This window comes from Hydra vulgaris, chromosome 08 (genome assembly GCF_038396675.1).
Source record: "Hydra vulgaris chromosome 08, alternate assembly HydraT2T_AEP".
Classification (NCBI taxonomy): Eukaryota; Metazoa; Cnidaria; class Hydrozoa; order Anthoathecata; family Hydridae; genus Hydra; species Hydra vulgaris.
In genome coordinates, this window is record NC_088927.1 from 54,768,450 (window position 1) to 54,912,628 (window position 144,179).

At 29.9% G+C, this 144,179-nt stretch overlaps 2 protein-coding genes and 1 long non-coding RNA gene across 3 annotated transcripts; 2 read left to right on the top strand and 1 right to left on the bottom strand.

Moving 5' to 3' along the window:
• The first annotated feature begins 14,596 nt into the window (after window positions 1–14,596).
• Window positions 14,597–44,819, top strand: LOC136083992 (uncharacterized). Its single transcript, XR_010640270.1, has 3 exons — window positions 14,597–14,751; window positions 37,361–38,448; window positions 44,555–44,819. It is a non-coding gene; the product is annotated as an uncharacterized LOC136083992 (long non-coding RNA).
• A 25,199-nt stretch (window positions 44,820–70,018) lies between these two features.
• LOC136083452 (histone-lysine N-methyltransferase SETMAR-like) lies at window positions 70,019–70,486 on the top strand. Its single transcript, XM_065802852.1, has one exon. It carries the CDS (start codon window positions 70,019–70,021, stop codon window positions 70,484–70,486), a length of 468 nt encoding a protein of 155 aa, XP_065658924.1.
• A 1,731-nt stretch (window positions 70,487–72,217) lies between these two features.
• On the bottom strand, window positions 72,218–87,415 carry LOC136083453 (ATP-dependent DNA helicase pif1-like). Its single transcript, XM_065802853.1, has 4 exons — window positions 86,406–87,415; window positions 85,149–85,299; window positions 72,709–72,730; window positions 72,218–72,654 (listed from the first exon to the last, which is right to left on the bottom strand). Exons 1-4 carry the CDS (start codon window positions 87,413–87,415, stop codon window positions 72,218–72,220), a joined length of 1,620 nt encoding a protein of 539 aa, XP_065658925.1.
• Between the last annotated feature and the right edge of the window lie 56,764 nt (window positions 87,416–144,179).

Sequence of the window (144,179 nt, forward strand, 5' to 3'; positions counted from 1 at the left end):
ATCCGCCCCGCTGATCCGCTCCGCCCCGCCGTTTGTACCTACTCTTACTTTATTTACCTCGTGTTTTTTTTTATTATGGGAAAAAAATAAATATGATTTAAGTTTAAGAAGTAAAGCAGGTGGTTATTTATTAAAATAATTTTGAGGAAATCAATTTTCCGTAGCATCAACAGTCTGCAATACAAAGGGTTTGGCTTCTTAATCAAAAATCACTAGCTTAACTCAATCAAAAAAGTTGACATCAACTTCTTCAAAAAAGTTATTACATAGCAGTAATAATAGTAATAGTATAAGTTAATAATTCAAAGGAATTGCCTTCATGCTTTATTTTTTTATTGTCACAGACATTTTTAAATCAGTTGTTACTTTGATTAAACATTGTCGACAATGTCATGATAATTCAATTAAAATCTTAACTGATTTATCGAAAAAAAAAGAATTGGCTGTATTTTTAAACGTTTCTTTTAAAAAAATCTTTGTGTAGTTGAAAGTAGTCTTTTTATTCTAGCAAAGAGATCGAAAAGCAAGGTCCTGGAATGTCACTATTTGAAGTTAATTATAAATCTGTCATTGCCATAAGTCATTTTGGTTTAGAAAAGTTTTGTGGTCTTATGAACTCAACTCCTACAATGAACATAAAAACATTTAATGGTATTCAAGATAAAATTTATATCAAAGAATAGCAGATGTAAAAATAAAAAAATGCAGAAAATGAATTTCGATAGAATACAAGAACTAATTGAAAGTACAGAATGCAATAATAAACTGAAAGTACAGAATGCAATAATAAACTGAAAGTACAGAATACAAGAATAAAATGAAAGTATAAGTTACAAAATCAAACTGAAAGTATAAAATACAATTACAAATTGAAAGTACAAGTTAAAGGAACTACTTAAAAGTATAGAATACAAAAACAAATTGAAATTACAGAATACAAGAACAAACTGAAAGTACAGAATACAAGAACTAATTGAAAGTAAAAGTTTCAAGAACTAATTAATAAAAAGATAACAAGAATAAATTGAAATTACAGAATACAAGAATAAATTAAAATAAAATGTTACAACAACAAACTAAAAACTTTTATATTATAAATTGACTTTAATAATTATAAAAACAACCTGAGTCCAATTGTTTGAAGTTGATAAAAGATATTAAGAAGATCATATTGATGACAATTCTTGTACAATTGCTCTGCTTCTTCCTAATTTAACACACATAATATAACTGTAATTTATTTTAGTAATTACTAATATAACATTTATAATTATGTTATCCTCACCAATAAGAGAAACAGAGAATAAACCCATCAAATCCATGGAAGTGTTTTAAACTTGTTTCTCTTTGTAGCCACCTTGCTCAGTAAAGTTTCAGGGTTTTGGAGTTAAGAAAGAGGTATATAACAACAAGTATAATTAAAAATTAAAACACCCTGGGTCATAAGGAGGTAAATATATTTTTAAAATATTAATTATGCAATAACATAAAATCAACTAAGTTCATTCACCATATATGGTGATAGTTACTACTGTTGCCATTAAAAAATTAATTGTAAAAAAGCATAAATCTTTTTTGCAATAATAATAATTTTGCAACTTCATGTATATGAAACTTTATAAAAAGACCTTTATTTGTTATCTGCTTGATTAACTGATTAAAAAAATAACAGTTTTGAAACCATGGATTATATTGAAATCTAAAACAAGTAAAGTATTAAGCAAAATAATCAAATTTAGTATTGTTAAGGTTAATGAAAATAATTATATTTTCAAGAAAAATATATTTTGATTTTCAATTGTTAACTATATTTCATTTAAAAATTAGTGAAATTCAATCATTTATGTATTATGTGCCTATAGCTGTTGTAACCAAACAAAGAAATCGACAGTTTGCAAAAAAAAAAGAAAAAAAAAGATTAATAACAATATAAGTTTTGGTGTCATTAATATATCAATTGAAAAAATGTCTGGAGGATGTGTTGAGCTATCCCTTGTGTACTTTTTGGTGTAATAAAACCTGTCGTCTTTTACAATTACTTTTGGTATGCATGTTTGACAAAGCCAAACAATGCATTTTTTGCATTTTTACCATTCCCTATTTTGGCTTGTTGCAGCTTTGCCTAAAACTCATTTTAAACTAGGCTTGTTTTGTTGCTGTTGGAGTCACTGTTGTTCTTGATTTATGTGCTGCTCTTTATCAAAGTTAAGCTTACGCTGTTTTCAAGCATTCTTTGGCGCTTTTTTTCTATCAGCATCATTCAATCTCTTGAGCATTTTAAGTTTGTTAAGACACCTCCTTTTAAGTCTTTGTACCCCTACATTTTTTCATTTTTTTGTGTGGACATGTTGGATGCATAACATTTGTTGCATAAGCTGTGGCAAACAATTAGGCCAGTTGCAATCACCTATTAACTTCTTTGTAAACAGCTTAAAATGCAATACTTAAGATTAGTTGCAGACGAGTTGACTTTAGGCTGATGCTATACAACTTTATGCTGATGTTGGATGTTTTTGATTTTGACGGTTGAGATGATGGTGTTTCAAATAAATTAGCAATTTGTAATTTAGATTTAATGGATTTTATAGATGTTGAGTGAAAATAAATATTATTTTAAAATCTAATGACTACTTGCATGCATGTAAAAACTTCTTAAGAGCTGAAAATTATGTTTGAAGCTGACTAATGCATTCTTTTGATAAATTGCTAAACTTTGTCTCTGCAATTTACACTTTGCAGACTAAACTGCAATTTGCACTTAACTCTAATGATATGGCAACATCTAGTGGCTGTAGAATGTGTAACAACTAGTAAGCAAATTAACAAGATATTATTTTTAATGCTAATAAGTATGACATGATAGGTAACATGTGTCAAGCATCCATCTAAGACTAAATTAATAAAACATGGATGTATATCTAGACGTTCTCAATATGGCTAGAGTTACCCCAATCTTTAAAAGAGGGGAATTAACAAAACTCAATAATTGTCATTTAATTTCAGTTCAGTTTTTTCAAAAATTTTAGAAAGATTTTTGTATAATAGAACGTATAACCATCTAACTATAAATAAAATATATAATAATAAATGTAGATTTAAAAAAAATAATTTGGCTGAACATGCAATACTTCAACTAACTAGAAGTATTTCAAATTTGCCTAAAAAACCACAATATACTGGAGAATAACAATATGCTGGAGAATAACAATATGCTGGAGAATTCCAGAAAGATTAAATCCTTTAGATTTTACTAGATCCTTTGCTTTTATTTACATTAACGTTCTTTATGAAGCATCAAATTTAACAAAAATGTTTACTCATTACATAAATCTTTTTTTAACTGACAATAATTTATCAATATTATTTGAAAAAAATGAATAACGAACTCCATGAAATAGAGTTCCTCTTTTACCAGTTTTTGAAAAAAAAATCTACTTCAGAATATTCCTTTTCTGTTTATTGATAATACTGAAATTCAGTGAGTCAAAGTTAGAAATGATTTAGATGTTTATTTTGATGAAATTTTCATGTGGAAAAATCGAATTAACAATTTAAACAATAAAATAGCTAAAGGTATAAGAATAATTTACAAGTCAAGAAATCTCTTAAGTAAAAATAATTTAATAGAATTTTACTACTCATTTGTTCATCGCCATGCTAATATGCTTATACTGCATGGGGTGGTGTAAACAAAAGTATACTAGAACCTTTTTATTATTAAAAGAAGCTGTATGCCTTATAAACTTTAAAGACCATTTTAATCATACCAATCCTCTCTTACTTAAAATGAATATTCGTAATGTAAGCAAGCCTAAGTTTTTTAATGTTTTTTGCTTTAAATATAAATGTAAAACCAACAGCTCTCAGAAAAAAAACAAATACTACCTTTGAAATAAAAAGTTTCTTCAACAACCTTTTTTGCATAAAAAATATTTGTAGATCATTGTATTTCTTATCAAGGAACTTTTTTATGGAACAAAGAAGTTTTGAAACATTTTAATTTTTCTCAATAATGGAATTACAACACATTTAAAACTTAAACAAATGTTTTTATCAACTAATAAAATACTTTTATATTTTTAATTTTCATTAAGTAAAATCTTTCTAAATCTTTCTGTAAATCACTTCTAAATATTTATATATATGAATTTTTACTTTAAATAAATATAGATTCAACACTATAAACGTGACAAATGTAATTGAAAAACAAAGCTAAGGGTCTTGTTGTCAATACCCTTAAGGTCTTGACAACAAGACCCTAAAGTTCTATGATTTTTCTTCTTTTTATAAACCTATACTATACTTTTATAAACCTATATAATAAATTATTGAATTGATTATAATTTTAAAACGAATAATATTTACAACATTTCATTCAAAGTTTCTTTAATGGCTACTTTTATGCAGTTAAAAATTTAACAATTTATCAAAAAAAATATTTATTTTGAAAATAATTATCCTAACTATGGAAAATAATTAGGGCATAAAAATGATTAACCTAACAATGGAAGAGATTAAAAAAGAAGAAAATAAAAAAATAGAATAAATTGTTTTTTAAAAAGCTACATTTAAGCATGAATTGAAAAGTAAAAATTATCTTATAATTAAAAAAAAACATTTAAAAATGTATAAACTATACATAAAAAAATCTAGCCATAATTCTAAAACAAATGTCATCAACAAAGAATTAGCAGTCAGCACGTAAACTTTATTTTTATCTTCTTGTAAAATGTTATAGTTAAAAAGCTTCAAAATTAAAAAAGTATAGAACAACTATTTTCTACTTTTCTGTTTTAAAAAGTTTCTAATAACATTTGTTTATAGCATATAATACTAACTATTATAAATAAAATGACAGTTAACCGACAGCATTCGAAACTGCTTCAATGAGGTAAATATTATACTTTATAATTAAAAAAAATGCATAAACGGCCCGTTAGATGGTGAGTATTATTTTTTGAATAGGGATTAATATTTTAATAAAAAAAAACAAATAGTTTAACAAAACAAAGTATTTAAATATGTTAAAAAGATAATAAAAATCATGGTGTTGTAAGATCCAATTAAAATTAAGTAGTGGACTAATGTAGGTGAAACTCCAGCCTCAGGGCAACAACTTTGTATAATATACTTTATAGCTACTTTAACAAAACAGTTAGTCTGTGTAACTAGATTTCCTGCCCTTTTAGCATTTTTTCGTATATCAAGAAGTTTTTCTACCTCTTTTCCCAAAACAATATTGGTAACTTTTTTTTCTGATTCACCAGGTATGGCTGGAAAATGTTTTCCGTCAACATAAATAATCAATGACCTATCCACAAAAAAATTAGCTTTTGAACTTGTGAAAAACTAAAAACAGTTGTAGATCCTGCTCCGAAAAAAATTACATACGGATAGTGAAGGCTTAGATTGAAACTTTTAAAAACATTTTCAACATCATACGCCAGTGGATCTGAAGTTCAAATAACTGCAGATCTTGCAGGCTTATAAATTTGACTTAAAAATTATTTTTTTATTGCAATAAAAAATACAAGTTTATAAACTTGTAGTTATTATTTCTTATTTTTGAATAATATGGCTGATGATTGCTAAAAGGCATGAAACTTTAAGTTCTATATAAAGTTATAAAATTCAAAAAAAATTTAATTAAAAGCAACCAGTATAACTAGGATCTATTTTAAAATGATCTTGGACAACGAAGCCATAATCAGGACAGCTAAACATTGTAACAATTAATGAATTCTAAAGTCAAAAAGTTATTAAAAATTATTTTCATAAAAGTATAACAATTTATTTATCTATAATAGTTTCATTAGTAAATTTAATAAACATTTTAATATTTTTGAAAAACATCAAAAGAATTAGAAAATAAAAATAAAATAGATAAAAAGGAGAAAATATAATAAAAACAAATCCTAAAGATTAAAACAATATCTTAAGGAGGCGAATAACAAATTCTAAAAAATACATTATCATAAAGATCTTTTTCAATACTTGTTTTTTCTTGGTTAATAGAACTCATTCGAACTGTCTCATATACTAAAAGTTTTGGCTCAATAGAATCCCAAAACACTGATTTAGGCACATAACCTAAAACATAATGACGGATTAAAAATATATATGATGTATGTTTGGAAACACAGTGCAAAATAAGGTATGCCCATTAAAACATAGATCAGCTACTGAAAAAAATACGTTTACTGATTTTGTCAAACATTCAACAACTTTGTTAAAAGAAAACTTTATTCAGAAGGTTTAAGTGAAATTGCCATTTAAGATAAGTAATATAATTTTGACATAAAAAATTTATTTTATACATAGATATTAATGGTCAACACTCTAAACCCATTAGTAGATATGTATATTTGCCTAATACTACTTTCTACTTAATATACAAAATCCTGCTGCCCCCCAACCCCAACTTTAATCTAAGTACTTAATAAAACATATAAAAGTAGTAAAAACCTTTGATAGCATCTGTTAGCTGTTGTTGTGTAGTAAATAAATAACTATGAGTGAGACTAGGATTTTTCAAACCGAGACGAGACCGAGACGAGAAGTTCTTCTCGTGAGACCGAAAACGAGACGAGACGAGACGAGAAATTAAAAAACTTTTGAAAACAAATTTATTAAAATCCAAGCAAAAAAAAAAATGTAAACATGGTTTTGACAAATAGACACAAATGACATTTGTCAAATGTAAACAACTTTTCCAAATATTAATTCAGAATTTTTTTGCCAAACTTTTCCAACAAAACAATGTTTTCTCTGATTAAGATGATTTGTTCTACTTTTTCTGGGTAAAAGTTGTGTCTGGATGATAGGACGACATTTCCACCTGAGATAAAAACTCTCTCTAATTTAGTTCAACTTGCTGGAATAGCTAAAATTTATCGAGCTAATAAAGAGAGATCTGGCAATGTATTTGAATGCAACTTCCACCAATCAAGAATCGGAAAGTCTTTTTTGGCATCAGGGAGATATTTATAAATTGCACATTTCGCTCAAAATAGGATTCAGTTCAGATGTTGGCTTTTGCGTTTCAAGTCTGACGTTTAACTTGCGCTTCAGTTTTGAATTAGGGGACAAATCTGCTGAATGGACTCTGGCAACAGGTTGGCACTCAACATTATCCTTAACCTGTGAGGCTAACCATTCTTTTGTTGTTTGCAAGTTTTAGAAGAACTTCAAGTGAAGTCCCTTTAAAGCAGGATTTAAGTAGTTTACTGCAGTACTCAATAAGTTTCCAGTGTAACAAAGAGGAAATCTTTTCTCAATGCAGCTTTTCAAGTTTTTTGCATACAAGACACCATAGCCATTTTTTCCATCCGTCTCAATTAATTGATCAATTTTGTCATGGATTAAATAAATAGAATCGGCGACAGTGTTAATTGTTGGAATAGACTCAGCCAACCACGTTTCTGTAGCTTCTTAAAGTGGTGCCAAAATTTCTACTGCTCCCTCGATTGATTTCTACTGTGATGCACTGATGGTCTTTGAAGAAAAAATATCTTCATTTGCACATAAGCTGATAATTGCTATCTTTAGATGTAGGACAGAAGCCATGCAATCCAGTTCACTATTCCATCTTGTGTCAACAGATTGGCGTAACTGTCTAAAATTGATTCCTTGAGCGTCTGATTCTGATTCAAGCAACTCAGCTGCAACTGTTGATGAGTTAAAGAAGCCAAATCATTGCATGTTTGCAACGCATCATCCATTCCAGCAGTCATTCCAAATGAATCTCGAACTGCACATTGCAAAATATGATTGTTGCACAAGTATTGGTTAAGGCGCTTTAACAACTTGACTGCAAGTTTCATGTTTCTTGCCTGGTTGTTCACGCAGTACATTGGCAAATCAACAGGCAAATTTAGTTCTTCTAAGAAAGATCCCAACTTTCCTTCAATTAAGATACCTGTGTGTCTGCCTGGGAACTGTTGGACATAGGGTGTCCAGTGATGTAGTCTCCAATTTTTGTCAATAGCATGAAAAGTCCAAGAGATGTAGCTGTCCTGAGCTCTAGAAGTCTAAAAGTCAGATATAAATGCAGCATTTTTTAGATTCGGGGTAATCTCCGTTATTATGCTCTTCATTCCAGCTTGAACTTCTCTTGACTGAATTGAAAGCTTTCTTAAATATGTTATTCTGTGATGAAGGCTCAGTTTAGGGTGTGCAATGTCAAACAATTTCTTGAAACCTCTTTCTTCGACTGCTGAAAAGGATGCCAGATCAGTGCAAAAGTATTCCAGCATTGCAGAGTCAAACTGTTTTTGAATGGAATTGTCTTAGTCATATTTGGACTTTGTTTCAAGCATTTCGACGATGGTTCGTTGTTTCTTCTTAGGAGGAGGAAGAAGTGAGTCGTCAATTTTTTCAGAATACTCAACGTAATCTTGGCTGTGTTTTTTTTCGAGGTGACGATGATGTCCGCTTGTGTTTCCATCTTTTGTTTTCAAAGACTTTTTGCACGCCTTGCATTCAGCACCGTCACTTGTTTTTTGAAAATATCTCCAGATTTTGTCTTTTCTTGGTGACATTTTTGATCGTTGAAAAGAGGCAAGAATATTTCATTTCAATATGAACAATATTTGTCAAGTTGAATTCCACTGGTAAACTAATGAAATTAAGTCGAAAGTGCACCATTTTGTACAAAAAGTTTTTGTATTTAAAATCTAATTAAAAATATAAAATCTAATTAAAATTTTTTAATTAGATTTTTTTTTAAATCTTATTAAAAAATCTAATTAAAAATTTTATTTGTTTTTGGCAAAAAAAAATTAAATTTTTAATTAGATTTATTAAAATCACGGATTCAAAATATTAACTAAAAAAACAAATTATTAAGCATTTTGTAAATTATGATAATTTTTAATTTGGAAAATAATATAATATTTAAGTCTCGTTCTACTTCTCGCGAGAATTTTCTATTTCTCGTTTCTCACGAGAAGTCCCATTTCTCACGAGAAACGAGAACGAGACGAGATCTCGCTCATGGTAACTTTTTAAAAAAAAAAAATTTAAAAGGGGGGATTTAATGTAACTATTTTTTGAGGTGACTTATTTTTATAGTTTTTTAGGAGAAAGTTATTTTTGTGCTTTCATTTAGAAATCAATTCCCAGGTGTTGTTAGATAAAAATTCTTAGTTTGCATGGGCAATTATTTTAAATTTTTGATTTAGACATAGTATGCATTGATTTAGACATAGTATTGCAGTTTTTTCATTTAGGATTTTTTTTTTCTTAACAAAGCATTAGTGTAACCTTTTATATTTTATTTCATATTTTTTGTGCAAGTGTAGTTAAATTTAGTTAGTGAACTAATTGTATATTGATAAAAAAATTTTTATGTAATTTATTACAGGGCGGGAAATGCTTATCAGCGATTTTTTAAAACACTTTTCCTATGTTAGTGAAAACATTTTTGCTATATAGGGGGTTGGGGGGGGGTGGGGTGGTAGGTTGAACCAAATTACATTTCTAGTTCTGTTTCGCTTTTTTATATTCTTTTTTCAGGGTCAAATTTTAGTTCAAAATTTTCAAAATTTTTAAAATTTTATTTATTATTTTCTTATTAATTTTGTCCAAACTAAATTTTTCTTACACGTCCAGTCTCACTTTTTGAGGTAAACAATAACCTAGAAAGAAGTTTGTTTTGAAAATTTGGTTTATGGTCTTTTAGTTTAAGGAAGGCTTGGCCAGGGGTACTTGATTCGATTCTGTCATCAAGGTTTATTTTTGTAGCAATACTTTGCGCTTCTAAATTAATTGTATTTTCCATATTTTAATGGGCTTTCTTGTAAGAACTAGTAACATTGTCGCGTAACGTTTTTTCATAGTTTTCTGTTGTAAGTTGATAAATGTTATTTGTTTTATCAGCAAAAACCAAAATATTAGAGTTCGATTTAATTTTTTTAACATCTTTAATTCTATTTGTAATTCGTTTTTTATAGGGCGAATCTTTTTTTTTTTAGTTAAATGCAATAGGTCATTTTCAGAAATTTCCAAATCAAGTATAAAAGGTAGAGTATTTTTTGTTTCCATAATTATCATTATCTTGGTTCTTATCAAATACATCATCTATATATTTTTAGGTTTTAAGAAAAACTGGGCTTTCCAACGAATTCTTTTATAAAATGCTCAACTTTTTCAATTAAAGAAATAGTATAACTTTTTCAAAGGTATAATTTTCAACGAGAAAGTAAAATTATAAGTTTCCATATTTACACAGAACTTTAAAATACAAATAAAACTGCTCAACAAGTGTTAATAAGAAGCCTAATGTATATTTAAACACTTTTTAAATGTATTCTACAAAATAGAGTGCTCAATAATCTTAAAAGAGCGGAGCAGTTATAAATTTGTAGAAAATCATTTAATAAATTTTTTTTTCCTTTAACACTGTGTTTCATTATTAAAGTCTCATCAGAAATGAACGATTAAATTACTAAAACTTCAATTTATACCAAAGATTAAATTACAGGGAGTCGCAAATGTCTTAACTACTGTAAATTTTCACACATTTGTGGAATATGTTGACACTATTACAAAAAGATTTCTTTTGAATTGATTATTTCTGCTTTTTTAAATAGCAGAAGTATCAACTTTTTGGACATATAAGTAATCAATTTTTTAAACATGTAAGCAAAATTAAATTAGATAAAATTAATAATATTCTTAGAAATAAATTAAATTTGCTACAAATTGGTTCTCCATAATTGAAAATAAAAATGACTGTACATTTACTTAACTTGACTTTTATGATTTTTACCCCACAATAACTGCAGAAAAGCCTTACTTTATTTTAATAAGGAAACTTAAAAGAAAAACAAAAATGACTGCTTTGATGTAACAAAAAAGAAAAACATACATGGCTGCTTTGATGTAACAATGGGCAATTATGACGGAGCAGAAATTTGTGAATTTGTTGGACTACATATATTAAATTTGTTAAGTAAAATAATCAATATAAATGATTTAGGCCATTATTGCGACGATGGTAATGCGTAAAAAACCTGATCCATAGCTCGATAAAGTTAGGAAAGTTGTTGTAAAAATTTTTTAAAATATTGGTTTTCAAATCGAAATAAACATGAACTTAAAAATTGTTAATTTTCTTGATGTCACATTTAATCAATCTGAAAGTTCATATAAGCCTTTCAAAAAACCAAAGGATAAATTATTGTATATTAATATTAACTCATCCAAACATAACAATTTTCAAACATATCCTGATTTCAATTAATAACAGGCTAAACCAAAACTCCTCTATTGAAAATGTATTCAGTTCCTCCAAACGATGTATGAAGATGCCATTAAAAAAAGTGGTTTTGAAAACTTTGAACCAAAATTTGACCCTGAAAAAAAGAATACAAAAAAGCAAAATAGAACTTGAAATGTAATTTGCTTCAACCCCCATATAGAAAAATTGTTTTCACAAACAAAGGAAAAGCGTTTTTGAAGTTGATCGATTTTTACCAAAATGAGCCGCTTGCCGTTTATTTTGATAGAAACACCTAGCGTTTTAAGCCCAGTCAACTTGGATTATCGCAATTTCAAAATTAATACTCATCAATACTTCCTTCAGTTTCTTAAAAATTTGTAATTGGTTTTCCTTTACAAATGTGTGTTTAACGAACTTATCACGCATCGCTTATATGTGTTGGATGAGTTCTGTTACAGTAGACTTTATTGAAATTTTTTCCATGTTTGCATATGTTTTAGTATCAGGATTTCTCCATTTGGTCCAGGATACATCAAAACCAAATGTGTTAACAGTTTGCAAGAGTTTATCGAACTGTTTCATTCTTTTGCATGCAACGCATTTGTCATAAGGGCAATCGTATGTGTACGGTTCACAAACACAGTTAATTATCATTTCAGATTTAATTTTGATTGAAGACGCTTGAATTGATTTTCTTAATGCATCTAAGGCAAATCGTATATTTTTATGCAAATTACAAACACATGCATTATGCGGAAATTTTGTAACAAATTTCACATTGCGTGGACAAAGGTCGTAAAATTTGTTGAGTCCAATTTTTATGTGCTGATGCTTTTCCTTAAATAACTCGAAAGCTTCTTTTAGTACATAATATAAATGACGTATCGGAATATTGTTTGTATTTCCGTCAGGTAATTGAATTATAGTGACATCTTTTTTATTTGGTGATATTTGGAAATTTCATCTTCATTATAAAAGTTTACGCCTGCTAAAACATCACTTTCAGAAAGACCATGCACCTTTGAACATGCTGAAGTTAAACCCGAATTTTCTTTACAAGCGGAACTATTTGAAAGAATAGAAAGAATTTCAGCTTGTTTTTTCTTTGAATTTGGAAGTACTTGTTTAAATGTTTTAATGTTTAAAATACGTTTTTAAAAGATGAGCTAAGTCTTTAAGATTGATTTAAAAGTATTTTTTTTAGAGCGCAACTTTTTACTTCTAATTTTGCTTTAGCAGTGTAAGCTGCTTTATTATTAGGATTGGGTTTCAATTTTCTCAATATCTCTAAGATCTAACTCTGAACATTTCTTTTTTTTTATCAGCATTCCGAGAAACATAATTAGCTTGGTATTCTGCATAAGCTAGTTTTCTTACTTCTAATTTTGATTCCATTATTTAAAAATTTACAACTTTATAAGAAAATGTCGACATAAATCCAATAATTTACAAATAATAACTAATAGCCCTTAATAGCGACCAAAACCCAGAACGAAATCTGAACACTTGAATGATATTTTGACTTCATTACCAAGCTATTTTATAAAACGCTAATTATCCCGTTGATGGGTTCAGTGACTCAACAGTGACTATAACTATAAGTTAATATATTTCTTATAATTTTTAACCAACTTTTTTTGAATAGTGATAGAAAAATTACATTAAAAAATAGAATTTCCAAAAAAAACCTTGCCTTAAAGTCTAATTTCATTGTGAAAATTAAACATTTTTAGCTTTTAGTTTAGTGACGCAACCTAATTTTTGTAAATATGTTTGTGACAAAAAAAACTTGAATTATTTTTAAAGAGTAAAAGCTTTTTTACTCAAGAGATATATATAATCTCAAAGACTCTTTCTGAACAAAAAATGGATATGTTTTGCTTAAATTGTTGCAATAGCTTGTCCTAAAGTTTTACTCACTTCTTCGAATAATAAAAAAAAACAGCTGCTAACATTTATCAAATTTATCTACTCGGTTTAAATATTTTCTACTCAAAGATTATTTTAATAATAATTTTAAGGTATTTCAACTAAAATTAAAAAAAAACGTTTTTTGAAAAAAGGAAGTTTTTGAACACAAAAACTCTTCCATCGTGGAGCTAGCCATATATCTATATATATATATATATATATATATATATATATATATATATATATATATATATATATATATATATATATATATATATATATATATATATATATATATATATATATATATATATATATATATATATATATACATATATATATATATATATATACATATATATATATATATATATATATATATATATATATATATATATATATATATATATATATATATATATATATATATATATATATATATATATATATATAAATTTTGGATCAATATGCAGGCTAAAACTTAATTATTGTCCCTAAATTTGTTGAATTTACTTTTAAGACTTAACCTTAATATTTATTTTAAAAAAAAAAAAAAAAAATATATTATATATATATATATATATTTATATATATATATTTATATATATATATATATATTTATATATATATATATTTATATATATATATATATATATATATATATATATTTATATGCTCAATTCTTATTGTATTAGAAGATATATAAAAGGTGGTAGGACGGTTTATAATTTATAAATAGGTGACAGGATGTCAACCTGCCTCACTTGTACGTAGTTATATATAAAACACGCAATTATTTGAAAGTTAATAATATCTTTTTCATTCAACATATAACTTGCAACATATTTATATAAAAATAATTAAATTGTTTTAGCCATAATACTTTTATTAAATTTGTGGCTATAAAAATATTAATTTGTATTTTTCCGAGCAGAAACTCTAAAGACCAGAGTTAAGGAGCAATAACGTTGCTGCACATTGCTTTTAAGATCTCTGTTCTTATAGAAGATTTGCGTGTTTGTCGCTTGTTGATCTGATGTTTTTCACGAATAAATCTAGCATAGAAAAAGCTTCTTACCTTTGTAAACAAAAAAAGTATACTTTCAAGAAAAGAGAAAGATATTTCTTTATCAATCTGCATTTCAGTACTGTAGCATATTTTTTAAGTTACTTATAATAACTTAAAAAATTTAAAGATTATTTAAAAGTCTTGTTTTTTAGATTTTTTTTCTGCCATAATAGGTTTATAATAGAACTTTTTACATTATTTGATAGTTTAAATTATAAATAAAACGTCAAGTATTTATGTGTGCAATAAGTAAAAATTACCCGAGCACAAAATATTAAAGTGTTTTATCATTCTTTGTACATCAAAGTAAATCAACATTATAACAAACAACATTATAAAACTACAACAGCTAAGATAAATATTTAATGGTTGAATGCGTTTGAAAGCTCTTATTTCAATTTAAGAGAGTATTTTTATATTGAGGCTAAAGGATTGACGTTTAAAACATTAAAGAAATAAAACACAGTTTAATATTATTTCATTATTACAACATTGCAGAGAATATTCTATTGATTCATTAACTCGATTTCAGTTAAGAAAAAAAAAGGTAACAGTTTTTCTTTAATACATTTTTTATTTGAAAGTTTTTCATAACAAATGAAAGAATACCAAAACTGGCATTAATATTGACACACCATTGAATCTAAAAAGTGGTGTTTGTGGCATAATACTGTAATTTAAAATTTCTCATTAAAATACTTTTCAAGATAAGTCTTAGTTAAACAAGCTATAGACAGAATGCCAAAAATTTTCTTTTTTAACCAAAATTTATTCAATAAACAATATCTTCTGAAATAAAAGATTTTTTTTTCTACCAGATTTTTTATACATAAATATAATAAGTAGCTATCTGGTACATAATATTTTAATTTGGCGATACCTTTTCTCTTCAATATATATCGTCTAGACTTGTAAACTACAAAAACATGAGCAAGCTGTATCTGATTTTAGTTATTTCACTAAAACTTCATTATTTTTTTTTGTAATTAATTTTGTCACTATTAATTTTACATATAATTTACTTAAATACATTTATAAATACAAGTATAATTATATGTATACACTTATAAATAAGATTTAAAAAAATTAAATTAATGACAGAAGCAAGTAGAAGACTGCAGTCTTATCTATTAGGCCTCATTCATTTGTAACTTTGCAATAAGTTTCACGTGAGATTAACGTGATATTAAAAATTCATAAGTAGAACTAAACCAAAAACAAAGCCTTGTACGTAACGATCTGATAGATGAGTATAAAAAAGAATTAAAAAACTATTTGTATTATTATATAATAATCGTTTGTGGTCATTTAAAAGAGATAAATTTGTTTTAGTTAGTTATGATTAATTTGATTTTTAAAAATAAGAGAGTATGTTGACGTCATTTGAGTTAAATAGGTGCTGTTTGGCTGCTGCTTTAAAGAGATTTGATGACATCATATTTTTTATTTTTTATTTAAGGATCAAATTCCATAACCGCGGTCCTCGAGATAAGATAGAAAAGTCAGTTATTTTAAGTAAAGTCATCAGTTATTTTAAGTAAATTTTATTAAAGTATCTCAACAATTTATCAAAAATTACATTGGTAGAGGCATGATAATTGTTAATTTGCAAGAGGGGTCAAAAAAACTAAAATATTGGATATCTCTAACTTAAATAAAAATTGTAAGGGGTATACGTGTTGAAGAAAAGATAAAGACATTTATATGTTTGTTAATTGTGATATAATTTTGCAGTATCTATGAAACTTAAAAAATAAAAACCTTTTTACACAAATGTGTTAAATTACTGGTGAAGCAATTTAATCTAAGTGCAATTTTAAAAGAAGTGCAATAGGCTGTTTTAAGTTGCATGTTTTTCCGCATACCACCTGATTGAATATAGAGTTAGACAATAAAATGGTTCCGCAAACTAAAAATTTTATTTACGGTTTACAATTATGGAAAATTCTCGTCAATTAATTTAAACCTATTTAACGCAAGTTTAAACCTATTGGCTTTCAAACTAAAAAATCTATACGACTACTGCTCTTAATTCCATGAAACGTTTCAAATGGTGTTGCAAGAGTTGCAACTGTTATCTACTGTTTTTCTGCCGTTGTATTAATAATTCAACGTCAAATAATATTTAAAAATTCATTTAGTTGGATACACGATGTTGCTTATTCTTGTAGTGCAATTGTTGCCAATTTTATTTTAACTCAAACTCTAAACGGATGGAAAAAAGAGAGTCTTTCCATAATTACTTTATAGAAAAGAAATAATTGAGTTAAAAACAAGTTGGTGACTTTTTATGATAACCACAGCAGTCTTAAAAACTAAAATTTATTTCAATGGTGCAAAAAAAAAGCAAGTTTATTTAATAAGTTTGTCATCGAATGATATGCACGTTTAACGATTGGCAGAAGTTCCTATGTTTGGAGCAACGAAACATGGTTGGGAAAAAGAAGCATGCGATTGGAAACAAAGAAATCAAAAAAAAAGGAAATTAAAGAGATGTTGTTGGGAAATTTTTTAAATTAATGAATATCTATATCATAAAGCTAAAAAAAAACTTTTAACACACGGGCATTTATACATTTAATGATCAAAGTGTAAATCGTTGTCTTAGAAGAAATATTTCCACCCAAGCCGTTAAATATATATCGGTTATAAGTAACAAAGTCATAATTTCTGACATAACTCCTGACACCTGAGCTCATTTGTTGCACAACGTAGTATTGGTAAACTCATAATACTCGTGGTTGGGTGAAAACCATGATGTATAAGTGAGTGTTGAAAAAATACATGAAGTAAAAAATACTTAATCAAAACTATATATCAATTGAATACGTTTTTCTGAATAAAACATTTTTGAATAAAACAATTTAGTTTCTACATTTTAAAACATTTAAACATGTTAATTTCTACATTTTAAAACATTCTACTAATTAAAACATTTAAATTCTGAATTAAACATTCTGAATAAAACATTTTAATTGACGTTTATTGTTATCCCAACATTAAAATCAATGCATGAGGGTGTATCAACTTAAATATCTTAATCTCAACATTATAGAATTACCAGAAACTAAAAAAATTCAATTGTTTGTACAGAACAACGAATACAAATTGAAACAATAGATTTGAATGTAAAGTTACGTTTAGATAATTCGGCATTACATTCTATTGGGTACCGTTTAGCATTCATCCCACAAATATTGAATGAGAATTCTGGGATTAAAATGCGGACAAACAACTCGAAAATCTATAACAACAGCCATTTAAGTTTCTCAGTTTTCAATACAAACTCACTTAAGAGCTGAATACAATTAAAGTTTTTTTTTGATCGCTTAGTTTAAATTTGACATTTCAAAACCTGATTACTCCATGTTTATATTTTTATTAGTCGATAGCTTTCTTTGACAATAAGTGAAATTAAATAAACGAAAGAATTTAAAGATTCTTAATACGCTCAGGGTTGATAAACTTCCTTCGTATGAAGCACATGATAGTAAATGCTTAAACAAAATAATTTTGACAAGGTCAGAGAATATAGCGAGCTCTCTAAATATTGAATGTTAAAATGATTTTTTTTATATAAAAATATTTTTAAAAGTTGCGACCAAACAAAATTAATACATATTTACAAAATTGTTGATGAATAAATTTTAATCCATAATTTTTATGAAAGCCTAAATTTCAACTCTAAAAAATTTGTTTAAAATGGTTTTTAATCTTTTTAAATTTACTTGTTTTTATATTTTTACTTGTATAAGGGTTACACCAAGGAATCTTTATATACTCATAGAAAAAAAATGAAAAAATTGCAACCTGCAAAAAAGATAATAAAATAAATAAAGAGGTAAGCTTGTAAAAACAAAACTTTAATTTATAAATATATTAAAACACACAAGCATAATTTCATAATTGGTAAAAATTTACCAATCATAAAGTAACATAAACTAGCCAAAAAATAAAGCATTACTCCATCAAATAATCCAAACTATTAATTCAATTGTTTATTTTTAATGCGTTAATTGAATCGTTCAAAACAAACTAGTGGAAAAAAGCAACTTTTGAATTTTAAATTCTTTTATAATCAAGAAAAAAAAACTTAAAAATTAATATACTCCAAAATTCCACACTTTTGAAAAATAACCACATCGCTAATGCATACTGATATAAAATTTGATTCATGATTGTACTTTTTTACAGATAACTTAAAAAACTTTGTTTCAAACCTCGCACTCCTTGACCTGAAGTATGAAATTTGAAAGTTTGCAGGTCCAAGAAAGTCAAAAAACTAAATAATTGAGATTCATTAAGGCAAAGAAATTATATACAATAAATGACTAAATGAAACAGAAAACAACATTAAAATCATGGCTTTTTCCAGTATTAAAATGAACAATGCTGCATTCTATATTTAAATCAGAACTAATGGAAAATTTACAAATTTCTTTGTTATAATGATTATAGATATTATTTGCATCTATGTTAATTTTATTTTCATTTTTTCAACAAGAAAAATTATCGAGATGTAAACTTTTTGAATATTTTGTTCTTTCTATAACTTGTTTTTAATTGCACCAGCTGGCAAACGTTTAAGGTAGCAAAAATCTAATGAGAATAGATCCTTATAATATTTTCTGAACTTGTATTAAGTTTCTTTGCATTTTGAAATGTTTGTTTGCGTTTCGATCCTAGTACGCTTTGCGAAAAGTTTAATAAATCTAATTTTTAGAACCACAAGGGTTATTGGAATTATATTTGGAATTATATTTGAGTTATATTTGGAATTATATTTGGAATTATATTTGGAATTATATTTGAATTATATTATACTTTTATAGAATATATTTGAATATAGAATATATTTATACTTATATAGAATATATTTAATTATATTATACTTATATAGAATATATTTTATAGAATTATATTTGGAATTATATTTGAATTATATTATACTTATTGGAATAATATTTGAGTTTTAATTTTTAAAAAAAGTCAAAATCCATTGACATAAAAAATGTGTGTTTTGCAAGATTTTTTAGTTATTAATTCTAAAAGTACTTTGCATATAAATTCAGACACTTGTGGTTTTTATTGTTTCTAGTAATTTACATTTAACTATCAAAATATGGTGGTATGTTAAGAGTTTTTCTTTCTGAAAACTTAGTTTATGTGTCAAAATACGATTTACCATCAGTTATTCTAGCCTGCAGATATTAGAAATTTTGGTTATTCAAAACAATTTTTTTACTCTCCTTGATAATAAACAAAGCACATTTAAAATAATAAACAAAGCACATTTAATTATCTCCTTGATAATAAATAAAGCACATTTAACACAAAAAAAAAGGAAAAAAAAAGACAATTTTTCAATAAATTGTAAAATATTTATTGTTATACAAGGAAAAAACTTAAGAAGCATCTCATTCCAAGTGTCTTTTTCCTTTTTTCTTTCTACTTTTATTAAAATTTGAAAGTAACTTGAAGTAGGTCACTTAATGATCATTTTCAGATATTCAAACTTTCGTTAATTAAAAGTAAACTTTTATTCCCCTTCGAGGTTCGAATATTTGGGTGTTAACTGTTTATATATATATATATATATATATATATATATATATATATATATATATATATATATATATATATATATATATATATATATATATATATATATATATATATATATATATATATATATATATATATATATATATATATTTACCATATATATATTTACCAATATAATACATATATATTTACCAATATAAGTATATATATATATATATATATATATATATATATATATATATATATATATATATATATATATATATATATATATATATATATATATATACTTATATTATAATTTACTGACATCATTTCATTTTTTTATGGTTAGACCTTTGTATTAAATTTTTTCTGCCGAGCTGATGCCGACCTCAATTTTCCTAATTCCGAGGGTTGTATATATTTATATATATATATATATATATATATATATATATATATATATATATATATATATATATATATATATATATATATATATATATATATATATATATTTATATATATACATGCATTAGAACATTACTAAAAAAACTTGCACTGAGAATTAAACCAACAAATTTGATTTTTAGTCCTAACTACAAGTCAAAAAAATGTAGACATTATAACTAAAATCAGCTAGGGCCAGTAGGTTAAATTAAGTTTTTTTTATTCCTTACCATATAAAAATAAAATCCAAAAAAAAACAATTATTCACAAGCATAATTACTCAAATTCTTCTTCGTAGTTCTCTATAGTCGTGAAATTAAATCCTTTGCATACTTCTTTATTTATTAGTGATTATTTAGGAAAATAAAATTAAACAAAAATGAAAACACTAAAATGTAAAATAAGTGTAAACGGAAAACGATATATATCTAAGCTATAATAATGCAATAAAAAGACTCAAAATATTACTTATTCCAAAGTAAAAGTAAAATAGTTTAATTGATATAGTACTTCACCATTAATACAAAACTATAACAGTTTTTTTATTCATATAAAACAATTACAATAGCAATGAGTAATGGAAAATGACCTCCAGTTACTTTAATTCTTTTAACTCCAAGCTTTTTCCAGAAATCATCAATTGGAAAATTATTATAAGCAGCTTTTATAGCGTAAACACCAGGTGGCCAAAATAACCAACCATCTTTTACTCATCAAGATAACACAACTGCCTCTGCTTCAATCCCTTTTTTTAAAATAAACAACTAAAGCTCAAGATTGTAAAGCCATTATAATATATTATCTGAATATGCATTTTTTGTTTTATTTTTAATATGTAAATAATATATATATATATATATATATATATATATATATATATATATATATATATATATATATATATATATATATACATATATATATATATACATATATATATATATATACATATATATATACATATATATATATATATATATATATATATATATATATATATATATATATATATATATATATATATATATATATGTATATATATATATATATATATATATATATATATATATATATATATGTATATATTTAAACAACTTTAAAATGTATTCTACGCAATAGAGTGCTCAATGTTCTTAAGGGGGAACACTCCTCAAAAAAAACGTTTTTTATTATGTTTTAGCTATTCTAAAAGTAAATTTATTATAAAATTAAGTGGTGAAAAAATTATTCAAAATTAACTTTTATTTGTAAAATAAATGACATTTTTGTATGACTACCTGTTTGCAATTCTCACCTAGCAACGCCCCTAGTTACAAGAAAATTATCAATAAAATGCATATAGTCCCCTCTTTATGCCGTTTTTTTTTTGCAGTTTCATCATAAATACTTTCTACTATCTCTAAAGCCATGATTCAAAACCACATATTTAGAAAAGTGTTTTATGTGTTGTTCATTGTAAGTCGTCTTTTAAGCTGCTAATTTACACACGAATGAAGAAAAATGGACAGCTTTAAGTCGAAATATAGTTGTGGTAGAGTTAAATTTTCAACGAAACGTCTTAACCCTTTAACAGTCCGCGCGTTTTCTTAAAAACGGTCGCTATAAGTTTTGCGTTTTTTCTTGAAGTGGTCTCTAAATGTCCCGGCTTTTTTAAAACTTCGTTTTTTTACTTTTAAATTAAATGAAAAGTTTTTACTATTTTAACACTATTAAACACTAAAAAACACTATTATTCATGTATAAGAATTTATAACCATACTATAATAATAGAAAATTTTTATAAAAAATAAGTTCTAATATTCAGTCTTTGTGTGAAAAGTCATAAAACATGGAGCTGCACAAAGTCCTACATCACATTCTACACATTCATATCTAGAATCTTTTCTTATTTTTTGTTTGTGACATACCACACACCTTCTCTAAGCATTAATTTTTTTTTCAGATGCTGGCACATATGATGGAAAATGTCGGTCAATCAAGCGTAAGGGGTTGTTTGCTACCAATCTAGAGTGGGATTTTTTTGGCTGTTGGCCATATCGTTGAATCATCGATGTGAATAACATTGTTCTAAAGTTTAAAGGTGTCATATTACGACCCATTTTTTTACAAATTATTTGTGCATTAAATGCTGCTAGATTAATTAAATGAGTAAACACTTTCTTGTACCACTTTTTTACCCTTTTTCTTTCAACTTCGTATGATGTCATCATTTGGTCACTTCTATCTACGCCTCCCATATTTTGATTATAATCATCAATAACTAAAGTAACTAACTTATCTTACCCAGCTCTTAAAACACTTTCAGCCCCATCAATAGTGCAAGTTGAAAAGGTATAAACATCCTTTTTATCTTTCCAATGTGTTATCATGATATTTGTTTTTTCTTCGTAAAGAACTTTGCGTTCATTTTTTTTAACTTTTCATGGATAGAAATAGGTAAACCTTTTCTGTTTTTTCGAAGTGTTCCTATGGTATCTGTAGATCTTAGCAATAATACTGATGAAAGCTCGTAGGAAGAATACCAGCTGTCAATGTAAAGTTTGTAACCCTGATCAAGTAAGCCATCCATAAGAAACATAACGATTTTTGTTGCAACGTAGCGATAATCTGAACTTAGAGTATTAGTCAGCTCAGATACTGTATATAAAATGGATTTCCATACATATCCTGAATCTGACTCGCATAATGAAAAAGTTTTTATACCAAATCTGGCACTTATGCTGCGAATACACTGTTTCCAAGAAAGTCTACCTTTCCACAACAAAAGTGACTCATCAATTGATATATTTTGTGTAGGTGTATACACCTCTCGGAATTTTTTTGTCAAATAATCCCATACTGTGCTTATTTTGGATAAAACAGGATATTTCTTTGGTAATGTGCTAGAATCAACAAAATGAATAAACTTATCCATTAACTTGAACTTGTTATAGGATAACAACCACTTAATACCAGCACTTGCAAACAATGGATTTGTGGTGTAATACATTTCATACGTTGGCTTCCAAAGTACTCCTTGATATAAAAAAATTGCAATATATTGTCTGTCCTCTGAAACTGTCACAGGCAACCAACACCTCATTCTGGATTTAACTGATATTCTTTTTTATCTATAGTTTGGGAAGCATATCGATTAGTTTCATTAACAATAAACTCACAAATTTCATCTGTAAAGTAAAGCTCAAACAAATAAAGAGGATCATTTTTGACTATATCTTGATTGCACCCAGAAATACCGGTAAATTCAATGGGGTGAACTCTATTATTTGAAGGGTCAGATTTCCATATCGGTGTGTATGAGCCAGGAAATACATTTTCTAAAGAATTGTCACTAGAACTAAGAGCATCGACAAATGCAGGCATTTCTTCTTCTAAACTTAACTCTAATATCTCTGGTTCGGAGTTTTCTTCATCAGAAACATCAGATAAACTATACTCTTCTTCTGAAACCTCACTCAACTCCTCGTTTTTATCGAATATATAGTTTTCTATGTCCTCGTGAGTAAATATTCGCTTTTTCGTTAATGATTTTTGCACTGAAAAAAATTGCTTGTCTGCCATATTTAAAATAAAAGTAAACACGTGCTAAAGTAAAAAATTGAATAAAAAGCTTATTAATTATGCAGTAATAAATTTTGTGACGATTAGAAGTATAATTACTCATAAAAAGAAAGAAATTATGAGGAGATACACCAAAACGTAATATTACGGCATGGACATTCAGGAACCACTTTTAGTTTGCGTAATATTACGGCATGGACATTTAGAAACCACTTTGGATTTGCGTATTATTACGGCATGGACTGTTAAAGGGTTAAGAAACGTAAATTTACATTTTATGGTTTAAGAAAACAAGAAAAATGTGTAAATATTGATGTAAATAGTGTTAATAGTAATGGTGTAAATATGACAGACTCTGTTGATAATGTTGATAGTGAAAGTGTATTTGCAAGTGTATCAAAAAGAAAAGTAAAACCAATAATAGTACCGAGTAAACACTCAAAATATGTCAGTGGCTACAGATTTGTTGGTATGTAAATTCTTGCCTCCGTATTTGATAAACTTGGATGTCCAGAATGTTTGCAACCTCTGTTGTCTTTAAACGAGAATAAAAAGTCTTGCAAAGGATTTGCATCAAAATTATCTATAGGTTGTATTTGTGGATTTAAATAAGACTTTTACACATCAAGAAATGTAGAAGGATATGATGTTAATAAAAGAGTGGTATATGCTATGAGAACACTCTTATGAATATGCAAAGAGGAATATGTAATAAAAGCTACAATGTTATTGTACATAAATTAGTAACCGCAGCGCAAACAGTATCTAATGAAACTATGCATGAAGGTGTACAAGAACTCAGGGAAGGCAAATCTCCTGATGAGGTAGTTGATATTGGAGTTTCTGTCAATGGAACATGGCAAAAAAGGGGATATTATTCCCACAATGGGGTTACGGCAGCATTGTCCATAAAAAATGGGAAGGTTTTAGATGTCGAAGTCTTATCTAGGAAATGTAAAATATGCGATGAAAATCGAAATATCCTCAATTTAAAGCAGCAAAACCAAGCAGAATTAAAAACACATGTTTGTAACAAAAACTATGATGGATCTGCTAGTGGAATGGAAACTGTTGGTGCTGTAAATATATTTAATCGCTCTCTTGAGAAATTTAAATTACGGTACACAGAATATTTGGGTGATGGGGATAGCAAGAGCTACACTACTGTTAAAAGTACATACAAGGATGTTGAAGTAATTAAATTAGATTGCGTTGGACATTTTCAAAAGCGTATTGGATCTCGCTGTCGGCAATTAAAAAAACAAGTCAAGGGCTTAAATGGTAAAGGCCGTTTAACAAATGCTACAATTGATAGATTACAAAATTATTTTGGTATTTCTATTAGACAAAATTGTGGCAACCTTGAAGGTATGAGATCCTCAGCCTTAGCAAGCTTATTTCATGTTGCATCTTCATCGAAAAAAAATTATCATTATCCGCATTGTCCGGTCGGTAAAGATAGTTGGTGTAAATACAATCGAGATAAAGCTAATGGTACAAATGAGTATAAACCAGGAATAGGTCTTCCTATTGATACTATTCTTAAATTGAAGCCCATTTATGTTGAATTACCATCAGATTCTTATTTAAACCGTTTACTTTATAAGAAAACGCAGAATCAGAACGAAAGCTTTAATGCAATGATATGGTCCAGAATACCTAAGTCAAAGTATGTTTCGCTTACACAGCTAAAGTTTGGACTCTATGATGCTATTGGAGCCTTTAATATAGGATTAAAGTCTAGTATTTTAATATTTGAAAAACTACTTATGATACCAGGACAGCATACCATTTCTAGTTGCAATTACTTGAACCGGAGAAGAATCAGGATGTCGGAGTATAAAAACAAAGGTACCATCAAGAAGCGTAGGAAAATTTTGAGAGGACGCAAACATAAAAAATCTGATAAATTTAATCAGAAAGAAGGAAATATGTATGAGGCTGGTTTTCATGATTAAAAACTATAATTAACATACTTTTATATATGGTATTTTTTGAGTTACTATTGTTTTCATAACATTTTTTTTTCCAATTTTATCTTTATTTGCATTTTTCTCAGAACGCTGGTTTTTAATCTCCCGGCAAAGATATCTTGAAAACCGCTTGACCGATTTGTATGAAATTTTTAGGAAGGCTTCCTTTAATAAAGATGTATACAATGAACAGACAACTTTTTCAAAACAATTTTTAAACAGAAGAAATATTGAAAAACGTATGTGATTTTTGTGCTAAAAAGTATTTCTACAATCAAACATGGATAACAGCTGGTAGAAAGGTTGTTAGAAAAAACTGTCTGCTTATTGCATAGATCTGTCAATATTCTATAAGTTTTGAAAAAATCAGCTAAAAATATTATTCTAATCAACTCCAATCTTTGCCAGGGCGAGGGAACTAATTTCACTTTTTTCCCTAGTTACCAGGTTGCCATGGCAACGGGGTGCCATTATTTGTGATAAATCTTCCTAACATTTTATGTCCTCCTATTTGAAACATATAACAACTTTTGTAATGCTATATTTTAGAAAATAAATTTTTGAGGAGTGTTCCCCCTTAAAAAAACAGAGCAATTATATATTAGAGGAAAATCACTTAACAAAAATTTTATTTCATTTTACACTGTGTTTCATCAACAAAGATTCATCAGAAATGGATGATCAAATTAATAAAACTTTAATTTATACAAAAATTAAATTACAGGAAGTCGCAAATTTTTTAAATACTGTAAATTTTCACACATTTGTGAAATTTGCTGACACTATTATAAAAAGAATTCTTTAGAAATGATTACTTATGCTTTTTTTATTTGTTTTTTTTAATTTTTTAATTTTTATAAATGGTATTTAATGTAAATATTATTTGAACTCATTTATTTTAATAGTTTTTAGGAGAAACTTATTTTCGTGCCTACATTTAGAAATTAATTTCGATTTTTTGTTCAATAAGCATTCTTGATTTGCATGTGTAATTATTTCAAATTTTTCTTGTAGGCGTAGTATGCATTTTTTTGAAATATTGTTTATACAGGCGCTGTTTTAAGGACGCACCAATTCAGTATAAAATCATCAATATTTTTTTTCTTTTAATTCCCATAAATATTTTGACAGCATGGTATTTTTGAATACTTTTTTTTTTTGAAAGATTGCTTATGATTAGCAAAACGTTTTTTCCATTCACCCTCTGGTATGCCAATATATTGTTTATCAGGTACATTCCACTCTTTGGACAATCGGTGTGTTTTTGTTTACAATTAAAATTTTCTGTAGTTTTTTCATTTAGGATTTCTCTTTTGTTTAACAAAGCATTATTATGAACTTTTATAATTCTTTCCATACTTTTTGTGCAACTGTAGCTAACTTTAATTGTATTTTGATTAAAAATTTTATGTAATTTATTAGAGGGCGGGAAATGCTTATCGACCAGTTTTAAAAACACTTTTTCTATGTTAGTGGAAACTTTTTTTAAGGGTCAAATTTTAGTTCAAAATATTCAAAATCACATTTTTTTAGGGCATCTTCAAATATTCGTTTGGAGGAATTGAATACATTTTCATTAGAGGAGTTTTGGTTTAATCTGTTATTAATTGAAATCGGGATTTGTTTTAGAATTTGGGGTGGATAATTTGAATTAATATTAATATACAATAACTCATCGTTTGGTTTTTGAAAGGCTTAGATGAATAAGAAGCATAACCTTGAAAAATAAGTTTTTATAACAAATTATAGGTATAACTAGTTATACATATAGTTAACTATCAGGAGTTATATGTATAACTATATGCATTTTAAAGCATATTATTTTATTTAAACATTACTTTAGATCATATTACTTTGAAAACTGGACCCAGAGGCTTTATTCCCAATAACACTGTAGTACTCCAGATTAAAAATTGAAAAGTTTCGGTAAATATCCTGGTTTTGTTCCTCAATGTAGTTCGTAATTCCCTTAAGTCTTAAGGACCTTATTATATCTAAAGTTAAAAGTTTTGGAGCATGAAAAAAGTTACAGAAACCCATCTCCATCATATTTTTTTCTTTTTTTAATAAAGAAAATTGGGAATTCTTTGACTTTCAAACCTGCATTTCTTTGTGGGACACTGCAGTGTCCCATGCATTCAAGATTGGTTTTTGACAACATTTCAACTTGCATCAGTTAATTGTTAGCAAATAATTTACTCAAGATCTATATTCAAATAACTATTATATTATCCTAATAATACGTCTACTTGCACAAATCTTAATCTTATTTCTATAAAGAAAGATAAACATTATTCGTGGTAATTACATACTTGCTTGCCATTCTCTATATTAATATAAAATATTTTCACACAATATAAACGTAACGCAATGCAATGTCGATTCAAAAAATTTTTGTTTAGTTTTTTAAACAGTTTTTTTTTTAGTTTCCAGCTTTCAAATTAATTCCCATGCAAATCCCACAGGAAACCCACGTGGGATTTCCCATGTGTGTAAATAACATATGGTTCCCACATGTAACCCATGTGGGATTGCCCATATGGGTTTAAGGTGACAAATTTCCATACGGATACCACATGGGAAAATCCATCCCACGTAAATCCCATCAATCCCAAACGGAACCCACGCGGAACTCAAGAGGGACGCAGTTTTATTTTTCACTGGGTAGCATTTCTGTGTTCAACGGTTGTTTCTTAGCGTAAGGCATAGTTACACCTTTAATTTTCTGATATAAAGTTGTAGATAGGTTAAATATCCGGAAATTTTTGATGTAGTTTTTGGTTGGTTACAGCTAGTTTATTCTATCTTTTTTTCAAAAGGGGCCTGTTTTAGGTCACTCCCTTATTATTATTAAAATACTACTAAAATTATATATGCGCAATAAATACATCAGTTTATCACTCATTTATATTTTTTTTACCTCAATGTAGAGAAACTAAAATATTTAGCCTTGATTGCTTTTTCTCATAAAGAATGAAAACAATCTTCCAAAAATACAGAGGATGCAGGTGGTGCTAGTAAATTAAGTGCTAACTCTTTTAGCAGTGGAAACTTCTCTTCATGTTTCCAATAATTTAAAACTTTAGTCATTATTTCTTTCAATAATCGAGTGATTAAAGTAAATATCATCTTTATGTGCAGTTTTTTAAAAGGAGACTTGATCAGATTTTAATACGTTTTGAACTTCTATGTGCCACTGAAGGAGATTCAGTATTAATTTTTTTTCCTCTTCATACAAATTACAAGGAAATTTTTTTGCAAGATTATGCGGCGGTGTTGTGCAAAATGACTTCTGACCAGATTTATTACACCCCTGCTTATCTGATTTCCACATGCAATCCATATTGCTCTTAAATCACAGTTATCATTAATTTAGAAAGGTTTTGAAACAAAGTTCGCCATTTTAAAGCTTTATCAAAATAATATTTTGTCATTATAAAATATATTATTTAGGATTTGAATTAGGTTATCCGGATATCCGGTCAGATAATTTTAAATATCCGGGTATTCCATATCCGGTCGGATAATGAAACGTGTTATCCGGAACACCCTTAATAACATTTATACGAAAAGTGTTTTAAATTTGAAATTTGAGTTTTTAAATATTGCCGTTTAACGGCATTCTTTTGTTAACGGTATTGTTGTGAACGGTACGCTATTTTATTCTTTAAATACTTGTGTATTTTCACAAAACATTTTTAAGTGTAAGTTTAGCGCAAGTTTGGCGTAAGTTCAAAATTTACTAATTTTTGTATTCACAAAACTGCTTGGCAGCCTAATACAAAATTTAGGATTTATTTTTTGTTAGTTCAATTCTCAAATTATTTTATTTACAAAACATCTTTAGAAAATACTCAGCCTGATTTAAGCAAGAAAAGTTATGTTTAATTGAAGCTACCTTAACCTTGGCGTAACATTAAAATATTTGCGCTGCTCAAGCATACTGACGTTTTTTGTTTAGATTTGTGATAAGATTTTTTATAACTTGTGATAAACATAGTGTATATGTTTCCATAAGTTATTGTTTAGTTATTAGACTATAGGGGAGATGGGGGCACCTTTAACCTTTTTATGCTTGATTACTTGGAAGCCCTTGCAGACAACAATACTATTTTCAACATTTTTAAAAGAATATTTATTTCTTTATTCAAACCATCAAGCTAATTTTAGTCCAAGTGATTTTTAGTAAGCTAGAACTCAACTTTATAACATCACCTACAATGGATCGCGGTACCCCTTGTATGGGGCACTTTGATCTTATATACTGTTTTATACAAAATCAATAAAAAGTTGGCATTTAAGCATAATTAAAAACACAGTTTTTTAAATTTCTGCTATGAGATTCACATTTAAAGTTTAGTGAACAAGTTTTTTCACCAGAAATTTTAAGAAATGTTTGGAAAAACAAAAAAATCAAATCCGAAAATCAAATTTCGACCGACACGAGTTGTGCCACCATGCTGTATTGGATTTCGAAGCTTGCAGACGATATCATCTCTGATAAACTTTTTTTTTTTTCTGTTTGTTTTGTTTTGTTTTTTCTTTTGCCAAGCAAACCTCTTTTCGAACAGGATTGTCTGTCTTAAACTCTTTTTTTTGTTGCCAACTTTTAAATTGTTTTTTTCTATCTGGAGCCTTTGGAAAGGGTCGGCAACAGATGGTCCTGCTACAGCAACAGAGGGTCCTGCTAATTCAGAAGTCTCTACTATCTAATTCAGTTAGCCATTTCCTGCAGATTTTCATCGGGTGTAGATATAATAGTTTCTGCAATATCTGCAATGATTTCTGGATGTTCAATAGTAGGAGTGAGTGCTGGACAATCGGTCACTGATGCTGGCAGATATTCGTCATCTGTAAAAATGTCCGCATATAATGGTTCGATCCCAGCAACTTTAGATCCAGATTCAATGTTTGATTTTGTAAAGGCTTTACCGTATACTTTACACACAATCGGAACAATGTTATATATATTCATCGGTCTGGTTGCCGCAAGCCGCATTGTAATACCTCTTCAGGCCCATACACAGATCTATCCAACGGTTGCAGCTTGTGACTGCAGTGTGGTGGAAAACTAAGCATAGTTATTCCGTTTTCTTTTGCCAAATCGAGGGCTGTCACATATATATGACTCTCGTGGTTGTCTAGCACGAGAAGAACTTGAGAACCTTTAAAACAGTGCTAATGTTTGATAAAATGTTTCAACAACTCAACAAAGATATCTGATGTCATCCAACCAGATAAATTAGCAAATTTTACGCATACGGGTGGACCATCTTTATTCATAAAATCTTGAAACTTCACCCTCGAAAAAACGAACAGTGGTGGTATCGAATTGCCGATTTACAGCACAGCAAGCTGTGACGAGAGTTCCTCTATCTGCAGATGTTATGCTACCTACTTGTTTGACACTTTTACTAGCAATAACCTTAACAGATTTTTGTACGGTTGTTATTCCTGTTTCGTCCACATTGTAAATGCTTTCTGGACCAAACTGATCACGTTCTCGCACTCCCGGAATCTCCCGGAGATTCCAAAAAAATTCACTAACGGTGAATCTGTTGAAAGCTTTTGCTCTTGCAAAGCTGGTGGCTTCTGAAGCTCGTAAAGATAATTCTGATTTTCTCTTCATAAAGCTCTGTAACCAATCGATGCCTGCCACTTTGTTCTTAATCAATGAATCCGGATAAACTTTATTATTAGCAACAGCCATTTTATATGCTAATTGGCGAATTGTTTTCGTTGAAAGGTCATAGTTCATCTTGGAAGCTTGAAGCAAATAATTTGATAAGTAGTCTTCTTCTTCTGTGAAGACCTGTCGTGTATTACATCTCGGTTTAAATGTAACACCCGGATTAAGTCTTTGCTTTTTAACATATCTTTTCAATGTCATACGATCGATTAGGCCTGTTTTTCAATAAAACTTCATCCACAGCTGCTTTCATTGTTTCGGGAAATACCATTCCTCTATCTGTATTCAAAATTCTATTTCTAACCATTTTCAGTAAACACCAAATCTGAAATTTTGAAAAAAAATCATAAACGTTTTTAGAATATGATACAATAATTATATATACTAGCAGTAAGCAACCCGTAAAACGGGTTATTAGTAATAAAATCATTGCTTATAGTTAACGACAAAAAAAGACTACATTAACATCATTAAGTTCTTTTTAAAATCTGTTACTCACAGCAGTTACCATAAAAAGAAAGTCAAGTAAAGCCTACCAACACCTAAAAAAAGAAATGAAAAATAATTACAATTTTAATTACAAAAGTATCATTTGCATTTTATCGTTTGTAGAATATAACCGATAATAATATAACAGAAAATACAGAGAATTAAAAATATATAACAGCTATAACAGCCCAGCTCTATCAATACAAAACACAGAAACAATAGCGCATAGCATAAGATATTTGTAAGCACACATTACAGACATTACTATGTCTATAATGTGTGCTTACTATGAGGGATAGAAAGAAAGTGTTTCCATAGCAGCATATTAAAAAAAGTAAAAGACACGCAATTAATAATATTAACTGGTTTTATTGAGTTACCATTAAACGAAACTATTTTTACTTTTGTTATTTGAAGTTCCAGCTTCTCTCTAACTGTTGACTAATGACTAATAGAGTAAATTTTATATCATTAAATTTACAAAATTAAAACCATGTTTCAACAGTCAGCAAACTAATCAAGTGATGACAAAGATAACTAAAAAAAAAGAACATAATTATGTTTGAATTTATAAAAAAACTTAAAATCATTTTAATTTAAAACTGTTATCATTTGTTACTATAAATAGTAAAATTCATTTTTTGTATTGTTCTAAAGTGTTTAAAATCAAATAAACAAATATTAACACTGCTTGACACTGAATTCTAGCAAGTAAGTTTTCTGCTTGCTAAGCAGCATATTTTACGTTTCAACAATGACCAACTTCACCTTACCTAGCTCTATCTCTTTCATTTGGACAACAACTATTTTTGCCTATTAAAATTTACACAAATAAATTCTTCGCCTATTAATAGCCATTTCAATTTCACTCTATTCCTTAAACATATTACCAGTATTACTATTGTTACAATTGGATAATAAATAAATGTAAAAGAATCTTACAAATTGTGATCTTTTCTAACTAAAGACTATATTTTAACTTAAGATTAATTGAAATCCATGTCTTTTTTTAAGTATATAAACAGAAAAGCAATATATAAACAGAAAAGCAAAAAACTTGGAACAAACATATCTTTCACTAAAACTACTATGTTTAAACAAATTAAATTAAATAAATCTCTAGAACTTCCTACATTGTTGATGGCAAAACTACAGCACGTCCTGGTCTAATATTATGATCATTTCCAAGGTTGTTTACATGTTTGTGTAAGGCATCATACTGCTCGCTTCTTCTGCTCTGTTTAGGTTAATTGTATAACTGAAAGTCTATAATTGTAATACTGAGATAATGTAACAAACTTTCTAACCAATGTAGCACATTCAGGGTTGTGAACCATTTGATTATGCCAACCAGCACCACCCCTTCGAAAAAGAAGAGAATAAAGCATAAGATCAAAGTTGGCAGACATACTTGATATAGTTTTAAGAGGATAACCTCTTGGGTAAATAACAACTTCCCTGGAAGCAGGTGGAGCACCATCTTTGCCAACAAATACAACTGCAACATCATGTGAAAGGAGATTATAGCAACGTCTATCTTCCCCTTCAAGTAAAGTCATTTTTATAACTGAGACTGAGCAACCTTCTATAGCTGTTCGGCGAATTTCTTCCTCTTACACTTCAGCTATGGTTTTAAATGCAGGAGAAATCCTCTTACATTTCAGCTATGGTTTTAAATGCAGGAGGTTTTCTTCACTAATAAAATTTTGCAATCGAAACATTAAACCATTTATTCAAAGATCATTACCACATTGTTGCATTCTAAAATTTACTGTCGAAAGTGGTTCATAGATGTATAGTTGACAATATGTCAGCGGAACATCTTGATTTGGCCTAAGATTACATATACAATAAAATACTCTTATGACTTTAAAAAAATATATATATCAGCTAGGAGATGTATGAAAAAAAATTAATTTAGCTTTAGATTTATCAGATGATGTATTATGTACAACATAAATACATCATCTGATAAATCTAAAATAAAAAATGTAATGAATAAGTAAATAAATTAGAAAAACATTACATACAGAAAATGAAAGTCAATATACCTTATAGAGAAAAACTGTTGTGATTTACCAGAGTAGTAGTTGTTAAATAGAATTAAATCATGTCAGCTTTTAGAAAATAAATTATGCTGGTACATCATGATTTCAAAATATTTATAGCAAAATCATATAATAAACAGTGCTAAAGACAAAAAATTAAATTGAGATAAAATAAATTGCATATATGGCAAAATAATTTGTTTTGGCTTTTAGTAAATGATTTTAAGGCAGTGATTTAAGGCAGTGATTTTTAATAATAAAATTACCTATTTATCATTTTTATCAATAGACACCAAATGAAGGTAAGCCAAATGTCTATCAACTCAAAAGATAACAAGAAAACAACTCCACAGCAACAACACACAACAATAGCACGCACCATAAGTTATTATAATATGCATATAACATAACTTCAGAAACATAACATTCATATATAACAGAACATAATTAACAACATTAGACAAAATGTTATTAAAATACATTATTATGTATTTTTAGAATAGTTAATAATAAATGCTTGAGAGCACCTAGACCTAAAGCAGTAACAGTTTGACACTAAACACTGTCGTGTAACCCTATGTTATAAGTACATCACTTGGCTGGCAAGGTTGACACATTTTGCTCTACACGTTTACGAAGTCACAGCACTTTGAAAACATGGAAACAATATAAAATAAAATTATGTACCAACTATAAACACAAAAATGTGTTTAAATATGTTTATAGTTAAATATAAACCTTATATACATATTTGAACACATTTATAAAACAGTTATATAACACATATTAACATACACAAACAATAAAAAAACACTTTACATTATTATAAAAAAACATTGATGAAACAACTATAAAGCACTTATTACCACATACACATACTTATCAAAAAAGCAAACAATAAACATGTGCAAACAAAAATTTTAAAAATGACGCGAGAAAATTTTAAAAGAATCAAAGTAAACAAAATAAACATATACAAACAATACTTTTTACCTTCATTTTTTTAGTTGTAAAAACCAATTTTATGGAAATACCATTAGTATAACTTTTTTGTTGCATAAAAAATATTAAGGCCTCATCCATGCCCCTTTTTTCCTTCTAAAAAATAAAATATAAGCTCAATAACAACAATACTGTTTAAAAAAAAAAAACAAAGCTAAAAGAAAAACTAAATCAAACAAAATGTAAATGATTTTAAAAATTAAAAGGAGTGACCCTTTCTTACTTTATTTATGATATGATCTTAATGATAATTATTTATCTTAATATGATTCTTTATGTAATATTTCTAAACTAATAAATAATAATTAAATTCTAAACGGTAAAAAGTTTTAACTCGCTTAAGAGATCTTTCTCCAATGACCGTGTGCATTTGAAGAACGCGCTCTTTCAAAGCCTAGTAACTAATGAAACGACGTTAAACATTAAATGTTTCTGTAGCAATTATATTATATATATATATATATATATATATATATATATATATATATATATATATATATATATATATATATATATATATATATAGATATATATATATATATATATATATATATATACATTTATATCCTTGGAGTCGCAGACAGTGTCAAAGTTCATGTGTTGGGAGAAAACATTGAACAAAACACATAAGAAAAATTATAAATGCGTTATGTACAATATAAAATAGGTTATTAACGCGGGTTTGTAAATTCCCACCCCCCTCCCATTTAACACCTAAACTATGAAGCTGCCTCGACTCCAAGGATATATATAAATATATATATATATTTGTATATAATATAATTGCTACAGAAACATTTAATGTTTAACGTCGTTTCATTAGTTACTAGGCTTTGAAAGAGCGCGTTCTCCAAATGCTCACGGTCATTGGAGAAAGATCTCTTAAGCGATATATATATATATATATATATATATATATATATATATATATATATATATATATATATATATATATATATATATGTATATATATATATATGTATATATATATATATGTATATATATGTATATATATATATATATATGTATATATATATGTGTGCGTGTGTGTGTGTGTGGTAAATATATATATATATATATATATATATATATATATATATATATATATATATATATGTTTATATATATATATATATATATTTATATATATATATATATATATTTATACATATATATATATACACACACATATATATAAATATATGGGTGTGTGTATATATACATATATATATATATATATATATATATATATATAATGTATATATATATATATATTTATATATAAATATAAATATATATATATATATATATATATATATATATATATATATATATATATATATATATATATATATATATATATATATATATATATATATATATATATATATATATATATATATATATATATATATATATATATATATATATACACACACATTTTTTATAAATGTGTTCAAATATGTATATATATAAGGTACATATTTAACTATAAACATATTTAAACACATTTTTGTGTTTATAGTTGGTACATAATTTTATATTATGTTGTTTCCATGTTTTCAAAGTACTGTGACTTCGTAAACGTGTAGAGCAAAATGTGTCAACCTTGCCAGCCAAGTGATGTACTTGTAGCATAGGGCTACACGACAGTGTTTAGTGTCAAACTGTTACTGCTTTAGGTCTAGGTGTTTTCAGACCTTTATTATCAACTTTTCTAAAAATACATAATAATGTATTTTAATAAAATCATTTTTTAATACAATTTTCTACCTTAAAAGGGTGAAAACTATACCTTTCAGATACATCTCTCTGGAATTTAACAAAACCTTTCTTTTCAGATAAATCAGGTCACTCTAACAAACATATCACTTTAGTAAAAAACATCACCTCTTACAACTCTTTATTGATTAATATTTTTAATAACTATTTATTTAAATCAACACATTTAACTATAGTTAAATGTGTTGATTTAAATTAGTTTTAGTGTTAACTAAAACTAATTTCCTTCATGTTAATATCTACTTGAAATAAAATTATAAATTAAAAAAAAAACAACCTTACTAAGCATAAATTAAATATTCTACCCTGAGTCAGAAACTTTTAATTCTTTTTTTAGTGTGTAAATTTGTGATTATTTGCTTCATTATAGTAAGGACTTTTTATTTTCTGGCTCATGATTGTTAATTAGCTACTTTCAATGGCAAGAAAGGGTGGTAGAAAACAACAGTAAATCACGGATGCCGCGTTATTATTTATTTTTCCTCCCCTTTTTTTCTCTACAACTTTTGAATCAGTTAATGAACTGTTGATTTTGTTTTTTGATATGTGTAATATAGATAATTTCTTATCTTAATTTGTATTAAAATAATTAGGATATTTGCTATTATTAAAAAGGGAATGAGAAAAGAACATAAAACGCACGCCAATTCTTCAATGCAAAACCATCTTTCAATGGCAATATCAAAATTGGACGCACTTGAAAACAAAATTTCATTAACAGTGGATAAACTTGAAAATAAAATTGCGTCAAAAGTGAATGCACTTGAAAATAAAATTACGTTAAGAGTGGATGCACTTAAAAATAAAATTATGTCAAAATTAGAATCACTTGAAACCAAAATTGTGTCGAAAGCAGTTGCACTTGAAAATAAAATTACCTCGAAAGTGGAATTATTTGAAAACAATAATGCGTCTGAAATGATTGCACTTGAAAATAAAATTACATCAACAGTGGATGGACTTAAAAATGAACTTATTTCAAAAGTGAATGGACAAAAAGATAAAATTATGTCACATGAGAAAAATTTGGAAATAACAAAGGCCTTTCTTGCAATTAAAATGGTAAGATTTAAATAAAAACATATTTTAAAGTAGATAAAATATAAAAACCAAAAATTGACAATAAATATATGTAATAATCAATTACTTACTTATTGCTTCCAGCCGTGAATGTGTTTTGCTCAAAGTTGAAAAGTAAAACTTATAATATTTGATATATAAAAAAATTTAAAAAAAAGATTGAACATGCATTAAAATAAAATAATTAGAAAAGATTGAAAAAACAATTTTTCTTCATATGAAAAAGATATATAGTTATAATTTTTGAAGTTATTTAAAAAAAAGTATTCTTGGGAAATCAAATTAATTGTGTAAAGTTCCAATTTCAAAAAACGTTTTAGGCAGGGTAGAGGGGGGCTGGTTGAGCAAGTTTTACTAAATCTTGCAGATCTCATGAACATTGTATTGGACTTACATAGTTTTTCCAATATTTGAAAGATAATTTAACCTGTTAAAAATTTGTTAAGAATACAGTATTGTTTTTAATTTCTTTTTAAACATATTGCCTAAATTTTGCAGAGCTGTTCAACCTGCACCAGCGGGGTAAGTTATGCAACAGTGTGTAGCAAGTTGAAAAATAATCAAACAAATGAATATGTGTGGTACGAAACTTGGGTGAACCATCAATAAAACTTTCACTAACAGTAAGCGTGTGTATAGATTATTAACTTTTTATTTTATACACTTTAATGACGTAAGAAAAAAAGTGAAAAACTTTAATATTAGGAAAGTCTTATAAACTATAATTTTATACAACTATCATCAACTTTGAAGCCCAATCTAAACATGACTAATTTTAAAAATATATGCATAAAATGTACTACTATTTCTAATCAAAGTTGTGATTTGCAAATTTCTGTTCGATAGTTCAGTTTAATTTATTTTTCTCAAAGCTGCTCAACTTACCCCTCTAGACAAGGTGACGCATTAATTTTAATTAAAGTAATTATAAATAAAGTCTGATGAATTGGTAAATTATCAACAATTAAGTGATAGCAGATACAAAAGTTTATAAGCATGCAAGAGAAATATGGCATAAATTTTTTTTTACTTTTTTGGTCCAAAACAGAAAAAGTGCCCATATATCTTACTCAATAGCTTTTCAGCAATCTTTTGTTGCGCACTGTGTTAACATTTTAATTCCCCAATTTTCATCTATTAGATGTTTTGTCATGTGATGCATAGTTTTTGAGATATTTTAACTTCCCAACTTGCTTAACTAGCCCCGCTCTACCCTACTCAATATTGGTTTTATAAGAGTAAAAAAAAAAATCAAAAAACAAGGCTGTAAATTTGAGTGAAGAACTTAATCATATTTAAATCTGCATAAAGAAAATTTTTTACTGATATTTGAGTGGTGCACGTTGTTTTGGGAACAAGGAAAACGACTAAAATATGCATAGTTATAAATGAAAAAATAATTTAATGTAAACTTTTATATACTCCGTAAATAACATGTTTAGTGATAAGGAAACTTCATATTTGGTTGAAAAAGTTGAAAATGACCACATAAAGTTTTTGTGAAGTTTGTTTTTTTTTACTATATTTTTTAATTTATTAATGAGGTAACTTTATTTTTGTAAAGAACTTTATTAAGATTTCGAATTTGCAACAGCAAAAAAAAAAAGATCCAATAATATCTTGCTTACGATTTGGTTGTTTAAATAAAAAAAATACCAAAAAGTATAACTATTTGGGAGAAAGCATTTTCATTAAAAAAAACACACACGACTTATATGATTGATTTCGCTGTCATGACAGTCCATTACCATAACCATGGGTCGTGGTAAGTCTGTTCCACACCCGACTATTTCTAAACTTGTTCTTAATTTGGTCTCTATACTTTAAATTATTTTAGTAAACGGCAAAAAAGTTCAGTTTAACAATTTTATTGCTTTAAAGTTCAGTTTAACAATTTTATTTTTTTATCATGTTTTATTATTTGGTAAACAATTAATTTACGTAAGAGTTGTACTTATTTACTTCAGTATTGTGTAAAAACTATTAAACTTCGTTTTAGCTTTTTAAATACAATCAACATTCAGTACATTTCTTAAATTCTGCTATGTAGGAACTTTGTTATGTACTCTATGTATTTATATGAAAACTCAAAAATGTGACTAAACAGATAACAAATAAGAAACTTACTTTGCAAGGTGGTTTTTCTTCTGTGAAAGTTTCAAGATTTATATTTGTATTAATGCCAGTTTGTATTAACAACTCTTTTTAAAAAGCAAAGCTAAAAATGAATGATCAAAATATAAAGGTTTGTTTTTATTTGAAAACTGAACTCTAAGCTTTTAATGATTGATTTTATATAGCCAGTTTCGGTAATAAAACTACCCAATAATCATTTTAAACTAAAGACAACAACGTAAAAGTAAACCAAGACATCTATTAACACAAAGCACAAAATTAACAAATAAGAAATAATTTGTCTCAGTATTTAGGAATCCCTATAATAATAAATATACGCATACAAGTAAGAAAAAAATATTTGTACAAATAATGATTCACCCTAAGTAAAGCAGAGCGTAGAGCAATTGATGAATGATAACTTTAATGTTTTAATTATTTAATGAGAAAAAAATAATAAAATAATAACAACTTACCTAGGATTTCGGAAATATCCCGTAAAAGATTATCCCTGAAATTAAGAACAATTACAAATGTTTATCAAACTTAAAAAACAAATTATCCAAAGATTTGGAACATGCAACATAGAATGGGTTCTATGAAAACTAAGACATTTCAAGATTAATGGTAACTTTGTTAAAAGTTTGACCCTGACTTTTTTTTATTGCCATTGCTTATTGTTAATAAGTGTTTTATTTGAATAATTTATATAAACAAATATTATTTTCATATTTTCATATTATTTTCTTATTTAAATACATACATACATACATACTATTTTCTTATTTAAATAATATATATATACATATATATATATATATATATATATATATATATATATATATATATATATATATATATATATATATATATATATATATATATATATATAGCATATATATATATATATATAGCATATATATATATAGCATATATAGAATATATAGCATATATAGCATATATAGAATATATAGCATATATAGTTATATACTTGGGAAGAATATTTGTTTTGCTTCTAAACCTTTGCAGCACTGTTAAAATAATTTTATCATTACATACAATCTCCTTTATGAAAAGATGAGAATATTTTTACATTGCTGATTTAATGTTATAGATAAATCTTCTTGTGGATTTTCAAAGAAGTTAAAAATTCCATTTAGAGAAACTGTTATCTCTGCAGATCTACCTCAGTCGTCTGATGTCAGGGATCTATCGTGTAAATCTGATGAAGACTTTATTAGATCCGAGTCAGAATCAGAATATGCTAATTCAGAATCGGATAGTGATGTTTCTGATTATAATAAACAACAATAAGCACCACAGTTCCCATTAGATAAAACTCATCCGGTACTGCAACCACCACCACCAGTACGCAGAAAAAAAACGAAATCTTATTAGGAAGATAAAAAAAGCTGATGATGCTGAGCAAATAAATCTTCCATTTCAAAACAGTAACAATTAAGAAGGTCACGGTAATATAATCTCAGATGAGCCGATATCATATATTCCAAGATTTCTAACTGATTTCTTCAAAATATTGTTGATGAGCCTAATAAATATGCCTTACAAAAAAATATAGAGAAGAATTTACATTTGGACAAAAATGAACTAAAGTAATTTATTGGCATTTTGTATTTAATGAGTATTGCAAAGCTCCCTTCCACATGTATGGACTCGAGCAATGAGTTGTATTTTAAAAAAGTTGACTCAGTGATGATATTAAACCGATTTGAAAAAATAAAGTTGTTTCTTCGATGCAATGACGATATTCAGTGTCCAGACAACTGTACTGATAAGTTTTACAAAGTTCGTCCGATCGTCAGCATGCTGAAGGAATCTTTTATTAGCCTGAAACATGAAGAAATTATGTGTATTGATGAACAAGTTGTTCCTTTCAAAAGAAGATCCTCTTTGAAACAATAAAATCCTCAAAAACATAAAAAGTGGAGTTATAAGTTTTATATCTTGGGTAGTGTTGATGGACTTGTTCATAATTTTAAGATACATTCAGTTTCCATTGATATTTGTAAAAGACAGTCTGATTTGGAAGCATCTTGATATATTGTGATGCACTTGTTAGTACCAAGGCAAGTACCAAATGTACCAAAGCATAAATGGCACGAGCTATTCTTTGACAATTGGTGCACTGGATGGGAACTGGTGAAAATGCTTTACGATCAAGGCATAGCATGCACAATGTGTATAAACAGATTCCTAAATGTCCACATGCCCACTTATGGTGAATTAAAAAAAGAAGGCAGAGGTTCAGCTGCCATCAGGGTTACTACAGTTTATTATGTTGAACTTCGTGTTGCCAAATGGTTCAATAACAGGGGTGTTGCATTGCTAACAATGAGAGAGTGAATCCAATAACCATTGCCAACATAATTGCTGGGATAGAAAATCCCAGAGATTTGTTCCAGTCAAACAACCCTCTGTTGTTACTATGCACAAGAAATATATGGGTGGAGTAGATCTCTTTGATGGCATGCGGAGTCTGTACAAGATCCATATTCGATCCAAAAAGTGGTACCGCAGTATCACAAACTCATTCGGTATTTTCTTTACTTGCTTGTAGTGCAAGAATGGATACTCTATTGTTGAAAATGGCACCAGCTTCTAAGAAAGATATTCTTCCACTACGCATATTTAACCGGTGATGCGGAAGTTATCGGACAAAATAAAAACGTCAATAACTTATTTATAAATAAAAAAACAAACTACTATTATATTTTTTTATATAAAGCATTTATCTTTTAATAAAATAAATATATATTATTTTTTATATGAAAAAACACCACCTTCTGCATTTGATCTCAATTTTGCTCTGACGCCTTTCATATGCGACTGTAAAAAGTTTAAATCAATTTCTTGCAGTTTTAGTTTAATGCGATCAATCAAAACTTGCTCTGTTGAAGCTTGCCAATCTCCTTCGTAAACCTTCTGTGCCAAATGTCCCCGAAAATTTTCAATTGGTCGTGCTTGAGGCACATTTAGGGGATTGGATTCTTTATCAACGTAATAGACATATTGGTCCATTCAATTTAGAGAATCTTTAGAATAATGAGAACTTGCTAAATCTGGCCAAAATAAATAGTTAAAGTCTCCATGATACTTGTGAATAAATGGAAGAAGTCGTTTTTCTAAACATTCATTAATATAGATTGATGAATTGATCGCTACAGCCTCGGAAGTGCAAAACAATGGCTCGGACATACCACGGTCAGATATGGCTATCTACATTATTAATTTTTTTGGAAATTTTCTCTTTTCCTATAAAACGAACACTTTCTGGGCATGTCTTTTTGTTGTTTGTGTAGTATCCAGAATTTCCAAGCATGTTGTCCCCTGCAAAACAAAAGTATTTTTCGTCATCGATGACTAGAAGCGATTTTGTGTTATAAAGTTAGTTAACTAGTTTCCTGCTTCTTTTCTTTGCCTTTATTTGTTGTTCTATAGTGTATTTTGGAGTCTTTTCACGTTTTATATATTCAATATTCATTTTTTTTACCTGACGACCAATTGTCGATTGATTTACACCGAATTTAATACCAATTTTTCTCTGACTGAACCCTTTTCAATTGTTGACAAGACTCGTTAATTCGGCTTTCTTTTCTCTAGTCCAGGATGTCGGACGACCAGGGTGCTTTCTATCAGAAAACGATTGAACATTTTCAAGTCTTTTTAGGTTATCATATATTGTACTTTGAGCAAATCCTTCCTTTTCGAAATGATTTACGATTTTTTTTATTTTTTATATTAGGTTTATTTACAAAAAACATTTTTAGTCGCTTTCGAAAAGATTCTCGTTCAGCTGTATTTAACCTCATTTTAAATAATTGTGTTTCAAATAATAAAATTTATATTTTATAGAACGTTTATGCCTACGCATAAAACCACAAAAACTTATTATTATGCTCAAATAATGAAAATAGGATTTGTCCGATAACTTCCGCATCCCCCGTTAAATTAATAATGGCCAAAAGCTTAGTCTAGTCTAATAAGGTATCCCATAGGCGAGGATGTTTCTGTTGACCATCTTCCTAGAGCAAAAAAGAGAAGGATCCTGCTGCAAATTTACCTGACCATCCACTAGAAAAAGTAATATTGGTCATTTTCCTTCTTTCGTAGATAAAAAGGGTCATTGTAAATACCCAGGCTGCACTAGAATCACAAACGTTTTTTGTGACCAGAATAAAGTTCTTTTATGCTTTACATCTAATTCCAATGCCATTGGAAGGAGATGTAACCATTGACAACGGTTTTCGAAAGTTTAATGAGGCATCTGTGAAAACTAAATGCTGTATGATTCTATATTTATTTTACTTGATAGTGGAAAATAATAAAGAGCCAACCTAGAGTGGGATCCAGGGGAAACAAATTTAATTTTTGCACCCAAGGATTATGTAATTTATTGTACTTTTGCCTACTGGAATAAGTTTGTGGCTAATTTATGATCATACTTAATACATTATTCATTGACATGATAATTCTTATCACCACTGCAAAGGGTGGCCTTAAACCAACATAGCGCAAAATCCCGAGACCACTTCCCGTTTCCCGATTCCCCTGTCTTACGGTGTCAGTATCATGGTTTTCTACTTTTTTGTTTAGCATCACTTTGTCCCGTTCCTTCTTTATTACGAAACGCCAGTGTGGACGCCCCAACCGTGTAACAACCCCAAGACGTGCCACCGTTCAGAGCTTACAGAAGACGATAAAGCGATATATCGCACCGAGATGCTCGACATCTTCCGAGATTGTTACGACGACGAGGAAAGTCGAACGCTATTAGCTGACCTTCATATTCACTACGGCTCAGTGTTTACGTACCACCAAAATATGCAAACAAAATATATTGATTCCTAATAATGTTTTACTTGTGGGACATAAATTTCCTTAAAAAACCCTTCCCTAACCCTAAATAATTTATCCTAAAAACTCCCCTATGCTTCCCCATGCACGCAAAAGTCTTAGTATTAAACAGTTTTCTAATTTTTTTTTTTTTAAATTTTTATAAAAACTTTAACCAGTATCTGCTAATAAATCTGAAACAAGTAACCAGTATCTGCTAATAAATCAGTAAGACTTTCGGAAGTTAACCAGCCCAAGTTTTCTCGTTAATGTCTTTAAGATGTTGCTGCTGTATTATATAAATTCATATATCAAAATCAGGTGCGCAAACGTGCAGTTATCGCTCATAATAGCATAATAGGCCCTAATTATATCTGTATAACAACCGCTTCGTGATTTTAACAAAGAAAAAAGTTTTTTAAATTTACCTTATCCCTTGCAGAGTTTCCATTTTTTTCCTTTCCATTTTCTATCCCTTTTCGAGACTTTTTTAACGGATTTCGTGAAGGTATAACAAAGCAAAAACTCCAAACAACAACCAAATAACAAATAGGGTGTGTCTTACTATCAGATTTTTTTAAAAAAAAGTATTAACAAAAACCCCCGAAAAAGAAAATTTGCGTACAGCTAATTTAAAACTAAAGCCTAAAATTTTAAAAATGATGTTAAGCTATCGAGAACAGTGTTTTAAAATTGCATATTTATGACAAGATAACAATTCATAAAGAATACAACAATAAAGATTAAAACGAATTTAAAGACCTTTTAAGCTCTAGTCAAAGTAACTACGGCTTCCAATTATTTCATATCTACGATCCATATTTTCCATATCTACCATCAAGAAAAAAACAAAGGCAGCAAAAATTCAAAAATCTATGACAAAAAATAAAGACAAATAGTAAGAACGATATAGTACGTCATTACCTAACCGGTAAATGTCTGATAGAATAAATGATATTAGGAAAAGATAATACTACAAATAGATATTAGAAAAAGTGTTGACGTAATAGCTATACTATTTAAACAGATGTTCAGTGATGTACAGGGGGTATTTAAGAAAATAAGTGGGAAATGTGTTTCGTCTTATCTGACTACTTAATGGAATTTTCTTTTTTTTTTTTTTTTTTTTTAAATCTGATGGCAAAAGTCACTTTAACTAGACTGAATGTTTCATTTACTATCTGCGTGAGTAATTATCATAATTTTAGCGGTAAATTTTGCAAAAGCCAATTTCTATTTAGTCGTAAAGCCGCATGATATACTATTCTATTTTTTGTTCTCGAGAAAGGTTGGAGTACAATTCATTATAAATAAAGAGTTATATAACGTGTAACAGGAACAATCACCAATAAATGGAGATCATTTATGAATTACACAACTGATATGATCACGCATATTATACGTGATGATATTGTTATTACCTCATTCGAAATGCTAGAAATGTTCTGAAAACGTAAACATTAAAAACCCCTTTTAAAAAATCCTTTAGTTTATTTTTATTAGGGTTCGGACTGTCTGGGCAGATCTGCGCAGATATGCGCTGGCCGTGTGATTTGTCTGCGCAGACGTCTGTGCAGACGTCGATGCCGACAAAATTTACTGCTTTGCAGACGATTTTTTGAAATCAACAAAAATAGTTTTAAACTTAAAAAATGTTTTAAGTAATATTTTAACTTATTATAAATTCAGTGATTAGTAACAATAGGAGTTTTCAAAGATTCTTACAGTAATAAAAAAATATAATGCCGGCGCCTATGCGGTGATTTCTCGACATTCAATTTCATTGAGAATTGCACCTTATTCAAGAATGTAAACAGTCTTGTCATTTGTGTTCATCAGCACGCTATTGGTATACAAGAATACCAGCTTTTCAACTCTCTCATTCGTAAGACGATTTCTTAGTGAATAAATCCAAATTTCTTAGTGAATAAATCGAAAGGTCGACCAAGCTCTTTCTGCTCTAGCCGATGAACAGATCATTTCGTTAATAAGCTAAGCAATTTGTAAAGAGCAGGATATTTATCGCGACCGATAATGTTCCAATAATTTCGCGCGTTCATCTTGAATATTGTTTCCTTTCTTCTCTCAGGCAGCGCAGCCATTTCTCTTATAAAAGCATTTAAATTCATCCTCAGCAATTTCAGATTTAATCTTTTTGGTGAACTCAACTGTAGCTGTGATAAAATTGGTTTTATCTTCATTCAAATAAAAACCTTCTGCGGCATTTTTGGGCGTTATTATGAAAGCAATTCCAATACCTGGTGTAAAGAGAAAATCGAGGCGAGATTGCACTTTTTGTTGTATGTCTTTATCGTCCATATAGGAATTGTACATTTGACCAATGTAATCATACACGAGAGACAATGGAGCTTCATCCTTTTTTAGCTTATCGTTCACGTCGGAAGGAAATTCAATGCTTTTGACAAGCTTAAAGAGACGGTTCCAAAATGGGTTAGATTTTATCAACGCCATAACATCAGCAGAAGTATTCTTTGGTTGAATTTCTTTTAGGAATGCACTTTCTTCGTCTACCAACTTAATAAGAACGTATTTTAATAGCTGGAGGCTGCTCATTGATTTATAATAACTAAACCATTGTGTTATACAGGCACGGTCAATGAAAGAGAAATATTTGCTGCAATTCGTCTTTCATCAAGCTTTGCTTTCACGATGTTATAATTTTTCACATATTTGATAATTTTCTCTGCATCTTTGACTGGCCTCAGTTGTAGAAACTATGTCTTTCACAAGCAAGTTGACTCCATGAGCTCCGCATCTGCTAGCCGAGATGTGTGGATACTTCTCCTCGATGATCCTCCACGCTGATATCATAACAGGAGCGTTGTCGCTTATGAAACTGGTAAATTTTTGTGAGTTAATCTTCTCAATAACTTGTAAGATTGCCGCGGCAACTGCAGAAAATTTTTGAATGATTCCGGATGTATTTATCTACGTGTAAAAAAAAGACTTCTGATCGGGCGCTTTAATACAAAAACTCACTATGTGATCGCCTCTTATGTTTGTCCAGCCTTCAGACATCAGTGTTTAGTTTGTTTCAGAATTCAAAATTTCATTTACGGAAGTAGAACATTTTGTGTATTGTTTGCGCAGATCTGCGCAGAAACATTTTCCAAACTGTTAGCATGCGTCTGGGGGGTAACGAGACATTACTCGAATAAGCTCATTGAGTTTGCGGTAATCAATAATTCTACAGTAGAGTTATTTTTAAACAGCGAAATCGAAATTAAAGGTTGCACACTACAATTTACACAAAAGTTCGTTCGTAAGGTACATGTTCTTGTGCAAAACATCCCTTTTGGTGTACTACGAATTGGTTCCCAAAGTGCCTTTAGTTTACTTGGAAAACACCTAGCAACTCGCAGAGGTGAATTCGACGCTTTTTACCTTCAGAAAGTCAAAGTACAAGGTGAAGATATTTTTACCGGTAGTGTAATTATCATTATTAAAAATTGGAAAAACCCTTCACAAAATCCTCTACCTCGCTACCAAAACGTGGACGGGCTGATTCTTAGATACAAACACGTCGGTCAACCCGAAAACAACACTCCTAAAACAAATCCAATCGTTTCACCCACTGAACCCAAACTTGTTAAACCAACTGAAGTAAACAACAAGGAAAAAGAAAGCAATAACATAGATAGTGTAAACAGTGATAAAAAAGTAACGAAGTTACATTGAATACAAAAACCACATCAAATAAAGTCAACCCAGAAAAAGACTTACCCAGTCAACCAGAAAAAGACTGGGACAGTCGGAGGGTGAAACCCCCAAAAAAGTCACAAACACTAAAGTTTTGAGCAGGACACCACGATTCCGGAAACTACAGAAACGATGGACGTGGAGGAGGAATTGTTACGCCGGGGAATAGATCTGGATCTTGGCGAAGATGAGGCTGACAGTTTAGTTATTGACAAAGAATACGAAGGCCAGTCGTGTGCGAAAAAGAAATCGTAAAAAAATTTTCTCTACTTATTTTTTTCTTTTCTTTTTTTTTTTTTTTTTTTTTTTTGAATTTTATAGATAATTTTTTTATTAATTTTTGTAGTTTTATTTTTTAATGTTATACCTTTGTTTTTTTCACCTTAGTTTAAAGTGAATGGATACTGTATTTTTTTTATTTGCATTTTATTAATTTTTGAAATCTTTTTTTTAATTTTTTCAATATTTTTTTTTTTTCTAATATAATTTTTATATTTTTAGAGTTTTAATTTCTGAAGTATTACTTTTGTTTTTTGGATTAGTTTCAAGTCCAGTCATCATGATTGTATGAAGAACTTTTTTGGATTTGTGAATTGCTTTTAATATAATCCGTTGATTGTCCGATGGGTATCTTATATGCTTTGTTTCTTTTTATTTGTCTTTCGGATTTTCTCTGATCATATACTGCTTTTTTCTATGCCTAAAATAATAATAGTTCATCTTCCGAGCATTTTCTTTTTATCGAAACCGTAAAACAAATTTAAGTTGTATAAATGTCTCCCAGTATATTCTAAACAATTATATTATATTATATTAACAAACAATTATATTATAAACAAGATATTCTGAGGGAAGTTCGATTATTTTTTCTGGTCCTTCTACTTTTTCTTTTAACGTTATGTTTGCTTCATTTACGATGTTGTGAGGTTCGATTTTGTTTCCAATATTGTTATTCTTAAAACTTTGGCTTTCTTCCGTGTGAGCTTCTGTTTCTTGTGTTTGAGAATTTATTTCAGGCGGTTGTGGTGTTTGGTCAAGTGTCTTTGGTTTTGTTTTATTTATGTTATTGGTATCGTTGTTTATAATTTGGTTTTCAAGAGAGTTTTGGCATATCACCATAGGGGCTTCTGGTTCTTGTGTTTTAGAAAATTTAACTGTTGGTTTAGGTATTTTTCCCGATGCTTCTGGTTCATTAGTTTCCGCTACTTTTTATCAAGGTTCTTCAGTCACTTCAATAAAATTTTCTTTTGGTTTTTGGTTATCTTTTTTGTTTTGATCGGTATAGATTATCCTGACGTTATATCCACCTAGTCTTAAGGACCTAGGTATTGGTTTAATTAATTGATCCATCATGGCAACAAGTATTCCTGTATTGTACGATGTTCAGTTTTTAGGCGTTTTGCGATATATTGCTTTTGTGTGTATGTGTTTCCCATATCCGAGTTGCTCAAGAGCCACACCGACAGGTAAATATTTTTTTTCGAGAGGCAAACTCATTACAGATACTGCAACTCGTTTGCATATGTTTCTAGTTGAAGTAGAGTTATGAAAATGGTGGGTTACACCATTAATTAAAAGTCCATTTTCAAGGATCAACGATTTCGACTTGTTAGTTTTCATGACAAGCTCGGTCATTGTCTCTTTACAAATAATTTGCAGGCCTTCCAGATCGTGATCTAAATTGGCGTTTTCAAGAGCGAATAAAGTATTCGGTTCAGTTATATTTTCTGTTATTTTACACAAAGGGTTCTTTTCAATGTACTAAATTCATTAGACAATTTTGAGTTAAAATTAGTTGTTATAGCAAGCTTTTATTAGGGACGTTTAAGTCTATTGTAAACTTCGATGTTTCCATATTAAGATGAATTTATAGCGTGGTCAGGGTTTGACGATTAAGTATTTTCCTTCAACGCTCGTATTTCACACATACACAATCTTCTCTACTCAAAAGTTGTTTTGTAACAACTTAATGCCCTTACAAACTAAAGTTACCTTACTTGCAACCCGATGTAAGGGAAGGGTAAAAGACTCTAGACACATAAACCTATACTACTCAACGATTGCCTTACAGGCAATTTTAAAAAAACCCGACAAACTAAAGTTGCCTTACAGGCAACCCGTTGCAGGAAAACGGAAAGATAAAACACAGAGACTAAAAAGTTTTAGTATGAGTTTTTTTTCTTTTCACTTTTTTTGTTTCGCTTTGTTCTCAACTCTGATCTCTTTTTCCGAATTTTTTCGTTCTAAACTTTCTTTTTTTTTTCTACAAAAATTCCTTTTTTTTCGATTTTTCTTCGTTCTATTTTTTTACTCATTAATTATGCATGTCACATTTTTAAATAAGCGCTTAAGCAGTTAATTCAAAATGTTGTAGTTTGCGCTTTTGTGTAAGATGTTATTGTCCAGTGCGTCCATCTGTTCGTATTACGTCAGAGCAACCGAAAACTCGTGCCATAAGATTAAGGTTTATATGTGTGTAATTTATGTCAGGTTGTAAAATTATTATATTTACGTTTAAGATACACGAGTTTTCAAATTAGGAAAGCTGATCCTCTCCAACATGGCAATTAATATTTTAACGTGCAACATAAACGTTTTAAACGACCAAGACAAACTCGATAATTTTTTTGGGTTTCTCAAATTGTACTTTTTCGATCTTATCCTCCTTCAGGAAATAAAATCCGGACCTTCCACCATTAAACAGTGGAGTGACGAATGGACTTGCGAGTCTATTTGGAACTCTGGTCCGAATCAAAACTGTTGTAGGGTGGCGATACTCTGTAAATCCAATGTTTGTTTACACGAACCAATTTTTGGCGACCTTGGAGACATCTTGCAGGACACAGGACAACCCGTCTTGATGGCCGGGGATTTCAACATGGTCGAAAGCCTGCCTCCTGACACAGAGGGCACAAACAGGGTTGTTATCTGTCAAATATGTCTGAGAAATATTTTCTGCCGACGTAAAATATGTCCCACATAATTTCTATTGACATATTTTGACATAATTTTATGTCTGAATTACTTTCTGCTGACATAAAATATGTCAAACATATTTTCTATCGACATATTTTGACATAATTTTATGTCTGAATTATTTTCTGCTGACATAAAATATGTCAGACATATTTTCTTTCGACATATTTTGACATAATTTTATGTCTAAATTATTTTTTGCTGACATAAAATATGTCAGACATTTTTTCTGTCGACATATTTTGACATAATTTTATGTCTGAATTATTTTCTGCTGACATAAATTATGTCAGACATATTTTCTGTCGACATATTTTGACATAATTTTATGTCTGAATTATTTTCTGCTTGATATTCTTGAAGAAAAAATCAATCTAACAAATTTATTGCGTATTTCAACTTAATTTACAGAGTTAAGTAAAAATAGTTTAAATGAATTTGTTGCTTTTTTGCAATCAATTATGCTTCATAAAACTTTTACTTTAAACCCTTTAAGCAAACATCAGTTGTTTCATAAAGGTCTTTTTCTGCCCTTTTTAGCGATGTATCATTTGATAGGATTGACTAATATTAGCATTTATTGACTTATTTATTGATTATGACTTATTTATTGATTATGACTTATTTATTGATTATGACTTATTTATTGATTATGACTTATTTATTGATTATGACTCATTTATTGATTATGACTTATTTATTGATTATGACTTATTTATTGATTATGACTTACTTATTGATTATGACTAATATTGACATTGATAGTATTGACTAATATTGACTAGTATTGAGGCATCATTTGATAGTATTTCATAGTATTGATTAGTATTGATTAGTATTGCTTAGTATTGGCGCTTTCTCTTATTAGAATGTAAAAACCATTTCAAGCTGAGTTTTTATTACTGAAAGTGGTTTTTATTAGTATGACTAAATTTAAAATTATATCTTTAATTAAAATAATAATAAAAAAAAAACTTTTTCAATTTTTTTTAAGTATTAGTTGATCCTGAAAAAGTTTTGATTATGAAAAATTGAATTCAAAAGATTCAATGAAAAAAACGGTTCACAGAATTTCAAAAAATTCGTGCCAAATTAAATTCATTTAAGCTGAAGAATTTGAAATATTTCACAAAAGTTATATTGAGCTCATTAAATTTCTATTAAGAAGACTAACCGGTAATAATTTTTAACTAATTACGAAAAATATACTTTTAGTATTAATAGTTATGATTTATTTAACAATAAAATAATTGACAATTGCATTATAAGAGCATAATTAACTGCCATAAACTTGCATAAAATGTTTTGAGTGAAATATATATTGGAATAATTTTTTTTTTCGTTTTCCTTACGATTTAAAGTCAAAAATGGAGAATAATTTATTGAATGAATCAACTATTAGTTAAAAGTAACTAAAAATGTTTTTTTTCAAATATTTTAATCAAGAGAATAATTTTAAGTTTAGTCATATTAATAAAAACCATTTTCAGTAATAAAAACTCAGCTTGGGATGGTTTTTATATTCTCATAAGGGAAATCGCCAATACTAATCCATACTAATCAATACTATCAAATACTATTAAATACTATCAAATACTATCAAATACTATCAAATACTATCAAATACTATCAAATACTATCAAATACTATCAAATACTATCAAATACTATCAAATACTATCAAATACTATCAAATACTATCAATTACTATCAAATACTATCAAATACTATCAAATACTATCAAATGATGCATCAATACTAGTCGATACTCTCAAATGATACATCGCTAAAAATAGTTTGTCAATACTATCAAATGATACTTCGCTAAAAAGGGCAGAAAAAGACCTTTATGAAACAAAAGATATTTGCTTATAGGATTTAAAATAAAAGTTTTATAAGGCATAATACAGGTCAACAAAAACAAAATTTTTTTTATGTAGGATTTCTTATTTTGATTTCAAATATGCAACTCATTTTTTACCATCACGTCAAGTTGTAAAGATATTTTCTAATTTTTAGAATTTGGGGTAAAGTCCCTAATATTGTCGAAAAAAAAGTTGTTCAAAAGTATGTCAACCTGAGTCTCAAAAGAAGCGTATTTTTATAGAGATTTTAAAGATGTTATTCGTTTGTAATAAAAATAAGTAATTTTTGTATTATTGCTGAAAAACATTTCGTTGACATTTTTTTAAGAGTCTTTAGCATTTTTTTAAATAATTTTTTTGCCAAAAAATTTTACGGAAAAATTTTTATGTTTTCTAAAATCTCTATACTATCTTCTAAAATACGCTTTTTTTGAGACCCAAGTTGACATACTTTTGAACAACTTTTTTTTCGACAATATTAGGGACTTTACCCCAAATTCTAAAGATTTGAAAATATCTTTACAACTTGACGTGATGGTAAAATATGAGTTGCATATTTGAAATCAAAATGTGAAATGCAATCCAAAAAACAAATTCTTTGCTCGGCACCAGGAAAAAAATTTTTTTTTGTTGACCTTCAATTATAATTGATTGCAAAAAAGCAAAAAAATGCTTAAACTATTTTTAATTAACTCTGTAAATTAAGTTGAAACGCGCAATAAATTTGTAAAATTGATTTTATCTTTAAGAATATCAAACAGCAAATAATTCAGACATAAAATTATGTCAAAATATGTCAACAGAAAATATGTCTGACATATTTTACGTAAGCAGAAAATAATTTAGACATAAAATTATGTCAAAATATGTAAACAGAAAATATGTCTGGCATATTTTATGTCAGCAGAAAATAATTCAGACATAAGATTATGTCAAAATATGTCGATAGAAAATATGTCTGAAATGTTTTATGTCAGCAGAAAATAATTCAGACATAAAATTGTGTCAAAATATGTCAATCCAAAATATGTGGGACATATTTTATGTCGGCAGAAAATATGTCTGAAAATATGTCGACAGACTTGCCAGACATATTATGTCGTAACAACTCTGGGCACAAACAATGCTAAATATCACACCTACGGCATTGCTGAACTCAAGGTCTTCCAAGGTAAGTATGACCTCGTAGATTTTTTGTTATAATTTTTCCAACAGAAGAGAATTCACACGGCGCAATCAGATGGTTAAATGTAGACTCGACAGAATCTACTGCCCTGAAAAAGTCGCCTAAAAAACAACATACAACAAATTTCTCACGAACCCTTTTTCCGACCACGAGTTCGTGTCAACAACTGTAAATTTTAAAAAAAAACCATGAGAGGATCAGAATACTGGAAATTAAACTGCTCCCTCTTGGGAATAGAGATGCATAGGCAAAAAAATGAGCTCTTAATCCAAGATTGGCGAACAAAAAACGGTCCTATATTTCAATTTTAAAATGGTGGGACGACTGAAAACTTCTTGTTGGGGCTTAATTACGACAAGTATCGATACAGGAAAGTGCGAGAAACAAAAAAAACATCAAAATGATTGAAAACAAAATCCAACGAGAGCGACAAAACGCTGACCCGAATCTAGACAGCATCAAAGAAAAACACGATGCTCTTTTCTTGCTCCAGTTTCCAGGAGCGTTTTTACGCACGAAACAAAAACAAATCAAAGAAGGTGAAAAACCTTCAAAATTTTTGTATAATTTGGAAAAAGTTCAACAGAGGAACAAGTCAATTACTAAAATTCGCAAGAATGACGGCACATTGACGAGTGAACCTGGTGAAATACTAAACTCCCTAGTTTCATATTATAAAAACATTTACACCAATACTAGTCTGTGCAAAGACAGCCAAAATTGAGTCTTGTCACACATCACTAAAACATAAAGTCAATTTTTAAACACCCGCGTAACCGTCGCGAAACAAGAAGAAGCCCTTTTTAAATTTGAAAACGGAAAATGTCCGGACTATGACGGACTTCCAGCTGAATTTTATTAAACCTCTTGGCACATTTTAAAAAAGATTTTGAAGAACTTGCCTTCGAAATACTTTTCGTAGAAAAACATACCAGCCACTCTATGAAAAAATCTATTATTTCACTGACTCCCAAACAAGGAGATCTTACCAAATGCAAAATCTGGAGGCTCATATCCTTAATCGGCGCTGATTACAAAACAATCATGAAAGCGCTAGCACTAAGACTTGCATAAATAATGGGGAAAATTATAGAACCAAATCAAATTTGCGGAATCCCAGTAGAACAATATTCTCAAATTTACATTTAGTCCTTGATCTTACAGATTACGCGGAATTTAAAAATCTACCTAGTTTCATTTTGTCAATAGATCAAGAAAAGGCGTTTAAAAAGTCGATCATGCGTTTCTGCTTCAGATTCTCCGAACATTCAATTTAGGAGAAAATTTTGTATCTTTTGTCAACACCTTATATTCAGAATTCTCGGCATCTGTTTTGAATTGCGGTTTCCTGTCAGCCTCCTTTCCTACGGAAAGAGAAATTAGACTGGGTGACCCCCTCTCTCTCTTGCTGTACGTTTTCGTTACCGAAGCTCTCGCTTTGGTCATCAGAGCGGACAGCAGAATAGAAGGGTTTCCCATTACCTAGTACACCTAAACCCCTCAAATTACAGCAGAACACAGACGAATCGAGCTTTTTTCCCGGGACGTAAAATCAGTCCGCTTTTTTTTCGAAAAAATAAAACTGTTTGAAAAAGCAAGTGGTTCAGTGATCAATGCCTCAAAAACCAAAGGTTTTTGTGGCATTGATCACTGAACCTTGGGGGTTTTGGTCCTAAAAAGAACGCCAGAAGTGGACGACATAGAGTAGAACAACAAGACAGGTGTCAAAATATTAGGCGTTACTTTTTACACCAGACTGAGTGATACTACCAATTTTATCTGGTTAGTAACTCTAAACAAAATAGAGAAAAAACTCAAGTTTCTGGGACTACGTACTTTGTCACCTAGGGGAAAGACTATGATGAAAAGTACGTTAGCAATGTCAAAAGTGTGGTTTCTGGAAAACGTGCTGTCCGTTCCCGAATGGGCAATAGAACGTCTGCACAGAGCCATTTTCGTTAATCTGTGGCAAAAGACCAATTTCAATACGGTCAAAAGAGAGACACTTTTTTTACCCGTCAAAAGCGGGGGTCTCGGAATTTTATCACCAAAGGTGCAAAGTCTTGCACTTAGCCTTAAAACACTCTTTCAACTGAAAGAATCCAAAGAGGACAAAGCTTACGATTATTACTACTTTTCAAAGTATTGGTTGGCGAGTTAAATAAAATTTACAAACCCAAACCAAGGCTGGAACTTTTTAAAGCAGAACAATTTTCCAAAACACTGGGACAACAAAACTTTTCAGTACTACAAAACTACAATTGAAATATTAGGCAAAAGCGGGTCCCTTTTTAACATCCCCCTAAAAACAACAAAAAATATTTATTTAGAAGTGGCAAAAAACAAAATGACAGTCGTGCCAGCAAAACTTTTCTGGAACGGTTCAACAAAAACAACAATGCCGAGGACCCAAATTTGGAAAAAAAACTTCACCTCCCACGCATGCGGACCGAATCAAAACATCCTCTTTCGTTTTTTACACAACAGTGTACCTTCTGCAGCCTTGCTAGCCAAAAGTACAAGTAAACAGAGCGTCAAAAATAACAAATGCAAAACTTGTGGTAAAATCGAGGACAACATCCATATCTTTGCCTACTGTCCTCCTTCTGTTGAAATTTGGGAGTATTTTAAACATGTATATAATTCCTTGACATCCCGAAATAACACCGCGGACATTTTCTGTGAGTATTTTTGTATTAATAATTTTTTCTGTCAAGTAGTGAATGGAAATCTGAAACTAAACATATGAGCTAAAATAAAACAACGGCTCGTTGTATGTTTAGTAAAGACTTTCTTCCCCCTTGCAGTTTTTTTCTATGTTATACAACAAAATTATTATTATATATGATTAGCAAATCACTCCCAGCCCTTATTTTATAAAACATTATTTAACACAGAAGTTTTTATCTACAGTGTTCGCAACGTAATGTTTATGTAAAGATCCTGTAATTCTTTTTAATTTTGATATAAATCTATCTTTTACCTATTTCTAAAATTCTCTTTTTTTTTTAACCTAATCTAAACTCTCGATTTCTATTTGCACAATGGCAAAAAAAAAAAAATACAAAAAAATACAAAAAAAATACAAAAAACAAAAAAAATACAAAAAACAAAAAAAATATATAAAATCAAAAAACATAAAAAAATCAAAAATCAAAAATACAAAAATTATATAATAAAATACACAAAACAGAAAATGTATTTACGAAGATTTGTAAAAACCATATATTGTATAACTATAAAACTTGAGTTAATGTTAATATATAGAAAAATTGTAAATATTTATAAATTGATAATAAAAGAAAAAGAAAAAAAAAAAGACAACGAGAGACTTATTAGAATAAAGAATAGAAGTTAAAAAAAAGTAAAACTAGCACAGATAATAAAAAGTTAAGCAACTCCAAAAGGAGAAAAAAACCTCTGCATTGACAGGAATATTTGTGAGTACAAAGCAAATTAAATATAAAGAAGGCAACCCACAAAATCTCTGTTTTAAATGGAAAGAGAAAATCAAAAGACACAAAAATTCATTCCAAAATATTCTAAACGATGATCGAAACGCTTTTTTAAACATTGAGAAACTCCACAATGATTAAACAGTGAGGAACTCTACAATGCCGCAAAATCTTTAGGCAAAGGGAAAAACCCACGCATTGACACCATCTCAATTGTGCTTTACCAAGAATACTGGGACATATGCGGTGAGGAGCTGACTAACCTTTTTGACAAAAAATTTTTTAACTTAAATAAATAGTTATCTTGAACACAAAAAACGGCCCTCATCTTTCTTCTACCCAAAGATGGGAACCGAGCACTAATACAAAACTGGAGACCAATCTCACTGCTATGCGCAGACTAAAAATGAATTGCAAAAGCGCTAGAACTGAGACTCTCAAAACTCCTGAACCTATTATTCGGATCAACGCAAACGTGCGCAGTACCCAGAAGAAACATCTTCTAAATATAGTTCTTGCCAAAGATGTTATTCATTACACAAATGTATTGGAAGCTGCCAGATCACTATCGATCAGGAAAAAGTATTTGACAAAATTGATCGAAAATTTTTTATTAAAATCCTCGAAAAATTTGACTTGGGTCAAAATTTTATATACACATTTAAATAATTTATGAATAACACTCAATCCATTATCATAAACAACAAGGTTTATGAAGGGCAAACTCTTTAAAATTGAGAGGGGTGTCTGTCAAGGAGACCCATTATCCCTCATACTGTACTGCCTGGCAGAGGAAACGCTTCTTCGCGAATTTCAGTCTAATAAGTTTATAGACGGCAGATTTAAAAATACTCGGAATTATATTCCACACAGATTTTGCCTATACAGACAGAACAAACTGCCACACTGCCAAAAAAAATTCTAAAAAAATATCCAAAATTGCCTTTCCTTGAAATGCAAACGAATCTTTGTCAACACCCTTGCTCTGTCATGGTGTGGCATGTGGCAAACGTATTCCCTATCTCAAAACAAGACCTCAAAAAAATAGATAAAACAATCTCTACCTACCTTTGGCAGAGCATATACTCTGAACCCATTACAAGAGACATTTTGAAATTACCCGATAATAAGGGTAAATAAGTAAGTGAAACCAAGGATTTTTCTGCCAGAAAGTATTTTCTAGCAAAAATACTTCCTGACATACTCTCTAAGTTGAAACTAAATATCCTTAATGACTGTTACTTACTTGAAAAAGTAATACAAAATCCATAAATCAACTCCAGTTTTATTATAAAGATCTAATTGAAAAAGGTAATGTTGAGATCTTCAACATTACCAAAAAAAAACAAAAATATATTTACACCCATATCTCTGAACAAAAAGAAAACATGAACATTAAACTAATTTAACTCAAATGGAGGCAAAATTCAAAAAATCAATCCGATGAAAACAAATATGGGAACAGAACTTTGAGTCTTATGCTCAGGGATCAAGCACTTGGAAACTTTAACGTGAGCAATGCCATGGAAACTCCAAGTGCAAAAGTTGTAAAAAATGACACTCTTCACCTCTTTATCTTCTGCAGCAAGGCTAGAGCTGTGTGTAAAGTAATAAGAAACATTAATGAAAAACTTTTAGCTTTGAAACCATTTAACTTGGTACATCCCTCTTTCTGCTAAATATAGAGGATCTACCAAATAAAAAAATTTTATTTAAAAAAATTTAAAGTTGCCTTTCCTACGGAAAAAGGAGTTAGACAGGGCAACCCCCTAACTCTCTTGCTGTACGTTTTTGTTGTCTAAGCTCTCGCTTTGGTGATCAGAGCGGACAGCAGAATAGAAGATTTCCTGTTACCTTATACACCTAAACCCCTCAAAATACATACGTACGCAAATAAGTAAGCAGACGATTCGAACATTTTTGCCAGGGACGTAAAATCGGTCCGCTTTTTTTCGAAAAAAATAAAACCGTTTGAAAAGGCAAGTGGTTTAGTTATAAATGCTTCAAAAACCAAGGGTCTCGCCCTTGGGGGTTTTGATCCTAAAATGTACCCGGTTTCTGGCAAACGTGCTGCCATTTCTTGAATGGGCAATAGAACGTCTGCACAGAGCCATTTTTGAAAATCTGTGGTAAAAGACCAATTTCAATACGGTCAAAAGAGAGACACTTTTTTTACCCGTCAAAAGGGGTCTCCGAATTTTATCACCAAAGGTGCAAAGTCTTGCACTTCGCCTCAAAACACTCTTTCAACTGAAAGAATGTGAAGAGGAAAAAGCTCACGATTATTACTACTTTTCAAAGTATTGGTTGGCGAGTTAAATAAAATTTACGAACCCAAACCAAGGCCGGAACTTTTTAAAGCAGAACAATTTTTCAAAACACTAGGACAACAAAACGTCTCAATACTACAAAACCACAATCGAAATATTAGGCAAAAACGGGTCCCTTTTTAACATTTTCCTAAAAAACAACAAAAAATTTTTACTTAGAATTGGCAAAAAACAAAAAGACAATCGTGCCCGCAGAACTTTTCTTGAACGGTTCAACAAAAACAACAATGCCGAGGACCCAAACTTGGAAAAAAAACTTCACCTCCCACGCATGCGGACCGACTTAAAACATCCTTTTTCGTTTTTTACATAACAGTTTACCTTCTGCGGCCTTGCTAGCCAAAAGCACAAGTAAACAGATCGTCAAAAATAACAAATGCAAAACTTGTGTTAAAATCGAGGACAACACCCATATCTTTGTCTACTGTCCTCCTTCTGTTGAAATTTGGGAGTATTTTAAACATGTATATAATTCCTTGACATCCCGAAATAACTTTTCTCCGATAAATTCGATTTATCGGAACAGTAGATGCCACCACATGTTTAGTTACAAAAAAATTGACCCAATGGCAGTGATCAGGGTAATAATCAGGAACATCAGGAATATTATACGTTAAAATATAATTATCATGTCCGTAGAAACACCGCGGACATTTTCTGTGAGTATTTTTGTATTAAAAATGTTTTCTGTCAAATAGAGAATAGAAATCTGAAACTAAACATATGAGCTAAAATAAAACAACGGCTCGTTGTATGTTTAGTGAAGACTTTCTTCCCTCTTGAAAATTATTATTATATATGATTAGCAAATCACTGCCGGCCCTATTTTTTTGAAATGTTATTTTAATACACAAGTGTTTATCTATAGTGTTCGTAACGAAATGTTTATGTAAAAGTCCTGTAATTCTTTTTTATTTGTTTTGATACAATTCTTTTTTTCCTAGGATTTTTTCTTTAATCTATTTTAGAATTTCCCCTTTTTTTAACCTAACCTAAACTCTCGATTTCTTTTTGCACAACGGCAAAAAAAATAAAAAACAAAAAGTACACAAAAATATAAAATCAAAAAACACAAAAACATGAAAAATCAAAAAACACAAAAAAATAAAAATAAAAAATACAAAAAATATATAATAAAATAAATTAAAAATAGAAAATGTATACATTTACGAACATTTGCAAAATTATAAATTGTAAGACTATAAAACATGAGTTAATGTAATTTTAAAAGAAAAAATTATAAATATTTATTATTTTGTAATAAAAGAAAGAAAAAAAAAGCAACAATAAATATTAGAAAAAAAAAAAAAAAAAGACAATGATGATAAATACATTAACAATGTAAATGTCAAGCGGCATCTGGCAAAGGTGTTGCCCATTCCTGAATGGGTAATAAAACGTCTGTATAGTACTATTTGTTGACAAATTTTGCAAAATACCAATTTCAATCCGGTCGGTAGATAAGCCCTTTTTTTACTTGCACTTTTTTTATCCGTCTAAAGTCTTAAAACACTCTTTGTGACACTGAAAGAATGCGGACCCACGATTATTACCTTTCAAAGTATTGGGTGGCAAGTTCACTTTTAAAATTTACCAAACAAAACCGAAGCTCGACTTTTTTAAGGCAAATTAATTTTCCGAAACCCTGGAACAACAAAACATCTCAGTACTACAAAACAACAATTGAAATCAAGGCAAAAAACAAAAAGATGTGTCAGCAGAACACAAATTACACTCTTTTGTATTTTAAAGAACAGTTTACCTTCTGCTTGCCAAAGCATAAGGCAACAGATCGTGAAAAATAACATGCAAAACTTGGGTTAAATTGAGGACAACATTTACATCTTTTCTTTCTGTTTTCTTCTAGTTGAAATATGGGAGTATTTTAAATATGTAAATAACTCTTTGACATCCCATAAATCCGATAAATTCGATTTTCTTGATTGAAACAGCTTAAAGCTTTTATATTTCTCGTTCATTCATTGCCATCTTAATTATACAAATATTGCTTGGCACAAATAAAATAAGTACAAATTTAAAAAAAAAAAATGTTTAATAAATAAAAGCATGCCATCAACCAGAATCATTTCCAATGTGGGCCACACACCCTAGCATTCTTTGTTAATTCAAATATAATGAATGTTTATCAATTAAATGTCTTTCAAATCCTTATATTTATGTTCAAAATTAATAAAAATATATCTCCTAAAATATTTTACCCATTATTCAAAATAAATCGGAATAGATAATTAACCAGACTTTCAGTTACATTCAACCCAAAAGTTGTTTTGCGGCAACTGAATTATTAATTATTACTAGAGGGCTGAAATTATGGAATAAAATATTAACTAATGAACTTAAAACAATTTCTACGCTTAATGATTGTAAGAACAAATTGAAGCAAAGACTACTGATGAACGACATAGCGTTCAGCTTTTTCTGAAGTTTTAATGATTGCTACTGTTAAACTTACCCAACAATTTTACGTTTGTCATTATGGGCTTGACCTTAGAAAAGTATTATGCCACTTGTTATTGCTTAAAATCTTCTTCTTTTTTTTTTTTAAAAAAATATATATAAAAAATTATGGTTTGAAAAAATTATTCCCATATTTTAAGATATATGCTGGTGTAAAAGAAAAGTTTCAGGATTATGCGTTTTTGCTTGCATGTTTTTTAGTAATATAGTTTCTTTGTTGTTTTATAGTAATATAGTTATAGTAATATATGTTTTATAGTATAGTATAGTATAGTATAGTATAGTATAGTATAGTATAGTAATATATGTATTTATAGTATAGTATATTTGTATTTATAGTATAATGTATTTATAATATATATATATAATATAGTATATATGTATTTATAATATATGTATTTATAGTATAGTATAGTAATATATGTTTTATAGTAATATAGTAATATAGTTTCTTTCTTGTTTTAGTAATATAGTTTCTTTGTTTTTTACTAATTCTTTTTTTCATTTTTTTAAATTTTGCTTAACCAATACAAAAACAAAAAGTTAAAGTAGGACTTTAGGACCGATTGATTTTTATTTTATTAAGTATTTAGAAAAACGTTTGTATATTATATAGTGTTACGTTTTTAATTTTGTTGTCTTATATTTACTGTAAAGACTAAGGCGCTAGGGATAAGACCAATTTATTCGGGTCATGCTAAAAGGGGATAAGTCACAAAAATTGAAAATTGAGTTAATAATGGTTTTCATGTTTTAATCGTAGGTGTTAGCTATTTATGATAAAATCAGACATGCCAGACGCTTGGTTACCCCAGTAACTGAAATCAGTTGTAGAGCTGTTCATGCTAGAAGGAGTTAAGTCACTGACTTACCCCCTTTTAGCATAAAAATCATCTTATGCCGTCTGTAGACGTAACTACGCAATTGATTGCAACAGATAGCAGTTGTTGTTTTTATTTATTTTACTGTATTGTATAGCTTAAACTAAATACGAATTTACTCTATATTTAACTTTTTGTCTTTTGTTTTTAGTCTTATGTTATTGTGCTGTATAGCTTAATCTAAATTGGAATTAAATTTATTTTTAACTTTATGTCTTGTGTTCTTAGTCTTGTGTGTATTTTGCTATATATAGCTTACCCTAAATATGAATTAACTCTATGAATTAACTCTATGTTTTGTTTTCTTAGTCTTATGTTATATCATAATTAAGTGAGGAAATATGGAAATAAACTCAGATGAAAGTGATGAGGTTTTTGAGAAAAATTCGGCAAAGAAAATGAAATCAGATCAAAGTCTTTGGAAGAGAAACATTATAAAGATTGCCAGAATGAAAGGTGAAGAATATGTTAACTACCAAGGAAATACTGTAACTCGAAAGTGTACTGGCATCCCCTGCAGGTATGTTATTTTGTATTCAATATTACTGAATAGTTTTACAGTTTTACAATTTTATTTTTATAGGTAGAACTTGTATAACATAATACACTTAATATTTAACATAATACACAGTATAAAATACTTTTTTGTTCTATTAGCTGCAAGAGAAACAACTTTAATAGTCTTAAGACTATTAACGAAGAGGATCAAATGGATATATTAAACCATTTCCATACCTTTAACACTAAAGATGAGCAAGATTTGTTCCTACAATCCTTTATTGATTCCCAAAAAGTAAAGCAGAGACGACCCAGGAAGAAAGAGAGTTCTAAAAAAATAAATCCTACCTTTAATATCACGTTATGGTGGGTTCTGATCGAATGCCGGTTTGTTTTAAAGCTTTTTTAAGTTTACATGCAGTTACTAAAAAACGAGTTGAAAGATTGCAAGCTTTGAAAATGATTGAAAAAAGCCGAGTGGATAATAGAGGACGTCATATAAAACAAGTATTGTTTGAAGAAATCAAACTTTTCATCAGACAGCACATTGAAAGCTTTTTAACTAAAGAAAGCCATTATCTTGGAAAGCCTATATGCTATCTAGATGCCACTTTAAATGTTAAAACTATGTATAGGCTGTTTAAAGAAAAATACTTTTCAATAAAAGTTGGAGGAACAAAGTATTTTAACTACTTTAAAGAAAACTATAATCTTTCCTTTGGAAGGCCGCATTGTAAACATAGTTCGACCTGCTCTTGCAGCCAACCTCCAACCATTATCACATCGTCGTAACATTGCTTCTCTTTCTCTTTTCTACAAATACTATAATGGGCACTGCTCTAAAGAGCTAGCGTCTCTTGTGCCATCTACTAAAATTCATTCTCGTGTTACTCGTCATTCAATTAAGTGCCATCCTTTTTCTGCGACTGTTCCTAAATGCTCCAAAAACGCTTATTCGTCTAGTTTTTTTCTTCGAACATCAGCTCTTTGGAATTCGCTTCCTTCATCTTGTTTTCATATAATTTGCAATCCTTTAATTCGTCCGTCAATCGTTATCTTGCTCTACCTCTATCTTTATCTTTTCTTTTTCAGTAACTTCCAACTTTAATTAGTGGCTGCTTGCAGCCTTGCTGGAAGTGAAGATGTTAAAAAAAAAAAAAGTTTACATATGCTGCACTTGCGAGGAACTCAATATAAAGTTAAGAAGTCTTCGCCTCAATGAAGCAGCAAAAAGGTGTGCTCAATCTGAACTTGATGTACATAATTGCAAATCAAAAATATTTTATGAACGAATACGAAAGGACGTCAATGACAAGGACAATAGTCAAATTTTATCATTGTGTTTTGACTTTATGCCGAACATACAGATCCCAAAAATACCAGTACAAGAAACCTTTTATCTGAGACAACTTTCAGTTAATGTTTTTTCTATTCATAACAATAAAAGTAACAAAGCACAGATTTTTGTTTACAACCAAGGCACAGCAGGCAAGAGTCCAGATGTAGTGTGTTCCCTCCTATTTAACTATTTAATATTGGTAGAGCAGCAGTTTAATTAACTCCACTTGTCCTCAGATAATTGTTGGGGCCAAAATAAAAATCATTCATTATCTAGGCTACATTTAGCCATGACTGATTTAAAGAAATTTGAAAAGGTTGAGCAATTCTACCCAATAGGAGGGCACTCCTTCCTACCATGTGATATGGATTTCAGCATAATAAAGCGAGAACTAAACTGACATGATAGGCTGTACACAGTAGACCAAGTATGTGACCTTATTAAAGCATCCTCCAAAAATGATAAATTTATTGTACAAAAAGTTCAATCTTCAGAAGTTTTAGACTTCAAGACGTGGTGGCCGCAGTTTTATAAAAAAAGGTGTATTTCCTATGAAGACAAAGGTGAGCAAGTCAAAAAGGACAAAAAGCAGTACTTTTCAATAAGCAAGTTCATGCAATGCACATATGATATAAAATTTCCTTCTAAGGTTATTGGCCGACCTTTCATTGATTCTATAATGAATCACAGCTTTTCTTTTAGAGCAACATAAACAATCAAATTTTTAAAACCACTTAAAAAAAACAAAATAAAACAAATAAAAAATATTTTACAAAATCAAAATAAAAGATATAAAATTATATTGAAAAGTATAAGAAAAAAACAATTTTTTAGTGCTATTTAGTTTCGGTAAAGCATTATAAATAATCCCTTAAATGGACTACAAATAGAGACTAAGCTCTTTAATTAATTTGATAAAGATTTGATAAATTTAATAGCTTTATTATAACTAAATTGGTTTTGAGTTTCAGTTGAAAAAGATTTTTTTTTTTTAAGCTTTTAAATTTATAAAGTATAACCGAGCAAAACGTAATTGTAACTCTATTTAAAATGTGGATTTTTTAAACGTTAAGTTACATCTAAGCTTACACTTTTTAAGCTTAAAATAAAAATTATAATTGTTTGTTTTTTTTATCTTATAACACAAAATATTAGTACTTATATTTTTTTATTAAAAAAAAAAATGTTTCAATATGAGAAGTTGTAAATAATTCATTATATGCACTTTGCAATCAGCTGCTTAAGCTACCGGAAATTATGATAATCGTATTTCCGCGAATTTAAATAAATTTTAAATTTTAACTTATCATTAAGGACTTCCAAAATAGTTTGCGGAAGAATTCTTTGAAGAATGATAAATATTTGCTTGTGGCTGCATATTTTTGACGGCTTAAACTTTTTCTTTTAATTATTTTTTTTATCTATTATTATTAAAACTTTTATAATAGTTTCTAAATTCATTTATCCATTATTTAGTCGTTAATATTATTATTCAATAAAGAAAGAACTCTTTTTATTATAATTTTATTATAATTATTATGCAACTGTTTTAATAAAACAAAATTTACACATTTTTTTTAATTTTTGTCATGAAGATCAAATCTTTCTTTGACCGATTAGTAGACATCAACTGGACTTCCTCGTAGGAGATAGTCCAGTTGATTAGTTGTATTAGTGTTTTTGAATCAGGTTTTATTTATGAAGTCATTTTTATCAGACAAGTTTTCAGAGAGTACAACCATGTACTCTCCCACAACAAACTCAATTATTAATTTTAGGTTTTTAAATTCTCATGGTTTGAGACCCAAACTCTGAATTTTTGATTAACTCATCCTTTAGAGTAATAAGAGGATTTCCAAAATCAGTAGTTCCAAATGATGGGTTAATTTACATCATTTACATAATTTTTCAATACTGCCTCTCCATTTGTTGCTGCTTAGAGTCTCCCCATTAAGAGTTGGTATCAGATGACGCAGACGAAGTTCAATTGTATGGAGTGCACAAACCAGCCAGTTTAGCTTTCTTTTTAATTTTACTTCCAGTCTATGCATTCCTCTACTTAACCTGTGTTTGCACTAGTAAAATCACCTTCTATTGCCTTTATTGGTACTTTTATATTTTAAAATTCATATATATTCTTAGCAATTACTTCAGCGTGTTTTGTGAATTTTTAAACTTTTTATAGTGTAAAATGGAAAAGATACCAACCACCGGGCTCTTGACATACTGTATAATGTTCTTCTTTGATTGTAGCAGGATAATATTTAGTGGAATTTTCAAGTATTAAATGAACTTTTGCATTATCAATTCTGCCGTCAAAAAAAAGACACAATTAATAATGCTAGTCCTGCATTGAGTATAAAACACTACAAATAGAGGCTGCATACCTTTTCTGAGCTTGTTTGATTTTGTTATGGCCAATAACTAACTCGGTATTGTCTTCTTTAATTCTTCCTGCATCCATACAAGCTGCCGTTGCGTTTCCCATAAGTCAGTACCATACCGTATTCTTTCGAAAGCTATTTTAAAAAAACTTTCATAGTTCTTTTGTCCTCTTAAACTTTCCTGAACTTCATTTTGTTAACACATTTGATTGAGTTTTGTATTGCTGTTTGTTATGCAACATTCCTTACTAAGTAGTTTCGTAATAAGTGTTTCGCTAAATTCAAATTCAAACTCTTCTTCTGACTTCTATTTATTCGTTCTTCAGACGCTTTTTTTTAACTATAGATATAATAATTGATAAAGTAAACATCGTTCATCGTTCATCATATTTTATCAGATAAATTCTATTGTTTTTATTGTTTTTTTCTTATTCGCTTTTATTGTTTCTTTCTATACCATATGAAAGAAGATCTTTTAGCGTTTATAACACCGATACAAGAAAATCTGTTCCATAATCTAGATACTCAGAAAGCTTTGATCCGCTCCTTTTTCTAATAATTGATGATATTTACTCTGTCATGATTAAATAGCAAATATGCAAACCTTTTGCGTAATGCTAATTGCATACCAAATCGATGTGAGAGGCTGTTAATGAAAGTTCAAAAGAAAAGTCGTTGTTTGAAAATAAAGGAATACGCGGTGATTTTTTACATAAAGCTTATAATTTTTTAATGACTATTGAACCAGTGTGGAATCTGAAGTTTTTTGTGTCTTTTTGCAACAAAAATAATAAGTCGATGGCCGATAAAATTTTGGATGCTCTCTGCTTCCTTAAAACACATTTTAAATATAATAAAAAATAATTATATATTTATACTATATCTATAAAAACAACGAGCTCTTTTTAATTTAATAATTAAGTATGTTTAGTATTAAAAAACCAAAGAAGTTTTGACTGTTAATTTTAACTCCAGAATCCACAAAAACTAACGGAGTTTAGCCATCCAAAATTATCTCTCCAAAAACCATAACAGATTGCGGATGTCCTGAACGAGAAGCGATTCTATCATGTTTGCATCACTGATACTTCTGGACAATATCCGATCATTTTGATGGTTTAAGAAAGCTTCAACGTTGAATAAACATTTATTAGTGAAAACAATTCCTGAGTGGCGCGCCGAAGAAAAAAGATTTAGCAAAAGCTCGCATCTTTCCATTCTTACTTTCTTCATATTGTCTGTGAGAAGATCTTGTATGGGATAAGTTTTAGCTTATCCTTGCATAATTTTCTCACGCATTCACGACCTATTTGCAAATCATTTGCCATTTTTCTCATCGACCTCCTTGGATTTCAACGAATTCCATCACGCACGTTTTTGATAATAATTTTGCTACTTGATATTGGTGTTCTTCCACTTCAAAGCTTGTCTTGGGTGCGGCCAGTCTCCTTTAAACGTTTCAAATTGTTATAGACAGTTCTTCGAGGAATTTTAAGTCTTTTTGCTATTTCTGCTTCAGTGCATCCACTAAAGAACTAATGCTCTATAGAAAGTCGATGGTCTTTTGTGACTTTCATACTGGAAATAAAATGGATTTAAATTTAAAAAATGCCTGAATACGATTAAGAATTGACATAGGAATGTAATGGAAACAAAAATATTGAGAAATAATACATTTTCCCAAGTCTAATAAACTAATAAAAATGAGCGCCAGATCTGTCTGGTCACCCTGTATATATATATATATATATATATATATATATATATATATATATATATATATATATATATATATATATATATATATATATATATATATATATATATATATATATATATATATATATATATATATATATATATATATATATATATATATATATATATATATATATGTATATATATATATATATATATATATATATATACATATATATATATATATATATATATATATATATATTATAATATATATATATATATATATATATATATATGTATATATATATATATATATATATATATATATATATATATATATATATATATATATATATATATATATATATATATATATATATATACTTAATGTTGTTACTTTTAAGGCTTAAAAATGGAATATCCAGGAGGTAAAAAACAACATTTTCGACACTTACTTTTCTTCGCTTTTCATCGAGGCCAAAAGGCTGCTGAAGCAACCCGGGACGTTTGCAACGTATACGGAGACGGTGTCATAGGTGAGTCCACTGCACGAAAATGGTTTGCAAAGTTTAAAAATGGCAATTTTGACGTCGACGACACACCTCGCAGCCGGAGACCTTCTGACTTCGACAAAGAGCGTCTCAAAGCACTTTTAAAGGAGGACGGTCACCAAACAAGTCGTGAATTGGCTAAAAATATGAACTGTGATCATAAAACGATTCGCAACCATCTTCATTCAATGGGATTTGCAGAAAATTTGGGAGCCTGGGTACCTCATGAGTTGAGCGAAGTAAACAAAGAAAATCGCCTTCAAATTGAATCTCAACATCTCGCCCGCCATCGAGCAACACGTGGTCATAAACAGCGCTTTTTGTATTGAACCGTCATGGGAGATGAGAAATGGTGTCTATACATTATTATGAAGCAAAGGAAGGAATGGGTGGCACCAGGAGATGCGCAAAAGCCCAGAGTCAAGCGGGACCTTCATCCAAAGAAGATTATGATATGTGTTTGGTGGGACTGGGAGGGCATGGTGCACTGGGAAATCCTCGATAGGAATGTCACAATTACCAAGGAGCTCTACATAGCCCAGCTACGCCGCGTAAATGAAGCTATTCAACTGAAAAGACCTCATAGACAAGGCCAAACCATACTCCTTCACAACAACGCCAGACCCCATGTTGCACAAGTCGTCAAAGCCACACTCCAAGAGCTCGAATGGGAGGTCCTTCAGCATCCGCCGTATTCTCCGGATCTTGCACCCACAGATTACCATCTTTTCCGATCTCTGTCTAACCATATGAGGGGCGTTACCCTCGATAATGAAGAGGGCCTTAAAAACTGGGTCAATAACTTCTTCAATACTAGACCGGGCGATTTTTGGCGGAAAGGCATTGACAAATTGGTTGAGAGGTGCGAGGAGGTCGTAACCAGCGATGGCGAATACATAATCAATTAATTTATTATTGAAAGTAAAGATTTCCCTTAGATAAAAGTCTTTGATAAAAACGCTACGAATATATTCCAACCAATAAACATATATATATATATATATATATATATATATATATATATATATATATATATATATATATATATATATATATATATATATATATATATATATATATATATATATATATATATATATATATATATAAATATATATACATGTATATATATATATATACATATGCTCTTTTTGTCTCTTAAATCTATTCCATGTTGGTTTAAACTTCGCATGATTACTTTCCCCACATTGTTCAGCAAAGTTTCTTAATCCTTGGTTATGGTATTCCATATATAGCTGTACCTGACACAGTAGAAGTTGAACTTTCTATGTTGCATTAATTTTTTTATTTAAATTTAATGCAAACTCTTGTGCAGAAAGAAATGAACTCTTCAAATTTGTTATTGCTTCTTTAAAGCCAGGTTGTAAATTGCTAGAAAAACAACTATTTTTTACGTTTCGAAAATCTTTTAAACACTGAAAATTTGGAATCAAATATGTAAACGACTCTAAAATTTTTATTTCAAGGAAATCTATGTTTTCTAATATTTTGTTTGAAATGTTTCCATTCCAGCCTCTACCTTGATAGCCTCTCTGAATGACATTTTTTGACTTCAGCCAGTCATTAAATCCCGGCCAAACATCCAACAAAATATTTCTTAGCAGTGAAGCAAAGCCAATTAATAAATGAAATTCAGGTGGAGGAACTAGTTGCTCAGTTAAAGTATCTGGATCTAGATCAATATACAAAATTCGGGGATTAATACAGTTCATGAAGTCTTTCATGGATGATTTAACTGATTTATTTTTTAAATACTTATTGTACCAATAATCAATACTGCCAAGAACTTGTTATTTCCCTGAATCTTATGTGGATATTCCCTCACACCATAAACAAGCTCAACAATGCCCAGATAAAGCCAAGTAACGCATTTCCACATTTTAGATCAAAAGCAAAATAAAAACTGACCCATTGCAAATTTAACTTATCTATAATTTGCCTCAAATTATAATTAGATTAGGGAATATGTCTTCAACAATAACTAGAAATTGTGATCTTTGTACACCACTATTCAAAAACTCATCTGAATCATCATTATTCTAATGACAATCAAAGATATTGATAATCACTTTAAAAAATGAACCACCGCCATCCAATGATATTCTAATAAAGGCTGAAGTTGGGTCTGAACCACGTAATTTTAACAAGTCTAGCACAAAATCTGATGTATATTGAACATATACAAGACCTCTTGAAATTACATGGCCCATACTGTCAACCAATACACACTTCTGTACATAGTAGTAATTAGAAATATAATCTTCTAATTTCGAAAGACGACCAAAAATATTGGGCTCTATGGATAGTTTACTTCCTAAACCATTGAATAGAGTAGCAACCATCTCTTTTGTTTTTCTATTTGACAGCTCTAGCACAACCTGTATTTGCTTAATTATTTTAAGGAAAAGCTGTTGGATAAAACTTCTTTTGGCTTTATTATCTGGTGTGCCAATTGTGACTTTAAGAGGATTTCCTCCTGTAGATTAACAAAAAGTAGATCCATCAATCAAATTTTCTCAAGACATTTTACTTTTTATAATTCCAGAAGCAACCTAAATATAATTTGTACTAAAATACAACTTTTGTAGTTAATATTTATGTAATATCACCATAAACTTTTTTTTTTACCTGCTCAGCTTGAAGGGAACCTAGTAGTAATGCTAATGAAATAATATTAGTCACTGCACTGGTGTGTTTACAGTTATGAAGATAACCAGGTGCAAGATATGTATAACAAGAAGAACATAAGCTTGATTCAGATTTAAGTAAATTGATTGTCTCATCTTAAAGAGTGACATTGGAACTGAAAGATCTCCTTAAAAAAGTTTTCCACTAAACCCAATTAAAAGAACTTTTATGAAAAAGAAAGTAAGAATAAAAAAAAGTAGGACTTAAAAATCATTAAATATACCTCGGCTACTTTAGCTTCCCATTCAACACGAGGCGAATCTCCCTTCTAAAGTCTAAAAGATTTTTTCTGCACCCAGAACAAACAACTGATGGATAGCATTCGTTTTTCATCGAACGTCCCGGAAAGATTAACAATTGAATTTGTTCCTCTAAGTTTTTATTCATATTTTTTAATGATTAAGATCTTTAGCCATACTTTCCCAGCAACAACAACAAGTAAAATTCATAGTTATTCAAAAAAAAAAAAAAAAAAAAAATATACTAATAACAATTAGATGAAGCGATTGAACCTTCCGCCTTTTAAAACTATTTAACTACCGAACTGAACTATTTTCTCGTCTGGAAAATATATTAGTTTAGTTAAAATAGGGGGTAAATTAGGTAAAGTTTTATCTAATAACTGCATTAGTATTAATTAAAATAAAAATTAAAAACTAAATTTATTTTTTATTAATGTTTTTATTATATAATTATTAATGATGTATAAATTTGGATGCATTATATTAAAAAGTAAATGTTATAAAGTACATTATAAAACCTACTTTTTTAAGTTTTTTTTAGCGGTTTTCAGCGATAAAAAAAATTCTTTATTGAATTTTTTAAGTTTTAGATTCGGCAAAAAATTAAACAAATTTTTTATAATTTTCGGATATAGTTATATCTAAAATTGTATGATCATGTTTTTTTTTGAAACAATATGGATAGTACTATCACATAGTAAGAATTTGGTTTGAGTGCCACGACATAAAACTTGGCGATCTCCGAGGTTCACAGTGTCTTTTGTCTTCAAAAAATGCCGTTTTATGTTGTTTGCATTCTGATTGGTTTATTTTTGTAAAAAATCATGTTTTATTTTCTTTACAAATATTTGGTGATGTTGATATTAACGAATTTCAAGTTTTAGCTTAAGACAATGGGGCAGAAGTTATACAAAAGCTGAAACGTTTCTTTTAGTAATTAATTCAAACAACTATAAAGAGATTATGGAAATAAATTGTTATGCGCAAAAATTAATGTGAAAACTTTGATTTTAACATTTTTGTTGTTTACGGAAAGATAAAATATGAGGTTTTTAGCCATTTATTGAAAATTATAATGCTGTAAACAAGGAGACTTTTTTATTTCGAATAAAAGAGACATTTTCAGAATGTAAATACTTAACACATTTGTTGATACTTAGGTTGAAAAAAGATTTAAAAAATATAAAAAGATTTAAAGATATAAAAAAAATAAATTATATAAGAAAAGCTTAAGTTTTACTTTTTAAAAAATATATTACAGTAATAGCCGAAAATAAGCGGAAACACAAAAATTTTTCGAGCTTTAGCTTTATCCTCAGCTGTTCGATGGTGTTTTTTTAAAATGACCAACATTTATTAGCATGCATTTAAGATCGTTTTTTAAGTAGATAGCTACGCCACCGCCTATCTCTACGGCCTTGTTTCGTGAAAAATATTATACCCTGCTATAGCAGTATCTAAAGCCTTAGTAAACCACGTCTAAGCGAGAAAATAAGATGTGGGCGGTTATGCTTGATGGTTGATTGTATTCGTCAATTTTCGTTTGATTTAGTGAGCATGGATTATTTGCCCAGAAACTGATGTTCCTGATAACCTTTACTAAACAAGTTTTCGATAATTTTGGCTGATGAGGTATGACAGCAAAACGCTTTATTGATGGTAATTTTTGAGTTGAGCGTTTTCTTTTAACATTGAGGCTTGATTGTTGTACCGGTTGGGATTGTTGAGGCTGATTCAGGGTTTGCTCTAGCTGGGGCGGGGAGTAAAATTCATCAACAATATTTGTTGTGATTTTTGATTTTAAATCATTGGCAATAGCTTCTGCAACGTTCTTGATGTTGACAAAGATTGATCTTTGGTGAGCAGCTGATTCTTGTGTGTCTATTAGTTTAACGCATTTAAGGCGTAAACGGATGACGAAACGAATTGGCGAGTCGAGCAGCTTTAATTTTGCGAGTTCATCATGTCGCTCTTTCTTTTTGCAATTCAGTTTGTTGAATTCGTATTGTTCGATCTTTTCTTGCAAACACATTTTTGTACTCAGGTGTGATCCCAGTAAACACACTAACGTCTATTAAACGTCAAATCAACGTTTGGACAAAACGTTCAGATTTGGTCGATTATCCGTTTAGAATGGAATCCAGATTAACGTTCAGAACAAACGTCCATAAAACGTCTATACTCAAACGTATTTTAAACGTCTGTTACAGGAATATTATACGTATATAAAGAGTTTATATTTTGTCTAATTTACGTTTAAATCTAGTCTAATTAACGTATATAAAGCGTTTACATTTAGTCTAAGTAAACGTTTATTAAACTTTTAGATCATGTCAAATTGTTTCTTTGATTTTGTTTACGTAATTTCAGTTTATTTAAGTTTTAAATCTTATCTAAATTAAAATTACGTTATAACTTTCTAACTTTATATAAGTAATAAGTGCTATATAGGTCATGCAATTTATAAACAAGATATATTATAAAAGTGATGAAATTGATAAATAAGATATAGTTATAAAAGACCTAATCTTATTACCAAGCCCCATGGATGGTACAGGAATTTTAAAAAGTTTCCGAAATTTCCTGCGCCATCCATGTTATTTTTGACATTAAAAAGTTAGTAACGTCACTGCATATGCAGTGATTTTTACCAGCTCTGTTCCACCAAATTTCTTTAGCAAATTTAATTAAATTAAGCTAAATTGAATCTAAAACAAAAAATTGAATGTTTAGTTATTAAACCTCTTGATTTTAGCAAAGATGAATACCTACTGTTACACAATCATACTAGCGTTTACAAAATGAATTTAAACTGTTTATAAAACTTACAAAAAAAAATTCTTGCAGCAGGACTTTCATAACTTTACCGTGTCAATGTCGCCATTAATAGTTTCTAAAACATCGGTGTCCATTAATTTGTTGGCATTTAGGAAGGTAGATTGTTTCGATAAGAGCTTTTTAACTTCCATGAATTAAAAAGGCGCACCCGAAACTCGTTTATTATTTATTTATCAGTCGTTTTACTTTCAATTGTTGTTAGGAAGTGAATCCTGAAAACGCGTTTAAGTCTAATTTAAATATTTGGCCAATAAAAAATAATTTTTTAATTAGTTTTTTATTTCGTTTTAGTTATGCCTATTAAAACCGCATGATTTAAGCTGTTATGTGAGTCTTCTGACCGATGGCTTTATTACTATATTATAATAGAATAAACGTTTATTAAACTTCAATCAAACATTTCTAAAATAACAACTTATATTATTCAATATTGTAAACTTTTGATCAACATTTAGTAAACGCATATATTTTAAGATTTAAAACGTAGATTTTAAATCTATAAATGTTTACGTTAAGTTATGGTCGATTAAAGGTTTACAATATTGACTTATGTAAGTCGATACTCTAAACGTTAGATCGACGTTTGGTAAACGTATATATAAAAAAGTTTAAAATATACATTTCAAATCATGCGTCAATTTTTAGTCAATAACAAGTCGCTAAACGTTTTATCCATTTTTCGACCGATTTCGACTAAATACTGACCAATTCTGAACCAATCTGTGTTTACTGGGATGAGACTGTGATGCCTGGCTTTCGATGAGACCAAGGCATGCGATTCAGAGTTTTTAACTGTGACCTGCATGAGTTTGATATTTCTGAGTTCTATGTTGGGTTTTTTAAGATTATAATCTCTGACATAATAGTTGAGGAGTCAATACCAACAGCTCTAAAGAAATTCTCGGCTGCCTATTTATTTTTGTCATATTTGTCTGAGATCTCTATTCTCACCACTATAATACTTGACTCTTTTTGCTGTCTTTATTTCTGCTTATGTGCTACTTTATATAGAAATAGATTTCGATCATTTTTACTTTCATTAGATTTGCGGTTGAGGTGATGAGAATGATACCGATTGAGGTTTTTTTTAGTTTGCAAAGAGATTTTCATGAGGTTTTGTTTTCTGCTTCTAAGGTCAAGCCTTTGTTTTCTATGCAATGCGTGCTTTTACAATTAAAAATTCTGCAAATATCATATAGTCTAGTTGCTCTGTTTTACCGGGTCCTGTGCTTGAGAATCCTTTAAGTTCATATAGACTAGTGATGAGCGTTGAATTGGCTTATACAAGTTTTATCTTCGTGGAAATAATTGACAGCTGAAAAATAATAATAATAAAGCATATGTACATATATATATATATATATATATATATATATATATATATATATATATATATATATATATATATATATATATATATATATATATATATGAAGACCTCAGTGGAAAAACCGGCTTCGTCTTATTTAAAAAGTATTGAGAAAGTATTTGTTGATCATTAGTAAATGTCTTTATTTAAAGCAAAGAAAAAAAAATTTTTGTATAAAAAATTACTAAATGTTTTGTTTTGAATAAATTTTAAACAAAATAATTATAATATAAATTTTTTTAAATTGCTTAGTTTCATTTGCTTTAAATAAAGACTTTTATTAATGATCAATAAATAGTTTCTTAATACTTTTTAAATGTGACAACGCCGGTTTTTCCACTGAGGTCTTCATATATATATGTACATATGCTATATGTACATATATATACTATCTGTGTTAGAGGAAAAAATTTTTAAATATTTGTCAAAAGTTAAATAATAAATATATTTTACTCATCTTAGTTTGAATAGTTTTTCTTTTGTTACCTGGAACATTGACTCATATTTGTTAAAAATTTTTTTTGGCTAAATAGTTATATATATATATATATAGACATAAATTTGTATGTGTATATGTAGAAATTATATAGAATTCTTTCTTAGATATAATTAAATGTATTGAGATTAAATAATGATTACAAATTTCCGTTAATATAATTATTAATTAACAATAAAGTTTTGGGTTTTCTCAAAAAAATATTTAAAAAAAATATATAAAAGAGAAAAAATGAAAGATAAAAAAAGGCCGAAAAATTGTTCTTAAAAGTTATTTGAATAGCACAAAGAGATTAGAAAATATCAGGTGCGTGCGTGTTTTTGGCGATAAGTTAAAAACTAAGAGAAGAAAGTTGAACTGAAAGATTTAGTAAAACTCTTTAAAACTGATAAAGGTAAAAAAAACTTTTAAAACTCTGTAAGAATATAAGTAAACTGAAGCATGAATAAAATCTTGGTTATGACTATTTTTATAATAATAATATAAAAATAAAGGTATATATAATAAAATATAAGTGCAGGTATATACAAATATTGGTATGCAACTATATCAAAAACTGTGTTTTAGACACGTCAAATATAGTTAATATAATACTATTTTTAAAAGTAGAAAAATAATTAATTAGCTAATAAGATGAAGCAATAGCAGAGAAAGAAATAATAACTAAAAATAAAAAATAAAAAGAATACGAAAAAAATAAAAAATGCCAAAAAACTTACGCGCGAACAAAAACACTTCTTATCGACTTATAGGCTTAAGCGCAAAAAAAAACATTGTATAAAAAATGTAGAAACAGTGTGATTCATAAAAGTATACTACTAGAAAACACGGACATTACCAGAATCACCCAGCAACAAATAAAATGACAAACATTAGACCAAACGATAACCCTAAACTATAAACTCTAAAGCTGCTCTTCAATCTTCAACCCATGAAAACGAGCGAATCACCAAGAAGCGACGGTTTGCGGAATTCTATAAAGAATGACATCCTTGGCAAAACCCAAAAATGTAAAATAATTTAATAAATGAAAACAAGCTGCTAGCCTCACAAAAAGAAGCCCTTATAACGTGCATTTATGCAAAAGGTAACACATCAAATACAGCAAATGGAGATCAAATTCTTCTACAAACTATAAAACTCATACAAAAATTTTTACCAACAGACTTAAAAACATACTTCCATTTATTATTAAAGAAACACAAACTGCTGGCAATCCTCATAGAACAATATTCGAAAACTTATCCGAAACCAAAGACATAGATACAGACACCAGAGACATAGATATCCGACACCGGAGACATTCATATAGCAAATGAAAATAATCAAGACGCATCCATAATATCAATAAATCAAACAAAAGCATTCATCAGAGTAGGTAGTATTTTTTTAATTGACTATTTATTTATTTTTAGTTTTAGTAATCATTTTATTAATATAGTTAAAAGACTGACATACAATGAAATACTATGACATTAACTCGCGTTTAAAAATAAATTGTTTTTTATCCAAAGAAATCAAAATTCACTGAGAAGTAAGACAAGGCTGCACTTTTGAGTGTTCCCGTTGACACGTGACTTTGAAAATTTTGCCATTATGAGAGGATAAAAATGTAAACAAATTGTTTGCAATATTCTATTTAAAATTGATTTGTAATTATTTTGGTATCAGCGTGACTTAATAATCTACTTTCCATTATTATAAACCTTTTTTTAATTTAGATTAAAAAAATATCAAGTTTAACAACTTAAATATCAACTGTAAAAAAATGTCATATTACAAAACACTTGATCTGCCTTCCAAAAGCAAATATGATAACAAAATTCTACTTATAAATGGTGTAGATCCTTACTCAATACCAGACAGCGAATTCAAAAACAGTGAAAACTTTTCCACCTGCAACTTACGCTGATGTAGTAAATTATCTTGTATTTTTATCAAGTTCTTATACAGCTGAGGATATGAAGGCCTATAAATTAGAAGCGTTTAATCAAGTGTTAAAAGGATGGGTTAGAAATGTGGAAGTTATTAGCATAGGAAGTTTAAGAATTGTTTTGGGAAAGGTAAGTAACAAAATGGAAAGGTAAGTAACAAAATATTGATAAAGTAGGTACATATATTTTTATACTTTTTTTAATGTTTATATTTATTTATTACTTTATAATTTGTTTTTTACGGTGTTTCATTCACAACGTCTTAAGGAGGCCCCACTTAGTCCATGGATTGTTGCAGAATGTAGTTGTAAAATTCTTTGTGTACACTGTAATCAAAAAACGAATTGTAGACAAAAGTTTGGAAGACGACCCAAATGATTGCAGTATTTCGGCATTAGTTTGTTATTATGAAGAAATCTGTTGAAAAGCCAACATATCAAGAACTAAGAATATATTTTCAAAAAGTAATTTTTCAATAAATCAAAATCAAAGGTAGCTTAAAAACAATGCCTGAATACTCTCATGCATACTCTACAAAATTTGATCATCATAAAGTACCTTTAATAAGCGATTAATATTCTTTAGATAGAAAAAAATCGTAATTACATGGAGTTGCAAATTTATTGTAAATTTATCCTAGTTTAACTTTAACAAATGAGCAAGTAGTTAAAATAGAAAGCTTGACACGATTCCAATCAAGTTCTAGTTGTTGGCCATCTCGATGTTGTCGAAATCGATGTTTTTCTCTAAAAAAAACTTAAGTTTTTGACTCAGGCTTATTTATTAATAATAATGGTTTTATAGTATTTATTAATGATAATGGTTTTCCAGGTTTATTTATTAATAATAATAAACAGATTTTAGTTATATGGGTGCGTCACCAGATGGTGTGTTGAGTGTTCTCGTTGTGGAAAAATATGTTTAGAAATTAAATGCCCATACAACCTTAGAAACAACATATTCCAAGATACATTTGAAAATGAAAAAACTAGTTATCTTTATTTAGAAAAAAGATTATACTCAATTTAATCTTCAAATTTCGTTTAAAATGTAAGACGTATAGCCTTTATTATTTCTTAGCGTTCGGGCCATATAAGGAGTGGTGATAGTTTCATGAAAAATACATTAACTATGTGAATAAACAATATTGAGACAGTTGTTTTTGAAACACGAAAACGGAGTGCAAGATCAATTGTTCCAGATCCCAAACGTAGTTTCATCAGACACAAAACTAACTGACAAAAACTATTCACAGTACATGGAATAATTGCACTATCTATTCACAAGTTCAACCACAGCACATAAGGTATTATAATCTGGTAAATCAGTGAAGTATATGACTGCTTTAGCTTTATTTTTAAAAAGTTGTTTAAAAATCAATGCTTCCGTATCATCATTTAAAATTTTTTGATTTTGATCAAGAAATGGTTCATATTTCTAATTTAAAATCCTGATTTCATCATTCAACTTATCAACTATGTTTTCTTTACTAACTTCTGATCAACTTTCTTGGTATTAATTGATTTCAACTTCTTCAATATCTTGAACAATAACAAACAAATAAGATATTCGTACCTTTTAAAGTAAAACAAAATGAAATTTGATTTAACACTTATTAAGATTATCCTTAGTAACTCATTAACGAAAAAGTACCTTTGTCAAACTTATTTCAGTTATTATCAATAACTTGAGGAATTTGCATTGCTTTTATTCTTTTACGTCATTTTAATATATCTACTTTTAATTCTAAATCATCTTTTAATTTCATTGACATTAAACCTCCTTTTCTACTCATATAACGTGTTGGAACCTAATTTTCAAAATCTTTTTCAAATAATTTTGCTGTTTTTCCTAAAATACAAAATGCGTAAATAAATATAACGCAACATAAAAGATATAGAAGTAACTAAAGCAGGTTTTATACTTATTTTATTGTAAATTTAAACTACAACCTATTTTCAAGACTTATATAAACAGTATATACAGAATCTCACAGTTGATAAAGTGTTTTCCACAAACTAGTAAAGTTGAATAAATAGTTGACAACTGTTTTTGAGTTTAGTTCTGTTTAATGAAGCTTACCATTTACTTCTACGTTCCTCTGAAATGGAGTGCGATTCGTCGTCATAATTAATAATTCCAGTAAGCCTGAAAAATCTGATATCTGCTTGCTATTTTTTAGTGCTTTTTTTTGCTTGCTTTTTTTTAATGAGCAACCACACACTCCACAAGAAGAAACCATATCAATATTTAATATATATAATACCTATTATATAATAAAAATAATGTTTTATAATAATTTATAAATAAAAAAACGCTCGCAATTAAAATCTATTTAAAATACTGCACAATTAATTCTTTTTTATATCGGCTTCGTTTACACTTTTATCCTCTCATAATGGCAAAATTTTCAAAGTCACGTGTCTACGGGAACACTATATCTATGACTCTGTACATAATACAGAAAGACCATTTATTCAAAAGTTTAGGTGTTGTCTTCTCCAACACAAACTTGACATCCAACAACAATGAGATGATTGCATTAAGACAATCGAGAAAAAAAAAATTAGTTTAAAACGTTTTAAATTGTTTAAAAGAAAAGAATTGTAATTAACTAAAGTTTCCTCAGCAGCATATAACATCTTGCTTTTATAGTTGCAGTTCCGTTGCGGAATGCTAAAAAATCAAATCCATAGAAAGATTAATAAATACTAAATTAAAAAACACTTATGCGACAACAATGAAAAAAAAAAGAAATCTCCAAAATTTTTGTCGAAAAAGGTGGCCTTAATATTATCGACAACCAAATAAAAGTCAATACACCTCAGGTAAATCTCAAAACTTTTTGATCGACAACACAATAAAGCCTGGAAAGATGCGGCAGAGAAAAACAAAATAATTAAATTAGCAGACATTTACAAAGCATTTATGTAGCGATTTCTTGATCAACAATTAGTCGGTATGAAACCTCGGAAACTTTATAAAATTATAAAATTGTTACCGCCGCAATATTGATCAGAGGCGCCGCAAATTATTGAAATACTATGCGGATTGGAATTCTCAGCGTAATTTTTTGAAATAGTTTTATAAAGTAACCGATATTTTTACCTAACTTTATTCGGTAAATGTTTTATCAGTTGCAAAGTACTAATTTTTGAAAAATATAAATGCATTTTATGTAATTAAGAATGTCTCATGTATTTAAAAACCTTTTAATTAATATGTAAGTTTTGTTTACCCAGCAAACATTTAGACTAAAAAAGACATCTTTTAGATGTATAAAAAACATCTAATACGTGTAAAAGACATAATTAAGATATTTACCCAGTAAACATTTGGTCTTTTTTAGACCAAATGTTTGCTGGGTAATAATAACTTATTTGTAAAAAAACTTTGACATCAAAAATAATGTTTTTGTAAAATTGCAATATATGATATACTAATATGAATATTGTAAAGTAAAAAGAATTTTCAACATGTTGTAGGTTATATCAAAGATCATTTAAAGATTGAACAAGAGATTGTTGGCAACCATTACTCCCTTCACTTTAAATTTACCATTCTCTTAAAGATTTTCACCTCCTTTTTGACGAAAATCAAATCGTTTTTTTGTCTCACAATTTTGTTTTGATATTTTTTTGTGTTTGAATTTGTTTTAGTAGGGTTCGAGAACAATCGTATGATTTAAAAACTTTTTGTATTGTATATATAATTTATTGTATATATAATGTAGTTATACAGGAGTTATACAAGGGTAATTGAATAGATAGAATAGTTTTTAACAAAATAATAAAATATGTTAATCACAATAATTTGCACAATTAAGTTTTTTTATATAAATGGATAGATGCAACGGTTGTCATTTTGATGTGTAATTATATTAAGGTATTTCCACGTGACCCAAATGTTTCCCATTAATTTGTGACACAAATGTTTTCTATTGCTTTTGTTATTTATAACAATTGCAAGCGCGCTATCTTGGCTTTTAAACAATCAGTTAAACGTCTATCTATTAAATCGTCCTTGTCGAAACTAAGAATCAACATTGATAGTCAAAAATATGCCCACAACACAACCAAATCATTTCTATATATAAAAAACCATAGGCAAAAAATTTAGCCAAAGTTTTTTCTTTTTTTTTTAGTTACACATTCTTACAGGAGAGCAACATCTGTCCGCTTTCCCTATGCCCTCTTTCTTACTCAACTTCTTCGGACTTATACTCTATTATCCTTTGTTCTTCTCAAACTTACTTACTCTTGCTCTGCGAAGCGGTGATGATAGGAGTATGTCATCATTTCTAAACTACTATAAGAAAAACGCCTACATATAAAAAAAACAAGAAAACGTACACATAAAAAAAGCCCAAAGAGGGGGGGGGTTAAAAAAAGCCAAAGAGGAAAGAGGGGTTAAAAAAAGCCAAAAGAGGGGGTATTATAATAAAAATCAGCAGTAAGTAAATTAATATGTGGTTAAAATATGAATAAAATAATTGGTAAAAAAAAAGAACATATTCGTTTAAAAACGAGTGAAATAAAAAATGTTGGATATAAATATATATTGTATAAAGGGTTATTTTACAAAAGAAAAAAATGGTAAGAAGTAAAGCTAGCGTGCGTTTGTTGATGTTATTAAAGAGTCATTTAACGTTTGGCAACTCGAAGAAGTAGACATAAAAAATGAAGCATTGTACTGATTACTTAGAGACGTATTATCCGTTTCCGAAATTACAAGATTTTTATATTTCACTATTTAAAACAAATAGTAAAGCAAAGGGTAATTATTCATTGAAATATCGTTACAAATGGGGAATAATTATTAAAGTAACACGTTCCGATGATGAACTTATTATTGCGTTTATATATGAAGAAGGAGGCGAACATACTTTTAAAGTTCCTTTGAAACATTTTTTATCATATGTTTGCCGATGTCAACAAAAATGGCTTTTAAGCGAAAAAGACGAAATCTAAGTGGTTAAAATATGAATAAAAATAATTGGTAAAGAAAAGAACGAACATATTATTTATATTTTTAATGTTAATTATACATGTTTTAAAAAACAATGTATATGTATTTATCCAAGATTAAATATGTAGCGTTAAAAAAAGCCAAAAGAGGGAGGGTATTATAATAAAAATCAGCAGGTTAAAATGTTTTTTATAAATGTTTTAAAAAAACAGTGGAAACTCTAACAAACTTTTGATACAAAGTCGAATCTAATATTAACACATCTTCTTTAGCGGAAAGTAAACAATTCAAAAATGTGCTTGTGTTTTTCCATGTAACACCCGGTTGACAGCTATACATTCTGTAGCGTTCAAAATATTTAGTTAAGGCCTGAAAAAGTTTTACGTTATTTCGTTTAAAAGCGATATGAAAAAAAACGCCGCGTTGATAAAAAACATTTATATCAGTGTCATTTTTAATAATATCCAAAGCGACATCCATCTCATCCCATCCTAGAGCATGAAGTAACATTTCATTAACGTTGTTAATTTGTTCGTTGTATTTTCCGTTAAGAATTATGTTATAATAATACTGCATTTTTAATAGTCTAAAAACAGAGTTTAAAACATTATTTATTAATATCATATTACATTTATTTAAACAAAATAAAAAACAAACAATTTACATTAACTTAATACGGTTGCTGATAAGCATATAATTAGCAGGCAAGTAAATAATATGTGGGTAAAATAATTCAAACATAATTTAAAAAAATTTAAAAAAATATTAAATTAAAAAAAATCTTTTATTTAAAATATCGCGTTATGCAGTTTTTCTATATAAGAAATTACAGAATTTGTTGCTTTGCAACAATTGCATTCTTTATTACAATTATAAAAATCGTGTAAGTCATAAGTGCATTCTTTACAATCAAATTCTATTTCTTTTATATATTGTTCATATATTTTTCTCAATTTTCTTTTCTCAGAATATTTTTTCGTTTGCCATTTCGCTTGAATTATCATATTTCTAATCATATTAATAATTTCTTTGTTTTTATCGTCCATATCGTGTTTAGTTTCTTCCATGTATGCGATAAGTTTAATAAATTTTTCTTCCATATTCAGAATATTTATTATTGACTTAAAAAATCATCTCTAAACGACTATAAGAACAACAAAAAAATAACAAGTTATTGAAAAAATGAGTGACATAAAAAATGAGTGACATAAAAAAATGTTAATATAAATATATATAGTGGATAATGTTCATCAGCAATGTAACACACTCAACAGGATTCATGATTAAAAAAAATTATTTTTTTATTCTTTATATACTTTTGGTAAAAAAGAAAAACATAAAAATATAAAAATATAAAACCACAATAGAAAGACGTCGTTTTTATATCATATTACATTTATTTAAAAACAAACAATTTACATTAACTTAATACGTTTTACATTATCATTTTCTTTGCACAAAGGTTTTAATAAATTATTATAAAAAGTTTTTACGGCAGAGTGTATTTTAATGTTTTCTAAAAATGTTTTAAAAAAACTATGTTGAGCAATAATGTATACGCTTTTGCCCGTTTGCGCTCTCGACAGTGCCACATAGAACAAATGCCACGTAAATTGATTTCGATTTAAATGAATCACTACATTAGAAAGAGTGAGGCCTTGTACTTTGTGAATGGTGAGCGCGTAGGCTAACACAAGCGGCATGCCTTTGCATTCGGCTATAATGTTTCTTTTGGCATCATAGAGCATTTCGGTTTGAAGTGTAACTTCAATTCGTTGTTCGAGCACCAACATAACGACTCGCTCTTTATTGACCGACTTGACAACTCCTTGAGTGCCGTTCACAATGCCTAACTCGGGTATGTTACGAACACAAATGACTGGCGATTGTTTTTTTAAGGTTACGGTTTGTGGCGTTTTAAACGGCCATTTCTCTTCTAGTTTGTAATTGTTAAATGTTTTTGTTTCGCTGTTAAATACAACATCAGGAAATTTGTTTTTTTGTAGATACTCTTCGTTATGCGCAATTCTATCTTTATTGTACATAAAGAGTCTTGTGTAATTTTGATTTAAATGTTTATCTGCAGGCTCTAGTCTTTTTCTTAAAAAATCCAAAGTGGATTCGGAAAAGACGCCTTCGCGTATATTGTTCAAATGCGTTTGAAAAACAAGATCTTTGTTTTGACGAAAGTTTTTTACAAGTTCTATATTAACAAATCCACACTCTTGCCAAAGCGAGTCTTCAAACAGCAACGTTTCCTCGCCGACTGGCGTTAGTTGGTAAAAATCACCGACAACAAGCAACACGCATCCTCCGAAAGGCAAATAAGATTTTTTGATATTTTTCAAAATCATACTCAGCGTTTTAAACACGTGCACAGGCAACATTGAAATTTCGTCAATGACTAACGTATGTACATTTTTTAATCGTTCTTTGACAACGTCTGTCATATTTTTCATAATCGTTGCTTCAGACTCCTGCCGATAGCCGAGACCGGCGAACGAGTGTACTGTGCTCGCCTCGGAATACATTTGAGCAGCAATGGCCGTACTTGCTGTCACGTAGATGTTCCTTTTTGATTTTAAAAAACGTTCGTATATCACTTTAATGGCGAATGATTTGCCAGTTCCTGCCTTGCCTGTTAGAAAAACATTTTTGTCGTTCAACAACGCGACATAAGCTTTTTCTTGATCTTCGTTCATCTTTACCTCCGGCAATTTTCTTAAAAAAATGGATGTTTTTTATAGGCGTCAAAAAAGACGTTTAAAAATAGTTTGGTAAATAAAAAACTATTTAAAAAATCGGTGAGATTAAAAAAATGTTGTTGACATCAAATGGCGTTATTGATTTAAAAAAATCATATAAAAAGGGCTACTTTTTACACTAAAGTCAAAAAAACAAATTTGAGTTGACAGAAAGTATTCTTCAAGAATTATCAAAGCAAAAAAAAAATGCAAGGTATAGAAATAACTGGCAAGACACCAAAGTTTATAAATAGTGATAGTCTAGCTCCTGGCATATACCAATTCTCCGATGTCGATTTCAAAAATAACATTTCATATTTTTTGACGACTGTCAGGGTAATTGCACAATACGATCAGATCAAGAAAGTTTGGATTTTTTGTGACAAATGTGATTTCAATCGAAAAATTCTTGTGAATCCGTCGCAAGTAACGCTCATCAATAACTCGTTGGTGGGGCAATTCTTCATTAGAGCGCACTTTCCGAATGTAACAAGGGTCAACAAGAAAGGAGAGACTGTGTTCGTTGTTCGCGATCAGTTTTTTCGTTTAGACACCAAAAAAAAAGTCAATGCTAAAAATGTGGCTCACTTTCTTCCCGTCTTGAGAAAGTATCAAGATGAAGTTTACGTTGAATATCTTCGTTCAAAAGGCGTAGAATTAAAAACTTCTGAAGATTATCTTAAAATGGAAACAGGTGCCGCAGCTCAATTTCACGCCTACCATTTTGATTATGAAGTTGCAAATTCAACAGAATTTGAAGAAGTACTATTGGACGATAAGAATAAAAACGCAAACGCAGTCATGCAACAAATCGCCTGTATAATAAACGAAGAGCCTGTAACAAAAAAACCAAGAAAACAACAAATTATTTCAGACGATGAAGAAAATTAAATGTAACTTATTTTCATAAAAAATTTTTTAAAAAAAACTAATATGATTTGTTTTTAATGTTGTTTTTTAACGCTAAATTATTTTTAAAAATAAAGTTTGTTGTTTGCTTTTTGAATTAAATTCTTTTTAAAAAATAGCATGTAAAAAATTTTTTTATTTACTTAACGTGCTTCTATAAACTTATAATGAATTTTTTTAAAATTTTTTTACAATGTTTATATAATGCGCTTTTTTAAAATTTTTTTCTTTTACGTTTGTAACTACTTAAGAGTTATATTTTTTTAAATATGTCAAATGTTTATAAAAATTTTTATTTTTAGAAAAAAATTATAAATGCATTTAGCTTTGCAAAAATTACAAAAATTTTTAATGGCTCATCCGAGCGAATTGTGTGTTAGATTTGGTAACTGTTCTTTTGAACCATGTTCTTTTCTTGAATATTTTATATTAATTGACAAGCCAGAATGCATATACGATGTTGTTGCAGAATATTTGAGACAACGCAAGCATTTGTGTGTTTAAGCAAATACTTTTAAAAAAATGTTTAAATGTATGCAACGAATGGAAATATGCTGCTGATGTTCAGGATTTTATAAAAGATTTTATATTACATTGTCGACACGATATAACATTGGATAGTGATCCAGATGACATTCATGAAGACTGGATTTACGTGAAACAAATGATTACGTGTGAACGAAATGAAGACAAGGAGGAGCGTATGGAAGACTATGTGCAATATATATCGCTGGTGCTGTTAAGACAATGTCGTGTTTTGAAGTATTTTTTGTACGGTAAAATGAGTTATGAAGATGTTGAACAGTTAGATAGCAGTTTGGAAAAAGTGAGAGCTCCAAGTCCGTATTTTACATTAACTAACTTATTCGCACCCACCTGGGAATCTCTCAACGAATCGATTTTCACAATATTGCAAATAGCTTTAAAAGAGTTTTCGCATAGAAAATTATTTTATGTACGTTCAATACCGTATTATAAATATGAAAAACTGTGGGTGATCTTTCGATACATTTATTTGCAGCAAATTTATTTTTAAAAAATGGCTCATATTGAGTTAGTATCGAGCAGTTATCATTTAGGACGAAGCGACTTGGAGGAAGATCGTTTTCATTATGATATGATAGAATTATTAAATAGTAATTTGGTGCGTGGCAATTGTTATCTTGACGATTGTCAAATACACGATGTAAAACAACATAACAAACATTGCAAATTGCGAAGCTGTAAACTTTTGAAAATCTCAACGGTTGAAATTTTAAATATGTCTAATATTTGCTATATGTATCCGCAATTTCATTAAAAAATATATTAATTATAAAAAAAAGGTTTTTTGTTGCAAAAAAATGATTATAATTTGATAATTTTTTTATTTTAAAAAACAGAATAAAAATTTTATAATTATTTATTAAAAACTATTTAAAAAAAATAATGCCCTTTTTTATATCAATATTTATTTCAACATTTTTTTTAAAAATATTTTTTGTATATTTTAGGTTAGTAAAAAATAAAAAAAATGGAAGAAAAAACTGTCAATCTGATATCAAATATTAAATATCAAATCATGCTGAACGAGTCGGAAATTGAATCTTTTTCCAAAATTATTGAGAGTAAAGAAGAAAATGATTATAAATCCTTAACGCTGTTCTTGCAAGAATTGACGACGCTGAGCCGAAATGAAGGACTTATCGGAAAATTTTCGAGTGTTTTCATTAGATTTCTACAAGAACACGAGAAAATAAATGAGAATTTGAAAGAGTTTATAAAAACTTTGATGGCAGGTATGCAAAAGAGGTTTGATCAATGGAATAAAAAAGATTCGTCAAATTACGACTCCGCCATTTTAAAGTGTGAAAAAATGGGAATATTTTTGAAAGAGGAACTCCATGTCGATTTGTCAGAAATCGAAATTGCCGTTTTAAAAAAAATAGTTGAAAATGAAACATTTCGACATCGGAGCTCAAAGAATTAATTATCACTTTAAGTTACAACCAAAGTGATATTGGAAAAATGGCTATGGCTGTCGTGGGTTTGATCCAAAATAGGGATATGGAGATTCATTTATTAGAGAAGGATTTAGAAAGTTTGTCGAAAGCAAACGAACGGTATGAAGAAGAAATTAAAAAGTTGAAGGAAGAAAACAAACAATTAATGAATGAAAAACAAACTAATGAATATATAGAATTGTATAAAAATTTATATACAAATCATTTACAATAAAAATATATTGATCTTTTTTGTATAAAATGTAAAAAAAAAATTTGACAACGTATTTTTCTATGTTTTTTGTTGTTTAGTTTACCGCATTTAATTTTACTTTAGAGTCAATTAAAATCTTTTAAATCTTATAAATAAAAATAGTTAAATTATATATAATTATGTTATGTTTTTTTTTTATAATATTTGTTTTTCAAAATCAAAAAAATACTTGTGTTTTTTTTTAGAAAAAAAAAACTAAAAATGTTTTTGTCATTAAGAGATTCGGCTAAAACACCAACACGAGCAACAACGGCTAGCGCTGGATTTGATATTTTCGCCTTGGAACCGGTGTATTTAATGAGACAAACTACAGTCAAAGTGCCAACTGGTATTAGTATGCAAACTCCTGACGGCTATTACGGACAACTGTTATCGAGATCATCGCTAGCTCTTCAAAATATAACTGTAGTGGGCGGCGTTATTGATAGTGATTATCGTGGAGAAATTAATGTTTTGCTAAGAAACAATAACGATAGTTATTTTATTATACCTACTGACATGGCTATTGCGCAAATGGTTTTTTTACAATGTTTTACACCTAAACTTTTTATTGTCGTGCCTGAAAATGAATTGTCGCGCACTGATAGAGGAAGCAATGGATTTGGTTCAAGTAACTCTCAAACAAATAACATGCTTGTATAAATTGTATATATTGTTATTTTTAACAGAAGAAAAAAGAATTAGTAAGACGAATTCTTTTTTATAAAAAAACTTTTTTTTATGATGATTAAAAAATTTCTGTTATATTGGTTTTGTTTTGTGTGAAAAATATTTAACTTTTATATATAGTTGTTATTAAAAATAAAGTTTTTCTATAAATAGGCATTTTCTTTTTTTTAGCAAAAAAATAAAAAAATGAAATTTAAAAAAGAGATAACCGAAGATAAATATAACAACAACGTTTATTATAAAAAAATATTATGGTCATCTCGACGATATTCTGACGAGAGCATTGTTGAACAAATTGGTTCTGATCAAATGACATGGGACGATGTGCGAGTGTTCATCGAAAATAAAACAAGAAGCGTCATTGTAAACGAAATGAACCACACGAAAAGACAAACGCCTGAAAGTCGAAGTTTTTTAGTTGGATTTGTGTCAATGGTCATGTTTTATCGAAGTGAAAGAGATGGTTATCGTCTTATCAAGTCGATCTCTAGATCACCTGTACATTATGTACGCGCCATGGAAATATCGAAAAAAGTTGAGGAGTTGGTGAACGCGAATGTGGATGGAAGTCGACACGTTTCCCATATGGACAGCGGATTTGTCCTTTACAGTTTGTCGCAATTCCAAGCGCAAATTATTGGAGGAGTGAGCGCAGATCGTTTTGTTTTGTTACGAAACTCCATAATTGGCTCGCGCGAAATAATTGACGAGGATAGACGCAACAAAAGATTTTGCAACAACCCGCTATCGAAGCGCAATTTAAAAAGAGTTCAGCATTATCTTCAACGACTCGAAAAGAGGGACTCGCGCAAAATATTTTACGAGGATAGATTGAACGAGGATAGACGCATCGAAAGATTTTGCAACGACCCGCTATCGAAGCGCAATTTAAAAAAAGTTCAGCATTATCTTCAACGACTCGAAGAAAAGGATCCGTTAAGCGAACGTTCGCTCGCTTTGGTTAGTCGATTTCTTGAAAAGAAAAACAGAGCAGAATCGTTTCGTTTTCACTCGTCGTACATTATTAAATTTGAATTGGAAAACACTTGTCTCGACTACTCGTATTTGATAGAAAAAGGCTATTGTTTTTATATGAGTTTTTTAGTGTCGTTAGTGCAAATTAAGAAACAATGGTTTTCCTCTAACGATTGGCAGGAATGCATAGACGAAGAACTGCTTTTAGAATATGCGACTAACGGTTGTTTAGAGACAAGGGAGCAATTGAAATGGTTAAAAACACAAAGTTTCAATATGACTTATGCAAAATTATCTATTCTACTGGACGAAATCAGCGAGAAATCGGTTTTAAGCAAATTTAATTTGGTCATATTCAAGTGGTTGCCGAAACCGGTGCGCACGCATTTAAAATTCGAAAAAAGAAATCGTTTTCAAAGAGTCGCCTTCAAGCGCTTTACGAAACTTTATAAAAGTAAAAAAATTTTTCGAAATGATAATAACCAATATCGCACATTCGCAAACGATGCCGAACGAGTAGAGAGCAACGAAAATTTAAAACGACAAAATACGATATTGTTAATGCTAATGGATGGTAAAAAAAATGTGCATTGTGTTTCTATGTTAACAAAACGCTTTCAATACCGTTTTGAAAATGCTCTCTACAGTTATGTTTGTGATTTTTGTCAAAATTATTATGACAGACATAATTCGCATCAAAAATGTTCCGGCCTTTATAAAGACGACAAACTTGTTTATCCGTTAAAAAAGCGTTTTTATGAACCTCAAAAAGTTTTGTTTCATCAGTCTCGAAACAGTTTTCCTTTCTATTTAACATTTGATTGCGAAACCGAAACACGCGACGGACATTTAATATATTATTGTCACAGTGTGACACTTTTTTGTGCGACTGAAAAGTTGAGCGCTGAAATTTTTGGTTACGACACGCAAGGTAATGTCGCAAGAGAGTCGAGCATGTTCTTTTTAAATGCTAAAGAAAGTATGGAATTTTTGTTTGAAAAGTTACCACGGACACTGCAGCAGCACGTGAATCCGTTATTAAAAGCAGTTTGTTTAAAACGCTGGCAAAGAATAGAAAATTTGACAGACTTGGAGGGTTTACGTGTTTTTGATCTATTTGCTATATGCTTTGTCGTCGTTGCTTTGATGCAAGCAAAGTTAAAAGAAAATCAATTACTTCGTATTTCGTTACGAGAAAGACAACTCATCTTTGATGAAGAGTCTCCTAAATGCACTATATGCAAAATGGATGTGGACAAACGTATATATGAAAAAGCGTATTTGGCAAGCAACCATAACGTGTTTCAAGGCAAAGACGCTTATCATGCTCCCATTAGATACATTCTATTCGGTAATTTAAGCAAAATGAATCATTTTACGCTGAGTCGTTTTAGTTCAAATTATTTGCAAGTTACAAACAAAAACGATATCGAAAAGCATTTGCTCTATCTTTTTCGTATATTTGCATGTTTTTATTTGTTTGAAAGTCGTGTACTGTGTCGCGTTCAAAATAGAAGTTTGTGTGAATATTTGATGGTCAGCAATGATACACTGCTTGCTATGGTTAACACTGTACGAAGAACCTTTGAATTAGAGGAAGAGTCGTTCGAGGACATGATGTCCGTTTCGTATTTTTTTTATAATGAAATGAAATTTCTTGTCGGCAAAATCAATCGACTTTACACTGGCTATTCAGTTATTTTAAAGTATTTTAATTTTACGAGTAGCGTAAGTAAATTGGGTCAAGTATGGGATCATTGTCTTGCGGCAGGTGCAACCTTGACGTTGTCAGAAGACACCGCCAGTGACTTTGTCAACAATAACAAAGCGGCAATGGAAACGTACTTGCAAACGCTGGTGTATCGATATACTGATCATGCAGTAATCGATCACGACCATTGGAGCGGCTCTTTGTTGGGTTTGGCGCATTCGTATTGCAATGTGCAATATGGCAGAGTTGAAAAACCACGCGTGGACATTTTTTCGCACAATGCCCCGTTCGATCACAACGTGATGATCAATAAACATTTTGAAGAATATTGTAGCTTTCCGTGGTCGCATAAAGACGATCCTGATTTAAGCGATTTCGAGAACATCGTCAAGCGTCTGTCGTTAGAAAACTCTTTTTTTATTACGAGCACAATGAGCAAAATTAAATCGTTATCGTTTGGTGATTTTTGCGTGTTTAAAGACAGTTATCGTATTACAAATACGTCGTTGGCGGACGCTACTCGCAATTTAGACGCAAAAACAAAAGAGCAAGTGCGTTTGTCGGTTATACATTATTTGATTAAAACCGGAATTGTGTCGCCGCTGCAAGGTGAAGAATTGATTAGCAACGCGGAAGGAACTCAGTTTTTTACAGGAAAAAGTTGCTTTCCCTATTCAAAAATCAGTTATGAAACGTTGGAAGCGCCGCTTGTCGACGTTGACGGAAATGCGTGTTGCCCTCCGATCGAAGATTTTTTACATAACAAATTGAGTCGAAGCAAAAACGAAGAAGCCGAACGTATTGCGCTTAAAGAACCTTATGAAAACGTGTTGGCCATGTCGAAACTGTTAAACTTGAAAATATATTCTACTTTGCTGGAAATTTATAATGTCATTGACACGATCGCTTTGGCGTATGTTCTATTTGATTTTGACGATAAAATTTATAAAGAGCTTCATTTCCATGTCATCACTCAACTCTCCTCTTTTTCCTTTTCGAGTAAAATGAATTCGTATATTAGCAATATCGCCATTCAGCATCCTCCAACTAAAGAACATCATCGAGCATTGTTGAACAAATTGGTTCTGATCAAATGACATGGGACGATGTGCGAGTGTTCATCGAAAATAAAACAAGAAGCGTCATTGTAAACGAAATGAACCACACGAAAAGACAAACGCCTGAAAGTCGAAGTTTTTTAGTTGGATTTGTGTCAATGGTCATGTTTTATCGAAGTGAAAGAGATGGTTATCGTCTTATCAAGTCGATCTCTAGATCACCTGTACATTATGTACGCGCCATGGAAATATCGAAAAAAGTTGAGGAGTTGGTGAACGCGAATGTGGATGGAAGTCGACACGTTTCCCATATGGACAGCGGATTTGTCCTTTACAGTTTGTCGCAATTCCAAGCGCAAATTATTGGAGGAGTGAGCGCAGATCGTTTTGTTTTGTTACGAAACTCCATAATTGGCTCGCGCGAAATAATTGACGAGGATAGACGCAACAAAAGATTTTGCAACAACCCGCTATCGAAGCGCAATTTAAAAAGAGTTCAGCATTATCTTCAACGACTCGAAAAGAGGGACTCGCGCAAAATATTTTACGAGGATAGATTGAACGAGGATAGACGCATCGAAAGATTTTGCAACGACCCGCTATCGAAGCGCAATTTAAAAAAAGTTCAGCATTATCTTCAACGACTCGAAGAAAAGGATCCGTTAAGCGAACGTTCGCTCGCTTTGGTTAGTCGATTTCTTGAAAAGAAAAACAGAGCAGAATCGTTTCGTTTTCACTCGTCGTACATTATTAAATTTGAATTGGAAAACACTTGTCTCGACTACTCGTATTTGATAGAAAAAGGCTATTGTTTTTATATGAGTTTTTTAGTGTCGTTAGTGCAAATTAAGAAACAATGGTTTTCCTCTAACGATTGGCAGGAATGCATAGACGAAGAACTGCTTTTAGAATATGCGACTAACGGTTGTTTAGAGACAAGGGAGCAATTGAAATGGTTAAAAACACAAAGTTTCAATATGACTTATGCAAAATTATCTATTCTACTGGACGAAATCAGCGAGAAATCGGTTTTAAGCAAATTTAATTTGGTCATATTCAAGTGGTTGCCGAAACCGGTGCGCACGCATTTAAAATTCGAAAAAAGAAATCGTTTTCAAAGAGTCGCCTTCAAGCGCTTTACGAAACTTTATAAAAGTAAAAAAATTTTTCGAAATGATAATAACCAATATCGCACATTCGCAAACGATGCCGAACGAGTAGAGAGCAACGAAAATTTAAAACGACAAAATACGATATTGTTAATGCTAATGGATGGTAAAAAAAATGTGCATTGTGTTTCTATGTTAACAAAACGCTTTCAATACCGTTTTGAAAATGCTCTCTACAGTTATGTTTGTGATTTTTGTCAAAATTATTATGACAGACATAATTCGCATCAAAAATGTTCCGGCCTTTATAAAGACGACAAACTTGTTTATCCGTTAAAAAAGCGTTTTTATGAACCTCAAAAAGTTTTGTTTCATCAGTCTCGAAACAGTTTTCCTTTCTATTTAACATTTGATTGCGAAACCGAAACACGCGACGGACATTTAATATATTATTGTCACAGTGTGACACTTTTTTGTGCGACTGAAAAGTTGAGCGCTGAAATTTTTGGTTACGACACGCAAGGTAATGTCGCAAGAGAGTCGAGCATGTTCTTTTTAAATGCTAAAGAAAGTATGGAATTTTTGTTTGAAAAGTTACCACGGACACTGCAGCAGCACGTGAATCCGTTATTAAAAGCAGTTTGTTTAAAACGCTGGCAAAGAATAGAAAATTTGACAGACTTGGAGGGTTTACGTGTTTTTGATCTATTTGCTATATGCTTTGTCGTCGTTGCTTTGATGCAAGCAAAGTTAAAAGAAAATCAATTACTTCGTATTTCGTTACGAGAAAGACAACTCATCTTTGATGAAGAGTCTCCTAAATGCACTATATGCAAAATGGATGTGGACAAACGTATATATGAAAAAGCGTATTTGGCAAGCAACCATAACGTGTTTCAAGGCAAAGACGCTTATCATGCTCCCATTAGATACATTCTATTCGGTAATTTAAGCAAAATGAATCATTTTACGCTGAGTCGTTTTAGTTCAAATTATTTGCAAGTTACAAACAAAAACGATATCGAAAAGCATTTGCTCTATCTTTTTCGTATATTTGCATGTTTTTATTTGTTTGAAAGTCGTGTACTGTGTCGCGTTCAAAATAGAAGTTTGTGTGAATATTTGATGGTCAGCAATGATACACTGCTTGCTATGGTTAACACTGTACGAAGAACCTTTGAATTAGAGGAAGAGTCGTTCGAGGACATGATGTCCGTTTCGTATTTTTTTTATAATGAAATGAAATTTCTTGTCGGCAAAATCAATCGACTTTACACTGGCTATTCAGTTATTTTAAAGTATTTTAATTTTACGAGTAGCGTAAGTAAATTGGGTCAAGTATGGGATCATTGTCTTGCGGCAGGTGCAACCTTGACGTTGTCAGAAGACACCGCCAGTGACTTTGTCAACAATAACAAAGCGGCAATGGAAACGTACTTGCAAACGCTGGTGTATCGATATACTGATCATGCAGTAATCGATCACGACCATTGGAGCGGCTCTTTGTTGGGTTTGGCGCATTCGTATTGCAATGTGCAATATGGCAGAGTTGAAAAACCACGCGTGGACATTTTTTCGCACAATGCCCCGTTCGATCACAACGTGATGATCAATAAACATTTTGAAGAATATTGTAGCTTTCCGTGGTCGCATAAAGACGATCCTGATTTAAGCGATTTCGAGAACATCGTCAAGCGTCTGTCGTTAGAAAACTCTTTTTTTATTACGAGCACAATGAGCAAAATTAAATCGTTATCGTTTGGTGATTTTTGCGTGTTTAAAGACAGTTATCGTATTACAAATACGTCGTTGGCGGACGCTACTCGCAATTTAGACGCAAAAACAAAAGAGCAAGTGCGTTTGTCGGTTATACATTATTTGATTAAAACCGGAATTGTGTCGCCGCTGCAAGGTGAAGAATTGATTAGCAACGCGGAAGGAACTCAGTTTTTTACAGGAAAAAGTTGCTTTCCCTATTCAAAAATCAGTTATGAAACGTTGGAAGCGCCGCTTGTCGACGTTGACGGAAATGCGTGTTGCCCTCCGATCGAAGATTTTTTACATAACAAATTGAGTCGAAGCAAAAACGAAGAAGCCGAACGTATTGCGCTTAAAGAACCTTATGAAAACGTGTTGGCCATGTCGAAACTGTTAAACTTGAAAATATATTCTACTTTGCTGGAAATTTATAATGTCATTGACACGATCGCTTTGGCGTATGTTCTATTTGATTTTGACGATAAAATTTATAAAGAGCTTCATTTCCATGTCATCACTCAACTCTCCTCTTTTTCCTTTTCGAGTAAAATGAATTCGTATATTAGCAATATCGCCATTCAGCATCCTCCAACTAAAGAACATCATCGAGCATTGTTGAACAAATTGGTTCTGATCAAATGACATGGGACGATGTGCGAGTGTTCATCGAAAATAAAACAAGAAGCGTCATTGTAAACGAAATGAACCACACGAAAAGACAAACGCCTGAAAGTCGAAGTTTTTTAGTTGGATTTGTGTCAATGGTCATGTTTTATCGAAGTGAAAGAGATGGTTATCGTCTTATCAAGTCGATCTCTAGATCACCTGTACATTATGTACGCGCCATGGAAATATCGAAAAAAGTTGAGGAGTTGGTGAACGCGAATGTGGATGGAAGTCGACACGTTTCCCATATGGACAGCGGATTTGTCCTTTACAGTTTGTCGCAATTCCAAGCGCAAATTATTGGAGGAGTGAGCGCAGATCGTTTTGTTTTGTTACGAAACTCCATAATTGGCTCGCGCGAAATAATTGACGAGGATAGACGCAACAAAAGATTTTGCAACAACCCGCTATCGAAGCGCAATTTAAAAAGAGTTCAGCATTATCTTCAACGACTCGAAAAGAGGGACTCGCGCAAAATATTTTACGAGGATAGATTGAACGAGGATAGACGCATCGAAAGATTTTGCAACGACCCGCTATCGAAGCGCAATTTAAAAAAAGTTCAGCATTATCTTCAACGACTCGAAGAAAAGGATCCGTTAAGCGAACGTTCGCTCGCTTTGGTTAGTCGATTTCTTGAAAAGAAAAACAGAGCAGAATCGTTTCGTTTTCACTCGTCGTACATTATTAAATTTGAATTGGAAAACACTTGTCTCGACTACTCGTATTTGATAGAAAAAGGCTATTGTTTTTATATGAGTTTTTTAGTGTCGTTAGTGCAAATTAAGAAACAATGGTTTTCCTCTAACGATTGGCAGGAATGCATAGACGAAGAACTGCTTTTAGAATATGCGACTAACGGTTGTTTAGAGACAAGGGAGCAATTGAAATGGTTAAAAACACAAAGTTTCAATATGACTTATGCAAAATTATCTATTCTACTGGACGAAATCAGCGAGAAATCGGTTTTAAGCAAATTTAATTTGGTCATATTCAAGTGGTTGCCGAAACCGGTGCGCACGCATTTAAAATTCGAAAAAAGAAATCGTTTTCAAAGAGTCGCCTTCAAGCGCTTTACGAAACTTTATAAAAGTAAAAAAATTTTTCGAAATGATAATAACCAATATCGCACATTCGCAAACGATGCCGAACGAGTAGAGAGCAACGAAAATTTAAAACGACAAAATACGATATTGTTAATGCTAATGGATGGTAAAAAAAATGTGCATTGTGTTTCTATGTTAACAAAACGCTTTCAATACCGTTTTGAAAATGCTCTCTACAGTTATGTTTGTGATTTTTGTCAAAATTATTATGACAGACATAATTCGCATCAAAAATGTTCCGGCCTTTATAAAGACGACAAACTTGTTTATCCGTTAAAAAAGCGTTTTTATGAACCTCAAAAAGTTTTGTTTCATCAGTCTCGAAACAGTTTTCCTTTCTATTTAACATTTGATTGCGAAACCGAAACACGCGACGGACATTTAATATATTATTGTCACAGTGTGACACTTTTTTGTGCGACTGAAAAGTTGAGCGCTGAAATTTTTGGTTACGACACGCAAGGTAATGTCGCAAGAGAGTCGAGCATGTTCTTTTTAAATGCTAAAGAAAGTATGGAATTTTTGTTTGAAAAGTTACCACGGACACTGCAGCAGCACGTGAATCCGTTATTAAAAGCAGTTTGTTTAAAACGCTGGCAAAGAATAGAAAATTTGACAGACTTGGAGGGTTTACGTGTTTTTGATCTATTTGCTATATGCTTTGTCGTCGTTGCTTTGATGCAAGCAAAGTTAAAAGAAAATCAATTACTTCGTATTTCGTTACGAGAAAGACAACTCATCTTTGATGAAGAGTCTCCTAAATGCACTATATGCAAAATGGATGTGGACAAACGTATATATGAAAAAGCGTATTTGGCAAGCAACCATAACGTGTTTCAAGGCAAAGACGCTTATCATGCTCCCATTAGATACATTCTATTCGGTAATTTAAGCAAAATGAATCATTTTACGCTGAGTCGTTTTAGTTCAAATTATTTGCAAGTTACAAACAAAAACGATATCGAAAAGCATTTGCTCTATCTTTTTCGTATATTTGCATGTTTTTATTTGTTTGAAAGTCGTGTACTGTGTCGCGTTCAAAATAGAAGTTTGTGTGAATATTTGATGGTCAGCAATGATACACTGCTTGCTATGGTTAACACTGTACGAAGAACCTTTGAATTAGAGGAAGAGTCGTTCGAGGACATGATGTCCGTTTCGTATTTTTTTTATAATGAAATGAAATTTCTTGTCGGCAAAATCAATCGACTTTACACTGGCTATTCAGTTATTTTAAAGTATTTTAATTTTACGAGTAGCGTAAGTAAATTGGGTCAAGTATGGGATCATTGTCTTGCGGCAGGTGCAACCTTGACGTTGTCAGAAGACACCGCCAGTGACTTTGTCAACAATAACAAAGCGGCAATGGAAACGTACTTGCAAACGCTGGTGTATCGATATACTGATCATGCAGTAATCGATCACGACCATTGGAGCGGCTCTTTGTTGGGTTTGGCGCATTCGTATTGCAATGTGCAATATGGCAGAGTTGAAAAACCACGCGTGGACATTTTTTCGCACAATGCCCCGTTCGATCACAACGTGATGATCAATAAACATTTTGAAGAATATTGTAGCTTTCCGTGGTCGCATAAAGACGATCCTGATTTAAGCGATTTCGAGAACATCGTCAAGCGTCTGTCGTTAGAAAACTCTTTTTTTATTACGAGCACAATGAGCAAAATTAAATCGTTATCGTTTGGTGATTTTTGCGTGTTTAAAGACAGTTATCGTATTACAAATACGTCGTTGGCGGACGCTACTCGCAATTTAGACGCAAAAACAAAAGAGCAAGTGCGTTTGTCGGTTATACATTATTTGATTAAAACCGGAATTGTGTCGCCGCTGCAAGGTGAAGAATTGATTAGCAACGCGGAAGGAACTCAGTTTTTTACAGGAAAAAGTTGCTTTCCCTATTCAAAAATCAGTTATGAAACGTTGGAAGCGCCGCTTGTCGACGTTGACGGAAATGCGTGTTGCCCTCCGATCGAAGATTTTTTACATAACAAATTGAGTCGAAGCAAAAACGAAGAAGCCGAACGTATTGCGCTTAAAGAACCTTATGAAAACGTGTTGGCCATGTCGAAACTGTTAAACTTGAAAATATATTCTACTTTGCTGGAAATTTATAATGTCATTGACACGATCGCTTTGGCGTATGTTCTATTTGATTTTGACGATAAAATTTATAAAGAGCTTCATTTCCATGTCATCACTCAACTCTCCTCTTTTTCCTTTTCGAGTAAAATGAATTCGTATATTAGCAATATCGCCATTCAGCATCCTCCAACTAAAGAACATCATCGAGCATTGTTGAACAAATTGGTTCTGATCAAATGACATGGGACGATGTGCGAGTGTTCATCGAAAATAAAACAAGAAGCGTCATTGTAAACGAAATGAACCACACGAAAAGACAAACGCCTGAAAGTCGAAGTTTTTTAGTTGGATTTGTGTCAATGGTCATGTTTTATCGAAGTGAAAGAGATGGTTATCGTCTTATCAAGTCGATCTCTAGATCACCTGTACATTATGTACGCGCCATGGAAATATCGAAAAAAGTTGAGGAGTTGGTGAACGCGAATGTGGATGGAAGTCGACACGTTTCCCATATGGACAGCGGATTTGTCCTTTACAGTTTGTCGCAATTCCAAGCGCAAATTATTGGAGGAGTGAGCGCAGATCGTTTTGTTTTGTTACGAAACTCCATAATTGGCTCGCGCGAAATAATTGACGAGGATAGACGCAACAAAAGATTTTGCAACAACCCGCTATCGAAGCGCAATTTAAAAAGAGTTCAGCATTATCTTCAACGACTCGAAAAGAGGGACTCGCGCAAAATATTTTACGAGGATAGATTGAACGAGGATAGACGCATCGAAAGATTTTGCAACGACCCGCTATCGAAGCGCAATTTAAAAAAAGTTCAGCATTATCTTCAACGACTCGAAGAAAAGGATCCGTTAAGCGAACGTTCGCTCGCTTTGGTTAGTCGATTTCTTGAAAAGAAAAACAGAGCAGAATCGTTTCGTTTTCACTCGTCGTACATTATTAAATTTGAATTGGAAAACACTTGTCTCGACTACTCGTATTTGATAGAAAAAGGCTATTGTTTTTATATGAGTTTTTTAGTGTCGTTAGTGCAAATTAAGAAACAATGGTTTTCCTCTAACGATTGGCAGGAATGCATAGACGAAGAACTGCTTTTAGAATATGCGACTAACGGTTGTTTAGAGACAAGGGAGCAATTGAAATGGTTAAAAAATGGCCCGTTGATCATCAATTTAAACGAACCGTCTTTAACTTTATCGCCGACAGCGTTTGCTTTGGCTCTCTTTTTCGATAAACTACTCACAAACTCTTTGGCTTAATTGTATCGAATAACACCTACAACCGCCAGTATTTTAACAATGACAACATGTTCGTGTTCTGTCATCCATAGGAGTCGCTCCAAAGATTCGACAGTTTCGTGCTCGTCCAATTTGTATACGAGTCTTTCGATTTTGTCTACGCCTATTCGATAAGAATTCGAGCGAGTGTCCCATTTTCGTTTGTCTAAAATTTCGCTCGGCGACAAATCACATAACGAAATGCTGTCGCGTTTAATACACGGCGAAATGCCACCGGTAAGCCAATGGTATCGCTCGTCCAATTTAATGACGCATCTGACAAGTGCGCCTTTCACAAATGAACCATCATTTGCGCCGCCATATACATCAACTACATCTTGCAACGTTTGATAATGATATTCGATAAAACTACGCATAGCAAACGGCAAAAGCAACTCTTGAGCGCCTGCATACTGACCGTTTTCGTCCATTATCATAATTCTGTTCGACATATTCGCTTGCACATTTGTCACTTTTTCAAAATACGAAGTATCTAGAGCGACGCTCTGTGTACCGTTTGTAGACATGCCGCCTTTCATGCATTCTTCGATCATTCGATGGTTTATGGTTGGACGGCTCGAAAGAGCGAGACCTATAAAAGTTGCAAGTTTATTGTGAACAAACAAAAGTGTCTGAGAAAAAGTTTGCAAACTATTATCGAAGGAGTAAATTATTTAAAAGAAAACGGAATATCTGAAATTCAATCCTATTTGCCGGCTAGTTAAACAACTCTATTAGACGTGGACAATATAGAGCAAGTGTGTATCGATTTAAGCGATAAACGAATTCGTCGCGATGGAATCGATTCTTACTCGTCAGTTTATCAAGGTTTTTTATTGACAGAAATATTTCATTTTGACACAAAAAGTGTGTATTCGCCTGATAAAACAATAAACGAGTTCGAGGCGATGTTAATCGCGATAAGAAACGAACAAGTGAACGAATCGTTTTGTTTGATCACTACAAAAAGAAATGTGAATAACGATAGCTTGCGCTTGGTAGCTTGTGGCATTTTAGGGCACGCTAAAAAAAGCGTCTCTGTTTTTGCTAGCGTTATTAAAAGAGCTCTGACTAGAGAGAGTATTTTTTGTCAGCTTGTCGCAACAGACACTGATTCTTTATTTTTTAGTATCTACGGAGAAAGGTGCGAAGATTTCGACATTAAAGTTGAAAATGTATTAGCCAACGACAAAGATTTTGAAGCAATGATGGACTACTCGAATTACCCGAAACAACATAAGCTCTATTCTGCTCGTTATCAAAAGATGACGCATCGCTTTCAAAACGAATCGCCTATTAAACTCATAACTTTTGTCATCGCTCTCGCTGCAAAATGTTATAAAGTATCGTTTGTCGACAACTCGCATAAATTCAGAGCAAAAGGTTTTCCTCAACAACACTTGCTGTCGTCACATTACGTCAACGGACTTTCTTTGTTTGCTTTGGAAAATTATTTTGACAATTCCGACTGTTTGAATAAAACAAGTACTTTATTTAAAAAAAAACGACTTCAGTTTTCAACAAAAGGCATTGATTTGTGCGAGAAAAAATTGAATTTTATGAACAAAGTTAACTCTAAGTTGTATGTATGCAATAACGGCTTGAGGCTCATTCGCGGCGATATTCGTTTGCGAGCGTTGAGAGAATTGAACAAATCAGTTGAGAACGACATGACGACGTTGTGCAGTGACGATCACTTGCGGCAGTTGTTTCAATTAGAAAAAGAAATGATAAACGCTTGTCCGGATTTACAAAAAAGAGACGTCTTTATGAGACGCTTTGCGTTGCCCATTTTGAAATCGATACAAGAGAATACTGAATAAATTTTTTTTTATTCGTTATTTTTTAAAAAAAAAAAATGCAAGACGCATACGAGGTGCTGTGTCAAAAAAGAGGATTTGCATTGCCGCTCAATAAATCAAGCGAAATTGGCGATAAAGAACCGCCTTCTGAAAAGTATGACACTTTTAAAGAGCACGTTGATGTCTATCCGGCTAACGTGCTCATCGTTGGTCCTGTCAATTCAGGCAAAAGCAAATTGACTCGTTCCATTGTGATGAACGGAAAGTTTGAAGCCAAACACTATCACTTGATAAATAAACGCGAACTAGCCAAAAAACAAAAAGAAGAATGGTTACGCGTGTGTCAAAGTGACTATTCGAAAATAAAAAGCGTTTATTTTCATGAGCTCGACGGCAAAAAGTCTTTGGACGAAATTATTGCTAGTCTTTTGCAAATTCAACAAGAAGCATTCCAAGCCCAAGATAGCAACAACAGAAAAACAAAAACCGTGTTTATTTTTGACGATATTCAAGACGATTGTTTAAAAAGTTCGCAGTATAGCAATTTGATTACAAGCGGGTCTCATTTACAAATAGGCACCATCAGTTGCTTTCATGCTCTTCCTTTAAAACACAATTCTAAATGGAGTACGCTGGTGGGTAATTATAAATTGATAGTGTCGTTAAGCGAGTCGCCCGAAATTAGTCGTATTCTCATAGAAGATATTCCGTCAAGCAATCGCAATCGAAATTCCGCAGTGCACCTCTTAAAAGAAATTACTGCTGATCGTTCAAAACACGAGCATTTGGCGCTGTTCCGAGAACATACGGCAAAATTACGAAGTCAAATCGATAACGTTGACGTTCAATTGGTTTATGTTCCGATAGCGAGTAACGGCGATGCCGACTATGAGTATACGCAAACAAAAATTGAGAACAAACCGTGGACAACCTTTGTTAAACATAATTACATACGAGTGCCTTGTAAAAAAAATTGTTTACAAATTAGAAAATTTAAATAAAAAAGACTTAGAGTTAGACGACGAACCCCCTGACTATGAGGATGACGAGCCTATTGTTTTTTCAGATAATAGAAAACGAAAGCTTGAATTTGTGAATAAAAAACTTAAAAGAAGTAGCTTTTCCAGTTCAGAAAGTAGTAGCAGTAGCGACAGTAGCAACGAAAGTGATGTTTAAGACCATAGCAGATCTCGATATTTGGCTTGCCAACGAACTTCAAAGTGACGAGGCGCAGGTCAAGAAAGAAATTACACGTCTGAACGAACTGGAAAAAAAACCTTTACTCGAACTTGAGCCGTGCACTAAAGAGGAGAGAAAAGAAGAACTCGATCGCTGTATCACCTACGAGTATAAAGAGACGGAGCTGCAATGCAAAATAGACAAGAAAAAAGCCATGCGAAGAATCAGTTTGGCCGTGCGAAGTAATATTTTTGTTCCTGATTTAAAGAAAAGAAAAATTCTCACTGAAAACGATATTATTGTGTACATGGGTCATTTTGTACAAAGACTCAATCCAACGTTTATGCTGTCCTGTGATTTTTTTACGTTTGACGAACGAAACGACATCATTAAAGCGTTCCAGGAATACGTTGATCCGTGTTTCAAGATGTTTTTAGGTGAAATGTTATTTCCGTACTCGTCGGAAGACGCATCGGGCAAGTTGAAAAGAAAAACTTTTAAAAAACAAGAAAGAAATAATTTAATAATAGACTATGTTAGCGCAAACAAAGATACGCTTTTACGTTATTTCAATTCGCAGGACTTTCGCAAATTTATCAACATGGTCAATATGTACTTTTCTAAAATATATGCTTTTAAAAGCAGCGCTCCGTCTGACATTATTATATGTCACGCGCGCACTTACTTTTATAATACTTATGGAATAAAATAATAAATTTTTATAAATTAGTATTGATTTTTTTTTTTTTTAAAAATGAAACGACTTTACAATCCACCCACAGTCGATGAGCTTTATAATGGTATTATTAAAAAACTTAAAAGTAACCGGAAGGAATTAAGCAAAATGGATTATTTAAAGGAGGCAGCAAAAATTGAAAAAAGTAATGAAAATATCATGAACGCAAACAAAAGCGAAGCAAGTAAAAATTACGCTATCGCTCCGGAATTATTAACTTTACCTCGATTTGGTCAATATGCAGAAAATCAATGGTCTGATCGAGGTCAGTACAAAATTGCAGCCGAACAGCAACTTGAATTTAATCGTGCACTGCAAGAACAATACCCTTACATGACTTTGCTTGCCGTTGACGCGCCAAACGTGATAACAGACCCCAACGTATGGAACGCTTGGCAAAGTGTTAATCATGACATTCCCGTATTTGTTGATTTGTTAAAGAAAAATAAAATTGAAGATTTTAATACGAGAAATAGTACGCGTCAATTGGCGGAATTTAATCGAACGCAGAGACAAGCAAAAGATTCGAAAACGTTACGCAGTGAAGCGCTAAACGACTTTTATAAGCCGCCAACGAAACCTGCTCGACATGTGCTTGTTCCGTTAGAAACTCACGAGTTTCATGCTCTTTATCGTGTCGTTAACGAAATTGAAAGAGGGCAACAGCTGAACGACGCACGACTAGCAGACGAAAAACTAATTAAAGATTGGATAGGAAAAGCGCTGAAAGGACACAGCGGCAACCTTCAACAGAATGCCTATCGACTTTCGTTTGCCATTTTAAAAACGGACAGCAACGTGGCGAATAATGTTCGCCTCTTTTTAGCGTATAGAAACAAAGTGTTTGATACCAATGAAACTTTAGAGATGATCATATCTAATATGACAAATAAACAACTGCCACCTCTCTCTGACGAGCGACTTGTCTATCAAGAAGCCAATAACATTTTTAATTTAATCAACACGCACGTGAGCGAAGAACCAAAATATGTATTGTACGATAAATACGATTTAGTATATTTGCCTTTTTCTAAACTATTGAAAGCGGCCACAAAAGGTCAAGTTCCATTTCGTGACACTAAAAAATGGGACAGTACTGCGCTGGACGAAACTCAAAGAAAAGATTTTAAATGGATTTCGTTAAACACAAGTTTTGCTACGGCTAGTCTCATTAATGACACTTCCACGCTGAACATGATCGTAAACCAGCTCATAGGCAGTCTAGAAGATGTTGTCAACAGATGGATTATGGATTTCTTAGAATACTATCGCATGTCTGGTCATCAGTATGTCGATGACATGATGGACATTGTGAGAGAGTCTCAAAATTTTATCGAGCCAGAACGTCATAAAAAATTAGATTACTTGGCGAAGCATTTTTATAATGCTATCGATATGGATTCGGCTCTTTTGTTTTTTTATATTTTATCCTATCGCTTCTTTCATCAACGATTTATCGCTTTAAGAAGGCCTGCGTTTAGCGCGGGTGTTTATACTGTCATCATGAATATCATGGACAAACAAAAAGTATTTATGAGTTGCGTTGTTGACAATTTGCCTAATTTGTTTAACGCCAGTAGTAACGTGTCTGTTCAAGCCAAAATTGAAACCATCATGGTGATGAGCACGCTTTACAATAACAACGCCAATGCGTTGCCTTATCTAGTTAGCGAATACTCTGCGATCGCGACAGAAGGTAACCCGAAAACGGTCGAAGACTTTTGTTTCAAGTACTCAACATTTATAAAATTTGATCAAAACACAGCTCCCAATGCAATCACTAAGAAAATTCACACAATGCAATTTGAACTTCTTTTAGAAAGACTATTCATTCAAAAGTTTAGGTGTCGTCTTCTCCAACACAAACTTCACACCCAACAACAATAAGATAGATGCATTAATACAATCGAGAAAATAATAATAAGTTGAAAACGTTTTAAATTTTTTAAAAGAAAAGAATTTTAATTAACCATAGTTTCCTCAGCAGCATATACCATCTTGCTTTTGTACTTCCATTTCCGTTGCTGAACGCTAAAAAATCAAATCCATCGAAAGATTATTATATATGGTATTGTTGTCGAATAAGTATTTTTTAATACTAAATTAAAAAATACTTATGCGACAACAATACCATAAAAAAAAAAAAGAAATTTCCAAAATTTCTATCGAAAAAGGGGGCCACCTTTTGATAGAAATTTTGGCCTTAATATTATCGACAACCAAATAAATGTCAATACAGCTCAGCTAAATCTAAACTTTTTAATCAGCAACACAATAAAGCCTGGAAAGTAGGCTGAGAAAAACAAAATAATTAAATTAGCAGACACTTCCAAAGTATTTGTGTAGGGATTTCTTGATCAACAATTAGTTGGTAAAAAACCTCGGCAACTTTATAAAATTATAAAATTGTTACCGCCGCAATAGAATTTAAGTGTGGCTTATTAGACGTTTAACAAATTGTTATAGATCAGAGGCGCCGCAAAATACTGAAATTCTATGCGGGTTGGAATTCTTAGCGTCATTTTTTGAAATAGTTTTAAAAAATTAAGCGGCTATTAACCGATATTTTTGTTTAGGCTAACTTTATTCAGTAAATGTTTTATTAGTTATAAAATACTAACTTTTGAAAAATATAAATGAATTTTATGTAATTAAGAATGTCTCCTGTATTTGAAAACTTTTTAATTAATATGCAAGCTTTGTTTACCCAGCAAACATTTAGACTAAAAAAGACGTCTTTTAGAAGTATAAAAACGTCTAATACGTGTAAAAGGCATATTTAAGATATTTACCCAGTAAACATTTCGTCTTTTTTAGACCAAATGTTTGCGGGGTAATAATAACTTATTTGTAAAAAAACTTTGACATCAAAAATAATGTTTTTGTAAAAATGCAATATATGACATACTAATATGAATATTGTAAAGTAAAAAGAATTTTCAACATGTTGTAGTATATACCAAAGATCATTTAAAGATTGAACAAGAGATTGTTGGCAACCATTACTCTCTTCACTTTAAATTTACCATTTTCTTAAAGATTTACACTTCTCATTTTTGACAAAAATCAAATCGTTTTTTGTCTCACAATTTTGTTTTATTTTTTGGTGTTTGAATTTGTTTTCATAAGTAGAGAACAATTTTATGATTTAAAAACCTTTTGTAATATAATATAGTTATACAGGAGTTATACAGGAGTTATACAGGAGTTATACAGGAGTTATTTAAGGGTAATTGAATAGATAGAATAGTTTTTAACAAAATAGTAAAATATATTAATTACAATAATTTGCTAAATTAAGTTTTTTTATATAAATGGATAGATGAAACAGTTGTCATTTTGATGTATAATCATATTAGAGTATCTCCACGTGACGCAAATGTTTCCCATTGTTTTGTGACGCAAATGTTTCCTATTGCTATTGCGATATACATGGCCGTCTGTGCTAACAGGCCTCGTAAACGCGTTAATGAGGGCCTAGGGGCTGGGGGCTAATCTAATACTCTTAAGCTTATCTTGTAAGTTCTAGTGACATCTTGGTTAATTTTCAAATTAAGTAAAATATTATCTTGGTTGAATCTAAATCTATCCAGAATGCCTAAAAAATGTTGCGTGACTAACTGTAATGGTAATTACAAAAAGCAAAATAAAGAAAAAGTTTTTCGGCTGCCTTGAAAAAGAAGAATATAGATAACTCAATGATGCCCTTCCACGACATAATGTACCTGACAGCCCAGATACATTTTCTTGGGAAAGACAGTTTCCACCTGGATATCCAACAGTTACCAAATTTGGCCATAAAAGGCCTCGCAATTCTCCATGTTTTTACATGTGTCAAGCCTAGTTTGATACCTACTTTTCCACTACCATTAAGAACAACTTTTAAAGCATCTTCATCTGTCCGGAACATTATAGCCAATGAACTTAATATGTTTTTAGCTGCTGATAAGATTTCATGTTTTAAATCATTACATCAGAAGCTACAAAATGAAGAAATTGATTTTGGTCTAGTAGATGTAACTTGGTATTTTGCTGGTGAACATTTGCTAGTCATTCAGCCATCAGACTTTGAAAAGTATTTTTCGATTTGAAGATTCTTCGATTGTCAGATTTATGCTTAAGATTAAGAATGATTTTACTTTTGAGGGATACTTTTGTGGAGTTGAGTATAAAATTGCATCTCTATCTCAAAATAGGATTTTCATAATTGATTCTTGCTCGAAATTACAGAGAAGCTATTAATTTTTTGGATAACTTAACAAAAGGCAGAAAAATTATGAATCTTTTGCAGCTCATCCGTAACATGAGCTCTACTACAATTGGGAAAAAAAATACAGCGCAGAAAGAATTTTTTAAGCATTTGATTATTTTGCGATTTCGAGATCATTATATGAAAGATTAAGGGAAGATTTTGAACTTCCAAGTATTTCCCTCTTAACAAAGCTAACACTAAAACTGGATTCTGCAATGGACGATATAAAGTTTTAAACTCAGTTTTTGCAAAGCTTGACAATGAAATGCAAAAAAAGTGTATACTTTTAATTGATGAAGTCTATGTTTAACCATCGCTTACTTATCATGCTGGCTCTTTAGTAAAGCAGTAAATAAACCAGACTCTTTAGCAACAACTGTTTTAAGTTTTATGTTAGTTTCACTTTATGGGGGGCCGCAATATCTGTGCAGAATTTTACCAGTTTGTGAGCTTTTCGAACAAACTCAATTTGTCTTAGAAGAGAAGGAATAAAGAGCGCTGGAGGGGTACCTGTAGCTCTAATATGCGACAACAATCGAGTAAACCAAGCACTATTTAAAAAGTTTGATTGTGTTGATCCATGATTGACTAAAGACAATATGTTCTTGATATATGCTTTGTGCATTTACTTAAATCTGTTCAGTAATAAATGGATCACAGGAAAAAGTCAAAAGTTACGTTAAAAATATGATGGGAAAACGAAATATGCATGCTGGTCTAGTATCTTAAGCTTGTTCAAATTCAAAGGAAATAGCTTGTTTAAATTCAAAGGAAATTGTAAAATTTTCTAAACATACTAGTGTGTCTGTTGCACCAAAATCTACTAAGAGACGAAAATTGTATACTTGCCTACAAGTCTTTTGTGATAAAACAGCAACTGCTCTAAAATCCAACAGTAACATAAAAGAAGCAAACGATATCATTACTTTTATTGAAGTATTTGTAAGATTCTGGAAAATTGTCAATACAAAAGGACCTTATGCTGATATTCGATATAAAGATCCAGACAGAGCAGTTATATCAACTTCAAAAGATGCTAGACAGACATTTTTACTTTCTCTTGCAACAATGGCAGAACAAATGTCCAGCAAACAGGGAAACAGACAATTTCAGTTGACCAGAGATACAGGTGCAGCTTTAGCTCAAACGTGTCGTGGTTTAGTAGCCATTAATAAATTTTTAATTTTTTTAACAACTTATAATTTTTTAAAATCTTTTAAGTATATAATACTGAGAAAATTTACAACTGACCCAATAGAAAAAATGTTTGGAAAACTTTGAGACATAGGATCTGGAGGCACATATTTTATCAATGTGCAAAATGTCATAGAAAAAGATAAAATTCAAAGAGCAAAATTAAGTCTCTATATTGGTATAGATATTGATTCTTTATCTGCAGAAAGTGGACATAACTGCCAAAAATGTGGATACTTTCTTAGCAGTAATGCTATTGATATATTTTACAATTTGCCTGAGTTAGAAAAGAGTTTGCAAACAGATACAAAAGCAGGATTAGTATATATTGCTGGATATATTGTGCGAAATGAAATGGAAGAGCAAGAAGAAGCTAAATTTTTCTATGGAGAATTTGGTGATTATACTGCAGAAATAAATCGTGGAGGTTTAAAGATACCAAATGACAATGTTTGTCAGTGGACTATTTCTCTCATATATTATTTCATGAAATTGTTAGTAAAGTCTGCCAAAAGTCACTCAGCAATGTACTAATGCTGATATCAAGTCTTTTAACTTTAATATGGAAAGAAAACATGCTATTTCACTTTCAAACATTTTAAAAAACTATGTTAATTTATATGCACCAAGATCGTCTTAAGAGCCACAACAAAAGATTTTAAAACTTTCAAAGTAAACCTATCAGTTTTTAACAACTTTTATGTTACATATATGTTTTGTGTATTTTCTACTTATTATGTGATTTTGGTAAAAAATATAACTTTAATTTATAGCTTGGAATATATATAAAAATATACTATTTATAAAATAATACTATATATAAAAAACCATAACCACATAATAACCATAATACCATAATAACCATAAGCACATAACTTAGCCAAAGTTTTTTTCTTTTTTTTTTGTTGCACTTTCTTCCAGGAGTGCACCATCTGTCCGCTTTCCCTATGCTCTCTTTCTTCCTCAACTTCTTCGGACTTACACTCTACTATCCTTTTTTCTTTTCAAACTTACTTACTCTTGGTCTGCGAAGCGGGTTATGGTGCTGCTTAGTGAGCTGAGCTCGTCTACCTATATAAAAAACAACCGTTCTATCCAAATCACTTCCACCAAAAGTACTTTATAAAATCTTGCATACCCGTAAAAATATGATAAAATTGCAGTAAATCACTCGAAATAAAGACATTTTAAAAACAGTCACAAATAAAAAACATCAGAATAAATAACATCAAAATATCAAATAACATCAAATATCAAATAACATCAAAATATCAAATAAAATCATAATAAAAAACATCAAAATAAAAAACATCAAAATAAAAAATAAATAACATCACAAATAAAAAAATGGGAAAATTATTCCAAATACATTTTAAACTACCAGCAAATCACATCTTTGAAAATAGAGGGTTTACAACCGATAAACTCTGTCACCAATGCATGAAAGCAAAAGAAAGCTTACCACGCATAATATGCACCTGCAAAAAAGTTCATAAAATAATAAAATACTCAACTGCACTCATTAACATAGTCTACCCACACATTACATCTAAAAAACACATTCAAAATATTTCTTTTTGCATCACCACAAAGTTTATATTTATATAATGCTGGCAAAATTATATCAAACGAGTGTTTATATAAAATGTATTGTAATAGACAAAAGCCATTCCAAAAAAAGTTTTTAAGGATTGCGCTTTTGATAGAATTTCAATTTAAAATTACTGAATGAGGAATACCTAATTGCAAGAAAAAACGATAAACTTGAAAAAATTCTTAAAGAAATTGAACAAATTTATTTATAGTCAAGCAAAAGATTTAACGTCATCCAAACGGGTAAAAAAATATTTACTTTACTTTACAAGGTTCCAGCTGTATGGAAATGATTTAGATCAGTATCTGATTCATAGTCTAGGGAAAAACCACTAATTTGAAAAAATTTGACTCAAAGTTTTCGTTCTTATTTGAATCCATTTTTGTTGTTAGAAAATCCGTAAAATAAAATAATTACTTTTTACTAAGTGACTCTAGCATAAATGATAAGCTCTACTGATTACAAATTGATCTTGAATATTTAGCTTTGTTTGAATTTTGCTCACTTTCTTCGCATGTGTCATTAACTTTCTCCTTAATCCCCGATAAGTCTCTGCGGATTTTGTCTTCAAGTTCAGCTATTTTCTTTTTTATGAAGTTATTTTTATTTTCAATACTATTTTTTGATTTTTTAAACTTTTTTTGAATAGTGTAAGTTCGATTAAAATTTTATCGTAGCTAGGCTTGGCTCTTTTACTTATTTTGATGTAAATACTTTTTTTGTTTTGTTTGTTTGTTTGTTATTTAGGTGCCCCAAGAAGACCTAACGGTCTTGTCACAGAGCCCCACGAAAATGCATTTAACCAGGAAATTCACGCCTCCTTCCTTACCGTAACGCGCAAATATGTCCAGAGCTCGTTTTGAACCTGGATCTACTGCTTTTAAAGCAAGTGCTCTAACCACTGAGCCATGGCCGCAATAACCCGAAATTACTTTTAAGCTTAAACTACTTTCATATTAAAATATATAATTAGTATTAAAATATATAATTCCCTTACATTGAAAAGTAGTTTTTTTTTTCCTTTCAGAAATTATATTACACGTAAAACTTAATTACATAAATTTAGTTACATAAATGCGTTACTGTTACTTGAAAAAGTATGCATTAAAATTGACTTTAAATTTTATTTTTACTTAAAAAAGTAAAATAAGTACTTTTGAAGGTGAGCCGTTAAAAAAAATTTACTTAAAAAAGTAATTTCGATTTTACAGTAGTATGACTATGGGTGTTTGACGACACTTCACCATCGGAGTTTGAAGCCACTCTCTTTCGAAGAGCTTTTGCAACTCTTTTGGAGAGCTTTTTTACTCTCTCTTTCGGAGAGTTTTTCAACATACAAATAGATTTTTAACCCTCTCAGAAAAATTTTCCTCTCCATGGTTTAGTACTATTAAGCGGCCATATCATGGATAGAATGAAAACAAATAGCAAAATTTTTTGTTGATTGGATTTGTTAGTTAAGGGTTTTATATTTTTTGGGCTTTCCACTTTTTATTTTGAAAATTATCAAACCACAATAATAAAAAGTCAAACTGCAATTTCAGACTAAATGTGTTATGTCAGATGCTATTTTGGCGCAATGTTAATTTACCCGTAAGTCCCTTTATGTATGTTTTGTCTGTTTTATGATTTTAACGTCATTTATGTATGCATAATTGTGTACGTATTGCATTATGTATGCATACATGTGCATTATGTATGTACACAGACATACACAATTATGTATGCATAATTGTGTATGTGTGTATATGTATGTATTGTGTATGCATAATTATGTATGTATGATATGTATGTATCATATAGTGGAACAATGACACCGGTTTCAAAAATTTAGGTGTTACCTTTATACCAGACTGAGCGATTTTATTGATTTCAACTGGCAAGTAGCTCTCAACAATAAGAGAAAAAGCTCAAGTTTCTGGGACTGCGTACTTTGTCACTTAGGGGAAAGACTATTTTGATAAATACGCTAGAAATGTCGCGACTGTAGTTTAGCAAACGTATTGCCCAATCCAGATTGGGTAATAGAGCGTTTGCAAGGAGCCATTTTCGAAAATCTGTGGAAAAAAAAAATTTCAACCCGGTCAAACTAGAGACACTTTTCTTACCCGTCAAAAGCGGGGGTCTCGGAATGTTATCACCGAAGGAGCAAAGTCTTGCGCTCCGACTCAAAATGCTCTTCCAAATAAAAGAATGCGAAGAGGACAAAACTTACAATACTTATTACTTTTCAAAGTATTGGGTCAAAAAATTACTTCCCACGCATATGGACCGCAAGTTCACTTAGAAAATTTACTAAACAAAACCGAAGTTGGAATTTTTTAAGACAAAACACTTTTTCCAAAACACTGGGACAACAAAATTTCTCAGTACTACAAAACTACAATTGAAATCTGAGGCTAATACGGGTCCCTGTTTAACATCCCCCTAAAATCAACAAAAAACTTTTATTTAAAAGTGGCAAAAAACAAAAAGACAGTCGTGCCAGCCGAACTCTTCTGGAACAGTTCAATAAAAACAATGATGCCAATGACCTAGATATGGAAAAAAAAATTACCTCCCACGCATATGGACCAACACAAGTAGCTTCCCGATTTCTTCTTAACAGCTTACCTTATGCTGCCTTGCTTTCCAAAAGCACAAGACAACAGATCGATAAAAACAACAAATGTAAAAATAGCGGAAAAATTGAGGACAATCTGTACATCTTTGTCTACTGTTCTCCTTCTGTTACAATATGGGAATACTTTAAACATGAACATAACTCCTTGACATCCTAAAACAACTTTTTTCCAATAAGTTTGATATTCTTGATTGAAACTGCGAAATTATCAGAGAAAAACCCTACCTCACAGCTGCGTTTGACAGTCACAAAAACGGAACAGCAGATGCCATCATATATTTAACAATTCGAAAATTGACATAATGACAGTGATCAGGATAATAATTAGAAACATCAGGAATATTATTATTTAAAAAAATAAATATCATGTTTTTTCAAACTCTTGCGGACATTCTCTGTCAATTTTTTTAAATTAAAAACGTTTTTTGTCAAATAGAGAATGGGAGCCTGAAACTAATGACATATGAGCAATACTTATACTATATAAAACATATTAGCAAAACTTATAGTCTGGCTCATAGCAAGAACTAAACGTTAAATTAAGATGTTCCTGTTTCCTGCAAATACATTTTATTTTTTACAACAAATATATTGCTATTTATACATAGACAATCACTGTCAGCGCTTATTTATAGAACATGTTATTTAAATGCTTTTTGTAACTTTGGTAACGTGGTGTTTGTAAAAGTCATGAATTTTTTTTATTTTACTTAATAAAATCTTTCTTTACTAAAAGTTTTTAATTAATCTTAATGAACTTCTTTTTAAACCTTTTTCAATATTTTCGATTTGTTTCCGCACAACAGCTCAAAAACAAAAACAAATAAAAAACACAAAAAAATATAAAATTAAAAATGCAAAAAAATTAAAAATTAAAAAACAAAAAATATATTTAGTGAGACTCAAGAAATTATTTTTAAAATGTAAGCATATATATTGTTAACTATTTTTGGAGTAATTAATGTAAAAATTATGTGAAAAACCGTTTTTTGATATTATAAACGCTATTATTAACTTATATTATAAATGATATTATAAATATTATAATTTTATAAATATTATAAAAAATGTTTTATGTTATAAAATGTTACAAAAATATAAAAACGGAAGTATATATAAAGAGAGGAAAAAATGTGAAAAATATTGTATTCAGTATATGTTTATATATTATGCAGAAATAGTATATAAAGTTTGTAAACTTTTATTATTTTGTAATACAAAAAAATAAAAAATGTTTTATCAACTTAGAGTTAGGCTAGCATGCTTATGATCTTTGGAAGATCTTTGTATTTAAAATTTAATTAGAAGAAGAATGCGTATAATGTGCAAAATAGATTTTTAATGCATAAGACTAAATCATAATGGTAAATTTTAAATGGAGTTATGCTGAAAAAGGTAATAATGACATTCTATGGGTAAGTGTTACATATACAGTCTTTATGGGAGTTTAAGGCGATTTAATTTGATTGTATGATGAGTTTCAAGCAGGACGTGTTATTTGTAAAAATGAAGTTGAAAAAAAGAGACCAATGATTTTAACTTGAAAAAATAATAAAAGTATTTATTATTCAGTTAATTCTCTTTTAATTGAAGCATTTATTAGTGAAATAAAAAGTCTTAAGCATTGTGAAGAGTACATATAAAGGGTAAGAAAAAATAATTGTTATTGGTATTGGTATTGCCCGCCCCCAAAAAACAGATAAAGTACTTACAGTGGCGGATTGAGTTTTAGTGTCGTGGAGGAGGAGGGGGGTCATAGGGATAAGTTGAGATTGCCAAAGGTTGTTGGCGGCATATTGCACTTAGAAACATTTTTTTTCGAGAATCTCACTTGTGATAAACATATTTAACTGATGTTTTTATCTGCTTTTTAGCATAACTATTGTTTTAGCATAACTATTAGGTACGTCTAAGATACTAACAATCTAAAATCTGAGTTTTAAATTTAATAAACCCAAGAGGAAAATATTTGCATAGCAACGCGTTGCTATAAATGCGTAATATTTTGTTGGTGAACTTATCCTGGAGTACTGTTTCAAATATATGTTTTGATTTTTATCTTCTTTGCTAAATAATTATCTGTTCCTTATTTTATTCAAACAAAGGCCATTTACAATTACGATTTTATCAAGTTATCAAAGTTAATTTATCCAACAGCAGAAACAAAAATATATGATAAAATACTTTGGATGTTTTGGATGATTTGGATGTTATTAGAAACACAAAAATGAATGATAGAGTAAAGCAGAGAACAAGAGTCTAGCAAAAAAAGAAGAGTATTTAATATGCAGAAAAATAAAAATGCATGTAATGTAAGTGGATGTGAGTTAAATGACAGTAATATTTTAGGCGCATCTGTAAAGAAAGTTAAATTCATTAGAAATGTACCAAGTAAAAACATTAAAAAAATTAGTGGTTACAGAATTATAGGCACTGAAATTTTATCTAAAGTTTTTTCATTGTTAATGTGTGCTCAATGTTAAAATTGTGCACTGTACCTAGGTGATCACTGTGAAAAAAAGAAAGGTCTAGCATCGTTGCTATATTTGAAGTGTACTACACTATCTTGTGATTATAAACATGAATTTTATACATCAGATAATTGTGATAAAAGTTTTGATATTAATAACAGGACAATATATGCAATGAGAGTATTAGGACATGGTCATACTGGAATTGAAAAATTTACTCAGCTCATGAATATGCCTAAACCCATGACACCCAAAAACTATACAAAAATTACAACAAAAATGAAAAACGTTGTGAAAAGTGTTGCAAACGAGACAATGTCAGATGCTGCAACTGAAATAAAATAAAAAGCAACTGGTGAGGATATTGTTGATGTTGGTGTATCATGTGATGGATCGTGGCAGAAAGATGTTATCACTCATTGAATGTTATTTTTAAAGCAATTTTAATAGATAGTGGAAAAATAATTGATGTTGAATCTATGAATAAGTCATGTAAAGCATGCTATTTGAAGGAAAAATTAAAAAAATCAAATCCTGATGCATATGCTAATTGGAAAAACAAACATATTGCTTGTACAATTATCACGGTACAGCTGGTGGAATGAAACCTGTTGGTGCAGTGAGAGTTTTTAAACGTTCATTGAAAAGCACAAGTTAAGATATACTGAATTTCTTGGCGATGGGGATAGCAAATCCCATCTTTCTATCAAAGATATATACCCAAACATGGAGGTAAAAAAGTTGGAGTGTGTAGGACATTACCAAAAACGAGTGGGTACTCGCTTACGTAAGTTAAAAAAAGTGTTAAGGGTCTAGGTGGTCGTGGTCGACTAACCAATGCAGTTATTGATCGCTTGCAGAATTTTTTTGGTGTAGCTATCCGGAGCAATACAAATGATTTGAATAAAATGAAAAAAACAGTTTTAGCAGTTTTAGGTCTTTTCCATGTAGCTTCTTCTGAGGAAAATAACTATCACATTTACTGCCCTACTGGAGGCAATAGTTGGTGCAAATTTAACATTGATAAAGCTAAGTCTACTTCAGTATACCGAACCTGACCCAGGAATTCCTGTTTATATTATTCACAAAATCAAGCCAATATATGCTGATTTAAGTAAAGGTTCTGAATTAGTAAAGTGTCTGCATAGCAAAACCCAGAATTGTAATGAAAGTTTTAATCATTTAATATGGGAACAACACAAAAAGTAATTATGTTGGTTTAGCCAGTTAAGAGTCGGAGTGAACGATGCTGTTGCCAATTATAACATTGGTATGAAGTTTGTAATTTTAATTTATGAAAAACTAAATATGAAACCAGGACATTTTACTTTAGCTGGTTGCAGACTCATAAACAAAAAACGAATAAATCTATCATCATTTAAATCGAGTGAAAGTTTTAAGATTAAACGAAAGTTGTTACGACGTCAACGATTGTTAAAGAATGATGACCGAAAGTCGATAGAAAAGTCCAAGGAATATTGTATGAATCTGGTATTATTTAATATATTCTTTAAAAAGAAATTTTTTTAACGATATGTTTATGAAATGAACAATTATTTATGATTTTATTTTTTGTTTTGCGTTTTCTGAGAATTTGCTTTTTAAACACGCCGGTAAAAAAATCTTGAAAACTATACATGCTATCATGATGAATTTTTCAGGGATTCTTCATTTTGCCAATATTTATGATATGATCAGAGTAAAATTTCTAATATGACTTAAGAGTTTGAGTTATTAAGTTTTTTCTTTGCATTTTGACCTTTTTTTAAAAAAACCTAATTTGTCTGTAGCCTTTTATGGAAAAAAAAATATTTGTTCAAAAATCTATCGTTCATATCACATGTTTAGATATTTAGAACAGTTCTGCAAAACTTCATTGACACTCCTTTACTCACAAGTCTTTATTTTTTTACGGCGTAAACACAGTTTTTGTGGTATTTTCAGCTATTTTTTTTGGTTACCATAGCAACGAGCAACCATTTTATATATTTTTTGATATTTTTAATGTCAGTATAATATTTCTTATGTGACTAAAGAGAAAGTTACTTTATATGTGTAGTTTTGAAATTTGAGAGTAGTTGCCACTAAAAAACTTACTCTTTGCTAGTTTATAAAAATTTTTTTCTGCGAGATTTCACTTCCAGCGGATACAGAACGCTGGTTAAAAGTCTTAAGAACATCATAAGAACTTGTAACGTTTATACAGATGTCTTACGGACGTCTATTACCGCTATGTTGAAATAAAACAATTTATTAATAATGCAAAGTCAATGCTCTCAGCGAGCTCACATTCAATTAAAATCTAAATGTTAATACGCTAGTAAATATTATTAGTGCGCATAGTTACGCATAGTTACGCCCATTGTTCGTATTGTTACTTACGAGTCTGTATTCTGTAAAATACACTATTTCTTTAATTTTAAGTAGTTTCTAGATTCTATTTCTTTTCTTACGCGCAAGTTATATGTTCCATGCGGTCTTTTGAGTAGGGTCAGCAAGCAAACTAGAGTTAATGTACTTTTATTCTGTCAAGAAGTATTGATGTTGTTCATTGTTTAAAATAAAAATTTAAACAATCGTTTGTTTGTTGTTGGTTGTTTTTATTTTTCTAATTTTTATAGCCTGTTTTCATTAGTTAGATTATTTATAGATTAAGATTTTGAGATTATTTATAGATTAAGATTATTTTTTGTAGAAAGAATAATAAGAATAAAATTTTATTTATGTATTTAATATGAAAAGTTAAATAAAATAAGACTGTTGTTTGTGGTCATGTAAGTTTATATACATATGTTTGCGTTTATTTCATTCTATTTTATATTTCTCTATATCTATTTGTACATTTTACATTCTTAGGAAAAATAATAAGGAATAGAAAAATTAAAAAAAATTCTTCTGGAATTTGTCAAAAGAATGTTGTGTTATGCTTCATTTTAAGGTATCTGTATTTTTGTTTATTAGAAATTTTTGATTTTTTTCTTAAATGGTTTCATCTTTTTCATTCCAATGTTGTGAATTGTAATCTGCATTCTTTGTTACATTAAAAATATTTGATGCTAATAAATGTTGTTTTATAGTTGTTAAAGTTTGCATATGTGTTTATACTATGCTCAAAGTTAAAAAGTTTTTGATAAATACGTGTATGTGATGATATATGTTATAAAGTTGTTTTATAAATGTGTTTATATAAATGTTTTTATAATAGTATGAAATGTATTTTATCTAATGTGTACATTTTAACACCCACTAATGTGGATTCATTATCAATTAATGAAGAAGTGCTTGAATGTCTACCGGATGAAGTCAAAATTTATTTAAGTGCTGATCAAATTGAGACTGATGACATTAATAAAAGAAATAACTTTCCTGTTGAGTTTTTGAACAGCTTAACTCCTTCAAGTATGCCTCCTCATTGTTTAAAATTGAAAATTCGTTGTGTAATTATGCTACTTAGAAATTTAGATCTCAAAGCTGGGTTATGTAATGGCACTCGAATGAAAATTTGTGCTCTTCGAAATAATTATATTGATGTAAAGGTTTTGATAGGTGTTTCCGGTGGTAAACGGATATTTGTTAATCGAATTAAGTTGGCTCCAAATTGTTGTAATTTTGAAGATTTAGATTATTAGAAGATTCATGTTTACAGAGTTGTTATTAATCATAATCAAGTTGTTGTACCATGGAAATTGTAGAGGTTTATTTATAAAATATGCTATATTATAAAAGAAAATTTTGATTTTCATATGTTCACTATTAAATAGTTCAATATATATATATATATATATATATATATATATATATATATATATATATATATATATATATATATATATATATATATATATATATATATATCCTTGGATTTGCAGCAGTGTCATAGTTTGTTTGTTGGAGGGAGGGGGGGTTACAAACCCGCCTTAATAACCTGTTTTCTACATAACGCATTTATAAGTTTAATTATGCGTTTTGTTGGCAGTGTTTTCGCCAACACATGAACTATGATGCTGTCACCGAGCTCCAAGGATATATGTATGTATATATATGTATGTATGTATATATATATATATATATATATATATATATATATATATATATATATATATATATATATATAATTTATTAGAAACACTTCACTTTTTCTAATAAAAAGGATATTTGTTTGTTTCTAAATTTTTTTTATTAGAAACAAAATAAATTTTAAGTTTTTTTTATAAGTCTTTGCTAATATGATTGCAGGTTTTTCCTAACTTTAATTAAATAAACTTGAGGGAAAAGTGATGCATTATATACTTTTGATGATGGAAAATTAGTTTTATTTTACACTTATTTGGTTTCTTTGTTTTATAATTTTTCGAATAAGATTTTTTTAGTTATTTATTAAGTTTTTTTATTTTATTGTTAACGCTGGAGTAGTAAAACAAAGAAATAATTAGTGTTGCTTTGATAAATATGTTTAATGATAATGATGACATTGAAATGGATGATAGGCTAGATTAAGTTATGTATTTACAAGAGGATGTAAGTGCTATAAGGTGTGTTGAAAATAATCGTAGACGAAATGAAAGAAATAGACTTAGGCGAGATGAAATTATTCATTTACAAAATGAAAGAAATAGGCTTAATCATAAAAAGATAAAGTTAATCGTCGCCAAAATGATAATGCCTGTCTTTCTTTCGCTTCTTTTAAAGCAATTGTAGTATGACTTAATCATTCATGGGCCTCCATGTTTTAAATTATGTGGCCAGATATATCATCGTGTAGGTAATCTTAGGCCAGATCAAGATATTCCACTAATATATTCTCAACTATATATATATGATCCACTTGCAGCTGTAAATTTTAGAATGCAACAATGTGGTAATGATCTTTGTTTACGTGATTTAATATTCCAATTGCAAACTATAATTACTGAACAAAGTCCATTTGCTCTTGCATTTAAAAATATGGCTGAAGTAGAAGATGAAGAAATTCGTCAAGCGGCTATAGAAGGTGTACAAGCTTCTGTTGTAAAACTGTCTTTACTTGAAGGGGGTGATAAGCGTCGCTATAATCTACCTTCACACGATGAAGTTGCAGTTGTATTTGTTGGCAAAGATGGTGCTCCTTCAACTTCCAGGGAAGTTGTTATTTACCAAGAGGTCATCCTTTAAAAATTGTATCAAGTATGTCAGCCAACTTAGATCCTATAATTTATCCTCTCTTTTTCCCAAGAAATGATGCTGTTTGGCATAATCAGTTTGTGTATAACCCTGAGCGTGCCACACTAGTTCAAGATCATGTACATTGTCGGTCTCGATTCTAGACTTACTGTTAGTCAATTTTTCTGTTCATTATTTTATGGCAAGAAACCATTTCAGCAATATGCTGTAGATGCATATTTAAAAATTGAAGGCCAGCGTCTTGCTTTTATCAGAAGTAATCAAAATAAACTGAGAAGCGAGCAGTATGATGCCTTACATTAACATGTTAACAACATTGCGAACGAACGTAATGTTAGACCAGGGCGAGTAGTTACTTTGCCGTCATTCTAAATAGGAAGTCCTAGAGCTTTAAAAGAAAATTTTGAAGGTGCTATGGCAATTATTAAAAAGTATGGTAAACCAGATCTTTTTTATTACTTTTACTTGCAACCCAAAATGGCATGAAATAACAGAAAATTTATATCCAGGTCAGACTGCAAATGATAGACCTGATTTGGTCACTCGAGTATTTAAACTCAAGTTAAATAACCTCCTCAATGATATATTCAAACATGGTGTATTAGGCAAAGTTGTAACGCATGTTCAGGCTATTGAGTTTTCAAAAGCGTGGCTTGCCGCATGCCCATATTTTACTTCATTTAGCCAATGATGATAAACTTGAAAAAGCTCAGGAAATCAATAATTTAATATGCGCAGAAATTCCAGATCCGGTTGTTAATCGTGAACTTTATGATATTATTAAAACTTGCATGATTCACGGCCCATGTGGGATACTGAATCCTAATTCTCCCTGCATAAAAGATGGAGTGTGCAGCAAAAACTATCCTAAAGAATTTAATGCCAACACAGTAGCCGTTCACAATGGTCATCCACAATACAGATGTCATGATGATGGGTTGGTTATCAATATTAAAGGCAACAAATTTAGATAACCGTTGGGTGGTACCTTACCATCCTTGGTTATCTAGAATGTCAAGCCCACATTAATGTTGAAGCTTGCATGTCTGCAAAGGCTGTTAAATACTTGTACAAATACATATACAAAGGACACGATTGTGCGAGTGTTTTGATAAATGAACAGCTTAATCACCATGAAGTAAATACTTTTTAGATTGTCGTTATGTTAGTGCACCTGAGGCGCTGTGGCGAATATTTGTATCTTTGGAATACATACAAAGCTTTTTTGATGAAGGATTTCATTTATCTTAGCCATTTATATTAGCTGAACAAGCTACTCTTCGTTAAATCGAAAGGATTATTAATCAAAGTGGTAAAACGCTATCTGATTATAATTTGCCTGTTTGTTGATGAATTCATAGATTTTAATCTAGAAAATTTAAATGATAATGTTCAGCAATTAATTGATGAAGCTAATAGAATGAGACCGCTTCTTAATGTCAATCAATTAAATGTAAGTAATGCTGTCCTTGCTGCATTGAAAAGAGTAACCAAGTGTAGAAAATCAAAATTCCAGATTGTTTTTATGGGATGGACAAGCTGGTAGTGAAAAAACGTTTACGAATAGTTATTTGGTTGCTGAAACCATAGCATCAGGGCTTTAAATCTGCTACAGCTGCATGGACTGGCATAGCAGCAACTCTTCTTACAAATGGATCTACATTGCATGGTTTATTCAAACTTCCTGTCCAATATTGGATAAAAGCACATGTAATGTAACCCCTAACTCTTTACATGGACATTATTTGAAACAAGTTAGTTGCTTGATAAAACATCCATGATACCTAAACATGCCTTAAATGCAATTGATAGGTTGTTAAAAGATGTTTGCAACAACAACTTTCTGTTTGGAGGAAAAGTCATTTTTTTTGGTGATGACTTCAGGCAAATACTGCCTGTTGTAAAAAGGGACAAACACGCTGAAATTGTATAATCGTGTTTAAAATGTTCCTCACAGTAGCGATGGGTGCAGAAATTTACATGGCAATTAAAACTTGGTAGTGGAACAATGCCTGTCAAAGAAGAGGATCCTTTTAAAGGATGCATTGATATACCAAATCGGTGCATTATTAGAGAAAACGAGTCGATTGTTGAAAAGATTTTTGGAGATGCTGATCAAAATGACTATTCTAAACGCGTGATTTTAACACCAACTAATGTTGATTCATTATCAATCAATGAAGAAGTGCTTGAATGTCTGCCGGGTGAGGTCAAAATTTATGTAAGTGCCGATCAATTTGATACTGATGACCTTAATGAAAGAAATAACTTTCCTGTTGAGTTTTTGAACAGCTTAACTCCTTCAGGTATGCCACCTCATTGTTTAAAATTGAAAATTGGCTGTGTAATTATGCTACTTAGGAATTTAGATCTCAAAGCTGGGCTATGCAATGGTACTCGAATGAAAGTTTGTGCTCTTCAAAATAATTATATTGATGCAGAGGTTTTGATAGGTGTTTCCGGTGGTAATCGGGTTTTTGTTCCTCGAGTTGGCTCAGATTCTAGTTTACCTTTTGTTCTGAAACATCGTCAGTTTCCTGTCAGATTGGCTTATTCAATGACAATTAATAAAAGTCAAGGTCAAACATTTGATAGAGTTGAAATCTGTTCTTCAAAAAACCGTGTTTCTCTCATGGTCAACTATATGTTGCATGTTCAAGAACTAGAGCATTTAATAGTTTGCTTTTCAAAATTGATAAACATCTCATTTAAGGTATGGTAGGTGGAAAGTATTACACAAATAATGTTATATTTTCTAATGTTCTTAACTTATAGTCTTTAGATTTTCATTTCGAAAATTTACTGTTTGTAGGTTGTGATCAAATTTTTTATTTATAACTTTATTTATTATTTCAACTTTTTTTTTTCATAGTTTTTGATAAATATATCTGTCATTTTGTATTGTTATAAAAATGTGTTTATATTTGTTATATAAAACCATATTTGTTTATAGTTGTATATATGTTAAAATTATGTTGTTTCTATGTTTTGAAAGTAGTGTGACTTGGCATTATGTTGGGCAAGATCTGATAACCCTGCCAGCCAAGCGGTGTACTTATAGCAGAGGTGTGACTTGGCAGTATTTAGTGCTAGGCGGTGTTACTGCTTTAGAGCTAGGTTGTGTTGTCCAGCCTTTTTTTAACTTATTCTGGAAACACATAATACCTGTTAATGTTTAGCGTAGTGTGTATGAGAGAGTATGCAACCTTGATCTTTAAATCTAGGGCAATTTAATGTCCTAAATTTGAAGTAATTGATTAACTAATATTGAATATATAAGCAAATATACTTTCATGTATTTATATGTTTAGTAAAAAGATAAATATAGTTAACTTTAAATTGGTTCTCTAATTTTATCCTTAATCTTAATTTGGTTCGTTATTTTCGCTGGATTTTAGGATGAAGGGTGTAAATATTCTATTGTTATGTGTTATTGCTGTGATGTTTTGTGTTGATAGACTGCTTGGCTTACCTTCACGTTGGTGTCTATTATTAAAAATGATTTTTTTTTGTTTTTTGTTTGTTTGTTTGTTCTTTATTACAATATTTAACACAATATTTACAAACATATCAATAAGAAAAATTACATGCAAAGAAATTGTTAAAAATAAATAAAAATATAGAATAAAGATAAAGAACGCGGATACTCAAAGAAGACTATACAGGTCTTGTCACCGAGAACCGCTGTTGAAGAACTTTGAACTTAGTAAATATAAATAAAATAAATAAATACAAATTTTAAACTTTTCCGTTCGTGATGCAAATTATTTACAAATATTACGAATTAAAATGAAAATTAAAGTAAACAAGTAAATAATAATTGACTACTGTACAAATAATGTCAGTGGAACTTTTAACAAAATTCAAATAATGGTGTTTAAATATAGTTTCTCACATAAACTTTAAGTCAATATTGTATAAAAGTAAAATATAAATGAGTGATGACGAAACTGGGTACAATTAAAAGTATATAAAAATTTTTTCAATTGAGAAAATTACATTTTTTAGTTTTCTTTTGAACATATAATAATTCCATTCATGAGAAAAATCAAAATTTTTTCAAATTATTCGGTTCAAAAGAAAACTAAAAAATGTAATTTTCTCAATTGAAAAAATTTTTCTTTTTAATTGTACCCAGTTTCGTCATCACTCATTTATATTTTACTTTTATACAATATTGACTTAAAGTTTATGTGAGAAACTATATTTAAACACCATTATTTGAATTTTGTTAAAAGTTCCAATGACATTATTTGTACAGTAGTAAATTATTATTTACTTGTTTACTTTAATTTTCATTTTAATTCGTAATATTTGTAAATAATTTGCATCAAGAACGGAAAAGTTTAAAATTTGTATTTATTTATTTTATTTATATTTACTAAGTTCAAAGTTCTTCAACAGCGGTTCTCGGTGACAAGACCTTTATAGTCTTCTTTGAGTATCCGCGTTCTTTATCTTTATTCTATATTTTTATTTATTTTTAACAATTTCTTTGCATGTAATTTTTCTTTATTGATATGTTTGTAAATATTGTGTTAAATATAAAGAACAAACAAACAAACAAAAAACAAAAAAAAAATCATTTTTAATAATAGACACCAACGTGAAGGTAAGCCAAGCAGTCTATCAACACAAAACATCACAGCAATAACACATAACAATAGAATATTTACACCCTTCATCCTAAAATCCAGCGAAAATAACGAACCAAATTAAAATATGAAGGATAAAATTATAAAGTGTAGTTTTTATACAAAAAGAAGAGGGAAAAAGAAAGAAAATGAAAATAAATGGATCCCTGCCCTAACCCAAACCCTTCAGTGTGTTATCAACTCCCTTGCAAGTTCTCCCTAAATGTATGCACTGAAGCCTTTTCCTAATCAGTATCCGTAAATCAGTTTGGCGTCATTGCTCTAACTAAGTATGCAGTATAACTTATATATTTATATATATATATATATTTTTTTTATTTTAATTTTATTTTATAGATGCTAAGAATAAACCCCACAAAATGTATTGGTCCACTGATTCCATTGAGTTTTCTGGTATACTATTCATGATGATTGGCACAATAGTCCTTGATTGTCATCATGGATATGATAGAAACTTGAGTCAAAAAGAATTATGTACTATAAACCGAAAAACATTGTATAATACATTGTTTATATTATTTTTATGTACTATGGTATAATATGTTTACAAAATCACATGCTCTTGTGGCGGTATATACATTTACCCAACAAAAAAGAAAGTTCTAACATAATGCATTAAACATCAAAAAATCTATTTATAAGATAAATGGGATGCATCTAGAGCAACCAAACATAGTAGAGAATGTAATGGTATGATTGATTTGTCACATCCTCAAACTCTAGCAATAAAATCAGAATATGATGAACATAAAGTATGAAAACTAACTACCCCTCAATATACCAATAAATAAAAATGTTTCTATACTTCTCAACCACGAAAAGGCTGTTAAAATATCTTCAAACAGTTGGAGACCTTTGTTTAAAAAAAATTGTCCAAAAAACCGGAATTAAACAACATTTGCTAATTTTATATTTAAGCTATTATGTAATCATTTATGGCTTCTTTTAAATGTCTATGTTATATATCACGAGAGCAGAAGTTTGCATTTTGGTGTGCTTTTAACAGTTTTGTTTGTAAACCTTAAATGTGTTAAAACACAAAATCTTTAGTTAAAAATAGTTTTTAGTTTTAAAAATAGTTCCAGCATATTAATTTTACTTGCTATAACTGTTCAAAAAAGTATATATGAATCTATTTATTAATTTGTGAATAAAGATATTATGCATGTGCTTTATGTATGTTTATGAAACTTTTATTTTTAGCTCATCGTGGATACTGTCAGAAATGGAAAAGCAAAATTAAAGGATCTGCGGTATGCAATATCATCATTATCCAAGAAAAAAATCAAACGAATCAGAAAATTTTCCATTGCAGTACCAGATATTTTGTCACACAATGGTCATATGATTGCCAAGGTATTTTCGATTTATTCAATTCATTTTATTTGGTATTTATATTAGATTTTGTCCAGGTCTATTTTTTTTTTGTCTTTACTATGTGAGAACACACTTATACCTACAAATTTATATAAGGATGCTGGTATAACACAGAGAATTGACCCTGAACTGGTATCAGTTATTGACATGTACATTAAAGAGGGTGTATCGAGCACAAAAAAAATTAAACGCCTAATAAAAATCCAAGTAAAGAACAATTTTAATAAAGCTGGTCATACCAGAATCCTCAAATAAAAGATTTTATCCTCGGAATTCCACCATTCAAAATCATATAACATTTTCAAGACGAAAGTTATGCCAATCTCTTATTGATCAAGAATGTCTCCAGTCAAAGATCAAGGAATGGGGAGAATCTGATCCTCTGATCAGATATGTGCCATCATGAAATGCACATATGACAAGTTAACTGTTTGCGTATTACCAGTGCAACAACAATCAAATGGAAAGGATTGTGGTGTCTTTGCTATTGCTTTTATATTTCATGTTGCAAGTACAAAAACAAAATATAACATTTAGAAAATGTAACATTTTCTATATCAGAAATGAGGACACATATGTTACATTTCATTAAAGTTAATAAAGTTTCTTCGTTCCCTCAATCGTTAGCAAGTTGCAAGAGATGCTTTCAAAAAGACTTTTTAATTGAACTGTTTTGCAATTGTTGGATGCCTTGGAATCCCATGGAAAATCAAAACAAAAATAAACAAATGGCGCAGCGTAATGGGTGTAAACAGTGGTTCCACAGAATGTGTGCAAACATTCCAGATTTTGTCTTCTTTTTAAAGAACCGTAGATCATCATGGTTTTGTCATTGTTGTGCAAGTACAGTTTCATGATTATTTATTGTATTAAATAATACTATTTTTTACAATAAAACATAATTTTCTTTTGATTTCAACAGCCTTTTTTAACATGATTAATTTTAAATTGTAAGAATTCTTACAAGTCATCACAATGAAATGAATAAATTTAATTTTGAGTTTTTGAACAATTCAACTTTTTCAGGTATGTATCCTCATTGATTAAAATTGAATACATTCAATTTTAACCGAGATATTGGTAGTGTGATTGTTACTTATAAATTTAGATCTTAAAGATGGATTAAGCATTGAAACTTTACATTGCAGTGTTGTAATGTAAGTTTGCACTCTTCGTCATAGTTACATTGATGTAGAGTTTCATATTTTGGCTTCGCAACTTTATCAGATTCTCATTTGCCTTATGTACTATAATCATTTGCCTTATGTACTATAATGTCAGTTGTCTTGTAAATTCAAAATAATAGAGTTGCTATATATTTTAATAAATATTGCTTCTCTATTGCTATTAGTCTATAATCGTCTCTGAGGCCTATAAACTTTTCTTTTTTAAATAAAATATTTTTATGGTTTATTTTTCTTTCTTGATAAATATTTGTCATAATTTTGGTAAGTGGAAGTGTTAAAAAAAATCCTAATTGAAGTTATTCAAGCAATAAATAAGCTTCAATTATGTTTTTTATTATTATGTAAAATACTTTTTAATATTTATTTTTTATTTATGTATATTATAATATTTATTACTGTTATTGTTAGAAGCTTGCTGAAATGCTTCAAATATTGAATTAATAATAAAAAGTAGACTTTGATAGTCAACTTTTTATTAATTTGTTTGTGTATTTAATTCTTCAGTTCTGCCATTTTGTAATATTCGACTATTTTGTTTTAGTTTGCCTACTGTGGAAATATGGTTTTAATTTAGTATAATTTGATGATTCCAAATTTACTTTATTGATCATAAGCCAAAAAAATAGAGAAAGAGCTGGAATTCAATACTATTATGTTACTAACTTAATACTAACTTTGTTTATTGGTAACATCCCAAAGCTATTTATTGCTATTTGTTATGTGTTATTTTATTTTACTATATTGTATTGATCATGTTGAAAATATAAATTTTCTTTATACTTAAGTGATTTGTTATTTTGGGCGATACAACTTGAACAGCTCTCATTATTTCGCATTTCTGCTTGATTAGTGGCGTCTTTAAGTCATTTTAGTAGCGATGTTAAAATTTAAAATAGAAGTTAAAAGTACAGCTACCAAAAGTAGCAATGTTAAAAGTACAAATCATAAAATAGAAGTTGAAAGTACAGCTACCAAAAGTAGCGATGTTAAAAATACGAATCATAAAATAGAAGTCAAAAGTACAGCTGCCGAAAATAGCGATGTTAAAAATACAAATCATAAAATAGAAGTCAAAGGTACAGCTATAATACTAGCGATATTAAAAGTACAAATCTAACAATAGAAGTCAAAAGTACAGTGCGAGTTATACCTGTGTCGTCTATTCCAGATTGGTAATAAAATGATATAACATTTGTTTCAGAAGTTAAAAGTACGCAAACTATAATTACGGCAACTGTTTCGATTTTGAAAACGAGACGTACTTTTGACTTCTACTTTATATTGCTAACCGTTATTTAATTTGTAATACCTGAGGCGATATTTAGTTCCTTTATTTCAACGCATGAAATACATTCTTTTTCAAGTGGCATAGTTTTACAATATCCATATTTACACCATTGTTTAGCGCCAACACTTAAACGGCTTAACTTTGGCATTTTAGCAATATCAAAATTTAAATTTTCATAGCTGATACAATTTTCAACTATTTTGTTTTTTTTATCCACACAGGTTTTTTTTGACTTATTTTTTAAGAGGTTCAACGGTATGAAGTTGCCGACATTTTAATGGTTTGGTTTTCAAAATCCAAATGCAAAATACAAATTACCATAATATTTATATTCAAATCATCAAAATATATCAACTTCCACTAAATTGACATACTTAATAACATTTTCTAACTATAAATTAAAAAATGCTGCTATTATCTCCAATAAATGATGTCGTTTACCAAAATTATTTATTAATTAAATATTTAAAAATTTTTTAAATGTCATTTCGATAGGAAAACAAAAACGTCATAGCAATAAACGGCTTAGCAATAAACTATAAAAAAGTTCCTATTATTTACATAAAAAGAAAAAACGATTCAGAATATACAGTAAGGCGATCAACGACTTTTTTATATATTTATTCTATTTAAGAGTGTAATATGAAAATCTTAATTTTATTTGGTTTTCGCCCTCTATAAAAAAATATTCTTATGTTTAGCATCCTATTAAATTTATAGGAAAGTCAATCGATTGATAATAAAGGCTATTTTTAAAAATTATTAAAGCAATAACAAATAATATTGATTCAAAAAAAAAATTCTGCAACGACGTTATTTAGTGAAACTATTTGGAATTAAACGCGCTTCAACAAATCATTAAATCTGTAGATTGCGGCGTATATTTTCAAGACTCCATGAGAATTGTTAATGTTTAGCCGGCGAGCTTCGAGTAAAACAATAAAGTTTGCTTTTGTCGGTATGCATTTATTATTTTGTTTAACTTAAAAAATTCAGCCTAAAAATTTTTTTTTATCATTCTCTTTAAAATAAACGCAACTTGTCTCGTCACTTTGGGATCCCTTTTAAGACCATGAACTTGAGTATACAGTTCGGTTTATTACAATTTTTTCCACCAAAGGCTTCGGAAATACTGGTATATTACATATGTTTATACATACATATATATATATATATATATATATATATATATATATATAATCATTTAGATTAAATTCTGGGACAGAAAGAAAGACAACATAAATGATCTTAGTTGAACTGAAAAGTAAAGAATTAGTCAAGTTAGCAGTAGCCAATGCTTGCAAAATGAGAGAAATCAAAAAATTTAAAGGTATTTTTGTTAACCCTGATAAAACTAGTGTTTAGCAAGCAATTGAGAAGGGTAGCAAGAAAGAAGAGATGAGCTAAATGCAAGCTTCAAACACCAGGATAGCATGGGTTGGCGTTGTGATGTTAACAATGGGAAAAAAGTCTTTCTATGTCGCAAGAAATGGACTTTTGAAAAAAATAAATGTAGAGCTTTCAGAGTTTGAATCTAACTACTTTTTACAAAAAGGTCTGCAAGTGCTTTAACTTGTGCAACATCAGAACCATTAAGTTAATATGCAGAGTTGTTAGCAATTAATGAACAACTTAGTGTTTAGTACTAAGCATGCCCAGCCAACTATCTGTAGCGAAAATACCATCCCCATAACCATCAACAAAAAATATAGCAATAGTAGTAATAATACAGCCTTATGTAAAATCGTATGTTTCTATACAAATGCATCATCGCTTTGTAATAAAATGGACGTTCTTGCTACAACTGTAACAACATTAAATTCCCCTATGACAGTGGCAATTACAGAAACTTGGTTCAGTGATTACTCCAGCTTCCAATTACTAAATTAGAATCTTTTTAGCAACAACAGACCTGATTCAAATGGTGGCGTTGCAATTTATATACTACAAGATATACAAGCATCCTACTTTAATGCAATTAAGCTTCATAGTAAAATGTCAGGCCAGGTATAGTGTATAATATTTCACAAAAGTAAAAAATTCTCTTTTGGATGTATTTATCGAGAGCTTTCTGCAAGCGTAGAACTCAACAGAACAATTAATTGTAGCTTAATTTTTGCTACAAATGTAGCAAAGAAAAAAGGTATAGAGTTACAAATAATTGGTGATTTTAATCACCCTGAAATACAGTGGACAGCAGCTGGTGGCAGCACTAAGAAAAATGCAACAATGTCGAGCACTGACTTTTTGGAATCTCTCAACACTGCAGCTCTTGCTCAGCATGTTACGAAACCTACTTTTGGCAATAATACTCTTGACCTGGTGCTAACTGGCTGCCCCTTCAGAATTATAGAACTCAATATTGGTTCATCTCTTGGCATCTCATTTAAAAATAATTTCCATTGCACTCTTATATGGAGTTTCTTGTTTGAACCATCAATCTCACCAACCAGGGTGTTATTACTAACTAAACCAAACTATGGTAGAGGTGACTATAAAAATCTAAACAAATTTTTTACAGATGCAGAATGGAGGAAACAACTTGAAAAGTTCAAAAACAATCCCATTATAATAAACCAACTCATTAAGTTTCGATACAAAGAAGGATTAGCTAAATATGTAACAAATCAAGCAACATCAACTCAAAAATGTTGTAAACCAAAATGGTTTACAACAGGTATTAAGAATCTAACAAAAAAAAAATTTAACCCAAGGTCAAAACTGCTAGCCAGCTCACCCATTACTCATCTATCAATCAGCCCGCTTAACAAAGCAACTTGCAAGCAGTTAAAACAAGACATAGTTGCTGCACGAAAAATCTATGAATCAAAACCTGTCTCACTTTCAAAATCTAATGCAAAAGTTGTATACAACCATATTTTTAGTTAAAAAAAACAAAGTTTACTGTTCCCTCTTTGATAAAAGACGGCATGGAGCTAACAAAATTGCTTGAAAAAGCAGAATATCTTAACAAACAGTTTGAGTCTGCTTTTTCTAAAATTGACCACAAAAACAAGTTTACATTCCCAAACAGGACTGATTAGGTATGCAAGATTAATCAATTTGATCTTAATGAAACTGCGGTTTTTGGCGAGTTAAGTGCTTTAAAGAAATACAAAGCGCTTGCTCAAGATAACATAAGTCCTTATGTTCTCAATGAGTGTGCCACTAGTTTAGCTTGGCCTATTTCTCTTCTGACAGTTTCATCAATTGACAGGTATAATACCTAATAGTTGGAAAGAAGCGAATGTGATACCAATATATAAAGAAAAAGGTACACAAAACAACCCATCTAAATATAGACCTATATCTTTACCAGCCATAATATATAAAATCATGGAAAGATTGTTAAAAAAACATATGGTGAGTCACCTGGTTCAGCACAAGTTAATCACAAAGCATCAACATGGCTTCGTAAGACAAAAATCGTGTGTTACAAATTTATTAGTGACAATGGACATTATATCAGAGGCACTGAATTGTGGCCTTGTACACAATCATAATCTATCTAAATTTTGCTAAAGCCTTTGATAAAGTCTGTCATGAAGTGTTAGTTTTCAAATTTGAGGCCTATGGTTTTAAAGGAAAACTACTGAGATGGCTAATAGCATTACTTATGGACAAAAAACAAAGATTTAATCCACTCAGAGTAGTTTTCTTGTTGACGAAAACTACTCTGAGTGGATAAAAGTTCAGAGTGGTGTACCATTAAGATCTGTTCTAGGTCCTCTACTGTTTATAATGTACATAAATGACATGTCGGATGTTGTCAAATGTTTACTCAAGCTCTTTGCTGACGACAGCAAATTAATAAATATAATAAAAAATCAACTTGACATTGAACAGCTGCAGATGGATCTTGATGCTGTTGCTATATGGGCAGATAATTAGGAAATGGAGTTTAATGCAAGCAAATGCAAAGTATTGACGATAAAAAAATTGTCCAAAACAATAATCTATGATCATAAATTTAGCATACAAAATCAAGATAACAGCCGAACATAACTCATTGTCTACCAACCAAGAGCGAGATTATATCATTCATTAAGGGAAAAAAAATATGAAGATCGACTAGCCCTACTCAATATCCAAGCAATCAAAGCACGTAGCACACGGGTAGATGCAATTCAGTATTTTAAGGAAAGCACTGGTCTTAATACTACATCCTGGATCTACACTCCAAAAAAGTCCCAATCTGGCGATTGTCCTGGGCCAGCAGGTGCAGTTAGAAGAAATAAGGAACGACTAATCAAACAGCTCACAAATAACTGTCGTCAAAGAGAATACTTTTTCTTTAATAGAGCGTTTAATATTTGGAACTCACTTACGGATGCAGTTAAAAACCCCAAACCTACTAATTCGATGTTGTTGTTATTATCTTTTCTTCGAAGTCTTATTTAGTGCAAAGTTTACTCCAATAATATAGTTTTTAAAATTTGAACTAAAATATTTAAAAGGTGTGAAATAAAATAAACCAAAGTATATTGGGACAATCTCAGATCTTTTAATACTTGACATTTTACTCGATTTATTTTTGCTGTTTACTCCCGCGTACATACCAGCACCAAAATGCATTGCATTTATAGGGAAAGGTCAATTGCCATACAGAGGCCACACTACCAAGGCCCGCGAAGACAAGTTCAGCTCACTAAAGAGCATCATAACCCACTTTGCAGATGAAGAGTAAGTGAATTTAAGAAAAACAAAATATAATAAAGTGAAAGTCAGAAAAAGTTGAGTTAGAAAGATATCATAGAAAAAGCAGAATGATATTGATGTAAGAGTGTGCAATTAATTTATATCTTATATTTTATAAGATATCTATTTTTTTGAAGCTCTTTGATATTTATGGCAAAAAACAAAACAGAGGCGTTTTGTTTAAAGAAAATATTTCTTATTATCAATTGTGGAGCAATTTAAATTTTTTTTTTTATGTTAAAAGCGTGTTTTTTTGGCGAAAAACCGTATGGCAACCCCTCCTTACTTGAAATCTACTCGCATCAACCCACTTTCAAAGATATGTATGCATCAATATCTCTAGCAATGACGACTGAATTATAAATGAAAGGTAGATATCCTTCTTAACGAAAAAATAGATGACATTATGTTTTCCTATCTTGTCTTTACTCTACAAAGCAACTTGACTCTTCCTTTTACATTTGCTTAAGATGACAGAAGTTTCAGTAGACAAAAGATCACAAATTATCTGTGATAAACAATGACAAAACAATTTTTTTTGGATTAATACTAATTTTAATTGAATGTTAGCATGCTAAGAGCATTGACTTTACATTATTAATAAATTGTTTTGCTTCAACAAAGCGGTCACAGACGTCCGTAAGACATCGGTATAAACGTTACAAATCCTTATGATGTTCTTAAGACTTCTAACGAACGCTCTGTACCTGCTGGAAATGAAATCTCGCAGAAACTATTTTTTATAAACTAGCAGAAGAGTAAATTTTTTTTTTATTCTTGCTTTCAGTAATTTTTATAGTGCAAATATATTATTAAATAACCAAACCATTGCAATAATATTAAAAGTTTCTTTTTTTGTTTACAATAATTGTTAAGCAAAGTTAACTTAGAAACTTAGAAACTTTAAAACAGTACTTCGTCTGTTTTTTTGGGGTGGGCAATACCTTTTAAATGATTATTTTTTCTTACCCTTAATAAGTACTCTTCACCATGCTTCACCCATAAAGAATGTATATGTAACACTTACCCATAGAATGTCATAATTACCCTTTTAGCATAACTACATTTAAATTATTGAGCTGGAGTTCACCAGTCCTCTGTATAATTATTTTTAAGTTCAGATAAATGGCATACAACGTTTTTTGCATTAAAAATCGTTTTTGTGCATTATATGCATTCTTCCTCTAATTAAATTTTAAATACAAAGAACTTCCACAGATCATAAGCATGGTAGCCTGATTCTAAGTTGACAAAACATTTTTTTTTTTTATATTACAAAATAATAAAAATGCACAAATTTTATATACAATTTCTGTATAATATATAAACATATACTGAATGCAATAAGTTTCACATTTTTTCCTCTCTTTCTATATATTTCCGTTTTTATATTTTTATAACATTTTATAACATATAACATTTTTTATAACATTTATAACATTATAATATTTATAGCGTTTATAATATTTAAAAAAGGTTTTTCACATCATTTTAATATTAATTACTCCAAAAATAGTAAACAAATCGAAACAAATCGAAAATATGTAAAACTGTTTTAGAAGAAGTTGATTAAGAATAATTTAATACCTTTAGTAAAAAAAGATTTTATCAAGTAAAATAAAAAAAATACATGACTTTTACAAACACCACGTTACCAAAGTTACAGAATCATTTAAATAACAAGTTCTATAAATAAGCGCTGGCAGTGATTGTCAAATCGTAAATAACTATATATTTGTTGTAAAAAAGAAAATATATTTGCAGGAAACAGCAACACTTAATTAAACATTTAGTTCTTGCTATGAGCCAGAGTAAAAGTTTTGCTCATATGTTTTATAGAATATAAGTTTTGCTCATATGTCATTAGTTTCAGGCTCCCATTCTCTATTTGACAAGGAACGTTTTTAATACAAAAAAAAATTTACACAAAATGTCCGCAGTGTTTCTACGAACATGATATTTATATTTTAAATCAATAATATTTCTGATGTTTCTAATTATTATTCTGATCACAGCCATAGGGTCAATTTTCAAATAATTAAATAAATGGTGGCATCTACTGTTCCATTTTTTACTCATAATGGTTTAAGTGACTGTCAAAAGCAGCTGTGAGGTAGGGTTTTTTTCCGATAAATTCGCAGTTTCAATCGAGAATATCGAACTTATTGGAGAAAAGTTGTTTTGGGATGTCAAGGAGTGTTTACATTATTCATGTTCGTGTTTACATTATTCCCATATTGTAACAGAAGGAGAACAGTAGACAAAGATGTACAGATTGACCTTTTTTTTTCCGCAAGCTTTACAATTGTTGTTTTTGCTTTAAAATCTGTTGTCTTATGCTTTTGGCAAGCAAGGCAGCAGAAAGTAAGCTGTTATGAAGAAATTGGAAGAGGATGTTTTGTGTTGGTCCATATGCGTGGAAGGTAATTTTTTTTTTCCATATCTAGGTCCACAGCATTGTAGTTTTTATTATATTGTTCCAGAATAGTTCGGCAGGCACCACTGTCTTATTGTTTTTTGCCACTTTTAAATAAAAGTTTTTTGTTAATTTTAGGGGGATGTTAAACAGGGACCCGTATTTGCCTCAGATTTCAATTGTAGTTTTGTAGTACTGAGACATTTTGTTGTCCCAATGTTTTGGAAAAGTGTCTTTCAAAAATACTTTTTCAAAACATTGGGACAATTCCAGCTTTGATTTTGTTTAGTAAATTTTACAAGTGAACTTGCCACCCAATGCTCTAAAAATTAGTAAGAATTGTGAGTTATGTCCTCTTCGCATTTTTTATTTGAAAGAGCATTTTGAGGCGGAGCGCAAGACTTTGCTCCTTCGGTGATTACATTCCGAGACCCCCGCTTTTGACGGGTTAGAAAAGTGTTTCTTGTTTGACCGGGTTGAAATTGGTCTTTTGCCACAGATTTTTGAAAATGGCTCCTTGCAAACGCTCTATTACCCAATCCGAAGTGGGCAACATGTTTGCCAGAAACCATAGTTGTGATATTTCTAGCGTATTTATCAAAATAGTCTTTCCTCTAAGTGACAAAGTACGCAGTCGCAGAGACTTGAGCTTTTTCTCTATTTTGTTAAGAGCTACTTGTTAGTTGAAATTGGTAATATCGCTCAGTCTGGTATAAAAGATTACACATAAATTTTTGAAACCGGTGTGATGGTTTCACTATATGTTATCTTACATAATTATACATACACAATACATACATATAAAATCATACACAATTATGCATTATTAATTGTGTATTTCTGTGTACATACATAATGCATATGTATGCATACATAATGTAATGCATACACAAGTATGCATATTTAATGACGTTTAAAGCATAAAACATACAAAACATACATAAAGGGACTTACAGGTAAATTAACACTGCGCCATAATAGCATCTGACATAACACATTTAGTCTGAAATTGCAACATAATTTTTGTTATTGTGGTTTTATAATTTTCAAATAAAGAAGTGGAAAACCCTAAAATAGAAAACCCTTAACTAACAAATCCAATCAACAAAAAAAATGGCTAATCGTTTTCATTCCCTCCATGGGATGACCGCTTAATAGTACTAAACCATGGAGAGGAAAGTTTTTCTGAGGGGATTACAAATTGATTTCTAGTTGGATGTGGAAAACTCTCTGAGAGAGGGAGTGAAAAAGCTCTCCAAAAGAGTTGCAAAAAGCTCTCCGAAAGAGAGTGGCTTCAAAATCCGATGCTGAAGTGTTGCCAAACACCTATATTCATACTACCGTAAAATCGAAATTACTTTTTTAAGTAAATTACTTTTTAGCAGCTTACCTTTAAAAGTACTTTTTTTATTTTTTTAAAGTAAAAATAAACGACATTTAAAGTCAATTTTAATGCGTAATTTTTCAAGTAACAGTAACGCATTTAAGTAAATAAATTTACGTAATTAAGTTTTACTTGTAAAATGATTTCTGTAAAAAAAAAAAAAAACTACTTTTAAATGTAAGGGAATTAAAAATTATAATATGAATTATATATTTTAATATGAAAGTAATTTACGCTTGAAAGTAATTCAAGTTTTTACATCAAAATATGTAAAAGAGCCAAGCCTGGCTACTATAAAATATTATTCGAACTTACACTATTGAAAAAAACAGAGTTTAAAAAATCAAAAAATAGTATTGAAAATAAAAATATTTTCATAAAAAAGAAAATGGCTGAACTTGAAGACAAAATCCGCAGATACTTATCGGGGATTAAGGAGGAAGTTAATGACACTTGGGAAGAAAGTCAGCAAAATTTCTTAAAACAAAGCCAAATTTTCAAGATCAATTTGTAATCAGTAGAGCTTATCATTTATGCTAGAGTCACTTAGTAAAAAGTAATTATTTTATTTTGCAGATTTTCTAACAACAAAAATGGATTCAAGTGAGAACAAAAACTTAGAGTCAAAGTTTTTAAAATTTTTAAAATAAGTGGTTTTTTCCAAGACAATGAATCAGACACTGATCTAAATTATTTTAATGCAGCTGGAACTTTGCAAAAAAAAGTAAATATTTTTTTACCCGTTCAGATGAAGTAAAATCTTTTACTAAATTATAAATAAATTTGTTTAATTTCTTTATGAATTTCTTTAAACTTATCGTTTTCTCTAGCAATTTGGTATTCCTCATTTAGTAATTTTTATTTGAAATTCTATCAAAAGCGCAATCCTTAAAAACTTTTTGGAACGACTTTTGTCTATTACAATACATTTTATATAAACACTCGTTAACTATAATTTTGCCAGCATTATATAAATATAAACTTTGTGGTGATGCAAAAAGAAATGTTTTGAATGTGTTTTTTAGATGTGTAATGTGTGGGTAGATTATGTTAATGAGTGCAGTTGAATATTTTATTATTTGATGAACTTTTTTGCAGGTGTATATCATGCCTGGCTTTCTTTTGCTTTCATGCATTTGTGACAGAGTTTATCGGTTGTATATCCTCTTTTTTTAAAGATGTGATTTGCTGGTAGTTTGAAATGTATTTGGAATAATTTTCCTATTTTTTTTATCTGTGATGTTACTTATACTGTTTTTAAAATGTCTTCATTTCGAGTGGTTTACTGTAATTTTATCAAATTTTTATGGTATGCAAGATTTTATAAAGTACTTTTGGTGGAAGGGATTTGGATAGGACGGTTGTTTTTTGTATAAGTAGATAAGCTCAGCTTACTAAAGAGCATCATAACCCGCTTTGATGATAGGAGTATGTCATCATTTCTAAACTACTATAAGAAAAACGCCTACATATAAAAAAAACAAGAAAACGGTACACATAAAAAAAGCCCAAAGAGGGGGGGGTTAAAAAAAGCCAAAAGAGGGGGTATTATAATAAAAATCAGCAGTAAGTAAATTAATATGTGGTTAAAATATGAATAAAATAATTGGTAAAAAAAAAAGAACATATTCGTTTAAAAACGAGTGAAATAAAAAATGTTGGATATAAATATATATTGTATAAAGGGTTATTTTACAAAAGAAAAAAATGGTAAGAAGTAAAGCTAGCGTGCGTCATTCGGCGGACTATATAGCAGAGGAAGAGAGCAAAAGATACGCTGACAACTTGGTGCGTCAATTAAAGGAGAACGGCGTACCGTTAAGAAAGGCGGTTGAAAGCGAATCGGACGACGTGGACTTTGTTGTAGAAAGACGTCCGGTTGAAATTGAAAGACGATCGGCATTGATGTGCAAAAGAAAAACACAACAAAAATATAAAAATAACAAACAGAATAGAAAGCGCGGACGAGTTGGAAAGAGCGTATATAAATGGGTATTGACAAAGAAAAGTTCAAGGTAATTTACACGATTAGTTGTTATAGATTATTTTAAATAAGTGAGAAAAAAAATAAAAAAATTGATTAATGAAACAAAGTGCAATATGGCGCGTACAAAAAAAATGACATTGAAAGAGTCTAAGGAATTTATTCGTCGCAGAGGTATATTCAATCGACACGGTTTGAAAATTGCGAATCAAGTAATTCAATTAGGCGTTGAACCTGAAGTGCTAGTAAAAAAGTTGGATTGCAAAACAGTTTGGTACGAAAAACGAGCAACAAAACAAAAGTATAAAAATACAAAAAAAAATATCAAAAACGGCGTGGTAGGAAATCCAGTACGTAAATGGGTATTAACAAAAAGGTAAAAAAAAAGTTATTAAAAGAATGCGTATATATTAATCTATATTTATATAAATTTTAAATTGATATTGCAGCATAATAGCCATAAGGTTTTTTTGATCAGGCGGCAACATTCGAAAATGTCGTTGAAATGTTTTTAGAAATAAATAGACCAATTGTGTTTTTGAATAATGATGTTTATCGTTTTCTGTAATCTGCGATAATTCCAGTTCAGCTCTTAACCAAGTTTTTAACCAGTCGATTGCGCTAGCAACGTTTGGATCTTGCATATTGAATCTGCCAAAATTAATTTTTGATTCATATTTTGTTATGTTGCATATGAAATTGTTCATTGTTTTAAAAAAATCTAAAAAAAAATATTAATAATCAATATTGTCATAAAAAATGATATTAAAAAATATTAATAATCAATATTAAAATAAAAAAATATTAAAAAATGTAATAAGTTAATATCTTACTTTTTAAGGACCATATAACAATTAAAATGCATTGTAAAAAAATATTAAAAAAAAGTAAACATATATATTTGAATAGAATATTTTTACATCCTATAGTCAATAAAACAAGAAGAATAAATTTTTGCTTGTAAGGTAAAAAGAAATGCAATTCAGGAATTTAGTATAAATATTTTTGTTGTATATATACATTTTTGCTAGAACGATGTAACTGTGAAAAAAATTATTTTTTTAGATGAAAAAGAGACAGTACAAAAAAAAAGAAAAAAAGTACAAAAAAAGTTAT

Excerpts from the sequence above, each read along its gene's own strand:
- LOC136083452 (XM_065802852.1), top strand. The coding sequence starts at position 70,019 with ATGGAATATCCAGGAGGTAAAAAACAACATTTTCGACACTTACTTTTC.
- LOC136083453 (XM_065802853.1), bottom strand. The coding sequence starts at position 87,415 with ATGAACGAAGATCAAGAAAAAGCTTATGTCGCGTTGTTGAACGACAAA. Across the intron at positions 85,300-86,405 it reads TGCAAAGGCATGCCGCTTGT|ACTATTAAAAATGCAGTATT; the intron begins GTTAGCCTACGC and ends CTCTGTTTTTAG. Across the intron at positions 72,731-85,148 it reads AAAATGACACTGATATAAAT|GTTGCTTCTGGAATTATAAA; the intron begins GTTTTTTATCAA and ends AATTATATTTAG.